Source organism: Chionomys nivalis, chromosome 19, assembly GCF_950005125.1.
Source record: "Chionomys nivalis chromosome 19, mChiNiv1.1, whole genome shotgun sequence".
NCBI classification, from domain to species: Eukaryota; Metazoa; Chordata; class Mammalia; order Rodentia; family Cricetidae; genus Chionomys; species Chionomys nivalis.
The window spans coordinates 58491721-58634618 of NC_080104.1; the positions used below are offsets into that span (position 1 = coordinate 58491721).

General features: G+C 48.4%; 5 protein-coding genes across 5 annotated transcripts; 3 read left to right on the top strand and 2 right to left on the bottom strand.

The window, feature by feature from the left end:
- Positions 1-4377: 4377 nt before the first annotated feature.
- Positions 4378-29194, bottom strand: Rnf8 (ring finger protein 8). Its single transcript, XM_057752002.1, has 8 exons — positions 28929-29194; positions 22485-22613; positions 17634-18374; positions 15012-15074; positions 12172-12261; positions 9983-10090; positions 8321-8525; positions 4378-4786 (listed from the first exon to the last, which is right to left on the bottom strand). Exons 1-8 carry the CDS (start codon positions 29037-29039, stop codon positions 4770-4772), a joined length of 1464 nt encoding a protein of 487 aa, XP_057607985.1. The 5' UTR covers positions 29040-29194; the 3' UTR covers positions 4378-4769.
- Positions 29195-38955: 9761 nt separating this feature from the next.
- On the bottom strand, positions 38956-89678 carry Tbc1d22b (TBC1 domain family member 22B). The gene is made up of 13 exons (XM_057751630.1): positions 89484-89678; positions 76548-76604; positions 72995-73302; positions 70579-70758; positions 69669-69739; positions 68382-68510; positions 66599-66664; positions 64227-64341; positions 53815-53921; positions 53017-53092; positions 50551-50678; positions 50260-50355; positions 38956-40960 (listed from the first exon to the last, which is right to left on the bottom strand). The coding sequence occupies exons 1-13, from the start codon at positions 89537-89539 to the stop codon at positions 40832-40834; spliced, it is 1518 nt and encodes a 505-aa protein (XP_057607613.1). The 5' UTR covers positions 89540-89678; the 3' UTR covers positions 38956-40831.
- Positions 89679-111802: 22124 nt separating this feature from the next.
- Positions 111803-112508, top strand: LOC130862195 (40S ribosomal protein S8-like). The gene has a single exon (XM_057751677.1). The coding sequence runs from the start codon at positions 111837-111839 to the stop codon at positions 112461-112463; it is 627 nt and encodes a 208-aa protein (XP_057607660.1). The 5' UTR covers positions 111803-111836; the 3' UTR covers positions 112464-112508.
- Positions 112509-114772: 2264 nt separating this feature from the next.
- On the top strand, positions 114773-115342 carry Tmem217 (transmembrane protein 217). The gene has a single exon (XM_057751964.1). The coding sequence runs from the start codon at positions 114773-114775 to the stop codon at positions 115340-115342; it is 570 nt and encodes a 189-aa protein (XP_057607947.1).
- Positions 115343-124591: 9249 nt separating this feature from the next.
- Tmem217b (transmembrane protein 217B) lies at positions 124592-125152 on the top strand. Its single transcript, XM_057794340.1, has one exon. The coding sequence runs from the start codon at positions 124592-124594 to the stop codon at positions 125150-125152; it is 561 nt and encodes a 186-aa protein (XP_057650323.1).
- Positions 125153-142898: the final 17746 nt, after the last annotated feature.

The following is a 142898-nucleotide window of genomic DNA, read 5'->3' on the forward strand; positions in this document are numbered from 1 at the left end:
CACGGCAGTTAGCAACTGCCTGTAACTTGAATTTCAGGGGCTCTGACACCCTCTTCTGGCCTTCTTAGACTCTTGTAAGCAGGTGGTACACATAAACTTACAAGGTCATGCCAGGTGATGGTGGCACACGTCTTTAATCCCAGCACTTGAGAGGTAGAGTCAGGTGGATCTCAGTGAGTTCGAGGACAGCCTGGTCTACACAGTGAGTTCCAGGACAACCAGACCGTCCCACAGAGAAACCCAGTCTCAAACACACACACACACACAAACAAAACAAAACCCCACAAAACTTACAAGGTCATGTGCATACACATATACACAATTTAAAATAAGAATTCAGAAAGTATGATTGAATTGCAGTAATTAGAAGACCACTATAGAACACAAGAAAAAAAACCGGCCAGTTTCAGGCATTCACAGCGCCCAGAGCAGCAGAAATACTACTGGCTGAACACTGGGCCTGAGGTTAAGGCTCTAGAGCAGCAGCAAGCAGGGGATGCTCCGTAGAGGCTACCTGAGCTCATCGTGGAGGGACAACCTGTGGGCACTGTCAACGGTCCAGCTCCAGCATCTAATGTCCACCGAGCATCCATCAGAGCCCAGACTGTCACTACAATCAGCAGGCTTTCCTGAACTCGAGAACCGACAGAATGGGAGAGCTCCATTAGTTTTCACCCGCGAGGCTGTATCTCCGTCAGTGAAGCCACCCATTCCTACTGCAACACCCATTGGCAAAAGAAATAAAGATAAAATTTAGCCAAAGTCAGTTTTTATTCTCTGAGTGAAGTTTAAGTGTATTCAGAACAAGGCCTTGGCCTGCTGTTGTCCGAGGAGGCGTGCCATGCAGCTCAGGCCCCATACCTCCTAATAAGACTAGCTCTGGGTGAGATTCCCAGGTCCTCATCTTAGGTTTCCTGTAGGAGAGACCACGATAGAAGTTGGAGATCCTCTTGAAATTCCGGCATTCATGAGGGGCCTGCGAGAATGGATGCCATCTAAGCAGCCCTGGGGCGCCCCGCACTTGTGGACAGTCTAGTTGCACGTTAAGGCTATGGAAAGCAAACAAGCAGTTGGAGACAGCTGCCTGGTCTAAGCTCGCCTGTAGTTATGGTAACTCCTGGGTCATGGTGCCTGGAGTTGTGACTGACGGTCACTCACAGAGGAGAAAAGTGTGAGGAGGGAGGCTCCAATGATGAGGGAATTTGAGGGTTCTCTTTCTTTAATAACTACAGTGGCTTCCAATCAGAAAAGCAGCCAAAAGACGTCCAGCTGTCCCGTCCACAAAGGGCAAAGACTCCTGCCTTGACCGTCTGTGTGCTGGCACAAGGCAAGCCTAAGGGTAGGGTGAGCGTTTTCTAAGCTAACGTAGCCAGATGGTAGAGGACACCTGCGGCTTGTTCACTGCATTGCCTGCTTATCGAGCCCGAATGTGAGACAATCCCCTCCACCCGGTGCCTCAGCACCCCGCTCGAGTTGTCTAACTAGAGGACTGAACAGCAGCTGACTCTACCAGGCCATGCTAGTGCTACAGGGCACAAGAGCTGGCGTGTCTTCTGAGCCAGCAGGATGCAGGCCGTGTCTAGGATCAGCCATCTCCCCAGGCAAAGAACATTCAGAGGCTCAGAGGGAAAAAGCAGAAGTTCAGGTTAATCTTAGTGTCTTTTAAAGATAGAACATTTTGCTGAGTGTAGTGGTGCACGCCTTCAATCCCAGCACTCGGGGGGAGGAGGGGCAGAGGCAGGTGGATCTCTGTGAATTCGAGGTCAGCCTGGTCTACAGAGCAAGTTCCAGGACAGGGAGGGCTATATAGTAAGACTCTGTTGGAAAAAAGAAATTTTGGTTTGTGAGTTCAACAATACCCGAGATATATTTAGGTCTCACTTTCTCATAACTTAGAAGTGGGTACCCACTAAGAGCCGGATTAACCAAGGCTGTCAGAGGTGGAAAACATGTCCACGGTCATTCAGTTACAATCAGTAGGACTGGGATTCAAATCTAGCAATCTGCCATCCTGCACGGCTTGCTCTTGGGAATGGGAAATCATGGCCGATCTAAGGTTCGTCTCTGTAGATGGGATTCCTGTTCAAGTCAAGTGTTCATGCCTTTGCTGGGATGATACATGCACACAGGTGTTGAGTGTAGAGTAGGAGGTTTGGGGCTGGAGAGGGCTCAACGGTTAAGAGCACTGTCTGTCCCCTTGCATCACACACCTGCATGACAAGTCACCATCACCCATGAACTCCAATTCCAGGGCATCTGGTGCCCTCTTCTGGCTTCTGTCAGCTCCTACATACACATGGTGTACATACGCACCATCAGGTACACACATACCCATAAAATATTAAGAGAGGAAGAGAGGGAAGGAGGAAGGGAGAGAGAAAAAGAGAAGAAAAAGAAAGGAGCACAAGGTTTGAGACAACTTAGATTTCTATCAGCCAGAAACTGGGCCTAGTAATATACTCATAAAGTGCACCTGTCCTCTTACAAGAGAATTGCTCATGTGTAAACTTTAAAAAGACAGACTACAGGGGCTTGAGACAGCTCCACGGTTAAGAGCATTGCTGCTCTTCAAGAGGACCTGGGCTCAGTTCCTGGCACCCACATCACATGGCTCACAACTGCTCCAGCTCCAGAGGACCACAGGCACATGTGGGGCACACATGGACAAGTAACCACACATACACATAAAAACATAAAAAAGACAGACTATATGCAAACATACACCCCCATGCCATCATGTGAGGAAACGGGAAGTCGTTATACAGGGATGATAATGTGGCAATAACTGTGTTTCTGGTCTTCACTTTCCCAGAAACCTTTTTTTTTTTTAAATATTTATTTATTTATTATGTATACAATGTTCTGTCTGTGTGTATGCTTGCAGGCCAGAAGAGGGCACCAGACTTCATTACAGATGGTTGTAAGCCACCATGTGGTTGCTGGGAATTGAACTCAGGACCTTTGGAAGAGCAGGCAATGCTCTTAACTGCTGAGCCATCTCTCCAGCCCCCTTTCCCAGAAATCTTATGGTTCTTTTTCAAGTTCAACCTTTACTTCTTGACTCTGCCAGTCTGTTCTTCTGGTGCTAGGTATTGAACCCAGGGCCTCACGCGGCACGTCTACAGTGCCGGGTATTGAACCCAGGGCCTCACGCGGCATGTCTACAGTGCTGTTCTACTAAAAAGCTGTCCATACTTCCCAACTATCAACAGGGCATACAAAACTAAAGAGATGGATTGAGAGCTCAGTCTGTAAAACAGGTGCCATGGGAGCATCAGGATCCAAGTCTGACTCCCAGAAATCATATTCAAATCCAGGTATGGTGGTCACACCTATAATCCTGGCACCAGGAGGACCTCATTGGCTAGCCAAGCCTGCTTGGCAAGCTCCAGGCTAAAAAGATGCTGTCTCAAAAAACAATGTGGAGGCCAGGTGCTGTGGTAAACACCTTTAATCCCAGTACTTGGGAGGCAGGGGCAGGGGGATCTCTATGAGTTCACGGCCAGCATGGTCTACATAGTGAGTTCCAGGACAGCAGGGTTATGTAGAGATCTTATCTCAAACAAATTAAAAAAAAACAAAAACCGAGGACAACTTAGGCTGACCTCTGGAACACACTCAACACACGTGCACTCTGTCCTCTTTCCTTCCCAAAGAATTTGAAAAGAACGGTTCTCTGGGCAGAAGGGGATCAAGTCTACAAGTACAGGAACAGGGCTCCCCTGCTCTCATCTCTGGTGGCACCGGCGACGTATCACCTGGCACACTTCTGTGACCCCAGCATCAGGAGGCAGAAGGAGACGACAAAGGGCCAGGTCTCCCTCGGCCACACACAGGTTCAGGCCAGCCTGGGCTACATGAAACTGCCTCAAGGGGTTTTAAAATGTGTGGGAAAAGATGGCAGGCAGAAACACAAAAACCCCACAGCTTTTGTTTTGGTTTTTGTTTTGTTTTTGTTTTTTTTGGTTGTTGCTTTTTGTTTTTCGAGACAGGGTTTCTCTGTAGTTTTGGAGTCTGTCCTGGAACTAGCCCTTGTAGACCAGGCCTGCCTCTGCCTCCCGAGTGCTGGGATTAAAGGCGTGTGCCACCACCGCCTGGCTTAGGCCCACAGCTCTTAAATGAGGGATGTGTCCAGTTCTCCCGGAATCACTGCTTGTTCACCACACCCAGGGAGAGAGCTGGAAACCCCTCTGAACCGCAGCTGAGTGAAAGAACTCCCAAACAAGGAAAGCAGGGACGCCCTCAGAATGGAGACAGTATGGACAGCTCACCAGATCGGCCGCAGTCTATGAGCTACCAGTGTTTACCTGGGAGACTGTCTGGGATCCGGAAGCAAAGGAAGGCAAACACACTGAAGCCCAGCTGGCAACTGGTGGGTTTTGTAATTTATTTCTGAGAAACGATATCTTGTTTTCGCAAAGGTAAACCAGACTCAAGATGCAAGCCGCCTTCAGGGCAGCCGTCTGTTACACCCAATTGTCCGAGATGTCAGTAGGGCACAGGGCGGCATGAGGTATCAAAACAAACATTAAAAAAAACAACAGAACTCAATTCCTTTAATGCGTAGTGAGGCACTCAGTGCGGAGTCCGGGCGGCACGGTGGCGTGAGGAGGGCCAGCACAACAGAAGGCCAGCAATAGAGGCTTCTTAACTCAGTCTCTGCAGCACGCGGCTTCCCAGATGGGGTCCAGAGCAGCCTAGGGGAATCCTCTAGACCACTTCAAGATGCCAGCCCCTACAGTCTCTCACATGTCCTTGGAGCATGACCTTCATGACAGTCTCTTTGCTTTGGAGAGAAAGACAGAGCCATGAATTAGGAGCCTGTGTTTCGCCCCCCACGTCCCCTTCCACCTTTGCTACCCTCGCTTTGTCTCTGCAACCACCAGAATAAAGGGAGAAAGTAAACCAGGCTGGAAGCTTGGTCCTGGGGGGAGCTGCGCTGTGGACTGATGGCCTTGCCCAAGCCGCCTCCAGAAGCAAGAGGACCCCACTCGGGACAGCAAGCGAGTCTTCACAGTCAAGACTCCTCTCCAGCACTATACCACACAAGGTATATATCTAAATGTGAGGTGCATAGGCACTCGGGGTCGGCCCAGGACCTCTTCTTGAACACAGCCTGGTTCTCTCAAACACAACTAGCTGTGCACCTGGGTGTGATGGACAGCGCTTGGGAAAGCTGTTCTCAGCCTGGGTGTTACAGACAGCGTGGTTTCTAGTGACAAGACAAAGACAGCTCACTACAGAGTGAGATCAACAGTCAGAGAGCACCTTTAAACCTCCCAGCAGAAGGCAGCTTCTGCAATCACAAGGACCACAGACTCAGGAAGAAGTCAGAGGCACTAGGACCCACTGGTCACTACTTCATGCAGCCCAATTAACCCCAGAGCTGGCCACCTCTCTCCAGCAGTCCTGTGATGCCACTGTTACTTCTCTGTATGGACGCACGCAGGGGAGCTCCACTGTGCTTGTGAGCCAGCCAACCGCAGGTTCTCTGAGACAGTCTCTTATTATGCCCTGAGGCGCATCAAGGAAGCGCCCAGCCAGTCCCAAGAACACACCTGTCCCCACTACCAACACTGGGATTTTAGATGCCACCAGACCCAGCTTTTTATTTTCTTCAAGGCAAGGTTTCTCTGTAGCTTTGGAGCCTGTCCTGGAACTAGCTCTTGTAGACCAGCTGGCCTCGAACTCACAGAGATCCGCCTGCCTCTTTCTCCCGAGTTCTGGGACTAAAGGCATGCGCCACTACTGCCCAGCAGACCCAGCTTTCTAAGTAGTTCCTGAATCAAACTCAGGTAGACCCCAGGCTCGCAAGCACTTTACCAACAGCCACCTCCCGCCTGTCTCACCACCTCAAACTGCACTCTGATCAATTCAGGCTGAAAAGGGAAACAGGAAACTCTTTTAATGACGAGGAAAAGAACAAAAGAGAGAAGGAAAACAGGGCGAGCAGGGATAATAATACTGCTTCCAGTAATGACCACTCATTGCTATCCTGTGACAACCGTCTCTGGAGCCAGAGCCTTGCTATCCGGTGACAACCGTCTCTCCAGACCCAGATCCCTGCTATCCTGAGACAACCGTCTCTCCAGACCCAGATCCTTGCTATCCTGTGACAACCATCCTCCAGACCCAGATCCTTGCTATCCTGTGACAACCGTCTCTTCAGACCCAGATCCTAAATTCTTTTTAAAAAATTCCCAAGCACTAAGGATTAAACAAGCTTTCAAATGGCACCAAACATTCGAAGAAAGCTGACATTTTAATTTAGAGTTCTCTCTAAGCCCCACATGGCGGCCCAGCAGAGCTGCTGGTGGCTCTGGCACATCTTTCCCTAACTCAAGACGCGGATTCTTTGGTCTGTCTAGAGAAAACCCCAGAGCTGCACTTGCTGTGGACACTGCAGACAGTGGAACTGGCTGCCAGAAGCACTGTCCGCGGTATGTGCATCATGGAGCTGTTTCCTGTGCAGTTACTACCGTGGCCAGAGAGGCCCAGGCCTGTCCAGTCAGCCTCTGCGGAGAATGGGGGGAGCAACTGGGGTGTTCACTCTACACAAGCACCTCACAGTAGAAGAGAACTTGGGACTTGGGCCCTTCTAACATCAGCTGGGAGTGGCCTGATAAGAACGCGGATGTGCACTGGGCAACTAAACTCTCATGGGTTCCCACCCTGACAGAGGACACACGCCAGCTCAAAGGTCCTGATCCTGATCATCTGGCTCCAGGCCATTGCGCCTCTTAGACAGGGAAGCGAGGTGACACAAGCTTCTCACCACCAGCAGACCCCGCAAGTCTTGCTGTTGTGGGCCATGTCTTCTGGTTGGAAAATGAGCATCGAGGAAGCCCTGAAGCTTGACCCAAACAACACTTCCCTTACAGGATCCTCTACGCAGTTCTTTGTGTGAAGCTGCCAGCGCCCGCCTTTCTGTCCCTCCAGCAGACAGGAGATGGCTACGGCTCTCCACCCCAGCGCCCATGGAGCGCTCCTATGGAGCAAGGGGAAATGAAAAGCAATGGGGTTCTGCCAGCGTCAAGGACAGAGGTAAAATGTGTGGGGACTCTACATTGGGCACCAAGTACTCAAGCAGGTATCAGGGAAGCAACAAGAAACCCTTCCCTCCAACCTTCATAACATTCCTGGACAGCAACTGGCTAGGCCATGCTTCCTGCTCAGCATCCACACTGCCTGCCCAGTCTCACACCATGGCCGCCTATGAATCAGCCACAGATTCCTGGCCTTACCTGAAATAGTTGATACCTACAGTAGGACTAGGAGAGAACTAAACTACAAGCAGAACACCCAATTCTTGTTAATAGCGTTTGCCCTTTTAGGCTGTCCAGCATCTCTGGACTTAGGAGTACAACCAAGTCACACGCACTATGGCCAGGTGGTGGTTATGGGCAACAGCTCCCGGTTAATTTTCAATTCCCAGAAGGTAGTGACGGAATATGACAGGCAAATATGACTCTGCAAAATAGATCTCCACTCAATAATCAATACACCCTACCCAGTAGCCTCCTTGTTGGTTCTGAGTCTTCTGCAGCACCACCCCAAGAGAAGTGGCTCTCTGCAGGCTTTAACATGAGCCCCAAGTGTGACAAGGCCACTTAAATCAGTGGTTCTCAACATGTGGGTCACAACCCCAAAAGACTATTGGAAAATACAGGTATTTACATTATGATTCATAACAGCAGCAAAATTGCAGTTACGAAGTAGCACTGAGAATAATTTTATCATTGGGGGTCACCATAACAGGAGGAACTGTATTACAGGGTCACAGCAACAAGAAGGCTGAGAACCAGTGATGTAAATGAACATCCCCTTCCCCAATCCAAAGTCCTCTGACTAGGAGACAGAACAGATGTGCACATGGATAACAGGGCCTTGCACACACCAGGAAAGGATGGCTGAGTCGCCCCTAGCGTATGCCACAGCTCTTACAAGCAGGGCTTGTGTATGTTTCCCCAGGTACTCTCCGAGTCCTGAATCGGACTTACACACATCTTATTTATAACGTGTCAACTCAAGTGGCAGAACCAAGCTGTCTTCAGCAACAGCACCATCTGGTGTCCGCATGGCAAACCATCTGATGTTTTCTGTCACAGCTTTCTTTACTGCCCTCCAAGGACCAGGTAGACGCAGGACTCTGGGATGCTCAAACTCCAGCGGCGATTCCTAACTGAGACCTTCCCACTGTGGTGCTCTGAACTCCCTTTACGCTCCCATTTCCATTCCCCAAGTTCTCCCCTAAAACACCTGATGTAGTTCAGAAGTAATGAAGTCCCCTGTTGAGGAGCAGTTCTCAAAACTCACTCACCTTTCCGTTCCCTGAGGAGGAAGCTTCGCCGCTCTTTCACTTCTGAGCCCAGATTATCCACCATCTTATTAATGCAATTGTCCAGAACCAGGGAGTGGGTTTGGGACTCAATGTCTTTTCGACAAATGGGACACTCTGCTTTCCGCTTCATCCATTCACTGATACAGAAGGAGCAGAAACTGTGGGCGCAGTTCAGGGTGACAGCCTACAACGTGAAAGGGAACACACAAATGACACTTGCCACTCTTACTTACTTTCTCACAGCTGGACCAGGAACAAATCTCCAAAAAGAAAGTCTACCAGTCCCATCTTACAAAGATGCTCTGGGGTGCCAGGTGGTGGTGGCGCAGGCCTTTAATCCCAGCACTTGGGAGGCAGAGGCAGGCGGATCTCTGTGAGTTCAATGCCAGCCCAGTCTACAGTCTACAGAGCGAGTTCCAGGACAGCCAGGAGTGTTACACAGAGAAACCCTGTCTCAAAAAACAAAAAGATGTTCACTCCCTACCCATTTCTACTCTGTCCTGTTTTCTGCTAGCTTCCACAGTCCTGAGCAATGCTGAGAATTTCCACAGCAAGGAACCATCAGACTAGAAACTGCAGAAACCAATGGCCTGTAGTCAGACACTGATCCTCCTGAGACATTCCTCAGAAGGCTAACACACGCAACCTCCTGGAGCTTGCCTCAAACAGGAATCCCTCTAGACACGTACTTTCCTTTCCAAACTCTAAAAGACTGCTGTTTGACAGCATCACCTTAACACTTTTAGGATAAAATGAACTGGTTACAAATGCTAGAAACTGGGGCTGGAGAGGTGGCTCAGCAGTCAATAGCACTGGATGATCTCCTTGAGGTCCTGAGTTCACTTCCCAGCACCCACACAGCAGCTCACAACTGCCTGTAACTCCAGTTCCAGAGGCTCTGACACCCTCATATCGACATACATGCAGGCAAAAACACCAATGCATATAAAATAATAATAAAGATTAAACTTTTATTTTTTGGTTTTTCAAGACAGAGTTTCTCTGTCTAACAGCTCTAACTGTCCTGGAACTTGCTTTGTAGACCAGGCTGGGGCCTCGAACTCACTGAGATCCGCCTGCCTCTGCCTCTAATGATTAAAGCGTGCACCACACCACCTAGCCTAATAAAGATCAAATTTAAAGAGTAGTTAAAAAAAAAAACCCAAATGCTAGAAATGAATAAAAACTAAGAGCTGGTGACAAAGCAGTGAGTGGCAACTTGGAGGGGGGGCTCCACTTTCAAAAGGACCCTCAAACCCCTGAAACATGTTCACTCTGGCCCCTGAATACCCATAGCAACCACACATAATGGCATCCACTTCCTCGTCAAAAAGGCACGCTACAAGCCCACACTGAGCACTGCGCCCATCCAGAGTTAAGAAAGGACAGCATCAGTGGGCAGCTTTACTCCAATACTGTGCGGCCCTGACAGACTTGCATTGCAGTTAAAATGATGATCCAAGAGGAACAAAAGCATGGTGAAGACTGCATGATGTAATGAGAAGTCGCTACCTTCAAACATCACTGAGAAATCAAACAGCTCCAGGTTTCTGAACCAAGTTCTCTCCAAGCCCCACTCCCCCAGCAGAAGCAGCCCGGAAGGCTGGTGCAACCCGGAGACGACACACTGCTCACACTCACCTCGATGAAGTACTCGGAGCAGATGATGCACTGGAGCTCGTTCTCCAGCACGTCATTCACGTGGCTCAGAACCTCCTCCTTCTGGGCTTGCACCTTCTCCTTTTCTTCCTGCAAAGACACAACGCTACCCAGTCACCTAGGGAAACCAGAATGCAGAACAGGACAGGAGCAAGTGGGACTGCCTTCAGGGGTGAGCAGGCAAAAATGAGACTGGGTCACCAAGAGCTCTTACCACAGAACGCTAGCTCCCCATTCCCGCTGAAAACTCACCTGCAGCGTGACATCAGGAAGGGGGAAGCCCTTAGGTGGCTAGGGAGACTGGAGGACAGGACAGTGGCCTAGGACAAAGCCTGCAGGAGCTGGCCCTGTTCCTGTCCCATGTAAGACATTGCAAGCCGGTACCATCTGTGACCCAAAACCATGGTCCTTGCCCGACTCCACACCGGCCAGCACCTCACTAGGATTGGAAACTGAGTCCTCCGGAAAGCAACAAGTGTCCTTAACCACTGAGCCAGCTGGGAGGACTTTTAAGCCCCGGGTTTTAAAATATGTGGTAAAGGAAAGTGCAGCAAGTGGGATTGGAAATGGGAGGATCAAGAGATTGTGCGGAGGTGGGGCTGCAGAGAGGGCTCAATAGTGAACAGCACTGGCGGCTCTTCCAGAGGACCAGGGTTTGGATTCTTAGTACCCACAAGTAAGTTTACAACTGTCTATAACTCCAGTTCCAGGGAATCCAGCACCCTCTTCTGGTCTCTTCAGGTGCACACACATGTGGTGCAAAGACATGCAGGCAAATTACTTGTATATATGAAATAATAAAAAAATAGTTTGAAATAAGTTCAAGGTCATTTTTGAGGACAGCCTGCACTATGAGGCCAGCCTCCAAAAATAAATAAATAAACAGGTCTGAGAGCCAAGAGGGGAGGTGCGCGACAACAATCCTGCTAGGTAGATTACTGGCCAGCCTGGGATACATAGGAAAGTCCTGTCTCAGAAAACACACTTTAGCCGGGCGGTGGTGGTGCACGCCTTTAATACCAGCACTTGGGAGGCAGAGGCAGGCGGATCTCTGGGAGTTCGAGGCCAGCTTGGTCTACAAGAGCTAGTTCCAGGACAGGAACCAAGGAACCAAAGCTACAGAGAAACCGTCTCGAAAAACAAATAAAACAAAAAAACAAAAAAACAAAACACACTTTAAAGAGGCTGCAGCTCAGGACAGAGCCGCCCAGAAAGCCTAGCACCTGGTCCAACCCTAGCACCCACCGCCACCACCAAAAAAAGATTCTGATCTGAACAAAATCTGTTAGGGAGAAAGTCTCTTCCTTCTTTTCCTCAGCTCCGGTTCTGAACCTGGAGTAGGGGAGGATACAATCTGCCTCACACACTCATTTCTGACTAGAAACTGATGTGTGGACTGGCCGCCCACAGGTCTGCTTAGCTTGGCTTTTATGTCATTTAAAAACACACACAAAATCTGAACTTGTACAGAGATTGAAACATCAAATGACTACTCATAAATATGTATTTTAGGATTACACAAGCTTAAAAAAACTTGACAATATTTGAAAATTGGGTTATTTCATCACTTAAACATCTGGATTTCTGCTTACAATGCAGAAGTGAGCTCTGACAAGCCCTGGCTGTGACTGACCGGGTGGAAAGCACCGTCTTCTGGGAGGGGTCAGGAAGCAGCATGGCCTCACAGCTGCTCCAGTTCTCACCCTCAGGCTCTTCATGCACTCTTATTATGGTCTGGCCCTGGCAGGCATTTGCTTGTAATTTATAATTTAAAAGTTCTGCTGGGCAGTGGTGGTGCATGCCTTTAATCCTCACGTTTAGGAGGCAGAGGCAGGAGGATCTGAGTTCAAAGCCAGCCTGGTCTACAGAGCGAGTTTTGGGACAACCAGAGCATCATGAAGACAATAGTCTTAAAAAAAAAAAAAGAGTTCAATGGATTTGATGGGGGAAGACACATCCTGAAAGGGAGCCCCACAGAGGGCAGGATACAGGGTGCAGGCCTCCTCCCGGCACGTGGGCTTCTGAACACAGAAGGAAGCAGGTGCTGCAGTATGGACTGAGAACTTCACAGGTCCTCTCCCCAGGTAAGGAATTTATTTTCCACGGCAACTGTGCCCTCGGGATGCCCAGCTGCATGTGCCAATGTTAAGCTGCCCTCGTCTGTCCAGTACCTTGGTCTGCTCCAATTCTTTGTTCTTGGCTTGAATGATCTTCTCAAAGTCCTTCTTGCTGCGGTTTAGCTCTTCCATTAGAGCCCGATGCTGCAGAAACAGCAGGCAAGCCGTCAGGACGAGCGGGGAAACACCCTCTCGTTAGCCACACACCTGTGCGTCCTCCCTCTGTCAGGGACTTTGCTTTGGGGATCAGTGATGACAACTTCAAAAACAGCTTGCTTTCCTTCAGGACGGATGGATCAGGATGGGGCGGGAGGACAAGTGTGTTAGTCCTCTGAACTAACCTGGCTAAGGTCTGGCATGCCCAGTGCCAACAGCCGACACCTGTGACTAACTCCTTACACCAAATACCAGCAGGTTCTGCAGCTATGAAATGTAATTTACGGGTTGGGATGTGACCCAGTCATAGAGCACATACTTGTGTGCGTAAAGGCCTAGGCTTGACACCGAGCGAGCAAATGAGAGGACACAGGAAGATACGAGGAAGGAAGGAGAGGGGAGAAGAGAAAGTTGAGTCCCTTCATGCATAAGTACAGTGTATACTTAAGACTCTGACCTTGAATACTCTTTAAAAGGAGGTAGAACAGAGGTGTCTCTCTGCAGATAATTTCAAGAAACAATCTCAGGGCTGAAGAAGCAGCTAGCATTTACTTAAAAGCAGCATGCTGCTAAATATGTGGGCCCAAGTTTGGTCCCCAGCCCCCATGTCGGGCAGCTCACAATCTCCCGTAGCTCTAGCTTTAGGGGATTGGATGCCCATGGTCTAAAAGGGCACTGAACTCACATGCCATACCTCCACATACAAATGCAGATAAAAAAAAAATCAAAACAAGTCTCTTTTAAGAAGTTGAAGAAACAAACAAACGTGTCAGTGTGTGGTTCCCTAAAAGCCACGGTCTTCATCTTAGCCACTAATACATCTATGTTCCAGAACTGTCTCACCTCTAAAATGGGAAAACAAGTGACCCTACCGCCACAGTTGGCAAGAAAATAACAAACCTGCCGGGCGGTGGTGGCGCACGCCTTTAATCCCAGCACTCGGGAGGCAGAGGCAGGCGGATCTCTGGAGTTCGAGACCAGCCTGGTCTACAAGAGCTAGTTCCAGGACAGGCTCCAAAGCCACAGAGAAACCCTGTCTCGAAAAACCAAAAAAAAAGGAAGAAAATAACAAACCTGAAAAACATTCGGAAAAGGGTTTAAAGCCTGTGAGAGTGTACGTTCCCCCACCAGTCTGGAAAAGAGAGCACCTTCACAGGATAGAACACGCCAGCTGAGCGGAGCATGGCCCTCAAGCACCTGTCAGACTGGCCAGGCACCTCATGACACATGTGTTCTCCCGTGTTAGAGCAAGAGGTGCTGGGGCCACAGGGAGCTCTGTAACCTTCTGCGGGGCAAAACCTGACTCTACCTGGTTTCAGACATCTAAGCTCTAGTTAAAACCTCTCCAGGGGGCCAGGGAGACGGCTCAGTGCAAGCCTGAAGAACTGAGCTGAGCGTGATTCCTGGAACTCACAAGGAGGAGGAACCAGCTCCTGAAAGCCGTCCTTCACACACACTGGCACGAGTGTACACACACATTTTTTTTTAAATGTGCTGATTTATTTCTAAAGATGTGTTTTTAATTTTATTTAGTGTGTTTGTATGAGTTTAAGGCACGTATGTAGGGTACCGTGGGAGGCCAAAAGAGACCTACAGTCTCTGGAGCTAGAGTTACAAGGGGTTGAGAGATTTCTAATGTGCGTGCTGGCGACCAAACTCAGGTCACGTTTCCAGCGCCACAGGTGAGTGCTTAAACCCTCACACACTAAGCAAAAAACACAAATACTCAAATGGGAACAATGCCTGCCCATTCATCCTATACAATAGATAAGCTCAAAAAATAAAATTCCAAAGATATAATTTTTGCCTAATTATTTCCAAAGCTATTTGTGCCCCTCCCCACAAGGAAACCAAGGCAGCCTCTTCTCACTGACTGCTAGCAGCACAATGCTGAGGCACAGGTCCACAAGAGCAGATACGAAGATGACCCCTGAGCAAGTTTGTATGCAAAGCTGCTGCTGTGCCCGAGAAGGGCTAAGCAACTTATTAACCTTTTAACTAAACTTGTACCAAACTACTGACCATAACCAAAGCTCAAAGACAAAGCAAGGGTTTTAGTTGTTGTTTGTTTTTGAGATAAGAGTCTTGCTACGTAGACCAGGCTGGCCTTGAACTCACAGAGATTTACCTGCCTCTGCATCCCAAGTGCTGGGGTATGTACCACTATGTCCAGCTGAAGCAAGCTTTAAAGACATACAAGAGCACATAAGAGGTAGTCACAGGGTTCAACGACATAAGTTAGAAGCAGTCTTAGGCTACCTGATGCTGTAAGTATGCCTATTTTGTTAAGTGGATGTTTTTACGTCTGACTGTATATTCTCAAACTGACTTAAAATGACTGCAACATTCTTGAATAGTTTCTGGATGCCGCAGTGCAGGGACGGTGAGGTACAAAGGCCCACAGGGGCCCTAAGGCCCAAGCCTTAGCTAATATCTCCCCCCTCTGTTGCCCTCACTATTCCAGAGAGCTTCCGAATTTCTACAGGCTGTTGGTACCATCGTCACCAGGGCAGCTTCTGCTGGATGAAGACCTACGTTTCCATGCTGAGATCTGGTGTGTATCTGAGGCTGCAAATCTCCAGCCTGATGGTGTGAGCATCCGCCACCTGCTCTGTTTGCAGACTGGAGACCACAGAGCAGTGAGCTAAGAGACAGGGGCAGCTAGTGGCCACGTGATGCCTGGCTGTTTTCCCCACTCACCAACCACCACAGCCTCTGGAAGCGGGAGAGTAGGTTACCTCCTGCAGAGCCTGGACCAGCTGCTGCTTCATGTGCTCTTCTCCTGGCTCCTTCTCCAAACCCTGAAAAGACAAACAAAATGGAAGGTCTCCCTGCAATCAAGCAGGAAAGGGAACAAAATCCCGCAACAAGCAGGTGTGAAGAGGAACAGCACGGGGCAGGGAGCAGGCGGACAACCCCCATTTTAAGGCAAGTTGTCGTCAGCAAAGGATTTGAACAGTGTTACTTGCTCAACCACTGCATACTTCGGACTGTCAGTGGCAAGCCACCAGCTGAGCGGCTCTGCAAACAACAGGGTGACAGACTGAGCTGCTTCTATTATCTAATGCCATGATACCCAAATGGTTGAAACTGAGAAATGAGCCACAAACACAACCCCCGCCCAGGCCAGCACCCACAGCGTTTCCACGGTTTGCCTCTCCACAGTGACCACCCTCTACAAGCCACTTTCTGCCCTTGCCTGAGCCTCTGTCACCTTTCCTACGCCAGCCATTCAAACTGCCCCTCATCTGTGGCGGCTTCTCCCGCACAGCCTCTGAGAGTTTGCTGCCTTAGGGATTACCTACAGGGTGGGCATTTTGAATCATTCATGATTTAATGCATCACCCTGAAAATTATTCTTCCAAAATGTTTATGGGCAGCATATCTTGTCACAATAAGATAAAGAACTCAGTGATTACAAACAACATTTACCATTTTAATGCCACGCAGGATCCCAAAGACAGTGTCAGGCAATGAGGTGCTCCAAACACCGAGCATGGAGCTGGAGCAGGGGCAACAGCTTCTGGAGCGGGGGCAGGCCAGACTACACCAAGGGTAGAGGGAGATGCGGCTAACCCAAAGAACTGGATGTGCTTCTCAAAGTCATGCCAACATGACCTCAAGAAATTGCTAACCTAGCCTCTTCTGTCTTTAACCTCCTGCCCCAGAGAAAAGACTTTTAGCTGCATCTTTAGTGCACAGCACGGCCACGAATGCTAGTCCCAGGCGCGATGGCTTCTGAAGGCGCTATCCCCCAGAGAACTCCACTCAGTGAAGATGCGACACGTTGAGCAGCAGACTCCCACCCTCTGGAACTGACAGCTGTCTGGGCTGGACAGGGGAAGAAGGAATGCCCACCCGCCACGCATGTCCTGAAGGCACCCGCGTAATCCGCGGCTTTTGCTAATCCTACCAGCTCAAGGAGACAGCAGAGATCAGAAAGAAAGCTATAAATTCTTCAGAAACGAGCCAACACTACTACAGGCTGTTCCTTGCCCTGCGAGGCTCAAGCAAGATAAAAACACCTTTCACTGAAGTTGTGACGGTCCTTCTTGGTTCCAAGCCAACCACAGGGAATACTTGACATTCACCATCACCTGGACAGCGGGGGTGGGAACAACAAGGGACCTGCCATATGGGAACTGACATTTTAAGCAGGAACAGGATCAGCTCCAGCCAGAAGCTTTATGCGCAAGCCTGTCATCTGAGTAAACGGTTTGGAGATGAGACCATACTTGGGGCCACCCCTGTACCACTCAGACACTTATCTTCTAATAAAGGGTGGTGGCTCATCATCCAGCCAGTTGTGTGCCTGTCCATGGAGAAACAAAACCGCCCACCCCCGTGACTAGAGCTGACCTCACAGACAACAAGTTGTCACGTACAGGACAGTACAGGAGCTGATCTGCACTTGTTTTGTCTACACAGAGAGCAAAGGAGTCCTAGGGAAATCACAGTTCTGTGGTGCCCTCATCTCTATTCAGTTTCTCCCTAAATTTATTTTGGACCTGAAACCCCTCAGTTTTCGATCAGAAATCAGCTATATCCCAGCTGGCTTTTGTGTTACCTTGCTCATCTTGGTACCCTGACTGGCTCCTGATCTCATCAGTGTGCTGAAATCTTAATCTTTCCAAAACTTTTTTTAAAAAGATTTACTTATTTATTATGTATACAACATTCTGCCTCCATATATGCCCACAAGCCAGAGGAGGGCGCCAGATCTCATGACAGATGGTTGTGAGCCACCATGTGGTTGCTGGGAATTGAACTCAGGACCTCTGGAAGAGCAGCCAGTGCTCTTAACCACTGAACCATCTCTCCAGCCCCCTTTCTAAAACTTCATCTTGGTTTTCTGCTCCCATTCTGTCTTCAAGGCTTAGCATCTGATGTCTACTTCAAAGACAACTCTAGCCAGAAGTTCACAAAATGCCTGCCCAGCTGAAGGTACCTCTGCCTGCTATAGTGGTATATTATTTATATTTTAATAAATAAGTCTGGCCTGAAGACCAGAGGCAAAGCTAAAGCCACTAGAGGTCAGACAATGGTGACACACACCTTAAATCCCAGGGTTTGGGAGACAGAGTCAGATGGATCTCTGTGAGTTCAAAGCCACCCTGGGCTACACAAGATCAATGTAGAAAGAGATCCAGGTGGTGGTGGCTCACACCTTTAATCCCAGTCCTAGAGGAAATACAAAATGGGAGGAGAGGCTCTGGTTGCTTAGCCTGCGGTCGCCCAGCCATGGTAGAGGTTAAGACTTCCTAGTGGCTTGGCTGCTTTGCTTTTCTGGTTTTTGAGTTGAGCCCCAATTTCTGTCTCTGGGTTTCTATTATCCATGCTCCAGCCTGCTGGCTCTGTACCTGGAGGTGATGCTCCTCTTCCTGGAAAGTCTTCTCCAGCTGCTCCACTCTTGCTTGCTGCTGAGCCTGCTCTGCACACAGCTGAGCCTGTAAGTCTTGCAGTTCCTTCTCCATCCTGACAATCTTCTTGGAGCTCCCCTTTCGGGTCTGCCTCTTCACATTCAGGACGGCTATCTGTTTCTCATGCATCTGTGTTTTCAGCCTCAGAATCCTGGACATGGTCACCTTAAACAGCTCTAAGCTGCTCTGAGATGCTGACGGGCTGGAGGCCTTCTGCTTCTTCGGATAAAGTTCGATGACCTTTGAGAGAGTAGGGCCTGCGTGAGTCCCAGTGGTCTTGTCACTTGCCCCAAGAGAAGGCAACTTAGGACACAAATATCCCAAGGGCTGACTTGCCGCTTCACCTTTTCCGCCTGCGGTCACTGGCTCAACAGTTTTACAAGAGACTGCAGGTGCTCTGCATTTGAGAGCTGAGGGGCCTTCAGCCGCAGGACTCTCTAATCCATCCAAACTGAATTTCCTTTTAGTTCTCAAGTCTTCATTTTTCCCCCCTGTCTGGGCATTCTTTGGGGCGAGGCAGGGAGACAGCGTCCCCCAGTCTTCTTCAATGACTTCGTATTCATACTCTGCGCTCCCCTTATTGTCCAGCGGCACTCCAAGCTGGATGTGGTCTCCCTTTTGGATGCAATAAACCTGTAATGGCGTCAGCCGCTCCCTGTTCAGCCAAACACCATTCAGACTCTAGGGGAAATGAAAGGAAAACAAAATAAGCTCATGCTTTTCCTCCTCTTAATGGAATTTCTCTCTTGCTGCTACGAAACCTTCTGCTTTTTCAGAAGGAAAACCCTGGAGAACAAATGGAAGCGAAAGGTTCATAAACCACCATCCCTGGAAAGAGCCCTGTGCGTGCGGTGCTTTGGCTTCCTGCCTATATTTCACATTCATGCCTCCGCAGAGAACCGCCTGTGTAAGGGGCAAGAATCACCTTACTCAAAACACGCAAGGCACTAAAGAACACTGAAACTCAATCACTCCTATTGACCTAAACTCCAGGCAATGATTCAAGAGCGGAAAGAATGCAAACCACAAGTCAGGAGTCACCCATGTTCTGTATGTGGGCCCTCCACACACTGAACAAGCACAGCACTTTCCAGTATACAAAACCAATACTTTGTACTGGGGGAGTCAAACTGTAGGTGGGACCTGGCCCCAGTAACACCAGCAGCAGCTGTCTATGTGTGTTACAGTGTAGCAAACAGACCTTCTTGTTATTTTGTTTATGGTCTCACTGTGTAGTTCTGGCTGGCCTGAAACTTGCTTTGTAGACCAGGCTGGGCTGCAATTCAGAAATCTGCCTGTTTCTGCCTCTTCAATGATAGAATTAAAAGTATGCACCACCACACCTGTTTACCCCTCATTTTTTAAAAAAAGATTTATTGTTTTAAATTATGTGTGTGCATTTGAGTGGCAAGTGCCCAGAAAGGTCAGAGGACCCCTACGGCTGGACTTACAGGTGGCTGTGAAGAGCTGAGGTGGGTGCTGGGAACTGAACTCAGCAATCAGGCGGCCCGGGCAGTGAGCTCGAGGAACTCCTCTTCTCCCCAGCCCTTGGTTACAGACACCCACCGCCACACACAGCTTTTCACATGGGGATTTGAAGTCGGGTCCTCACGCCTGCCTGGCAATCTCCCTAGTCCCTGCTTCGTTTCTTTGAGACAGTCTGGCTACATAGCCCAGGTCGGCATGGGATCTGCTCTACCTTCCTAGTTCCGGGACTACAGGCCTATATCGGTATGTCCGGCAACTTGCCGTGGCGCCTTCTCACTCAGTAAGTTTGTAAAGACGTCCCCATGCTCAATACAGTAGTGTTCCCTGTGGAACTCATCCTTCGTACATTCTACTGTGGGTGGACATTACAAATGTCTCCTAGAGACAGCAATTGTGCCCTGAGCTGCACAGATCAGATGTTCAATTGAACGAGTTATGTATTTTCAAAGTCCTTGTGTCAAGCCACCTTCCCTCTAAAAGAAAAGACAGCTGTACTTGTTCCTTATCTTTGCCAGAGTATTCCCTTGTGGTTCTGATTTGCATTTCTCTAATCACTTGAGTTCCAACAACTTCTCGTGTTCCACTCTTTCTGGGATGCACCTGTCTTTTGAAAAGCTGACTAGCAGCTCTGTACGTACACGAGCATACTTCACATGACGTGCACAGCAAACACTTCCACTCCAGGCTTGTCTTTTCCTTAATGATATATTTTGAAGAATGGAAATCCTTAACTTTATCATACTACCATTAATTTTGTTGTTGTTGTTGGGTCTTTTGTTTTTTTTTTAATTAATTAATTTATTTATTATGTATACAATGTTCTGTCTGTGTGTATGTCTGCAAGCCAGAAGAGGGCACCAGACCTCCTTACAGATGGTTGTGAACCACCATGTGGTTGCTGGGAATTGAACTCAGAACCTTTGGAAGAGCAGGAAATGCTCTTAACCACTGAGCCATCTCTCCAGCCCCCTTGTTTTGTTTTTTGAGACAGGATTTTATTGTAGCTATCGAGCCTGTCCTGGAACTAGCTCTTGTAGATCAGACTGGCCTCAAACCCACAGAGATCCACCTGCCTCTGCCTCCCAAGTGCTGGGATTAAACATGTGCATCAAATATTTTCAGTCCCCCACCCCTCTGATGTGAGAAGGGTTTCATAGCTGCTGTTCTGGGATCCCCATCTCTGCCTGCCAACATGCTGTAGGAACACAGGGATCATAGACACTGGATAGGTCCTATGGCTTTACACGGGTCCTGGGGAGCCAAGTTCAAGTCTACCTGCTTGTGTGGCAAGTGCTTTACCTACATCAGAATTTTTTTTTCTCCTTTTCCCTTCTGGCATTTCAAGACAGTTTCTTTGTGTAACAGCCTAGCAATTCTGTAATTAGAGCTCTGTAGACCTGGCTGGCCTCAAACTCAGAGATCCACCTGCCTCTGCTTCTGCCTCCCCAGTGCTGGGATTAAAGGTGTATGCTACCACCACCTGGCAGAATTCTTAAAAAGTATGCCAGAGCTGGAGAGATGGCTCAGGGGTTAAGAGCACTGGCTGTTCTGGCTGAGGACCCAGGTTCAATACCCAGCACCTATAAGGAGGTTCACAACTGCCCATAGCTCAAGTTCGAGAGAATCTGATTCCCTCTGGCTTTGCCCAGGCACACAAGGACAGAGTACCTGTACACAGAGACCAAGACCCAAGTGTGCCAGATGAGGGCCAGAGCGGCAAACAGAAGCCAAGGCCACTCTGGTTATCGTGATCCTAGCCGGCCTGAAGGGTTATCACTCCAAGTAGTGAGACTCAGCCACAAAAAGCATGTTCCTAGGACTTGAGATGCCAGAGTCTATGGCACAAAGGAGAAATCACCAAGGAGCAGATGTGCTTAAGGCTAGCCTGCATTACATAACAACACCCCCGCCTTAAAAAGGAAGTCCCCTATTCCATGGTCTGTTTCCATGTTCCAGGAGTTTGCATGTTTGCACTTGAGGTGCTTCCTAACTGCTGGGCTCTACTTCCTGCTAGACTGATCAACTGCTTCCTAGTTGCTGGGCTCTGTACACTTCCTGCTAGGCTGATCAATTTATAGTTTGTTTAAAGGGAGTTAGTTGAAGGGACAGCTGAGCAGTTCAGAGTGCTTGTGCCTTTTCCAGAGAACCCTAACGCAATTCCCAGCACCCACATGGGGCACCTCACCATTGCCTGCCAACTCCAGCTCTGGAGAACCCAAACCTCTCTTCTGGCCTCAAGCACCTGTGCACAAATGTGCATACAATACACACAGACACACATACATGTAAGTAATACAATAATAAAATAAATCTAAAGATATATTTAGAGCAGGAAAACACATTATTCAAAGTCAAATGTTTCTGAGAATACCAACAGTTAAGCAAGGTTTTTTTCCTTGCTTTACTTATTTTTATGAGCCTGTGTGAGGATGTCAGATCCCCTGGAACTTGAGTTACAAATAGTTATGAGCTGCCATGTGAGTACTGGGAATTGAACCTGGGTCCCTTTCAAGGGGCCTGTTTCTGCAGAACTATGGTCTACCGTCTGGAAGAGGAGCCACAGCTGCACTCCAAGACACTCCCTTTGAGGTAGTACTCACTCAGGGTATCCATCACCTTGCGCAGTCTAACTTCCTGCAGCACAAAAAAGTGCTGCGCCTTAGAAAGAGAACAGGTGGGCATGGCTAGTTTTTAATATTTTATGAGGACAACTATCAGGGGTTAAGAAAAGGAACTCTGGGATTACAGATATGTGCCACGTTTAAACCCAGCACTGGGGATGCAGAGGCAGGCGGATCTCCATGAATTCAAGGCCAGCTTGGTCTACAGAGCAAGTTCTAGAACATTCAAAGCCACAAAGAGAAACCCCTGTCTCGAAAATCCAAAATAAGGAAAGAAAAGAAAAAACTGAAATAGCTCAGAGGGCTGAAGAGAAGGCTCAGGGTCAAGAGCATCACATACCTTGTTCAGTTCCCAGCACCCACACTGAGTGGCTCCCAGCAGCCTGTAACTCCAGGGCCACGGGGACCTGGCTAGCCTCTGCTGGCTCCTGCACTCACGTTCAAACACACACACAAAGCACATGGGAGTAAAACTCAAGCCAGGCAGTGGTGACACACACCTTTAACCCCAGCACTAGGGAGGTAGAGGCAGGTGGATCTCTGTGAGTTTGAGGTCAGCCTGGTCTACAGAGTGAGTTCCGGGACACTCATGGCTACACAGAGAAACCCTGTCTCGAAAAACCAATCAAACAAAATCCATAAAACTCAATATGAATCATTAGGCTCACGTAAGCTCCTGTACCTCGTTGTCCATAATTGTCCACTGTCCCTCGGGATTCTGTTTCAAAACACAGTGGTTCCGAGAGATCATCAGGGGGCAGACCTTGGATATCAGCTGGTAGGTAACGCCAAATCCTCGTCCTATCGTCACCTGAAAGACAGGGGTAATGTAAGACACAGTCGGTCACTCCGCTAGAAGGGAGGTTCTTTGCAATCTTACCAACCAGCAGCACACGCGGGTCCTGACCGGTTCATCTGCTGCTGTGCCCCCTCCTCAGCTGCCACAGGGAGCCACCACAGAGGAAAATGCAAGAAGCTGTGCTAAGAGAATAGCTGAGAGCACTGGCTGCTCTTCTGGAAGACCCAGGCTTGTTTTCCCAACAGCGGCATGGAGGCTCAAAACCATCCATAACCCCAGTTGCAGGAGATCTGATACCCTCTTCCGGTATATTACCACCTGCCCCCGCAACCAGGCACCAGACACATATGTGCTGCACAGACATACATGTAGTCAAAACAATCATACCATAATAAAAAATAAAAAAGAGTTACTATGAACTCTCAGGCTAGCACAACCCTGAACCAGTAAGACAAGGATTTCTTGATGTGGGACTACGCTTTTGTACACTGTAAAGATTTGTCACTTGTAATGGTTTAATAAAACACTGATTGGCCGCCAGTAGCCAAGCAGGAAATATAGGCAGGGCAACCAGACTAGAAGAATTCTGGGAAGGGGCTGGAGAGATGGCTCAGTGGTTAAGAGCATTGCCTGCCCTTCCAAAGGTCCTGAGTTCAATTCCCAGCAACCACATGGTGGCTCACAGCCATCTGTAATGAGGTCTGGTGCCCTCTTCTGGCCTGCAGACATACACACAGACAGAATATTGTATACATAATAAATAAGTAAATAAATATTTAAAAAAAAAAAAAAGAATTCTGGGAAGTGGGAAGGCAATGAGGCAGTAACCAGCTAGACGCAGAGGAAGCAAGATGAGAATGCCTCACTGAGAAAAGGTACCGAGCCACGTGGCTAAACACAGACAAGAATTATGAGTTACACTCCTGCCCAGACCACCAAAGCAGCAGGATGTGATCTGCAACCACTGAAAAAGGTACTGAGCCACATGGCTAACTTAAATCAGAAAAATGAGTTAATCAAGATGTGAGAGTTAAGCCGGGCGGTGGTGGCGCACGCCTTTAATCCCAGCAGTCGGGAGGCAGAGGCAGGCGGATCTCTTTGAGTTCAAGGCCAGCCTGGTCTAGTTCCAGTTAGTTCCAGGACAGGAACCAAAAAGCTACGGAGAAACCCTGTCTCGAAAATAAAAAAAAATAAAAAAAATAAAAAATAAAAAAAGATGTGAGAGTTAGCCAGTGACAGGCTAGAACTAATGAGGTCAATCAGCTTATAATTTATGGAGACCTCTGTGTGATTTTCTTTGGGGCTAAACAGTTGGGGGTACCAAGCAGGAGCACTCATGTTACAGAATGACACCCACATGGATAACTGCATCCACAGAAAGCCTGAGAAAGCTTGTAAAGACTAGAGTAAAACATTTTGGTTTTAAGCGGTAGCAGGAAAAAAGCTGCTGTTTTAAAATGCTGGCTTTCTGGGCCGTCCTGCCAGGGAAAACTCTGACTCTTTCAAGCAGGCAGTCCCAATGGATACACTGTTGCAGCTTGCTTCCTGGCAAGGACCTTAAAAGGCCATAGAGTTGTGACAAAAAACTTCTCCATATTCCTTAGTAAATTAAAGACCCATGTGGTTAGAAAAAGAGAAATATACAATAAAGAGAGATTCAAAGAGAAAATAACCTCTAAATGGTTTACAAAGTGTTAAAAATATATACAGGCTAAAGGTTAAAGTTCTCAGCCAAAAAAAAAAGAGAGAGAGAAAGTAGTCTGGGAGGCAGAGGCAGATGGATCTCTGTGAGTTCAAGGATAGTCTGGTTTACAGAGAGAATTCCAGGACAAAGACATACAGAGAACCTGTCTCAAAAAGCCAAAAGTTAAAAGTAAAAATAAAAGAAACAGGTTAAAATAAAGCCACATAAAGATGGAAAATATACAGAGAATCTTGATACTGTATGTTATTATGCTCTCTTTGAATTGTTTAAATGCTGAGGAAGGAGCAACAGCTGCTGAAAGATATTTGCTTATAAATGCTGCAGAATTAATCCAAGATAGGTATTTTGAAAATACCTTGACTTCACAGTTGAAGTCAAAAGGTATGTTACTTTGGAGAAGAGATTTTGCTTTTGTTTCCACAGAAAATGAGAGGCTGTGGATTTATTCAGAGTTAAGAAAAATCCAATTTGATCAAGGAAGACCACCTGAGAAATCTCCATCAGGAATAGATGGCCCAGATATCTGAGTTCTTCATCCAGAACAGGTTCAAGACTGCTGCCTGAGATGATCAAGACTCACAGGATACTTCAGTCAGGACTTGATCATAACTCTAAATTTTCTTTAGGTCCCCATAAGATTATCAGCGCCCCCAACCAGCTGGAAGTAGCCTGGAATACTATGCACACATTCCCAAAAAATGAACTATGGATATTTTCTTTTTTTTTTTTTTTTTTAAAAAAGAGGGGAAGTGGTATGGAGAATTGTCTGTAATCTGTCAATCATGTTTTAAATAAACGCTGATTGGCCAGGCAGAAACTATAGGCGGAAAAAGGAGACAGGAAGTAGAAATGATGTAATGAGAACAGGAGAATTCTGGGAAGGAGGAAGTTGATTTTTCCCACTCCGGCCCAGATCACTGAAGCAGCAGGATGTGATCTGCCCCATTGAAAAAGGGTACTGAGGGGCTGGAGAGATGGCTCAGAGGTTAAGAGCATTGCCTGCTCTTCCAAAGGTCCTGAGTTCAATTCCCAGCAACCACATGGTGGCTCACAACCATCTGTAATGAGGTCTGGTGCCCTCTTCTGGTCTTCAGGCATACACGCAGACAGAATATTGTATACATAATAAATAAATAAATATTTTAAATAAAAGAAAAAGAAAAAAGGTACTGAGCCACATGGCTAACATAGATCAGAAAAAATGGGTTAATCAAGATGTGAGAGCCAGTGAGAGGCTAGAGCTAATGGGCCAATCAGCTTATAATTAAAAAAAAAAAAAGAATTATGAGTTAATTTAAGTTGTCAGAGCTAGCTAAGAATAATCGTGAGCTAACAGGCCAAACAGTTTATAGTTAGTAAAAGCCTCTGTGTTTCTTCGGGACTGCACGGCAAGCTGCTACCTACAGTTTCTTCCCTCACATCCCCATCAATTCATCTCAGCACTGCCATTAAATACACAAGAACTTTTAAATGTCCAACTTGGCATCCTTGTCTCTGCAATTCTTCCAGTCGGCCCTGGTTCTGCCCTAGGTTCATCAGGGAATCTCCCATCTCCTTCTTCACATAGTGAAGTACCCGAGTCACTGTTCCTGGCCCTCTAGTCCCAGACATTGTCCTGAACTCCCACAGTCTGAGTTTGTCATCTCAACCCATCTATGAGAGAACTGCTGGTTTAGTATTACAGATGTTATTTAGAAAAAGAAATTTAAGTTCCTCTATAAAGTCAAGTCATGTATGGTTTCCCCAGTTCTAGGCATGGCTGCTGATGGGTGGCACTGGCCTTCACAGCGCTCCAGCACACTGCCAAGGCATCCTAGGCCTGAGAAATGAAATGACTCCATTCTCCATCCTCCCCTCCTGCAAGATTACCATGCTGTTTCTTTCTCTACCCGACTAGCTGGCAACTGTGGATTCAACGGCAGGTCAGGACCTGACACTGCTCCGGTCATCTTCATCTATTAGTTCAGCCTAGCACGCTGCCTTCTAAGACGTAACTCTGATCTGTCGTCAGACAGACACACACCATGTTCCTCTAGCGTTAGTTTCCACAAACCTGATATGGCAGTTGATGCTGAAACTTCGGCCAAGACATAAAATAGGGTCTGGAGAGACGGCTCAGAGGTTAAGAGCACTGGCTGGTCTTCTTATTGACTCATAACTTATTTTAACCCATAATACTTGTCTGTTGACAAGTTTATAATTAATGTAGACCTCTGTGTATTTCTTTGGAACTGAACGACCGCAGGACTAGGTGGGACAGAAACCTCAGACAACAGCTGTTTCTGAAATCAGTAAGTACTCTAACCATTCCTTCCCGTTTTCCAACCCACAGATTCATGAAAACCAAATACAAGAGAAGAACACAAGCAAGCAAAAGACACAGCTTTTCTTTGCAGGACTGAAGTAGCTCGCCTGCAATAAACCTCTGCTCTTCTGTGCTCACACCCACATCTCTAGACTAGCTTACAAAGTTTAAAGACGCCCATTCAGACAGATAACCTACCAAAGGACTCCCTTCCACACAATATGAGGAGCCCGCCGTGTTTTATAATTTTATCTGCCAAAACTGAAACTGAGGGAACTAACCCACCTCAGCTCTTGGCCGCCAGCACACCTCCTGAGATCTTGTGCAAACCCACGTGTGCTATTCACCTGAGAACCATTACGGAAGACCTCACTCAACCTGACCTCTGTGCAAACCCTACACTCAGCAGGCCACGCTCCAAATGCTGCCTACAACCTGACTTTGGCATCACCAGGCAGGCTTCTCTTACACACAGTGACCACCCCCACAGGGGTCACTCCAGGGGTCACTCCTGACACCACCTTCAGCATTCTCTTGGTTTGTTGGGGTCCCTCTCCCCTTCGAGGTGATTCCACACAAATCTACGGAACAGTACCGAACATCTCGAGGACAGCTCTGTAGACGAAAAGGACCTTAAATTAAAAATAAGTGGCTATCTAATGCCTGCTAATTTAAAGCCGGGCCTGCTCTAGAATGTTAAACAAGCTGCACCTTGGCCAACCCACATGTTCACGGACTCCTTCACTGTATAAATCCTCTTTTCCTGGTTCAAACCATAAGCTCCAAGGGCAGAAACTACATTTGCGAACATACAGCTTCTCAAAAACAACAACAAAAAAATAAAACTGCCAAGACAATGAGTTTAGCTTACATGATGTCTCAGCTGGGATTACTATTGCCGCGATGACACATCACAAACAGAAAGCAACTTGGGAGGGAGCTGGAGAGATGGCTCAGCGGTTAAGAGCACTGACTGCTCTTCCTGAGGTCCTGAGTTCAATTCCCAGCAACCACATGGTGGCTCACAATCACCTATAATGAGATCTGGTGCCCTACAGGCAGGACACTGTATAAATAAATAAATCTTTAAAAAAAAAAAAAAAAAAGAGAGAGAAAGAAAGCAACTTGGGGAGGAAAGGAAGGAGGTCAGGACAGGAACTCAAACAGGGCAGGCACCTGGAGGCAGGAGCTGATGCAGAGGCCATGGAGGGGAGCTGATTACTGACTTGCTCCTCGTGGCTTGCTCAGCCTGCTTTCTTATAGAACCCAGGACCACCAGCCCAGGCATGGCACCACCCACAGTGGGCTGGGGCCTCCCCTCCAATCACTAAAAGACCAGCCGGTTCTTACGGAGGCATTTTCTCAATTAAGACTCCCTTCTTCACACAACTCTAGTGTGTGTCAAGTTGACATAAGACCTCAGCCAGCACACAGGACGACCAACACTCAGTACTGCACACTTTCCAAAGCCCAAAGGGCTCTGAATGACAAGCTCGGACCTGACCCGACCCAGTTCTCCTTCCAGAGCTGACCACAAGGATGCGGCCCACGCTTAGTTTTTCGGGTACCAAATCTCGCACCTCCCTTCCGTTCATAACCGTGCCTCCCCTTTTTGTGTTTTAGTTTTGCATTAATGGAGCTAAAGACACTGTTCAGCTGGCAGAGTGCTTGCCTTCCAAGTCTGAGGTTCAATCCCCAGCACCAGCCCTACAAGCCTGCATTATCAAACACTGTAAGCAGGTTCTGGAGAGAATTGCTGACTGTCCCTGACCCACTTCGAGGGTGCAACCGTGGTCCACCCCAACGCGCTAATTCTCCTCGGAGGTAAAAGACTTTATTTTTAGATTCATGTTGGAGGATTTTAGGCAAGTCACCCTTAAAAACTCGCGAGCACACTCAAAATCAATTCCAGAGAGTACACGCCCTCCGCAACCATCCGGGCAGGTTCGCCATTGTCGGGGTCAGTGGGGACGCCTCAGCCTCAGTTTCCCTGAGTTGAGTCACGGCAAGGCTCCGAGAGACCCTAACGGGGACCGTGCCTACTTTCGGCTCACTGGAGGGTCCTGTGTCCGTTACGGCAGCTCTGGCACGGGCTCGCTCCCGCGCAGCCACCTACCAGCCCGGGCCTCTCAAGCCACGGCCTCGCCTGGCCCCGCGGCGCGGTCCCGCCAGTCCCTAAGGCGGCTCGATCCCGGCTGCCACCTCGGTGCCTCCTCGCAAGCCGGATCCCCGCGGCGGGGCGCCGTTCCTCAGCCTCCCCGCTCCCGCAGCGCCCGCCCCCTCCCCTCCCCCCCGCCGCCGGGCCGCTCGCCCTCACCTCACTCGCAGCCTCCAGCTGCAACCACTCGCGGTCCATCCCCAGTCGCCGCAAGCACCAGCTCCGGCCGGCCGCGAGCTGCCCCGAGCCCAAAGGGTCGGGCTCGCCCATAGCCCGCTCGGCACTGGGGCAGCCTTCAGCAACCAGCCGAACTCCAGCCCGGGGTCCAGCCGCCTTCCCGTGTCCTGGCCCGCACCATAACTAAACAACAGACAGAAGCAATCGCCCAGGGAGCCGAGTCGATGGGAACGCGAGCCCGCCTCTGAGCTGGGAAGGCGGGCAGTGCGCGTGCGCCGCGGAAGGAGGGGTGGGCGCGGGCGGGAAGGGAGGAGGTGCGAACCGGGAGGGCGGGCCTAACGCACCTTCTCTGAGAGAGGTCGGTGATCGAAAGTTACAGGCCAGGCATGGCTACCCCGGGAGACTTAGTCTCCAAAATCTAAAGCCTTACAAAGTAAACAGTAGGGCTTGGAGGATGGCTCAGCAAGTAAAGTCGCCTGCTGCCAAGCCTGGCGACCAGAGTTCCATCCTCAGGCTTCCCCTGTGTGGTGACTGGAGAAATCCGACCCTTCAGATTGGCCTCTGACCTCCACTTGCGCCCCATGGCGGGTTTATGTGTACACACAAATAAATACTTAAATAAAAAACTATAATAAATATAAAAATAAGAAACACTACCGCTTTCTTCGGGTTCGTGAGTCTAACGTGACTATCTCCCACAGCCAATACCTTACCCTCCGAAGTTACCACCCCAGGTCTAGCAGCTACCAACTGGAACCTCTTATTTCCATCTCACCCCTTTTTTTCTTTGTCAGGATGTGATGCAAGTAGAAACAGAAAGATGAAAAATCCCAGGCCGTCCTGGGCTACACAGTGAGTTCAATGCCAGCCTGGGATAGGAGACCCTATCTACAAAACAAACACAAAAAATGCTTTGTAACTACATGTTATTTAAAACTATGGCCTACTTTGCATTTGGGTGGGAGGTGCTGAAGCTTGAACCCGGGGTCAAGAGAATGACAAGGGTGTACTCTGTAGCTGAATTATACCTCCATTCATTACAGCCCACTTTTCAGGAACTTTTAAAATACTATTCTTTTGGGGGGTTTTTTGTTTCGTTTTGTTTTTCAAGACAAGGTTTCTCTGTGGTTTTGGAGCCTGTCCTGGAACTAGCTCTTGTAGACCAGGCTGGCCTTGAACTCACAGAGATCCGCCTGCCTCTGCCTCCCGAGTGCTGGGATTAAAGGTGTGCACCACCATGGCCCAACAACACTTGGTTTAGTCTATTCCTATTTAGCATCTACTTTTTGCATGACTTCCTTTTGTTTCTGAATTTTTAAAAATTGCAGCAGGCAAATGAATAGAGACAGCAGCGCTCGGTTACCTGGGGCTGCGCATGCAAGAGCACCCACTGAGCAAAAATGGGCTTGCAGGAACAGGGAGAGGAGGTTATCTAAAATATCCTAAAAGTAGACTGTCGTCAGATTGCACAAGCATACCAATTTACCAAAGAGCTGTAGGATGTAATAGTCTTTTTGTACACTGTGAAGATGTGTCAGTGGGACTGGGTTCATAAAAAGCTGAACAGCCAATAGCAAGGCACAGAGGACGCTGGGAAGAAGGTGGAGATGCCAAGAGATGCAAATCAAGCAGGATGGGCGGAACAGAGATGAGGTGATGAAGCCACAAGGCAGAAAGTAAATTAATAGCCGGGCGATGGTGGCACACGCCTTTAATCCCAGCACTCGGGGGGCAGAGGCAGGCAGATCTCTGTGAGTTTGAGACCAGCCTGGTCTACAGAGTAGTTCCAGGACAGGCTCCAAAGCCACAGAGAAACCCTGTATCGAAAAACCAAAAAAAAAGAAAAAACAAAAAGAAAGTAAATTAATAGAAATGAGTTAATTTATGTTATAAGAGCTAGTTAGAAACAAGCCTAAGCTATAATCCAAGCTTTTATAATTAATAAGTCTCCCTGTCTGTTGGGAAATATTATTTTAAGGTATATTGCTTTTGTTTATGCTGTATTTGTTTAACTCTGTAAAGCTGTGTTATTGTGCCTGTCTAAAACACCTGATGGTCCTAATAAAGAAAGACTTCTAAAGGGCTTTGCTTTCTTTTTTTTTTTTTTTTTTTTTTTTTTTTTTTCTTTTCTTTTGAGACAGGGTTTCTCTGTGGTTTTGGAGCCTGTCCTGGAACTAACTCTTGTAGACCAGGCTGGGCTCAAACTCACAGAGATCCACCTGCCTCTGCCTCCCGAGTGCTGGGATTAAAGGCATGTGCCACCACTGCCCGGCTGAATATGCACACTTTTTTCTAGTCATTTTCCCCTCAACTTTGTCATTAAACCACTGCTCACACAGCATATACGTTGTATGAGGTGATTATTTAGAGCAGCTCTCAACCCTTTTACAGGGGTTGCCACGGTCACTGAAATACAGATATCTACATGAGAGCCATAGCAGTAGCAAAACTACGGTTATGAGCAGCAATGGAAATGAGTTTATGGTCGTGGTCACCACAACATGAGGAACTGTATTAAAGGGTTGCAGCATTAGGAAGGTTGAGAGCCACTGGTCTAGCGTAGTTGAGGGTTGGCAAAGCGGTTCAGTAACACTGCTTTCTGGCCTGTGTTCAGCCCCTGGGACACACCTGCTGCAAAGGGAGAACTGTCAGCTGTCCTCTGGAGTCCACATGGGTCCCTACACACAAAGAAGTAATAAATACATGCAACTGGTGTATAGGAGAATATGCATAAGGGGCAGTGTATATAAATATACATTTCATTTTATTCATTAAACACTACATTTATTTATCTGTTATGTATAGACATGGGGTTTTGAGTGTGACTGCCAGAGGACAGTTTATAGTTCTCCCTTATGTGGGTCCTGGGGGGTGAAACTTAGGTCATCAGGCTGGGTGGCAAGCACTTCCACCTGCTGAGCCATCTGATAGGTCCTGTTTCATTGATTTCTATTTTATTTATTTATTTATTTATTTATTTATTTATTTATTTATTTGAGAAAGGGTTGCTTTGCAACCCAAGCTGCCTCCACTTCCCAAATGCTGGTATTACAGCCACCATTCCTGACTCTGCTGTTAAATTTATTTGTGTGTATGTGTGTGTATCAGAGGACAACCTCAGGTGTCACACCTCACCTGTCCACCTTGAGACTTTTTGCTGCTGTTGCCCCTTCCGGCTTCCAGGCCCTCTCCTCCACTTCTCCTCTTGCCACAGGAACAAGGCTTTCACATGGGTCTGGGGAGTCGAACTCAGGACCTCACGCGCTTCTGTGGCACATGCCTTACCCACTGAGCTGGATCCCCAGCACCAGTCTTGTAGCTTCACCTAGGACCCTTCTGCACACGCGGAGCTGGGTATCTATCAGAGGACATCCTGAGCCAGCCTTCACAGATACCAAGATCACAACTGGTCAAACGGTTCACAGTCCCTGCCCCACGACCACATGCCCCTGAAGGCCATGAGACATACACTGTCATTAATCACTGCTTAAAAATAATCAATGAGATTTTAAAGATTGCATTTAAATTATATGTATATGTGTGTGGGTTTTATTTTTCTTTTTGTTTTGTTTTGAGACAGGGTTTCTCTGTGTAATAGCCCTGGCTGTCCTGGAAGTCGCTCTGTAGACCAGGCTGGCCTCAAACTCACAGAAATCTGCCTGCCCCTGTCTCCCAAGTGCTGGGTTCAAAAGTGGTGCATCCCCACTGCAGTCTGTCTGTGTCTAGCTGCTGAAACCCGAGTTGCCTTACCCCATCTCCCCATTGTTGTGATCTAGCTGCCCTCACTCCCCCTGACTGACAGCGGAACTTCCTTGTGGTCTGTAATTGACAAGGATGTTTGTGTTCTTTCTGGCCGTGGGTCTCCACAGGAGGAGTAGAGGTATAAAAGGTCGCTGGGCAAACTCAAAGTGTTCTTCCACCTGAAAAGAAGCCTCAGTGTCTCAGTCCCGGCACACACACACCACATACACACACCCGCCAGCCTAGGCATCCAGGCTGCACTGGCTGCGGCACACATGACTGCTTGTCCCTTTAACCATTCAAGTGCCCCTTTGGTAACTATAGTTAAATTTCCTCAGCCTTTCCACAGCAACCCCCAAAACCTGAAACAACAGACCGGCCCCTCACAGCTTGCCAAGAGCCTCCCCAATCATCCATGTTCCTAAAATATCTCAATTTCAGAACCTACCTAAACACCCCAGGAAAACCTATTCTGATGTAATGGAAGCTTCTCAAATTATATTCTCCCACACAACCAGTTTTTCCCCAGTTGACCTGATACAGCCGGCCTAAATGTTCCGAACCTAACAGTATCAGATGTACATCCAAGATAAAATATTTTTTTAACTGCTTTACTGCACATCTGTCTGATCTGTCTGAACGAATCAGAAATCAACTACAGACTTCTCCAGCAACTCGGGCGCCAGCCTCGGCTGTCCCCTTGGGATCTACATCTTGGTCCAGCTCACAGACAAGGCTTCCCTAGCCTCGGATGTTCCTTCAGAACCTGGACACTGGCTGACACAGCCTGTTCTTCCCAGCCTTGACCGACAACTCAGCCTCCTTGGGTCCCCTAACAACAATGCCCCAAAGTCTGCAGAAAGCAGGCAGAGAATGATACCCACTTACCCAACACCCAGTGACCCAACAATGAACAAAAAGGTGGGAAGTCGAGCATATGGCTTGGCAGGTCGTGCCTTCTCCCTCTTCCTTCAGCCTTGCTAGAAGCCACCAAGATCTATTCCTTTATATGGCCACTTCCTCCTCCTCCTCCTCCTCCTCCTCCTCCTCCACCTGAGGTTGACTACCAAAGTCCAGCTACCAAAGTATTGAAATCCCGCATCAAAAGCCCCCTTTGGCTCGCCTAATTACCATGTCCAATTCAAATCAAACACCTCATCCTACCACAGGGTTTCCCTCTGGTCCTTTTATAAGCTGCCATTCTCCCATGGGCCACGTCTATCTCCCCTCTATCCAGAGGCGTCCCTTGTCCCTTCAGGACAAATACCCCTGCCCCCTACCCTTGTTCCTTCCCTTTCTCCCTCATCCTCTGTCTCCTATGTTTGTCTCTTATTCCCTGCCCTCTGTCCCTCAGGGACAAATAAATCTCCTTTGTGCTGAGAACTTGGCCTTCCGTGCCCTGAGCCGATACTGTTCTTTTCAGACAACTGTCCCTTGCGCCATCCCCCAAACCCCAACTACGTCCTGCTTGTACCCTTTGCACAGTTCAGTGGACTCCTCTGTAGCCAGAATGTGAACCCGGGGCGGATGGAAAAGACATGCTTGCTTGCAAACGGATGAATCTAGAAAAAAACATATGGAGTAAGGTGACCCAGACCCAGAAAGACAAATGTAATATGTTCTCATTCATAAGTGGCTTTTAGACATAAAGCAAAGGAAAATCAGCCTACAATCCACAACCCCAGAGAAGCTAGACAACAAAGAGGACCTACATGTCTCTACTAACAAGAGCACTCGCTTATGGAGCTCTTTGAAAGACTAATTCTTGTCAGAGAGATGTTCCCGGTCCTTGGTAAATACCTGATCATTGCTGGCTACTGTTGAGGGAGACTGGAGTCCCAGCTTCTGTAGTGGCCACCTCCTAACCCCTGTGCTGTATCTTCACTTTTTTGTTTGTTTGTTTGTTTTTCGAGACAGGGTTTCTCTGTGGTTTTGGAGCCTGTCCTGGAACTAGCTCTTGTAGACCAGGCTGGTCTCGAACTCACAGAGATCCGCCTGCCTCTGCCTCCCAAGTGCTGGGATTAAAGGCGTGCGCCACCACCGCCCGGCTGTATCTTCACTTTTATTTTATTTATTCTATATTATTATTGTTGTCTAGACAAGTCTTGACCACTGAGCCACAGCCCAAACCCTCACCTATGCTATTTCTACCCTGAGCTATCCAAGAGACATAAAATAAGGTGCTTTTCTCTAAGTTGGTAATGCTATAAAGGGCGATTCCTTCAGCTTTAGATCACCATCCATAGCCGTGTCTAAACAAGACACAGCTTTGAAAACCCTAAAGCAAACATCTCCCTTTGTGGGCAGGAGCGGATCCATGTTGGGCTGTAGCCCCGCTAATGATGTGAACTGTGTTTTCCTTAAGGTTCAGGGGAGGTGAGGCATTGGCTTTTTTAGTCTTGAAAGACTGAGCCGGGCAGGAGGGTGTCTTGATGTAGCGTGTCAAGCCGAGTCCTGCCGTCCCCCAGGTTCTCTCATCTCTCACAGGCCGGCTTTAAAAGGCAAGCCTGCATTTACCTATCCTAGAGCTAAAGGTTTGTGGAGACTGCAGGGCAACTCAAGTGAGGTCCTCCACCGGCCCCCAGGGTGAGGCAGCCCATGTGTGTCTGGTGGGAGGGAGCAGGGGCTAGGACTGAGGACTCTACAGGCTGTGGGGGTTCTACCTTTTATCCAACTCTTCTGCACCCCACCCCCAAACGTAAAGATTCAAGCTGAAATGTAAGAAATATTACCTGATGGCTCCTTTCAAACGTGCCCCCAGCCAGCTACAATCAAATAGAAAACTCTAGACCCCAGTGACTGCCTGCTGGTCTAGCATTCCTCTACCTAAACTCTGATGAGCCAGGATCCCCCCTCCTCCCTGCCATTCCACCAAAACTGGAAGCAGAAACATGGAGTGGAATGTTGGGGACTGTACTCCCAGACCCTGAATTTCCTGTAAACAACTTGTTTTCCTATGCTTGCAGCTGCTCTGAGTATGAGACAGGGAAATGGTTTCTGGTGGGCTTGCAGCTGAGAGTTAGGGCATGGCCATTGGTCAAGGAGAGCAAAAAGCTGCCCTGGAACACAATAAAGTTGGCATTCTTGTTTCAAGGATGACCCGTGTCTCTGTGTGTGTGTGTTTGTGTTTCAATCTCCAGCCCCTTGCCTGGCTTGCGGAACCGTCTGTCCGGTAGTGTAGGCAGGGTACGCTACAGACGCAGTAGTACCGCAGTACAGGCGCTACGGGATCACAGGACACGTAGCATGGGAAACTACTAACAGTCAAACCCGCCTACAAGTCACGCTTCCAATAAGCTTGAAAATGAACAGGAGGCAAAACATGAGAATGAACCCACTCACAATACCACTGAGACAAAGACAACTTTGACAAAAGACAAGTTAGGACCCAGACACACAAAAGACACACACAAGACTGTCCCTCCTGACTCCGCAGGTGTGAGGAGAGGGAGCGAGGGAGCCCCTGCAAAGTCACGAATTGCACTGCCTTGCGCTGTCAACACTCAGTCTCGATGCTCTTCCTATGAAGTAAGGATCAGAGCTTCCCAGAGAAAAGGAATCAGGAAAGCCTTATGCCCAGATTAGTGTCGTGTGTGTGTGTGTGTGTCCCGCAAAACCAACTAGCAGACCAAGTCCTGTATGTAAAAAGCAAAGAGCAAAGATCCTTTATTCTTACACAGGTTCGCAAACTGGGACTCTCCATGTGCCCAAGGTATTGGCATAATTGGATAGCCCAGGACTCAGTTGGGGTGGGGTTTTTATAATAGCGGAGGTTGGGGTGAGGGATTTCTCATTTGTCTAGGGGTGTCCTGGTGAAAAGCAAAGGGTGTGTGCTGGCAGGTGATCCTATCTTCAGTGATTGGAACGTTAGGAATTTCCTTAGGATGGTCTGTTCCTGGGTAGTCTCAGTTTGTGGTCTTTCTTGGAACCAGGTATTGCCTTAGGGTAAACTGCTGAGACTTGGGGCCTCTATTGAGCTTGTGGGAGCTGGGTCCTACAAAAAGGACGCCTTGGTTTCAAGAGGGCACTGTTTTATTTATTACTTACTTGAGACTGAGATTGGAGTCTCTTGTAACTCAAGCTTGCCTCCAATCTCAGTACGTAGCTAAAGATAGCCTCGAACTCCACCACAAACTCCACCACAAGTGAACTTCTGACCCTCCAGCCTCCTCCTTCCTGAGTGCTAGGATTGGGCTCAACAACCAGGACTTTGCACGTGGTGGGTAGGCATTCGTCTACCAACTGAGTCCCGAGAGGAAGATGTCTTAGGAAACCAGAGATAGATTGTAGGTGGGGGGGTGTGCTTCTGCTTCGAACTGTGTACTAAATGCTGTTTTATGTAAACAGAGCTGTATGACGTTTCTGACTCCTTTAATCAAGCTTATTTTAAGTATTTAGAACAAGCCATCAAGTATCCTCCATTCTGGAGGTATCTGACTAAGGGGGGTATTTTGGAAGTGCTCAGAATCAGCTCAGTAGATTACCCCATTCCTTTTCCTTCTGGAGCCTGCTGACACATCAGCGTGCGGAGGATCAGCTTCAAGCTCAAGTATTTATTGCACATCTGATTTTATTAGGGAATGGGGGCAATGGGAATCCCAAATCAGGAATACCTTCTTGTTTTCCTCTCCTTCAGTGTGAGTTCCTGGCTGTTGACTTTGCAAGTGATACAGTTATCAATGTCAAATGTAGGCCTGGGAAGCTTTATAACTGTGCTAGATCACCCTGAGTGGGCTATCTGGGGACTACAGAAACCATTGGGGGGGGGGCGTGTAGCTCCCTGGTAGGGTGTTTATGAGGCACGTACAAAATCTTGGGTTTGATCCCTAGTACTGAGGTGGGGGGATAGAGAAGAGGAAAGAAGAGAGGAAATTGAGGCAGGGGAAGGGGGACGGAGGGAAGGAAAGAAAAAAAGTATGGCTGTAAACAATGGAGCACACCTTTAATCCCAGCACTACAGAGGCAGAGACAGATAGGTCTCTGCAAGTTCGAGACCAGCCTGGTCTACAAAGTGAATTCCAGGACAGTCAAGGCGAAAAAAGGAAAAAAAAAAAAAAGAAAAAAAAAAGCACTCATGCAAACTCAACCTGGTACTCCCAACACCTTCTCCAACAGGAAGTTCCGGTTCATTCTCTCACCTCCTAATGACATGTGCTTCTTAGCTGGAAGTCCCGGTTCATTCTCTTACCTGCTTCTTAGCAGGAGGTCCTGGTTTGGTGTAGGAGTTCCTTCTGTTTGTGTGTTGCTTTAATTGGTTAATGAATAAAGAAACAGCTTTGTCCTAGTTGATAGAGTGGAACTTAGGTAGGCAGAGAAAACAGAGCTGAATGCTGGGAAGAAGGGCAGAGTAAGAGACGCCATGGATCCTCTGCCTGAGACAGCCGCAGGTTAGAATTTTATCCGGTAAGCCACTGCCATGTGGCGATACACATATTAATGGAGATGGGTTAAACTAATATGTAAGAGTTAGCCAATAAGAACTTAGAGCTAATGGCCAAGCAGTGTTTTAATCAGTACAGTTTCTGTGTGGTTATTTTGGGTGTAAGCTAGCCAGGCAGCCGGGACAAACAAGGGGCCTGCTCCACCAACACTGGTTCATTCTCTCACCTCCTCATGAGGTGCGCTCCTTCAGACATGAGAAATACTCCACATAAAGGCTTTGCCACAGTGCTGCACATGACCACGTGAGGTCAGTCTGCCAGCACCCCCTGAGGAAACAGGTTACTCACTTGGCAGTCTCTTCCTGAGAGTAGGGGCTCAGCCTTTGCTGATGTCCCCTGGAAATGCTGCTGGCCTACACAAGGCTTGACCCCATTTCTTTCTTTCATTTTTTTTAGATTTTATTTATTATGTGTACAGAATTCTACCTGCATGCATGACTGCATGCCAGAAGAGGGTACTATAGATGGTTCTGAGACACCATTTGGTTGCTGGGAATTGAACTCAAGACCTCTGGAAGCCAGTGCTCTTAACCTCTGAACTACCTCTCTCCAGCCACCCCCCATTTTTTTTTTTAAGATTTGTGTGTGTGTGTGCGCACATGTGAGCTACATGAGTACAGTGCCTGCAGAGGGCAGAAGGAAGTGACGGCCCCCCGAGGCTAGACTATAGGCAACCGTGAATCAGCTGAGGTGGGTATGGGGAAGGAGATTAGGCATCCTAACCACGGGACCACTTCTCTAGCCCTTGACCCCTTTCCCACCCCCACCCCCAGCAAGAAAAACCCAGGGGGAAAAAAGACACTTCATTCCGGGTTCCGGACCTCATGAGACGAAAGCTCACGATGGAGGAGGAAACACACCATTTATTTACAATCCACTCATTTTATCCACAATTTCCCATACAAACATAAAACTAAAAAAATAAAACCACCACTTGGGAACACAAGTGTCTTTCTTTAGTTAATCTGTTTGAGGGAGGGCCATGAGTCCCCAGTCTGTGGAGACTACTGAGGCACACGGAAAGGTGGGTGGGGAACGGGGAAGAACGCCTGAGAAACAGCTTGGATGAGGGACCTAACTCACAAGGGCGAGGCGTGGCCTGCCGGTGGAGTGACACAGGCAAGTGACCTTAGGGTGTCACCGAAAGGAACACTGCCTGGCTTCCCAAGTGGATGGATGGCTGGCCTCCATCCTGCCTTTCTCCACCAAGCACCAAAACTCGAGCATGGGTCAGACACCTCACGAGCTGTGGGGAGTGTGATGGTGACAAGGGACACCTAGCGCCACTCTAGGAAGAGACCCCCATCTTGGGGACACACAGGGATCCCTTCTCTTGGCACGGACTTGTCAGCCAGCCTCTGTCCTGACCACAGTGCTGACTTACACAGGGGAAGCCAAAGGATGGGGTCACAAAACCTGAGGGGGGCTTCTGCCTCTGTGGTCCTTGCTGGGGAGGTGCTGGGGGTGAGTAGAGGGGAGCTCTGCCATGGAAGAGGGAAGGACAGGCCAGGTGTTCAGAGGCCCAAGGAGGGACTGGAAGCGGAAGGCGAGACACTGACAGACAGCATGTCTGCTGGCCACACCCTCCAGAGGGCCCCCAGGTCCCTCCCCTTAAGCTACCCACCCAGCAAGTTCATCTGTGCTAATGACCTAGATTGCTTTCACATGTCAATGCACACTATAAATATAAAATCATATCTGCTACAAAGAGGACATAGATTTGTACACCTTTACCCATATACATAATAACACAATTTATACATAATATCTTGGAGTGGTTCACCCTGGAAAAGGGCTTGAAGAGGTGGTTAAAAAGAAGAAGAAGAAGAAGAAGAAAAAAAAAGAAAACAATAAAACAAAACCATCCTCTTTCTCCCTCCTCTGCCCTGGTCCCTCTCAAGGGACCATCAGATACTTGGTCCCTCCGGTCCTTCCCAAATGGTTCTGATGGGTTTGTCTGAACACAAATTCAGACATGTGGCAAAATGCTGATGGGCTTGCACACGCAAACACACACGCACACACCTCCGCAATTATTCGAGCACACACACATACACGCACGCACACACAGACACATGCACACCATGTGAGATTCATAGGTGAGGAAGGGAGACGCAATCCCTAGCCCTTGCGTGTAGGCCTCTCCTCAGGGCTGTGAACACGGTGTCTCCTCCACCTGAGAAGGAAGGGCTCACTCATTGGCTCAGCTGGGGCAGGGGGAGGCAGGGAGTGAGGGGGAGAAGGGTGGGGCCAGGGTCTTCGTCCCTGACCTGTGATCAGATCAAATGAGTCACACAAAGCAACAGCACAGAGAGCGTAATACCCCATGCCGTGGGATGAGAATTTGTGTCTTTCCTGTTAAAAAGAAGAAAACAAAGTAAAAGAAAACCACACCAGCTGGGTCCTGGGCAGAGCCAGCGGTGCCTGGAGGGGCAGTGTGGGGCAAACCGGAGCCTCCTCTGTGTCCAGCGTCACCTCCTCCTCTGCCCCTCCACACGCACAGAATACTGACAGTGGTCCCAGACACATCCAGAGACACGACGTGGCGGATGCTGTGAAGTTAAGACCTGGGCGGTGGTGCCGGGGGTGAGCTTTGTACAGCAGGAGTGGTTCCTGGCCGGGGTCCACGGCTTGCACAGTGGCCACAGTGATGAAATTGCCATCAGAGATGGGGGCAGTCTGGGTCCCCGGGGGAGACAGCACCTATCGGCGGTAGTGGTTGGGGGCATCTGCAAACATGTACTTGAGTCTGTATGCCTCAGCCAGCAGCAGCCCGATCTCCTCATTGCCCCAGTGGATCGTAGGCAGGTTCTGCAGCAGCATGAGGAGGCCCTGCAAGGCAAGGAAGGCCCTTCATCTCTTTACAGTCTGCAGCCGGAGGGAGGCCCAGAAGATCCTGCTGCAGGGCCTGGGATGGGGCCCTCCTCCTGGGCCACATGAACCCCAGGGTCTAGCCTTCTGCCTCCTACACATCATGCAGCTTTGGGTCCTTTGCTCAGTCCAGGTGTTTAAATCCTCCAGAGTCTCCCACACACAACACTGCCTCTCCCATATATGATGAGCAGAGAATGACCACAGTGAAAAAAAAGCAGAGGGTAAAATAAACACTCGCTCCCAGTTCAGGGATAGCCAAGGCTACACAGAGAAACCCTGTCTTGAAAAACCAAAACAAGGGGCTGGAGAGATGGCTCAGCGGTTAAGAGCACTGACTGCTTTTCCAGAGGACCCGGATCCAATTCCCAGCACCCATATGACAGCTAACAACTCTCTGTAACTCCAGGATCCAGCACCCTCACACAGGTATACATATAAGCTAAAACACCAATAAAATAAAATAATTTTTAAAAACCCAGAAAAACCAAGACAAACAAACAAAAACCACTGCTCTGGGGGTATCCCTTCAGTCCGTTTCAATAGATCTATCTGTTTCTTTTTTTTTTTTAAGATTTATTTATTTATCATGTATACAACATTCCTTCCATGTATGCTTACATGCCAGAAGAGGGCACCAGATCTCATTACAGAAGGCTGTGAGCCATGTGGTTGCTGGGAATTGAACTCAGGACCTCTGGAAGAGCAGTCAGTGCTCTTAACCTCTGAGCCATCTCTCCAGTCCCCATCTATCTGTTTCTTAATTGTACTTTGTTCCTTTTTCTTTTTCAGATTTTATTTATTTTGTTTTTTGAGGCAGGGTTTCTCTGTGTATCCTTGGCTATACTGGAATTCACTCTGTAAACCAGACTGAGAGATCCATCTGTTTCTACCTCCAGAGTGATGGGGTTAAACGCATGCACCACACTCTCTGGCATCAGATTTTTTTTTAATTTTTAATTTTTATGTGCATTGATGTTTTGCCTGCAAGGATATCTGTGTAAGGGTGTCTGAAGTCCTAGAACTGAGTTACAGATGGTTGTGAGCCACTATGTGGATGCTGGGAATTGAACTCAGGACCTCTGGAACAACAGCCAGTACTCTCAACTCCAGGCCCCAGATTTTGTGTGAATGTGTGAGTATGTGTGAGTGCGTGTGAGTGTGTGTGAGTGTGGACCACCACGGAGGCCATAGAGGGCACCAGATCCTGTGCAGTGGGAGTTACAGAGGGTTGTAGGCCTCCTGACATGGTGCTGGGGTCCAATCTGGATCCTCTGAGCGCAGGGCCTGCTCTAAACTGCTGAACCTTGCTCCAGGCCCTGCTTTATTTTCTGAGACAGGATCTCGTATATCCCAGACTGATATTGAGCTTTTTATGTAACTAAGGATGACTCTGAACTTCTGATCCTCCTGCCTCCAACTTGCAAGCTGGAATTACAGATGTGTGTTCCATGTCTAGGTTTGTCTGTTTCTGTTTTAGAAGTTTCCATTGCAATCATTTCATAAAGTAAGCACGTTTTTCTCCAGTGCTGGAAGTTGAACTCAGGGCTTCATCTATCATATATATGCTAGTTCTTTAATCACTTAAAAAGTATAGCCAGGTGGTGGCGCACACCTTTAATCCCAGCACTCAGGAGGCAGAGGCAGGCAGATCTCTGTCAGTTCAAGGCCAGCCTGGTCTGCAAGAGCTAGTTCCAGAGCAGGTTCCAAAGCTACAGAGAAACCCTGTCTTGAAAAACCAACCAACCAACCAAACAAACAAGTATAATCTTTTCTGGGCATAGTGGCTCACACTTGTGATTCCAGCACTGGAAGACTGGCAGGAAAAAGGCCGCAAGACCCAAGTCAGCCTGGGCTGCAGAGTACAACTGTCTCAGAGCACTGCGGCCAACGACAGCCTTCCGGCTTCTTCTGTAGCATTCACGCTAAAACTGAAACAATACAAAGAAAACTAGCGTCATGGTGGTAGTGGCGGTGGTGTGTGCGCATGTGCATGCGTATGTGAGAAAGAGAGAGAGAATTCTCATGGTTCTTTACTCAGCCTTCACAAATGAATATTTCAAAAGAAGCAATTGATCTACCTATCTTCCTTCCTTTTGTTAGATCCTTAATGGGTTCTTCATTTAAAATCATTCCTGTTGAGACTGCAGAGTTGCAACCCCTGCATTTAGCCGTCCCCTAATCTCATTGGTAACTAGCAGAACGCATTCACCTGCTGCCAGCACCTGGCCTGAATGGTGAGTCCCAGTTCTCAGCTCTGTCAGGCTACTGCTCACTGCTCCCCCTGCACACCCATCCACCCAGCCACACCCACTTCTTTCGGGCTCATCATGCCCCTGCCCCCTTCCCGTCACGGGGACACCCATGCCCCCGTCTCCACCTGCACCGGTCCTGTCACCTGTCACCGGGACACTCTCTCTTCTCTACCTGGCAACCACTACTCGGCTTCAGCCCTGACCCCACAAACAACTCCGTGGAAGTAGCCCTTGAAGGGATAGCATCAAAATAACAGTGAACATGGGACTTGAGTCATCAAATTACTGTTGCTGCTGCTTCATGCCCTGTCTGTATCTGTGTGTATGTCTGTGCACCACGTGTGTGCCTGGTGCCTCCTGGAGGTCAAAGAGGACACTGGATTGCCAAGAACTGGAGATACATGGTTTTAAGCCACCATATGGGTACTGGGAACCAAACTGGAACATTCTTATTTTTCTAAATAAAGAAAGAATAGTCCTGGGACTGGGGAAAAGGTGGTAAAGTGCTCCCTTGGGAAGCAGGAGACCCTGAGTTTGATCCCAGCACTGGGGGAAGCTGGTTGACGTAGCTCGTGTCTATACTCCCAGCACTGCAGGCAGCAGAGACAGGATGATTCTAGGGCTTGGGGCCAAACTGCCTAGCCCAAATGGTGAGCCCTGGTTCTCAAAGAGCCTGCCTCAAGACACAAGGTGAGCTGGAGAGCTGACTCAGAGGCACTTGCTATCCTCCCAGAAGAGCTGGGTTCGATTCCCAGCCCCTGTGTGGTAGCTTCAAACCATAACTTCAGTCTCGGGGGATCCAATGCCCTCTTCTGGCCTCCAACGTGCATTAGGAACACACACAGCACACAAACATGAATGCAGGCAAACATTTACCATATGAAATAATAAATTTTCAAAACCAGAAATTAAACCAAGTGTGGTGGCATATGCCTTTAATTCCGGCAGGCAGAGCTCTCTAAGTTCAGACCAGCCTGGTTTAGACAGTGAGTTCCATAGCTAGTTCCAGGACAGTCAAGGCCACATAAAGAGACCCTGTCTCAAAAACTTTCTTTAGGTTTGTTCATTCTGTGTGAGTGTGTACTTGAATGTGGAATGTGGAGATCAGAGGACAGTCTTAGGACAGCAGGTTCTCCCCTTCCACTGTGTAGATTCCAGAGTTTGGGCTCAGTCAGGTTTGGCGGCAAGCACCTTTCTTTACCCACTGAGCCATCTCGCTGGCCCTCTTCACAGCCCCCTTAGTGGAAACTTCTAGTATTTCCATGATTCCATGCTTTTATGTAACTCGCAAGCAAAACCAACCAACATGAGTGTTGCTCGGGAGAAGGGCGCCCTTTCTGGGATGGGAGCCACTTCTGACTTCTAACTCTAGCTTTAGTAGAAGCTTTCTAGAAACTTCTCAAATTCTATCCCTGGTCAAGCGCAGAAAGAGGATTAGCTGTAAGGAGCCGCTCTGCCACCTGGTGGCAGTTCTTCGAACGACAGCTTTCCACCTCTGCCTGCTCCCTGCCCCACAGCAGCTTAGCAGTGTTGAAAAAGTGAGAAAAAATTTCTTTCGATAAAAACGATGAAACTGAATAACCACGGCCAAGGGAGAGAGGTGCTGGTCACAAGTCAGGTGCGCTTAGCCCAGATAGCAGTCACTACCAGAATCGGACTGAAGATTCTCTATAAAGCAGACCCTCAGGAGCCCTAAACAGGGTGCAGTCAGATGAACTAGCATAGGCCTGGGCCTGTCTGCAGGGCAAGGCTGGAGGGAAGCCTGCAACTACCTTTCAGAGCTGGATGCAGAAGCATCTGCTGGGAACCCAAGCATCTCAAAGAGAAGGGTACTGAACAAGGGCTGGAGTTGGAAACAACTAGACAGGAGGCCAGAGGAGCGAGCACTGGCTGCTCTCACAAAGGACCCAGGTCCCAGTACCGATGTGATGGTTCACATCTGTAATTCCAGCTCCAGGGGATCTAATGCTCTCTTCTGAACAGCACAGGTACAGAAACACATGTGGTATATACAAACGTCCAGGCAAGACACTCACACAGAAAAATAAATCCAAACAAAAGCTTTTTTAAAATAATAAATCTTTTTTTTTAAAGCTTTGTTTAATTTTCTGTATGAGTGCTCTGCATGTAGCTCTGCATGCCAGAAGAGGGCATTAGATCCTGTTGTAGATGGTCGTGAGCCACCATGTGGGTGCTGGGAACTGAGCCCAGGTCCTCTGGAAGAGCAGTCAGTGCTCTTAACCGCTGAGCCACCTCTCTAGTCCATAATAAATCTGTTAAAAAGGAATTAAGAGCAAATGGACTTAAAAGGTGAAAGATGGAGCTGGAGGGATGGCTCGGTGGTTAAGAGCACTGACTGCTCTTCCAGAGGTCCTGGGCTCAATCCCAGCACCCACATGGCAGCCCACAACTGTTTGTAACTCCAAGATCTAACACCCTCACACAGACATACATGTAGGCAGAATACCGATGCACATAAAACAAAAATAAATTATTTTTAAAAAGGTGGCAAAACTATCTGATAAAGTAAAATATCATGTATAGAATCACTGCACTGGGGGCTGGAGAGATGGCTCAGAGGTTAAGAGCATTGCCTGCTCTTCCAAAGGTCCTGAGTTCAATTCCCAGCGACCACATGGTGGCTCACAATCATCTGTAATGGGGTCTGGTGCCAAACCCCAGTTTCTGTCTCTAGGTTTTTTTTTTTTTTTTTTTTTTTCGAGACAGGGTTTCTTTGTAGCTTTGGTGCCTGTCCCGGAACTAGCTCTTGTAGACCAGGTTGGCCTCAAACTCCCAAAGATCCGCCTGCCTCTGCCTCCCGAGTGCCTGCAGGCATACAGACAAAAAACAAGAATACTGCACTGTCCAAATGTTCTTTGCAGATGTTGAGTGGACTCAGGTAAGAACACAGTAACGAGCATATACTTGAATATGGCTCAGCACAGACTTCCTGAGGGTCTCCCTTAATGGCTTCTTGTCCGCATGTCTAAGAGCTTTGGCTTTTCACAGGAAGACCCTCTTGTAGTGGTATTTCATTTGTTTTTTTTTGTTTGTTTGTTTGTTTGTTTTTGGTTTTTCGAGACAGGGTTTCTCTGTGGTTTTGGAGCCTGTCCTGGAACTAGCTCTTGTAGACCAGGCTGGTCTCGAACTCACAGAGATTCTCCTGCCTCTGCCTCCCAAGTGCTGGGATTAAAGGCGTGCGCCACCACCGCCTGGCCTATTTCATTTGTATTTTAATAAATAAAGCTTGCCTGAAGATCAGAGAGTAAAACAGCCCCACAGGTCAGCCTTACAGAACAGGCAGTGGTGATACACATCTTTAATCCCAGTAGCCACACTAGTTTGCCATAGAAACCGGGCAGTGCATGCCTTTAATCTCAGTGGTACACACCTTTAATCCCAGCCCTAGAGAGGAATATACAAAGGGAGGAGACAGCTCACAGTATCAGTCTCATTCTGAGAGTCCTGGATCTCAGGATTCCAGGATCGACATTTCAGACTAAGGTAGGTTAAGAACCAGTGGCTGGCTGTCTTGCTTTTCTGAACTTCAGGCCAAACCCCAGTTTCTGTCTCTAGGTTTTTTTTTTTTTTTTTTTTTTTCGAGACAGGGTTTCTTTGTAGCTTTGGTGCCTGTCCCGGAACTAGCTCTTGTAGACCAGGTTAGCCTCAAACTCCCAAAGATCCGCCTGCCTCTGCCTCCCGAGTGCTGGGATTAAAGGCGTGCGCCACCATCGCCCGGCCTGTCTCTAGGTTTTTTTTTTTTTTTTTTTTTTTGGTTTTTCGAGACAAGGTTTCTCTGTGGTTTTGGAGCCTGTCCTGGAACTAGCTCTTGTAGACCAGGCTGGTCTCGAACTCACAGAGATCCGCCTGCCTCTGCCTCCCGAGTGCTGGGATTAAAGGCGTGCGCCACCACCGCCCGGCTGTCTCTAGGTTTTTATTAGTTGTGCTACACCCTCCTTTCCCAGGGTTCCCTCCACCCTTCTTCTGGGCAGGATTCAAAGTGGCAGTACACCAAATGTATGTGAATAGGACCTGCACTTGGCCAGTGGTCCACAACTGTACCCTTGAGTCAAGGATGGATTTATTTACCTGCACTCTGTGGTCCAGGCCTAGTACCTCCCACTGCCTTCCACTGTTTCGCTTAGGAATTCTGACTGGCCTAAGCCTGATAGTGCACCCCTGCAGCTCCAGCATTCTGGGAGCCTGGGGGTGGGGTAGGGTGGTGTGCACACCTGCAGCTCCAGCATTCTGGGAGCCTGGGGGTGGGGTATGGTGGGAGGAGAAGTTCAGGGCCATCCTTGGTTACATAGTCAGTTTGAGGTCAACCTGGGCTATATGAAACCCTATCTGAAAATGAATAAATAAAAACAAAGCCTCAGTTCTCTCCTAGAAGAGGTCCTCTGTAGGGTGGGCATCTCCAAAGCTCGTGCACAGACAGAACGAGAAGCTCCCTGAGACTGACAGCAGCCCCATGACTCCCGGTTGATTCTTTAATGTGCATTTAAAGGGGCTCTGATCCCTAGGCCTTGGCCTCTTGCTCAGTGCTTCTCCATATGAGTGCTAAGCATCTGAGGCCAGAGAGCACCTGCCCTGACCCATCCTCGAGTGGACAAGATGGTTTCTTGGATCACAGAGTGAGCAACCTCTGCCTGGTTTTGGGTGAGTTTCTTGTTCTGTCTAGGGGAGCTGCCTGCCAGCATGCCCACAGTCTGGCACAGCTCACACATTCCTGGATTTCTGATTTTTAGAGATGTTTCCCTCCTGCCCCAGTAGCTTGCACATGTCTGGCTGTGCTAAGGTGTGGTCGCACCACCCACAGGAGGCGGTGGCAGTGCCCACAGAGGCCTATCAATTTCCCAGGGCAGAGAACTCAGGACTTCCGTCCAGGGTTTGAATCAACTACCTCTGAGAAGGCTTCCCCAGGGTCTCACGTCCACAACCTGCCTTGGTGGTGTATACTGCTAAAGGGTCAGGAACAGAAACCAGAGGCTGCAGGGGGAATCCCTTGGCTCTCCCAGAACGGGTTGCTATTGCAGATGTAGGCAGCCTTAGCTCAGAAGAGTTGAAAATCCACCTTAACACTATGGACTTGGTGCCTAATAGTGGGGCCTGACTCTCTGATGGGGTGGGACCAAAGTAACCCCCCACCCCCACCTACCCCCAACCCCACATCCAAGAGTGAGTGGGGCAGCTCAGGGCGGGATACACAGAGCCAGACTTTAGGACTGAGGTTGTGGATGTAGGATGAGGGAAGGGGGAAGGGGTGTTAGATAAACTCCAAGGTCTCCCAGAATCCAGCTCCTAGGATAGCGCATTTGCTAGTGAGTGGAGCCCGAGTTTAATTCCAGCATTACAATAAACAATTTGTTTTTAACAAGCAGCTTTGTCCTGCTCCTGCATCGCCCATGACATGAAAGTGACCTCCTTTCTCCTCCTCCTACACACCTTACCCCCTCACTCTCAGAGTCCTCCCTTGGACTGCGTTCCCTGCCGGACACAGAGCCTTCCCTAGGACTATGGTGTCTGCTGATGTCTGCACGGCTGGTTGGAGCTGTACTGACTGCTCCTCTATTTGGCAAACACCTGGCATAGTTCAGTCTAGGCCAAGTTCAGGATCTGGTGCGGCCTCTCCCCCAAGAGTCAGTCCCCTTTGCTTATATATGCTTCTAGGACCTGCACAGGCACCCAGAGGCCTTTCCAGGCCTCCTCCTGCCAGCCCAGACACCCCGAACTAGGGCTCCCTACCTGCTGCTATTATGACAATTAGGACATCTTAACTGCTGAGCCATCTCTCCAGCCCCCTAAACCAAAGGTTTCTAAACTCATGCATCCAGTCTACCCCGTTTCTTAGACACTGGGACACTAACACTAACATTTATACATTTACTTGCCTAGTTATCTCCACTTGTGTGTCTAAAGTTCTTTCTTTCTCTTCTTTTGCAGCAGGGCCTCCCGTAGCCCAGGCTGACCTCAAACTTGCTATCTAGCCAGAGATATACTTGAAGCCTGCTACTTCCCTGAATGCTGGGATTACACCGTGGAGCACCACACCCAGCCTGAGACTTCACATTCAACACTCTCAGCACCAAAGCCCTGCTTTCCCTACACATCCACCCCACTACACTCGGGAATCGTTCTAGTGCATCTGTCTCAGTCAATCCAGACCTAGACCAAAGAAGCCGGCTCTATTTACAGAAGATCCCAAACACGGCCACTTCCACCTCCACTATCACTACCCACGACCAGTGCCCCTTGAGGAATTACAGCAGTGTCCAGGGTGGCTACCGTGGCCACACTCCTCACATCTGGTAGCCACCCAGAAACTGGAGCAGTCTCTAAGCTCACACCCACTCCTATGACCCCTCTTACCTCCAGGAGCGCCAGGGCGCCCTTCCTGACGGCTCAGACATGACTCTTCACTGGCCACCTGCTTCAGGCCTCACTTCACGGTCCCTTAAATGGCCAGGCACGCGGCTGGTTTAAAGCCTCTACAGGGCCATTTCCTCCACCCTAGTGGCCACATGGCTCGCTCCCTTATCCTCCTCAAGTCTTTGCTAAAATGTTCCCTTCTTGGTGAGCTTACCCTGACTACTGCAGCCTCCCCCTTCCCTGCCCCTGAGGGTCCCTGCTGCACCACACGGGACCCAGAAGCAATGCTTATTATAGCCCAGCATCTCTAATCCTCCTGCCTCACATCTGCTGCCTGTCTTCCCTCAGCACGTGTGCTCTGAGAATAGCTGCTTCACTTCCCAGGATGCCCTGGGCCGCAGGGGTGACTCTTAGAGCATGGACTCTTGTTCATGGCTGCATGAGAATCTCTCAGGCCTGGACAGCTACTCTGCAGCCTTCTGGGGACAACAAACCTCCTCACTGGGAAGAAAGACCTCTGGCCCCACTAGAGGGCAGCTTCCTGAGTCCCCCGTCCTTCCACTCCCAGACATGCATCTATAGCATCCATCCATTCTGTCCTCAGCATGCCAAGGTCTCACTCCCCTGGCCACGCACCTGAAAGTCTTCCTCGTCCAAAATCTCCTTCCTCCACTTGATCAAGAAGGCGGCGCACACATAGAGATGGAAGTGCGAGAACCCTTCTGGCTCAGACTGCAGAAGAAAAGAAGAGTCAGGCAGGGCTCCAAGCCCAGCAGGAGGCCACTGTGGGCCTCGCACTTCTGAGACATCTGGACAGTGGAAAACCCATGCCAGTGCCCGTTATGTGACAGAGCTGAAGAGATTTCTGAGGACAGCGGCGGACAGAGTAGAAATGGACAGCCGGGAGAGCATGGGCTCCCTCCATACCTGGTACGTGTCCCACAGGCGGATGGTGCAGCGGAGAGGGAGCTCCCGCATCAGCAGGTTGTTCATCCACCGAAAGGCAAACTGCAGATACTCCACCTCGTACCGCCTGAAGTGACTGTGTACCTGCTCTGAAAGGGACAGCAGTCAGGGGCCACCAGCAGCCTCAGGACCAGGAGCAGGTTCTGTTTCTTACCAGCCCCATCTCCTGCAGGCTGCCCTTCGGTCCTACCCTCTCAGTGTGGCTCAAGGCTCATACCAGCACGACCACCACCCCACTAGGCTATTCCCATGTGCCCTCTGCCTTCCTGGGGCTGTTCTGGCCACGAAGCAAGGGACAGGAGGTGAATTTGGCGGCTGGGCCTAATTGAAAGGAACCTGGAGGCCATCTTGGCCATTTCCCTTCAGCTTCCCCGACAGATGGCCAGTAAAGATGAAGACTCATCAGAAGATTGTTTTTTTGAGGCAGGTTTCTCTGTGTAGCCCTGGCTGTCCTGGAACTCACTTTGTAGACCAGCTGGCCTCAAACTCACAGAGATCCTCCTGCCTCTGCCTCTGAGTGCATGGTGTATGCCACCATGCCTGTTTTTTTTTTGGGGGGGGGGTGGATTCTTCTGCATAGTTAGTAGAAACCAGCTGCCACCTGTCACTCAGCCCCTGCCCTTGGGCCTGTGTAGTACCCTGAGCAAGTTAAACAAGCCACGTGTCTGCACATGGGTGTGTGCAGATGTAGGTGTATGTGTCTGCACGTGGGTGTGTGCAGATGTAGGTGTATGTGTCTGCACGTGGGTGTGTGCAGATGTAGGTGTATGTGTCTGCACGTGGGTGTGTGCAGATGTAGGCGTTTGTGTCTGCACGTGGGTGTGTGCAGATGTAGGTGTATGTGTCTGCACGTGGGTGTGTGCACATGAGTGCGGTCTGACACATCAGATTCCCTGAGTCACAAAGAGTTGTGAGCTGTGTCCTGTGGGTGCTCAGAACTGAACCAGGTCCTCCGGAACAGCGACAACTGCTTGTAACCAATGAGCCGCATCTCTGGCCCCCTTGAAGGATGGCTTTAAATCACTGTCTTCTCATTCATAAAATGGGATAATGAGGGACCAGCAAGATGACTCCATGAGTACAGGCATCCACGACGTGAGGGGTTTGCTGTTGCTGCAGTCTTAGTTTTTATAGTGAAAAAGTAATAAGACAAAGATGTGGTGCACATTTATTTGGTTATGTGTGTGTGTATGTAGTTGGTTATGTGTGTATATGTGTATGCATGTGTGTGTGTGACTGTGTGTGTGTATGCTTAGTTATGTGTATGTGATTGTTATGTGTGGTTAGTGTGTGTGTGTGACCGGTTGGTATGTGTGTGGTTCGTGTGTGTGTGGTCTTGTGGGGGTCAGAGGACAACTTAAGTTAGTCAGTTCTCTCCTACCATGAGGATCAACTTGGCAGAAAGTTTAACCCAGAGAACCAGCTCTTTGGCCCAGTGTACACATTTTTAAGACTCCACTGTTTTTAAAGCCCCATGCCTTTATTTACCTGGGCAGAAAAAAAAAACAAAGAGATACAAGCAGCAGAAAGCGCTGACTTTGCCCTCCAGAATCCAACTGATGACTAATCCAGGAAGCCACAGAGCGCCCCAGAAGTTAGGATAGTAGGCGCCCCATACAATGCTCAGGGAAGTGATGGGCCTCACCGTGGAGGCTAGCAGCAGGGGCAGAGCAGTGAGACTCAAAGGAAAAAACATTCCGGCCACCACAGAACACAACTGTGAGAGACGTGGAGGTGAGCACTAAGACCGTAGGCCACGGGAAGATGGAGGGTGTTAGTCAGATTTGGAGAGCCTGTATCAAGCCTAGGATGCTGTTATGTCACCACTGACAGACAAGGTCAGCGCAAAGCCTGGATGCTAACGGCAATGGGAAGCCACTGGTGGTTCCAAACAGAAGAAGGGCACAGCCAGAACACTGCTCTAGAAAAACTAGTCCCAGGCTGGAGAGATGGCCCAGCAGTTAAGAGCACTGGCTGCTCTTCCAGAGGACCCAGGTTCAGTTCCCAGCACCCACATGACAGCTCACACCTGTCTGTGACTCCAGTTCCAGGGGATTTGACACCCTCACACAGACACACATGCAGGCAAAGCATCAATGCACATCAAATGAAAATAAATAAAACATTTTAAAAAGAAAACCAGACCCATGACAATGTTTGAAAGAAGAACAAGTAAAGAATGTAAGTCCTTCTAGGGGGACGGTGTAGAGGAAACGGCCCAGGCCGGGGCTGTAGAGAAGGGAGGGGGGGCGACTAGGACAGCGCTGTGGGAGAACGGAGACCTTGGGACAACAGCAGAGCTCACAGTCCTCCTGTGCAGCCCAGACAGGGCTGCAGGGGCAAGGTCACTGCAAGGACAAGTTGGGAAGGGAGCTGGGGAGGGCCACACTGGGCTACTGCTAGAGAAGTCTTGTCCTCTCAACCTACCATCGATCCGGCTGACAAGCTCTTCCAGGGCCTTGACCTTCTTCTGGATCCCTGGCTGTGCAAAGGTGTAATTATCCTGCAAAGGACACAGAGCCTGGGGTGAGCAGAGTCCAAAGCAGCTGCCTACCACACAAGAGCTTGTGCAGACACAGGCCAGATACTGTCATCTCAGGTACCGTCCCTCCTCTTGTTTTTTGAGATCGGGTCTCACTGAGACTGGAGTTCACAGAGTGCGGTGGGCACCTCCCCAGTGCTAGGGATCAGGCCCAGGTTTACTTTATTAACTGAGTCTTCTCCCCAGTCCCTGAGGCACATTTAAAAGTAGACCAGGGGCTAGAGAGATGGCTCAGTGGTCAAGAGTGCATACTCTCTTGCAGAGGACCCACTGTGGTTCCCAGCACCACATGCAGTGGCTCACAGCCACCTGAAACTCCAGATGCAGCGATCCGACACCTCTGGCTCCCACTAGCACCTGCACCCATGCGCACATACCCATACAGACGCACGGTTGAAAACAGAGGAAACAAAGCTCGCCAGTGCTACGGCTAGTGACAGTGTTTGGAACAGGCACGTGGTGAAAGGCTGCTGGAGCCCTGCCCTGTGCTGGGCACACAGTGAGAGCAAGGGCTAGGGCAACAAGGTGCTCTCCTCAGACTCTGGGGGACACTAGACCAGTGTCTAGTGAAGCTAATAGAAGAGGCAGCGGAGCACTGGCAGGGGTGGCCTTGCGGGACACAGAAGGGCTATAAGGAAGCAAAAGACCTAAGGGAGCCCTGGACTGGGCCGGGGGCGGCTCACCTGGATCCCATCCAGCAACTTGCTCATGCACCAAAAGCTGTCGGCTTCGATGCTTCGCAGCATGTCCTGAGACAAGTTGGTCACATCAAAGTTCTCCACATCCTCTTCTGTAAAACAAAAGGTGAAGAAAATCCAGAGCCTTATCTGAAAATGGAGAGAGAAAGTCGACTGTGGTCCATGGTGCATCTTGTAGTTCCCAGGGATCTCACTGTAACACTGACGGCCATTTCTCACTCCAGCCCAGCATGCCTTGCTCTTCCTTGGCGTTTATTATAAGAAAATGACCACTCAGGACTTTTGCTCAATGAGCTATACCCAGCTCAACCCAAGGAACTCTGACTGCAGACATTCAGTGAGCTGTCCATCATACTCATAGGACAACTGGGTCAGAGCCCCCATTCAACATAGGGATGGACTCCCTGAATGCTGGCATTAGACTTGGTGTGTGTGGAAGCCTCTAGGATTTAATTCCACCATGCTGGTATTTCTCACTCATATAGGACACACACACACACACAAGTTTTGTAGACAAATGCCACTGAGAAACACTGTATTTCTAGACCATCATCTTGTAGACAAATGCCATTGAGAAACACTGTATTTCTAGACCATCATCTTGTAGACAAATGCCATTGAGAAACACTGTATTTCTATACCATCATCTTGCAGACTCAGCCAAATTGTACATATAGCCATGCATGTGCAGGGACCTGCAGAGGCCAGACAATGGTGTCAGATCCCTGGCTGGAGTTCCAGGCAGGGCAGCTGTGGGCACTGAAACTGAACTCAGGTCCTCTAAAGAGCAGGAAGCTGTTTTAACACCGCGTCGTCTCTCCAGCCCAAATGCCTACTAACTTCTCATGAAAATTTTAGCTAGTAGCAGGGATAAAGGGCTGTGTAGTCCAAGGTCTAAGCAGAGGAGACTAAGAAACCTAAAGGAGAAGGCTAAGGGTGTCCCTTTGTGGGGCTTCTTTAACTAGTACTTCCTGTGATAGGAAGGGGAGTGGCGAGGTGGGCGCTCCTGCCTCTCAAGTCCTGTAGCAATGCCTACACACGCTAGCTCTGCACAAAAGGCAGCTTTTCTCCTTAGACCAGTCTGGGCTACAGAGAGAGTTTCAGGACAGACTACACAAAGAAACCTTGTCTTGGGGGAGGGAGTCAAATTTCAAAGTTTTTTTTCCATTTGTGTGTGCATGCACATGTATATGTGTGTTGTGTTTGAGAGCACGCATAGCAGTACCACAGTGCTCGTGTGTGTGCATGCGCATGTATATGCGTGTTGTGTGTGAGTGCATGCACAGCAGTACCACAGTGCTCGTGTGGAGGGCAGAGAACAGCTTGTGGGAGTTGGTTCTCTCCTTGCACTGTGGAGTCCAGGGATTGAACTCCGGTCCCTTGGTGGCTGTTCCCCTGAGCAGCTGTCTCACCAGCCCTACGTTCCAGTTTTCTGTTCCAATCTTTTGGTTTTAAGTAGGAAAAACCACAATTAATAAGGAGTCTCAAGTTGGCAAAGTGCTACACTCAGTAACTTCCATCTCCAAACCTTCAGCTATGCTGGGGCAAAGGGACTACGGATAAAGGAAACCCTATTTGGGGGCCACGAGCTGGGGGACAATGGCCAGCCGTGTGCCCTTGGCATTCACTTCCTGGGGCAGGGTGTGAGAGAGCTAGCTCACTGCACTTCCTCTGCCTACGGGGAGGATGGCTGAGCAGAGGGAGGAGTGTGCGCTCTGGAGGGCTTCATTCAGCATAAACAATCTGTTCAGAAGGATCATTAACCGTCCACTTGAGGAAACTCCACATATAATTGGAGCTCAACAGGAAAGCTCGCCAGCCTCGCTGCCCCAGGTGGGGACTGTGTCTGTGGTTGTCATGGAGTGTATGGCAGCCAGGACCGACTGCAGGGAGTGAGTTTAAGGGTGTTTTATGGCCATTTTAAGAGGCAATGCATCCAAAATGGGAAAACCAAAAAGCTCTTTATGAAAACAAAATTGGCCTCTCTGGGCTTGCCGAGAACACAGCTATTGATCAGCTGGTAAAATGCACTGGAGCTGCGGCTCCTCAGCGCTGACTTCGCTCAGAACTTTTGGCCCCACAGCAGTCAGTGGAACATGAGCCTCACAAACAGTCTGGAAGCCCCGAGCAGAACTGCCTAGCTCTCCTCAAGCTGGTGGCTCACTGCTCCAGGCACTTAAAGGAGCCCTAGCAGGTCCCGGGGCAATCCCAGACTCCAACCATCAGGAAGGACTTAGACACTCAAAGCCATCAACTGCAGAGGCCTCACTGGTTCCCAGTTTATTCGTTCTCTCTCTCTCTCTCTCTCTCTCTCTCTCTCTCTCTCTCTCTCTCTCTCTCTCTCTCTGCCTCCCGCCTTCCCTCCTTCTTTCCCTCTCTCCCTCCTTCTTTCCCTCCCTCCCTCCGAACCCCTTGCATAAACTGAGCATGGCGGCACACACAGAACGTGGGAGGCAGATGATGATGTCTGAGGAACAGCCTGGTCTACAGAGTGAGTTCCAGGACAGCCAGGGCTACATAGTGAGACCCTGCTCTAAAAAACTAAAAGTCCCTTGCACAGTACTTTTTCCTCACAGGAGTCCACTGGGGCTGGGGACATTATACCTTCAGAAAGAAAGTCCCTTCCTGCACAGCACCTGCCGTGCAAGCGTGAGGGCCTGAGTGTGGAGCCCAGCACTGTCTAAGTCAGACTGTCGACAGTGAAAGCCCTCAAGAGTGAGCACCCTCGACAGTGAGTACCCTCAACAGTGAGTGCCCTCAATAGTGAGCGCCCTTGACAGTGAGCACCCTCAACAGTGAGCATCCATAATCTCAGCACAGGCAGGTGGAAATGGGGATTTCTGAAGCTCACAGCCAGCCAGCCTAGTTGAACTGATAAACTTTGGGTCTGGTGAGAGACCCTGTCTCAAAAACAAAACATTCCAACTCCTAAAAAACCATAATCAATTGCAGTCAATCATTGCCAACCTTTGGCTTCTATACATATGTGAGCCCACACTCACACCTGTACACACTCCTACAGATACTTTACACAAACCAAGAAAAAGTAAATGACCACATAGCTAGAGGAATAAGGAAGCACGATTTTGTTGTGATTTGAGGAGTCTCACTATGTCCCCCCAGGTTGGCCTTGACCTCCTAAAGTCAAGTAATCCTCCTGCCTCAACCCTCTGAGTAATCAAGAACAATGCTACATCCTGTGTATAACTTCAGGTGGTTGGAGGGTCACGTGAACACTGCTGGTGTTAGTCACCTGAGAGTCTCATGCCAGGACTTGATGACAGCAGACAAGACTCTGAGAACGCAATCCTCCAGATGGAACAGAGAAGGTGGAGGAAACCAGAGCCTGTGAGGATACAGGCTCTCTCAAAGGCATGCGGAGGAAAGCCAGCCTCGGGCTCTCCTGGAGAAGAGACTCACAGGGAGGTGGTTCTGCTCCACAAGGCCCACATCTCTGCTTGTCATAGAAACATGTCATTTTGGAGGCACAGAGAAGCTGCTGGCCACAGAGGCACCATCACACGGGGCCTGCAATCAGAGCATTGACACTTAGCTCAGAATGACACATAAGGTCTGGCTACAGTGTGGGATAGCTGAGCAGACGTGGACTACAGAGGTGGCTCAGTGGTTAAGAGCACCTGCAGATCTTGCAGAGGAACTGAGTTTGGTTCCTGACACCCACATGGAATGGCCCACAACTACCTGCAATCCCAGCTCCAGGGAAACCAAAGCCATTCTCTGGCCTCCACGGGCACATATACACACAAATAAAAAACAATACTGTGGTACTAAGGGATGCACTCACCCCCTCACGGACAGGAAACCCAGCAGTGGACTCCTCAGGGAGCACTCAGCCCCTCAGGACAGGAAACCCAGCAAGAGTCTCCAGGGAGCACTTACATACAGGAATACCACTTGGCTCAGCACTCCAGCTATCTTTACATGGCTGCCGCTGGGAGGACTTCACATACTTCCTGCCTGCCTCTCATACCAGAAGCTGCTTTTTCCTGGGAGCAGCTTAAAAAAAGAGCTGAGGTCCCAAGCAGGACACATATCCAGAGAGTCCGTGTCAGTTCCACTCCTCATGCCATAGACTACCAGAATCAGAGCTCTTCACTGTGTAATTCGCAACAGGCAGGGAACCCAGGTGTTAGCAGTCAGTGTGGAAAAGGGCGGAGGTCCTGGGGATCTGTCTTGTTTCAACAAAATCTGGACAAAACAGACCTAGAAATTCCTCTTTATTAGCTTCCAACTGCCTCACTGTCTCTTCAGCCACAACCTCCCAGAGTCGTCAGAATTACTCCACCGCAGTGGAAGCTGCCCAAGCCACACCTGGCCCACCTGCACCTACAGGGACGCCTACAGGTACACCTACACCTATCTCTCTCTGGGCTACTGTTTTGAAGGGGATGATGTGGCTCCTGAGTGGCCACTTCTCCCAAAAAATGGTCAAGAAGCCAGAGGGCGTTTTGTCACCACACCACAAAACAGCTAAGACGACACGTCACAGAACCTAGCAGTCCCTTCCTGCCTTTTTCAGTTCAGCATCTGTTCTCCCAACCATATATAAACATGTGTTATTTTTTTCCTTCACTCTAGGATAGTGGTTCTCAACCTTCCTAGTGCTGTGACCCTTTAACACAGTTTCTCATGTTGTAGTGACCCCCCCATCATACAATTATTTTGTTGCTACAGCATAATTTTGCTGCTGTTACAAACTGTAAACATTATGGGAGACAGAGGCTTGTCAAAGGGGTTACAACGCACAAGCTGAGAGCCGCTGCTCCAGGACAATTTTATTAGCATTTAAGAGAAAAGCAAGAGGGGCAAGCTGCAAATTCCAGCAGCTTCCAGAAAGGAGATGGAGAAGGGGGTAGAGAGCCACTCTGTCAGCAATGGAGCCTAACAAGCAGTCACAGCAAAGGAAAGGGGCCTCAGACAGAGACTGAAGAAGTCCACCCACCAGCTGAGACGCTGGGAGGGAGGTCTTTATGAAGGTATAATGTGCACACAGCAAGCTTCACCAACCACACAGATGCACAGTTCTGTTCTGGTATGTCCCTACAACTGTGGTTAACAATAGCGAAATGAGGGGATGGGGGTCCACGACGTAAGAGTTTCCTCCTCAGCCACGTCCTGCTGGACCCCACGAAAATGCCCTGGGTCCTGACGTACAGCGCTGTAGACTGGGATTGTTCACTCTTGGGCTCCGGGTAACTGTAACCACACAACCACGCCTTCCCAGCTGCATGCACCAGCGGCATGCTCCTTCCGCAGCGGAGCTCCACCCCACAGTAAGAACAGCTATGAATGGCTGGTGCTGTCGTTCCCAGTTTCTCCAGTCTGTGAATATTCTTGTTCTGTCTTGTGGGACTCACAGTTTCCATTCTCTTCGGACAAACATCTAAGAGCGGAATGAAGGATGCTTTGTTTGCTTATGGTCCACATCCCAGCTCCTCAGTGTCCACCTCCATGATATGGGAGACTGCCCTGACACTGGGTGCAGCCCACAAGTGTGATATACTGCCCCCTAGTGGCCACGTCTGACACCGTTCCACTAGCTTTGGCGCATCCTGTGCTTAAACCACGGGATATGGGTCTCAGTCTATGTATGTGTGAAGCCACAACAAAGGCATGAGAGGAGGGGAGATCTTCAGAGTCTCTGGCCTCCAAGCATGAGAAGGGAGAGGGAAATGGCGGCATATGAAGTGCTACTGGAGAAAATAGCTCAGCTATGGGGTACTAAGTTCCAGGAGGACATGATGGGACGCCTTGGGGTCTTAGGGAGGATGACTTCTCAGGAAGCAGTCACTCAGGGGATAAGGAGGTAAAGGCATGATAAGGCTTCAGGTTTAAAATGTTGATTCTAGGAAGCCTGTAAGATGGCTTATCAGGCAAGGTGCTTGCCACCAAGCCTGAAGATCTGAATTTGATCTTGGAACTCACATGGTGCGGCTGACTCCTGCAAGATGTCCTCTACCGATACACAAACACCCCATACAGACACACACCATATACACACCACACAAACACACACATTAAAAAAGTTGAAACTAGGCTGGGTGTTGACGGCACACACCTTAAATCCTAGCACTCAGGAGGCAGAGGCAGACAGATCTTTGTGAGTTTGAGGCCAGCCTGGTCTACAGAATGAGTTCCAGGATGGCCAGAGTTAGAGTTTCTGTCTCAAGGAAAAAAAAATTAAAAATGCAGAGCTGAGAGAAGGAGGCAGAGAACAGCACTCACAGAGCCCACGTCAAGCTGGAGAAGCTATGGAAAGGGTCTCAGGACGGGAACTGCATGGCCAAGCCCCTGTGAGTGGCCGGAATGGAAGCCGGGAGCAGATACAGGGAGCTGAGAAGCCAGCTCTGCCAGTGCCTCACTCCAGGCCTTCAGAAGTCAGGGCACACAGGGGAGAGTGAAGTTCAAGAAGCAGTTAAGGGGCTGCAGATGGGGCTCAGGGGCAGACTGTCTGCTTAGCGTGTACACCGCCAAGACTCATCAGAGCCTAGTAGCTGGACACGCCAAAGGGACAAGAGTGGGTTCTGAACTAGTCTTAGCACGTCTGACTTCAATGACAGGCACTGTTGCCGACTCAGTTACAACACGGCCAGGTTAAGGAAGGGGAGGCCAGTTACTTTAGCACTCATTCTGTGGAGTCTAAATAGGATGACTGACAACTGCCTGCAGGAAACTATTCCCTTTTCCACCAAGCAAAAGGAACTTGGGGACTGTAAACTCGGAATAGACTTTCCAGGATTATTACTGGGTGTGTCCATAAAACTGGGTTCAGACAGGAGACGTAGCTTAAGAACCACACACAGTTACAGGATGGCGTTAAACAGAAACAGTGTGCAGGGCTGAGCTCACCTCACAGCACGGGGATCAGAGCTTGGATCCCCAAAAGCCATGGAGCTGGTTGGGAGCAGCAGTTCACCTGTGGACAGAGAATCCCAGAGCAAGCTGCCTAGGGAGATCAGTCATATCAGTGAGCTCTGGGTCTGATGTACAGACTGCCTTTTGAGTATGGAGGAAGACTGACCAAGGTGCTCCTCAATACCAACTTCAGGTCTCCATATGCAAGTACATGTGCACACACAAGTACACTCACTTGCATACACACATGCTCACACACAGGTACCCAGACATACAAACATGGATAAATGCATACACACACACACAAAAATGGAAGAGAAAAAAAGACCCATGCCCTTCTACCCTTCTTCCTCCATGCTGGCTGGAATGTAGATGCAATGACACACACATGTACTCTGGATATTGAGTGAGAAGCTACATGCTGAGGATAAGACAAGAGAGATAGGTGTGGGACCTTAGCGCCCCAAACTACTTACCTGTGAGAGACAGGCTCTGCTGTCTTACTTAAAGCACTGTCGCATGGAACAAGTTAATCATGATCCTCTCTGACAAATGCAGGGAGAGACGGTCCCACGGGAATGGGCATGAGTCAGAGGTCTAGGAGGGACTTCCCTCCGGGAGTTGTAGTACTATCTGATCAAGCTTCTAAGCAATCTCCAAAGGAATTCCAGCTGGCTCGCTTCACACGGAGAAAGAGAACGAAGCAACTGAACCACTGCTTATTTTGCTGGAAAGAAACGGCTTCTTATGGTAGGCCATGTTGGGCTGGCAAGATGGCTCAGTGGGTAAGAGTTCTTGCTGCTGGACCTGACAACCTGAGTTCGGTCCCCAGAACCCATATGGTATAAAGAGAGAACCAACTCCCATAAGCTGTCCTCTGACCTCTACACACCGTGGCATGCATACAGAGACACACAAAACAAATGATTCAATTTTTTAAGAATAATAAATTGGATGTGTCCCAAACCTGCTCTTCCATATGACATCCTTATCACTTGCACACGTCCACACGCCTTTCTCTACACACCTGCACACGTGAGCTGATGCTCACTTCCTCAGTTCAGAGCTAGACTGACAGGCTGTGCAGGACACCAGTCTCGGGGAACCCCTCCAGGACTGTACACTGGGCCTGGCAAAGCTGGCTTACACAGTAAAGACACTGCTGGGGCCAAGCTAGCTGTGGACAATCTCTCCACCAACTCCAGATGGATCCAGTACTAGGTTGCTGCTTTCAACTCTTACGAACAATGAGCACAAAGCAAGCTAGGGTGCTAACTGCTAATTTATAAAAGCCAGCCAGAGGGGCTGGAGAGATGGCTCAGAGGTTAAGAGCATTGCCTGCTCTTCCAGAGGTCCTGAGTTCAATTCCCAGCAACCACATGGTGGCTCACAACCATCTGTAATGGGGTCTGGTGCCCTCTTCTGGCCTGCAGACATACACACAGGCAGAATATTGTATACAAAATAAATAAATAAATATTAAAAAAAATTAAATAAACAAAAGCCAGAGAGGGCCAGTGAGATGGCTCAGTAGGTAAAAGTGACGGCCACCAAGCCTGATGACCTGAATTCAAGGTACCACTAGTGTCCTATGATCCCCACAGGTGGCAAATGCATACACACACACACACACACAAAAAAAAAAAAAAAACCTAAAGATTGCTTTTAAAAGGAGTAGAGAAAGATAAAGAAAAGGCATGTAGTTTATATATAATGTTGAAACAATCTGCCATTTAGCTGGAGTAATTTTAAATCCCAATTCCTGACATACAGGAGAACAAAGTATTAATAAGAGAGAGAGAGAGAGAGAGAGAGAGAGAGAGAGAGAGAGAGAGAGAGAGAGTCAGTCTTTGTGTTTGGTTTTCAGCACCCACATGGTGGCTTACAACATCTATAATTCCAGTTCTAGGAGAGCCAACACCGTCTTCTGAGCTACACAGGCACCAGGTACACACATGTTGCGCTGATACACATGCAGACAAGGCAAACACTTAGATACATGAAGTAATAAAAGCATTTTCTTTTTAAAAAGAGAGGCATACACTGGATAGAGAGCTGGCTCCGTGGCTAAGAGCACTTCCTGCTCTTGCAGACGGCCAGGGTACAATTCTCAACACTCACACTAGGCAGCTGTCAAGCCCCTGTAAGTCCAGTGCTAAGGGATCTGCTGCCCTCTTCTGGCCATTGAAAACACCTACACTCACACGGTAAACAGACAAGCAGCCCGTGCACATATACAATAGTCAATTTTAAATGGTTTAAAGAATCATCAAGGACCACGGAACTATGCTCCCTACTCTGACATGGGGGCTGTGCAGGTGGCGCCATTAGACCCCAAGGATAAGGCTCTAAGTTCAGCTGTGATCGCATCATGAGAAGAACAAAGGCACTAAAGTCAGAGAATCCGCCTTAGAGCTTGTAAAACTCATTAAGCCGCTCAGGCTTTGAAACAGGTTGAGACGTCTGCCTTACAGAGCTGCTGGGTCAATGTGATAAGCATGACACGGCTGGCACTGTGCACATGGTAAAGAGCTTTAATTTGGGAGTGGTGTGTTCCTGGTTCCTCCCAGTGTTCTTTTTTGTCAGTTAGGAGCGCCTGCTCATTTCTTCATTTGATCTTTTAAGACAGTATTTCATTGTGCAGTCCAGGCTAGAGCTTGGAATGCCCAGCCTTATACTGAGGTTATAGCTGTGCCACCTGGTTGCTCCTTCACACATTTCGATTCCAACAGCCTTTCTCTGTTCCCTTGACAAAGAGACCAGCACTGGGCACCCATGGGTTTTCTTGAAACCCCTAAGCACAGAAACTGAGGAAACCCAAGGGAAAACCAAACTCTTTGGCTCCTTTAAGAGTCTGCTTGAGCTGGGCGATGGTGGCGCACACCTTTAATCCCAGCACTCGGGAGGCAGAGGCAGGTGGATCTCTGTGAGTTCAAGGCCAGCCTGATCTACAGAAGCGAGCTCCAGGGCAGGCTCCAAAGCTTCAGAGAAACCTTGTCTTGAAAAACCAATAGTCTACTTGAGGACTGGAGGAAGAGGCTGTGGCTGTGGAGAAGCCTCAGCATGGTCAGGACAGAAGAGTAGGGGGACAGCAGGGTCCCAGGGCACCTTCTGGCCAACCCCGCCCTCCAGCATCCTCTGCATGCCCACATCCTACTCCCGAGGTCCAGCATGGATGCTGGTACTTAAACTCAAATGTCCGCATGGGCACTGGGTCTGAGACACATCTGGAGAACCCTAAAAATAACCTGATTAAGCCATCAAGCTCTGTTCTTGAGAAGAGAAGGGTGCCTGCTTGACTGTTGTCCTGGGGAAACCAGTCTTTGTAAGTGAGATTGGTGATTGTCTCACGAGATAAGCTTCAGGCTGCCTCTGCTGCCCAGATGCTCTGTGTATAGCAAAGGGTTGCCTGCCTCGTGCTCAGCAAGACACTGCCACCAGCGGCACACTTGGGAAGACAAACAAGCAGATGGCAGATAGCAAAGTGACAGCACATTCAGCATGGTAATAGTGCTGCTTACCTACATATTCCGAGAGGAAGACAACAAAGAACGGAGTGACCAGGTCATTGATCCCCTGAACATAGCCACTGGCAGGGTGTCGGATGGCCCAGATAAAGAGAATTCTTTCAAAGATCTAGGAAGACAAGAAGGAAAGGGAACGTGTTAATCTTTGGACACACTTCTCCCTCCACTTACCCACATCACCATCTATCTTGGGATCAGCGAAAGGTTTTAGGGAGATTTAAGATGCTGGGGGACAAAGGAAGGGAAACGCAGAGAGCTGGAACATGTGCGCTGCTCTGCTCTAAGCTCCTCGCCCTCTGTCTTTTCAGTGCCTGGGGACCACAACGTAAAAACTGGAAACAGCGGTGCTGGAGATTACAAACTCAGCACTTCTCTACTTCTGGGAGCGAGGTATTGCACAGGCCAGCTCTGGTGTCTTTCTGAATCTTCCCTGTCTCTAAAGAATTAGAGGGAGCAGCACTCTCCACCACTCTCTCTCTCTCTCGGGGGGAGGGGGGTCAAGATTCAGTTCTCTATGAGGCCCTGGGTTTGATCCCCAGTGTCACAAAAATCAAACAATTGTCTTCATGGCAGCCCTTTCCGAAGGACTTATAAAGGCACCTGCCACTCCAAAGTCTCAGCCTTGGTGACTGGCTTTTACAGGGCCAACTATACAAAGCTGGCAGAGCCTCTTCAGGAGAATGAGTGATGGAGATGCACACTCATCATACTCAAAAGGTGCAGACAGACGCAAATGAAGACAGGAAGCCCGGCTGCATGGGGGAAACAGGCTCTGCACTGTAGGAGGGTCTGCAGTTACTGCTCCTCAGGGAGAAGAAGATGAACCTGAAGGGTTTCCCACACCTCTCCCCCACTACCGGGGCAAGTCGGACTCACTACACATGATGCTCAAGCATCTTTCAGCACTGGGACTGGGGCTAGTGCTCTGCCTCTGTTTGCTAACAATGACCACACCCTGTACACAAGGGTGAGGCGAGCAAAACTGAAGAGAATAAAGCACGGCTTCCATCTCTGCATCCAAGCTCCAATAGTGGAGACGCCCGTTAAGCCACTGCCCACATCTCTAAAACGAGAGCTGGCATGCATGGGTGAGAGGCAAGAATCTCAACATCGCAAGGTGGAAGGAGGAGAAAGCAGGGCAGAGCCTCAGAAACTGAAGGGAGGAAAGAAATGCATTTCAACTTCCTTTGTGCTGCATCTCAGAGGAGCAATGAAGGCATCACCCTACTATCTTCCCTTCGGTGTTGAAAGTTACGACAGATCCCAGCAGGAGAGACATCTATACTTAAATGAAACTATGAACAGTATCTAAAGCCACAGATTATCCTTCCCATCGTCCCTCTCTATTATGAAGAGAATGCAAAGCTCCCTTCAAAAGCCCCGACACTCCATGTCCTGACAGCAGAAGAACCACAGAGGCAGCCGCTGACCTCATGAGGTGATAGTCCCTGCTGGAGACAAGTTAAAGGGCCCACTGGACCCTTCCATGTGCTCTGTTACCTTGCAGTCTTAAACATCACTACCAATGCCACTTCTGGATTTAATTCCAAAGGAATTAAATATTAAATTGAAACATATTTGCATACCCATGATCAATACAGCATTAATCACTACAGCTGAATGGGACACGTAACCCACGTGTTCATAATATGTGCTACATTTGTGATAGAATATTAGTAATGATGATGGAATATTTAAAGTTGAGGGATGGGTGGAGACATGACTCAGTGGATAAAGGGACACCTGTTGACAAGACTGATGACCAGAGTGGAAGGAGAAAACCAACCTTTGTTAGCGGTCCCCTGCGCCCCCAACCCCCACACCATGGCATGCCTTCCACAACACAAATAAATAAATGTAATACAAATTTTTAATGAAGGGAGTTCTGACACTGTGAATTCTGCCAGACCATGAATGACAACTGCTATACATTGTACTGGAGGTCTGGAGTGCTTACATCATACACAAGAAACAGAATGATGGTGGCAGAAGAAAGGGGATTATTATTTAACGGGTACTAAATTTAAGTTGGGAAAATGGAAAAATATCTGGAAATGCATGGAGTGCCTTGAGTTGGGTACTATTAATTACCCACTTTACACAAAAAGGAAGAGGGTGGCAAATTGATGTTATATATATTTTATCACAAAAAAAAAATCACCATTTTAGCTTTAGAAAGTATAACAAACCTGAGAGCAGAAATTTTAAGGTAGGATACTGACTGCCTCCAGCCTCGGGCCAAGCACTACTTGGTACCCAGGACTGTCATGAAGGGCAGATGAGAATATGTGAGACCTTGGACATGAGGCACCAAACAGGAGCCACTGGGCCCAGGCAGGAGAACCAGACAGTAGGGATCTGCTCACCTCCTGGACGAGCGGCTGCTGGAACAACGGGATGAGAGGATTTGTCCTTGGAATGTCAATGTGAATCTGAAAAACAGAAGCCACAGCCCAAACATAGGGTCAGAGTGTCTAAGGGTCAGAATCAAAGGAGCACTTAGAGCACAGTTTGGCTCGAAGAGACTTACTGACACAGACAAAGCCCAGCTAGACCCCATGTTACCCTCCAAATAAGCCACTTCATCAAACAGAACAGGCTTCTCGCCTGAAGCAGCCCGAGGTGCTCCTCTGATTCTCTGAAGTTGGATTAACTCTGGGACGGTACCTTTTTACCAGACATGACCAAGTATGTACCCCTCTTTCAGGATCTTACTCATTCATGATTCCTAAGAGTCTAGTGTGGTGGTGCAGGCCTGTATTCCCAGAACTCAGGAGGCTGAGGTCTGAGGATAGCCTGGTCCACCAGGCCAGCCAAGGCAACATAGCAAAACCCTGTCTCAAAAACCAGCTCTCTCTCGCTCTCTCTCTCTCTCTCTCTCTCTCTCTCTGTGTGTGTGCGCGTGCGTGCGTGCGTGCACGCAATAGTAATTACAGTCTTCCTGTAATCCCAGTACTTGGGAGACAGAGGCAGGATTTGAGGCCAGCCTGGTCTATGAAGTGAGTTATAGACCAGCCAGTGATACATAGCAAGACCCTATCTAAATAACAAATAAAACCCACAACTATGGCTAAGAATAAAAAGGGCTCCAACTGTTGCTAAGAATGTGCTGGAACAGGAACCAGGACAGGACCGCTCATGAGGTCAGCAAGGACAGAGCGTCAGGGCAACTGGCTCCAGTCACCAGAGCCGAAGCTCTCGCTTCTGCGCCCACGAGGTCATGTAGTCAGCATCAGCTCTGAGGCCTTTCCAGTGCCCAGGCTAACGTCCTAAAGACATTGTTCACATCAGAAGAAGTCACGAGGTTTCTGGGGACAGCCATGCAGCTCTCCCTCTTGTGAGGCTGCTGCTTGCAGACACTTCTGCAGGTCCTAGGACTTCTGCAAGCAGAGGGTGCTAAGAGGGCACTGAAGCAGTCACAGGGGCACACTGGTGCCAGTCCAGGCGGGACTCTCCACTTCTGAGCCTTCTGTCTCTGCTGTGTGTCCCATGGCCCCTAATCCGCACAGGATAGTCAACCACGCCTTTGTGATCAACTCCTACACCTACCGGTAATCCAAGAGGGATATGTGTGTGTGTACACACCTGTGTCTCTGTGTGTGTGACGATTTGTACACACATGAAAGACGAGAAAGCACCACCGCTGGCCGGGGCTAAAGCACATCTATCTAAGGATGTAAGCAGCACATACCCACAGCCCCTACAATAAGGAAGCTGAGGCAGGTTCATCGTCAGCCTGAGCTACAGTGAAGCCCTGTCTCAGGGAAGAAAAAGATCAGGAGCTGGCTCAGCAGCTAAGAGTGCTTGCTGCTCTTCCTGAAGACTTGAGTCTGGTTTTCAGACCCACATGGGGCAGCTCACAACAGTCTCTATTCCAGCTCCAAGGATCCAACACCCTCTTCTGGCTTCCAAGGGCATCTGAACTCATGTGTGCATGTTCATACACATGCACACACGTACACATAGATAAAAATGAAAATAAAATTTAAATACACACAACACACACATACATGGTAAGTTCAATTTTAAAACGCCAGAGTCAGAGCTGCTGGATGAAAAGAGGCAAGGGAGCCCTAGACACACAGATCATCGGACTGCACCAGGAGGTCCCAGGGCACTGCTGGATACCTCAGCTGGGGGCAGACTCACCTGTCTGTAGGTATCCTGGTGATGCTCCTCATTGCGAGAGTCGTAATACTGCTCAATGAAGCCAAAGTACTCCTCCCGCTTCCGCTGCAGGGTCAGCTTCCGCCGCTCAGTGTTTGCGGGGAGATAGCCCTAAAGACAACACTGCCTGTCAGAGGATGAATTTTCACTTTAGCCTGAGCAGTGGCAGGGAAACCACCAAGGAACAGAAAGAAGACTGTGAAGAGGACAAGGTAGGTTCTTTCGGTTCAGGCCACGTGGTGCTTGCTCTCTTCTGGTTAGTGGGCCCTGGGTGGGCAGATGAAGGGAGGCCAGGTTTCTAAACTCGCCTATGGCTTCGGTCCCACGCTTCGCACTGTGGAGCTCCCAGAGTTGGTCCCACTGAGCATTAAATGGAGGTCAGAGGGAGGGAGCTGGACCCAAGTCACAGCCTCCAAGGGAAATAGAAGGACCTGGTGACATCTGTGACACTTCTTGGTACAGATTACATTCTTTTCCAGAGTAACAGTGGGAACCATCAGCTCAACACGCTGAACGGAGTCAAAAGACTAGGGCAGAACTGGCACCCTGGCTTCTGTTCTTATTCTCAGCCTGCATCCCATTCTTCCTCCTAAGCCTCCTGTTCCCTTTCTGCTTGCCAGATTCATTCTGAGCAGCATTTGAACTTACTAGAAGTGGCAGAGGCACTGACCGCACAGCTGTAAGACCAGGGGCTGGGGACAGTGACAAGAGACCCCCACACACACCCTTAAAGGCATTATGTAGCGCATTCCATGGTGAGTGCCCGGAGAACTGGCACGGGCGCTTGTGTGATCTGGGGAGCGCACATAGCAAGCAGGCCTTTTACTAAGTGAACGAGCATCTACCCCGGAGCAGGAGCTGGGGTGTTGCTGAGCGTGGTCAAAGTGAGGCCTGTCTGGCTTCTGAGAGGCTGGCGAACTGACTCGTCAGAGCTGGGAGACAGATTTCGAACACTCAGGAGTGTCGATGCTTGCTCTCAGCCAGCATTCTGGGGTCCTCCTGTGCTGCCAGATCCTCCACACTGCTAAGAAAGTGACACTGTGACCACAGGAGTCAGCTTCTGGCCTCCTCTGCATTCGTCTGTAGGAACACACTCACCTGCAGACGTGGGAATAAACTCTCAAGCATGTGTCTCTTCTGACACAGCCTCACAGCCTGCTAGGTGGTGGGACTAGAGAATTCTATGGCATAAAATCAACATTCCCAGACCAATCTTGGTAGGCAGAGGGTTGTATGATGCCCACGCTTCTCACAGTGGGTAGAACTCACCGACAAGAGTCTCCAGGTGACTGGTCGAACTTCCCTGGGAACGCCTGGCCAGCTCCACTTCCTCAATTCATCTATAACAGAAAGTAGCTTCCCTGAATCAGGGCTTCCACAAAGGCCCAAAACAAACCTCAGCCAGATGTCTCCTACCAAGACAAGCTGGGAAAGGCTCCATACCACAGCCCTGAGCTACCGGAGGCCAGGACACCTACAGCAGTCACTGGCTCAGAGAAGCTGTGGGCGTGCACAGGGAATCATGGAGCTGGCCTGGTCTAGTTGCCTTGAGAGGCAGGCATCACAGGTTTTTCAGATTAGAGACTGTGGCTGCTGAGGCACTATGAGAGACCAGTGCACTCCCTCAGGCAGCAAGGCATTGAGACCGCCGTATATCTCTGCATTTCCTACAAGTCAGAGAAGCATACAGAAGTCTGACAGGACAACTGGTCTGAAGCATGAATCTTGTGAACCCTGAATAGCATGCAACATGGCCTGTAAACATCATTGTATCCTAGCAACCACCAGTGTATTCTGTTTCTAATAAGGGTATAAAAAGTCTGAGTGCCTGCAATAAACTGTCACAGCCCCAGTCCTGCTGTGATCCTGCCAACCAGACCCGGGCAAGATTCATTTCTCATTGTCAGCATCAGGCAGGCAACCTAGGCCCAGGAAGTAAGCACTGCACTTCCAGGTGTGGACTTGTTTGAGAACCCCTGGAGGTAGCAGAGATGGAGCACAGGTACTGCATTGGCGGTCACACTGACGGCAGTCCCTAGTCTCTGATAACAGACTTCTCTAACCTGTGCATCACGGCTCTGGCCCCAGACAAAGTAAAAGAAGGAAGAGAAGAAGCTTCTGTCCTCTGAGGACCCCAGTCACCACTGCACCTACTTGCCCAGGGCTCCAGGGAACTCACCCAAGTCGGTGTTGTGGCTGGAAAGCAGCTGACGGAATTTTTCTAGGCGTGTTTTCTCCCGGACTGTCATTGGAGGGGCCCCAGAAGCATTCTGGTCTGAGATCCGGGCGACAAGGGGGATGATGGGCCGCAGAGGGAGAGACTGCTGTTTGTGGAGTGGGTCCCTTAGGTGCGTGTCACCTGAGGGGATTTCAGAGAGACAGATAACTGCATGGGAAGTCATGGGTCAGACACCCTAGGCCTGCTCAGGATATGGTACGGCACCTCCTCCGGGCAGGGGCTGAGCCTGTGGCACTGCCTGAGGATCCAGCTGAGGGCAGTGGGAGGATAAGGCCCAGCAGGGCTCTGCTCCCATGCAGAGGAAGGGCCACACATGCACCTGCAGAGAACAGCTGTGGCTAACTGTGCTGGGGCCAGCCAACTCCAGATGTTGCAGGGACTTCTGAGAAAGTGTATGGTGAAACCAAGGGAGATGACGCTCTTTCTGCCTTAACCTGGATCTCTCCCCAGCGGCTTGGGGTGAGTGATGGCCACACAGCCAGAGGCAGAGCTCCTCTCCCCCATGCACACAGAGTGCATGAAAGGCTAAGCCGTGACCCTGCCAAGCACTGGCTGTCCTCTACAACTGCCCTTGGCCCACCAGGAGCCCTTCGAGTTGGGTAGGAAGCCCTGGCTTCAGGCAACCCAGTGCTGAGGATCTGGCTCCTCTGGGCTCCACATTCCCACTCAAATGAGCTGGCTTCAGGTTCTACCATGCTGTCACTGAAGCTGTGCTCTGCGGTGGAGTCTGAGCAGACGTGGGTGGGGAGTCGTAGTGCAGGACTAGCTTGTGGAGCACTAGCTACGTAGACAGTGCTATGCTATCCATTCCAGCATGGCCTCTCACAGGATGCCTGACACCTGCTAAGAACCGAGAACTATTTTACAGAAGAACAAACTCAGCCTGGGGAAGCTGAGGAACTAGGGAAGCGGAGGTGATGCCCTGGGGCTGTCTGACTCCGACACTCTTTATAATTAATTGAAACAGAGAAAACTGTTGCAGGAACAGCTTTCTCAAGCCTGGGTCACATTCCTCAATATATGCCTTAAATGCAGACATTAAACACTGAGCAGGAACTAGTCAGCGCTGCAGACGCTTGTGACAGCTGCCACAGGCACCTGGCTGGGGCGCCCATGGTGACAACTGGAGTCTAGAAAATGCAATCACTCGCAGCAAAGCTTAGACAGATGGGCATCTCCAGCATCTGCTGTTTACAGGCAGATGCACATGGAGGGAACCTCCACAAGGGGACATGTTGGGGGCCCAGTTACACAGGGCAGCCTGCAGGGATCATGGCAGGGCCCTTCCTGTCATTGGGAACCTCAGCCATAGCTTGGGCCACCTGGTCAATCACTGCTGAATGCCTGTCTCAGACTGGCACTGTGGGTTCAAGCTGGGCCCTGCCTCAGCAAAGGCAAATGACAGAATTACAGTAAAGACCCTGCAGCCAAGCTGGCACGGCCTCATGCAAGGTCTGAAGCTGTGAAAGAAACTCACAGAGCCAGAGGCAGGACACACGCTGGGACTCTGGCATCCTCTGTCCTTTATGTCCATGACCTGTAACCAGGATAAAGGCACTTTCCTGCCCAGCTCGGAGTAGCTGATTTACTACATAAAACCCTTTGGAGCAACATTAAGTAAGCACAGCAAATGGGTTCTTAAATGTACACAGAAAGTCCCCAGACATCCAAAACTACCATAACCTCCCATCGTAACTGAGGCCAGTTTCCCAAAATAAGAAAACAAAACAACCAGGTAGTGGTGGCAGTGCACGCCTTTAACCCCAGCACTTGGGAGGCAGAGGCAGGCAGATCTCTGTGACTTCAAGGCCAGCCTGATCTACACAATGAGTTCCAGGACAGCGAGAGTTGCTATACAGAGAAACCCTGGGGGTGCGGGGGAGAACAAAACGGGTCTTTCCTCCCAGCCACTCAATCTGGTGGGTGGGTGACTAGCAGGGAGCTGTGACCTGGAAAAAGGCCTCCAGAAGTGGGCAGTTATTCCCCAGGGCTGAGGAGGTGAACCATTTGTGAACTCAGTCGCTGACACCTTTAAATACAAGTCAGTATCTGTAAACCTGACCAGGACTAGAGCAACGTCAAACAACCTCATCACGGAGAGCTGTGGATGCCACTGCAGGGAAGGGAGAAGCAGGGGAATGGCAGGGAATCTTGGTGTGCTAAGAAGTAAGGACCCAGCAGGAAGGGCAGGGACAGCCTGTGACCACTCACGCCTGCTGGTGTCACAGCTCAGGCGCGAGGGTTTTTATTGGTTTGTTTGTTTGAAATTGTTCCATGGAGATCTGCGCAGGAACTTCTTTCTCTCTAGCTGCGCTCTACTGAGAGGCAGAGGCTAAGGAGGACAGGGGGGACTCACTGGAGTTTTGGGAGAGCTGGGCATCACTGCTGGACTTTATGACCTTGTAGCTGGCAGGGACGTCTGCTGTTGTCGACTGGGACCGTTCAGGTTTTACCCTCAGCTTGCTGTGGTTTTCCAGGACTTGGGCCGCAGTTGCCAAAGCCACTTTTGAGTTCAGAGTTTGGAAAGAAGGTGAGGAAAAGTCCTCTTCCTCGTCATCGCCAATGTCCCAAGCGTCACTGGTATTCCGGGCAAACTCATGGAAACTGGAGGCCTTCTTGTTCTTCAGAGGAACTGAGTTGACTTTGGACCGTTCTTTGATGAAGCTTCAAAAAAAGAGACGGTATTACCGAGCATGGCACCCCTGACCAGTCCATCAGCATTTGTCACACGACATAACCAACTACCCCAGCACACACTGCACTCGGAGCAAACCGCCCAGAGCCGCTGCTCCTAAAGAGCGTCCCACAGATACAGAGAGCCAGGCCATCAGCTCTCCACACGCTCTCTTATTCCCAGCATCCTCCAACTCATGAAACCGTCTGGTTAGTTTAAGCTAAGAGAAGTGAGGAAGCCATGCCATGCTGGTAGCTGCCCTACGGCCCTCCTAGTCACCGGGCCCTGCGAGGTTCCACTGACAGGAACTCCCTCTGCCTGAGTCACTGAGTGACTAGGGGGACTACAGCCTGCCCACCACACCTGCCCCACCCCACAAAGGACAGACATAAGCAAGACTAAGCCTTAACTGTGGACTCCACTGAGGTGTCGAGTGGATTTGTTACTAGAGCAGGATGTAAGCTGCTGGCAGGGATGAGGGATGCAAGGGGGTGGAACGTTAACTGTCCATACACACTGCATTAACCTCAGAATGAAAAGGCTCCTCTCTTTACTCTGCCAGCCTAGAAAAGAAAGTTTGAGCTTGGTGCTGCTCTGAGCCCCCCCGCCCCCGCTTTTAGAACAATTAACTTCAGACTTCACAGAGGAAGCAGCCATGTGAATGTCTATGATCCATGGGAACGGGCCCACAGTCGGGTAAAAACATCATTAAGACCCTTCACCCAGCCTTTCAGCAAGGCAGGACCACTGTACAACAGACCAGGCTGTGCTAGAAGAGCAAAGGCCCCATTTCTAAGGTGTTCTCCCCAGGGGATCCAACACCTCTGACCTCAGGCACCTGCACTCATGAGCACATACCCCCAAACACAGACACACAGACACAAACACGAAATTTAATAAATGTATCTTTGGGGTTGGAAAGACAGCTCAGCGGTTAAGAGCACTGGCTGCTCTTGCAGAGGACCAGGTTTAGTCCCCAGCACCCACGTGGTGGCTCACAACTATTTGAACTCTAGTTCCAGAGGTTCTGATGCCCTCTTCTGGTCTCCTCAGCCACCAGGCACAAAAAATACTGTGCATATACATTCATGGAGGCAAACACTCATACACATAAAAAAAATTAGAAAATGAATCAAGTTAGGTAGTGGTGGCACATGCCTTTAATCCCAGCACTTGGGAGGCAGCAGCAGGTGGATCTCTGTGAATTTGAGGCCAGCCTGGTCTACAGAGCTAGTTCCAGGACAAGTTCCAAATCTACAGAGAAACTCTGTCTCAAAAAACCAAAATAATAATAATAATAATAATAATAATAAAATAAAAATAAATAAATCAATCAATCAAAAACAAACAAAAACAAAACCTCTTAAAAACATGAACAGATAGACTTGAGACTTGAAGAGTGGCCATGAGTTACAGTGTTGGGAACACAACACTGCCCTGCTTTCCTGCAACAGTTGCTCTGTCTATAGAACTGTTCTGGCTGAAATACGGGCCATACATGTTTAGGAAGACATGTAGAATCATACTGGAAAAACGTCTGACATTGGCTAACTGATGTACAGCAACATTCAAACAGCCCCCCTTGGAGCATCATATGACTCCCATCATTCATGTGAGTTAGTGCTGTAACCTGGGACCCGCCACACAGTGTCACGGCAGCTAGTGGCTGATGGGGCTGCTCAGCAAATACACTGGTTTTATTCGAGCTATAAAAATTATTGCAGGCAATATTGCCGCTAATAGTAATAATTTAGCAAATTGGAGTCGTGTATATGGACAGGAGATGACTTAGTGTGCTCATGCAGTTTAGATAATTAAGGACCGGATGTAGAGGCTTCTACTATGATGGAGATTAACCATGTGGTGATAAATGACGGTCTGGAGCTGAGCAGAGAAAGCAATCAAAACGTCCAAACAAAGCACTAAAACAAGGGCAATAAATGTTTTATGGCAACAATCTGGGATTGTAAAATAGTCCGGTGCTCCGCTCACGGTGCCCCCGTGTTCGAGACCATTAATACTGAGCCAGCACATACATGAGACAGGGAAGCCATGAATCAGAGCCAGTTCATTCTGATTTGTGAAGCCAAGTGAAGTCAACTGCAATATGACTCCGGGAAGTGACCAGGGGGCATCTGGGGCTTCACTTTATTTGTTTGTTTGTTTATTATGTATGCAGAAGAAGGCACTGGAATGCATTACAGATGGGTGCTGGGAATTGAGCTCAGGTCCTCCGGAAGAACAGCCAGTGCTCTTAACCTCGGAGGCATCTCTCCAGCCCCAGGCTTTACACTGTTAACAGGTGAGAAAACAAAGCTATTAAAATTTGCTGGGCAGTCTGGGACAAGGTCATCTTCCTGAAGATCTGCCCTCAATACAGAATGAGCGAAAACCCAGGTGATGACAGGCACAGTAAAGTGAGTGACCAGGACCCAAACATAAAATCTGAGCATTAAAATGTGCCCACTGCTCTAGAATGGATGGACGGTGGATTTACATGTGAACGCCGCCATGGCGCTCGGGCAATTACAAAACTAGCTGGTTGGGATGTAATGGGATGCTTCTGCTACAGCAGCAGAACACTCAACTGCAATGCTTACACGGCACACAGCAGGCTGTCAGGCCACGGGGACACCTCCAGTCTCTAGCCTTTCCTAGGAGCTGTGGTCGCTTGTCACAGCCCTGGGCACCTCACCTCACTCACTCCCAAATTCAAAAGGAAGCAGGAGGCAGGTGTACAGCACTGAAAGTACCTCCTTCATAGAATTCACTCATTATATTCAGTCAGTCTGTCTGTCTGTCTCTCTCATTAAAAAGAGCTTCCACAGAGCTAGAGATGGCTCATCTAAGAGTGATTACTGCTCTTGCAGACAATCTGAGTTCATTCACCCCTACAACTTCAGAGTTCCATGGGATCCAACTCCCTCTTCTGGCTATGTGGGCGGGCACACACACACACACACACACACACACACACACACACACGTAAAAATAAGATAAAAAAATCTTTGTAAAAGTTTTCACGCCAGGCGGTGATGGCGCACGGCTTTAAAATCACAGCACTCTGGAGGCAGAGGGAGATGGGAGTTTGAAGCTAGCCACACAGTGAGAAGATTGTTCCTGGTCTACCCAAGGCAGAGAAGCAGCTGGAAGGCCAGAGAGGAAATGTCACCTCAGCAACTAGAGGAGGTGGTGGGTGAGGGAGAAGACAGTGAGGGATAAGGTCTTGACTTACTTTTTGGTGAGCCGAGGATCCAGAGGAGGGTGCTGAGCTCCATACACGGGCTGAATGCTAAAAGCAGGGACACAAGTTTAATGAAGAAGCTAAACGTGCCAGCTAAAAACTTGGTGACACACTGGACTCTGAACTCATGGGACTTGGAAAAGTAGCCTGCTTCCAAGAATGACACCCAAATCATTTCAAAAGACAGCAACCTACACTTCAAGACAGCCCTGAACCATGTTCATTCTCCCTGGGAAAGTCCCAGTGCCTTAGCATTCCTGCCCAGTGGGCAGTCCTATCTTTACAGAAAGCAGCATGGACCCAGAGAGACGCCTTGGCCAACAGCAGTGTCCAAGTCCAAGACCAGTCTAACTTGTGAGTGGACTTGTGAATCTTGCAACTTTCTTACCTGTTGAGAGGTTTGTAAATCATGTACCACCCAGAGTTTTAAGGCCTTCCTGGCTCCAAGAGCCAATGTTTCAAAGGGGGAAGCCTACATAGTATCACTGTTAAGATCTGCTTAGATCTATGTTTAAAACCTCTTTTTCATGAACTCCAGTTCCACTAAGAATAAAACAAAAGCACAATGTGGCCCTCTCCAGGAGGAATGAGATATGTATAACTTAAGACCCAGTATTTTCACTCCCAAATACCTATATTTAAAAATAAAAATGAAACTGTTGGCCAGGCGGTGGTGGTGCACACCTTTAATCCAGCACTCGAAAGGCAGAGGCAGGCGGATCTCTGTGAAGTCTGAGGCCAGCCTGGTCCACATAGAGATCTCTAGGCCAGCCAAAGATACAATGAGAGATCCTGCTCCCCCCATCCAAAAAAAGATATTTGTATGTTTGTATGTGTATGGGTGCTTTGCCTGCATCTATGCCTGCACACCACTTATGTGTCTGGTGCCCAAGGCAGTCAGAAAAGGGCACCGGGTCCTCTGGAGTTTAATTTACAGACAGACAGTTGCAGGTACCAGGAACTTCTGAACCATCTCTCCAGATCCCCCTCCCCAGATACCTACATTAAGAAAACTACATGGGCATGTGTATCAAGAGGCATATTTAAACCTATTCAAATCACCAACATTCTTCTGGATCTCAGGAGAAACACAAACAAATTGTAACATGGTAACAGAACATCCCTTACTAGGGGCACTAGGAAATAAGTCTGTGAGCAACAATGTGAATCCATCTCTAAGTGTCCTAGCGAAGGTTTATCTACATGCCGGGCAGTGGTGGCTGCACACCTTTAATCCCGGCACTTGGGAGAAAAGGCACAGATCTCTGCGAGTTTAAGCCCAGCTTGGTCTACAGAGCGAGGTCCAGGCTAGCTAGGGCCACATAGTGAGACTGTCTCAAAACAAAAAAGGAATGGCTACCAGTCAAGGACGCGGCTCTCTGGAGGGAAGGTGTAGAGAACAAATAAGAAACACAGGGGTTCTGGGGAGTGAACACACATGCTCGCGTTGATTATCCGTCAGGTCATCACGCCACACATTCGTGTTTCATGTACTTTTCTGGGGTGTAATATGCCACAATAAAAATGACCTAGGATTTTCAAGATGGCTCAGAGAGTAAAGGCACTTGCTGCCAAGCCCAAGGACCTGAGTTCAATCCCAGGATTTACAGAGGGAAGGAGAGAACCAACACCTGTAAGTTGTCCTCTGACCTCTACACAATAACATGACATGTTCACACCCACACATATACACAATAAATAATTATACTCAAAATAAAATTACAAATACAATTACTAGAACATGAGCAGCTGGGCAGTGGTGGCGCAGGCCTTTCTTTAATCCCAGTACTCAAGACGTGGAGGCAGGCAAATCTCTGCAAGTTTGAGGCCAGTCTGGTCTATAAGAGCTAGATCCAGAACAGGCTCCAAAGCTACAGAGAAACCCCTGTCTCAAAAGAAAAAAAAATTTTTTTAATTATCAAATTATATACATGTAGGCACAGTCTACATTTCGATTTGTTTGTTTGCTTTTTTTTTTTTTTTTTGAGACAGGGTTTCTCTGTGTAGCCTTGGCTGCCCTAGAACTCGTTCTATAAATCAAGCTAGCCTCAAACTCAGAGTCTCACCTGCCTCTGTCTCCAGAGTGTTGAGATTAAAGGCATGCACCACCATTGCCCAATGAAAGATTACTTTAAAAAAAAAAAAGATTGGAAAGAAAACTAAGACCAAATGCTAATTATTCTGATTACTATAAATGGTCTTAACTGACTTTAAAAGAAAAAAGACCTCTATCAGTGGGATAAGTCACATGCATCTTAAAGGACAGAGCTGGTCTGTCCCACTGACATGAAATAAATGCCAATTTCACTGCAAAAGACACTGAATTAGTCAGTATGCTCTAGAGGAACAGGACTTAGAGAACAGATCCACATATAAAGCAAGGGGATTTATTAGAATGGTGTACAGGCTGTGGTCCAGCTATTCACAATAGCCGTCAGAGACCTAGGGTAAAACCAAACACTGCTGACAAAAAGTCAGTGAGATGACTCCTAAGGATATTCTGCCACACTCATAGATCAGAGAGCCTTCCTCCAGTAGCTGATGGGAGCAGATGCAGAGGCCCACATACAAACACTAGGTGGAACTCGGGGAACCCCGAGGAAGAGGGGGAGGAAGGACTGTAGGAGCCAGAGGGACTGAGGATACGAGAATACAACCCACAGAATCCACCAGGCAGGGAACACAGAAACTGAAGAGGCAATCATGGAGCCTGGCTCGGTCTGCCCTAGGTCTTGGGCTATGGCTGTTTGGCTTAGGGTGTTTGTATAACTCTTAACAGTGGGAGTTGGGGTGTCTCTGACTCTTTTGCCTATTCTTGGGACCCCTTTCCTCTTTCAGGATTGCCTCATGAGCCTTGCTATGGGAGTTTATATGCCTAGTCTTATTGTATCTTGTTATGATGTGCTCAGCAGGTATCACTGGGAGGCCTGCTCTTTTCTGAAGTGAAATGGAAGAGCAGTAAATCTAGGGCACAGAGGAAGTGTGAGAGAGCGTGGGGGGTCGCCGCAGTAAGGATGTATTGTATGAGAGAAGATTTTTTTTAAAAAAGTGGATCTTCCACTTAAAAGAAAATTGTAGCTAGGTGGTCATGGCCCATGCCTTTAATCCCAACAGAGGCAAAGGCAGGCAGATCTCTGAGTTTGAGGTCTACAGAGTAAGTTCCAGGACAGCCAAGGCCATACAGAGAAACCCTGTCTCAAAACAAACAAACAAACAAAAAGGAAAAAGAAAATAAAAAAGAAAAAACCCTCACAGGTGTACCTAGCCATCTGGATTGAGTAGATTCCAGATGGAGTCAAGCTGACAAGAGAACAGCCTCACAGATGCAGAACTGTAGCATAATGACTCCATATATTTTGTAAAACTATTAAAATCAATGTATTCACATATTTATATTGAAAGACCCTCACCCCGGGTTCATCACCCAAACTGCTAGCATTTGTAACGCCACTTGCAAGGCCAGTACCTTATAGTAGCAGAAGGGCTGAAAAGGGTCAATTCTAAAGCAGGCAAGCCCGCCAAAACAGGATATCTGTGGTCGAACATCTGGTCCCAGGAGGAACAGGAACAGAAAGCACCCCGGGTCCTTAGACTGTGCCCACTCAGCGACTTATCTGATTTCCATGGAATGGGGAACTTGTCCTCAGCTCAAACTCAGCCTAAGCCTTGCCACATTTGAGTGACCCAATCAGAACCCCATAACCAGGCATCTCGCTTCTGTAGCCGTGCTTTTTGCTCCCCAACCCTATAAAAACCCCCTGCCCCAACCATGTGGCGCGCAAGTCTTCCGAGAGACTTTGTTGCCCCGGGTACCCGTGTATCTGAATAAACCTCTTGCTGATTGCATCCACACTGGTGGTCTCGCTGTTCCTTGGGGAAGGGTCTCCTCAGCGGAAAGACACTCTCTGAGGGTCTTTCAATATCTATGATACAAGGACACACCGAAGCAGAGCTTTGATGGTGAAGCTGCAGAACCAGGCAGGCCTCAGGGAGAGTGTTCTCCCTGACATAGTGGCTTCTGCGGGCATCACCTTTTTAAGACACAAACCAAGCAATCCTGAGAGCATTGAGAGGCCTGGCTCAGCTCCTGGTGGTGGTGAGCAGGCTGTGGGTGGGACTGCACACAAGAGAACTCAGCCCAGCACACACTGCCAAGAGACCCTGGCTTGCTTCCTCCCTCCCTATTTATGGTTTAATCTTCACCCAATGTTTAGGAAACAGAACTCAGAGTTTACCAAATCTCTGTTTCAGATTTATTTGTTCTTATTCATGTATCTGCCTGTGTGCCTGTGTGAGCATGTATGTACCACTTGCAGGCAGACCCTCAGAGGTCAGAAGAGAGCCTAAGATCCTCTGGGACTGGAGTTGAAGATAGTTGTGCGCCCAGGCGCTCTGTGAGAGCACTGAGTGCTCTTAATCTCTCCAGTCAAGTTCACCCTTCTGTTTCTTGTGACAGAGGAAATCCTTAAGAAGCTTTCAAAGAAGACTGTGGGCCGGCCAATCACTTCCACACGATACCATTTTTACTTTTTGGAGTAGCATATAAGGTGTTTGACACTATTGTGGCAGTTTCAAACCAAGTGAAACACTGTTTCTTTTAGTTCCCAGGGAATCGTCTCCCGCTGAGTCTGAGTTCCGGACGTTCTGGATGTAAAGCTGTTGCTCCCTGAACCGTTCTGGAAGGTTTTTAAGTGATTCATTCCACAGGCTGCTACAGAAGCACTAACACGGAAAGGCTACACCGGTATATTCCCGGCATTTCCTAGGCAGAGGAAAAGGACATGAAAAAGTCGAGAGGTACCAGAGTACTGGGAAAGTCTGGCTCACAGAGAAGAGAGGGAGGCTTACAAAAATTAAAAGGCAACCACAATACCCAGGGGGGCATGGGTTTGCATTTTAACATTTTCAGATTCTCGGACTCAAGCCCTTGAACCCTCAAGTCCAAAGCACTCTAGAGTCAAACATTAAACAATAAACAAGGCAGGAGGCTTCCCACCAGGTCAGTTAGGTTAGCTGACTGAATAAAAAAGTAAGATCCTCCGATCCTCACAAGAAAAGTCTAATCGTACGAGCCTTCGGGCCAGAGGCCATCAGCTACAAGGAAGACCTCGCTCTTCCGCTCACGAGAGCCTATTTTTCAAAGATGTGCTGGCTGCCAGAAGTGAGATAAATGATGGGCCTCAGCAGTAGAGGCAGCGGAGCCCACACTCAATTTGTTAGCGTGTTCTTAAACCAGACCATGATGTATCTGAACTGGGGTCACTTTGCATAATAAATCAGTTTGCTGAACCTCAACAAAGACAGGCGGGAAGTCAGAGAAGGGAGAGAAATCAAGACTATCACAGGGGCTGGACGAAGACTGACTACAAGAGCTGGAGAGCAAAGGTGCCATTCCCCCGTGAGGGGCTGGAGAGATGGCTCAGTGGTTCAGAGTGTTGGCTTCAATTCCCAGAACTCACATAGCTCACAACTGTCTGTAACTCCAGTTTCAAGGAATCTGACACCTTCATACCAAATGCACACAAAATAAAGTTAAATAAATATTTAAAAGAAAAATAATTCACCTATGAGCCTGTGCCAACCAGGTTCCTTGGGAATTCCACACACAATACCAGGGAAACCTGGTCTCCACTCCACTTTTAAATAGACATTCGTCATTTGCAGGGGTCAGGGTGAGTGGCAGCACACAGCTGTAATTTTGGAACTTGGGAAGCTGAGGCTAGCATTGGCTACAAAGAGTATATCAGGCCAGCCTAGATTACAGTATGAGATTCTACCTCAAAGGAAAAAAAATTTTTTTTGCTCAAAAAATTCATTTTCAGACAAAAAGAAAAGTGCAGGGAAAAAATAATCAGCACCATGAAGTGGTGGCTCTGGCCTCACTTTTGCCAGGCTTCCCGCCCCTGAGGAACACAGATCATCAGGGAGACCAATGCGGTCTGTGGCTATCCGTTCCTCCCCTCCTCCCCTATGAGCTCGCCATCCCTGAGGTACAGGGATGCTCCAGGCCATTCCCACTCTTCCTTTCACTGAATTCTTTCCTTTGTTGCTTTTGTGTGCTGTGTTTGATGTATATCTGTAAGGGCAGGTGCCACGGCACATGGGTGGAGGTCAGAGGGCAGGTGCCATGGCGCATGGGTGGAGGTCAGAGGGCAGGTGCCACTGCACATGGGGGTAGGTCAAAGGGCAGGTGCCATGGCACATGGGTGCAGGTCAAAGGGCAGGTGTCATGGCGCATGGGTGCAGGTCAGAGGGCAGGTGCCACGGAGCATGGGTGGAGGTCAGAGGGTAGGTTCCATGGTACATAGGTGGAGGTCAGAGGGTAGGTTCCATGGCACATGGGTGAAGGTCAGAGGGCAGGTGCCACAGTGCATGGGTGGAGGTCAGAGGGCAGGTGCCATGGTGCATGGGTGGAGGTCAGAGGGCAGGTGCTACAATGCATGGGTGGAGGTCAGAGGGTAGATTCCAAGGTGCATGGGCGGAGGTCAGAGGGCAGGTGCCACGGTACATGGGTGGAGGTCAGAGGGCAGGTGCCATGGTGCATGGGTGGAGGTCAGAGGGCAGATGTCATGGTGCATGTGTGAAGGTCAGAGAACAACTTTCAAGAATCACTTCCATCATGGGTTCTAGAGATCAAACCCAGGCTGTCAGGTCTGTGGGAGCAAGTCTCTTTCCCATCAAGCCCAATCACTAGACCTAATTAATGTCTATGTATCTCCCTTCTCCTCCTTTTCTTCTTTTCCTTGTTATGCTGGGAGATCATGGGCTTCAGCTCCGAGAGGCAAGCACCCTAACACTGAGCTCCAGGCCCAGCCCAGCAGGCTGTTCTCGCTTTGCCACGTACTTTTACCAGCTCCACGTCTACTTTATTTGATTACAAATGTGACATATGCTTAGTGGAAGAACCGGAAAGCCGGTCACTTGCTGACCTTCAGCAGGGGAAGCACGAGTCTGAGCAGCTTTTCAGTTTGTAGCTAGCTAGCTGTGGTCTGTCTGTGGCTCCCTCACGGCACGGGAGAATGCGGCACACACCAGCAAGCACTAGGTCCCGAGTGGGTAAGGTCAGCACTCACAGTCCCAGGCTCTGCTTAAGCCGCCTCTTCTCTAACAGTCCTGAATGCCAGAGACTGGCATGCTGCGGCTTGGAGAACACCGCACATGCTCTGAACAGACAGCAGGAAGCCAAGGGCTAGCCTCAGCCACGCTGAGAAAACAAACCCACTGAGAGTGTTGCCAGAAGTGTCTTGGCCAGTTGCAACAGTGGTAAAGCTTTGGTGGGAAAACCCAGCAGGTGTCTGGTGTTGACATGGAAGCTGAGCAAACACCAGAAAAGAATTATCCATCTTAAATGCCAGCCATTTGGCAACAGGACCCCATTCACACGGAGACTCTGTGGAAGTCTTCCAGACCCAAGGCTCGCTGCTTTTCAGTGTGGGGTAGAAACCAGGTACTGACCAGACTACTACATCCAAAGCCCTCAGCTTCTCAAACAACTTTTTTCCTTGAACTCCTGCTCACACTGCACAGATTCTCAGACCAGAGAGTGGGGGCCAGTACTGTAACTTCTTTTAATACTGACTCCCTTGACTTTTTTTTTTTTGAGATTCCTACCTCACCCACCCAGTGCTGTGATTACAAGCACACACCACCACCACACATGACTTTATGTGGTGCCGGGGACCAAACCCAGGGCTTCTTCATGCATACTACCAAGTTCTCTACCAACTGAGGTATATCCTGTCCCTCACTGCCTTTAACAAGCCTTTGGGGGCTGGAGAGATGGCTCACTGGCTGCTCTTCCAAATGACCCATGTAGGTCCTGGGAACTGAACTCGGGTCTTTAGGCTTGGCAGTAGGTGCCTTTGCCCACTAGCCACTTCACTCGGCTTCTTCTCTGAAGATCAGGGCTTGGGGAGACCCCTCCTCCCTCCACCCGTTCCCTATGTTCAGTGATCAGCAAAGTCCCTTGCATCTGAACTCAACTGGTCTTTCCTACTCCCTGACGGCTCAGGCCTTACTACCTTGCTCACTGTGAACACAGTGGCCACCTACCTTGCCTCCCGCACCTGTCCTCCCAGAACTCAGAGGTGGTACTACAAGGTTTGGCAAAGTGTAATCATGTAAGAAAGGTATCTGTCCCAATATCAGGTCACCTTCCTGACACTAAGCTGGCAAAAGTGGAGGTGGGGAGGAATTTTAAATGCCCTATAGCCCTATGGCCACTGAAGACGCAGGACCCAGTCACCCACTTTCTCAGTGGACTAGAATGAGTTTCCCTGGGGCTGGGACTGACCCTTGAACTCAAGGGTCAGCCACTGAGCTACAACCCTCGCCCTCATTTTAGGTTTTTGAGACAGGTCACCTAGCAACTGGGATTTGAAGCCAGGCAATTGGCTGCAGAGGCTGTGCTCTATCTAACACGGGTCCTTTCTGTGACGATGGTACATGCTGCTTATCTGCCCACACTGACACAGTGCCCTAAGCTGGGTGTGCTGGCATCGGGGCAGAGGCAGGTGGATCTCTGGGAGCTTAAGGCCACCCTGGTCTACACAGTGAGCTGTATAAGACACTGTCTAAAAAGAAATATTTTTCAGAATATCTCTTCAGAGACAGGAGAGAGGCTCAGTGGTTAAGAGCACGGGCTGTTCTTGTAGAACCTAGGTTCAGTCCTCAGCAGCCACATGGCCATTCTCAACCATCTGCAGCTTCAGCTCTATCTGATGCCCTCTTCTGACATCTGCAGGCACTGCACACACAAGATTTGCTTACATACATGCAAACAAAGCACTCATATGAGATAAAATAAACCAATCTTTTAAAAAGCATTCTGGAATTGGTGGTGATGGATGCGCGAAAGCATCTGCCCTCAGGATGAATTCGCTGCGCTCCACTGGAGTGTGCATTTGCGAGTGAGCGTGCATTTACGAGTGAGCGTGCATTTGCGAGTGAGCGTGAGGCCCGGATGATGGCCCCGCTGCTGGAAGTAAACATCACTCTTGCAGAGCACCCAGTTTGGTTCCCAGCACCCGCATAACAGCTCACAATTATCTTTCATAATCCAAGTTCCAGGGGGCTCCAACTCCCTCTTATGACTTCTGTTACCAGCCCCAGGTGTGCACAAGGTGTACAGGTATACATGCTGGCAAAACACTTAAGAATCAGCCAAGGCTGGTGGTGCACACCTTTAATCCCAGCCCTTGGGAGGCAGAAGCAGGAGGATTTCTGTAAGCTTGAGAGGAGCCTGGTCTACACAGTGAGTCTCAGGCCAGCCAAGGGTACTTGGTAAAACCCTGTCTCAAAGGACAAACTAATTAATTCATTAAATCTAAAAAAAAAAAAAAAAAAAAAAAAAAAAGTGGCTGGGTGGTGGTGGTACAGGCCTTTAATTCCAGCACTCGGGAGGCAGAGGCAGGCAGATCTCTGAGTTCAAGGCCAGCCTGATCTACAAATAGAGTTCCAGGACAGTCAGGGCTACGCAGAGAAAACCTGCCTTGAAAAACAAAACAAGACAAAAAAATAGAGTAAATTTTATATCTCAATAATGCTACCACTGCCTGACCAAAATAAATTTTTAAAAATATTTAAAGAAGCCGGTGGCTGGGCGGTGGTGGCACACACCTTTAATCCCAGCACTTGGGAGGCAGAGGCAGGCGGATCTCTGTGAGTTCGAGACCAGCCTGGTCTACAAGAGCTAGTTCCAGGACAGGCTCCAAAACCACAGAGAAACGCTGTTTCGAAAAAACAAAAAAACAAAAAAAAAAATAAATAAAAAAAGAAGCCGGGTGGTGGTGGTGCACGCCTTTAATCCCAGCCCTTGGGAGGCAGAGACAGGTGGATCTCTGTGAGTTAGAGGTCAACCTGGTTTACAAGAGCTAGTTCCAGGACAGGCTCCAAAGCTACAGAGAAACCCTGTTTCGAAAAACAAAAACAACAACAACAAAAAAAAAAAAAATTAAAGAGCCAGGCATAGTAGAAGTCCAGGGGAGGCAGAAGCAAGCAGATCTCTGTGAGTTCAAGGCCAGCCCAGGTCTCGTAGTGAGCTCCAGGGCAACCAGGACTAAGTAGTGAGACTCTGTCTCAAAACAAATAAAGAAAATTGATGCTTCGTTTGCTTTAAATTAGGGCTATTCTAACAAAACTTCTCTTTGTTGTCAGTAAAGTCACTCCATCCGGGCCAAAGAAACAGGAAGTAGCAGGCCAGGCTTGAGCTTTCCTCACCTTTCAAACTACCCACGTGGGGACCCCTGCACGTGCTCACTCATCTGCCAAGCCAGGAGAGAAGGGTCTCTTTTCTAGACTAAGGGGTTCAGAAGTCTAAGTTCATCTATGGAAGTGAGCACCTGCTTTCCCTGACACCCCTGAGCTCTGGGACTCTCAATCGTCCCTCACCAGGCAAGGTATTAAAAATGTTCATGGATCATGGCAACATTCTTATGCCTCAATGATAAACAAGACAAAGCTAATATGGGGGGGGGGGAAACGTCCTTGTAAGTGTCTCCTTGCTCTAATAACAGCAGTGTGGTTAATAATAGCTGTTTATGGTCCAAGTCCAAAGGACTAAACAAACCTTGTTGCGTTTCTTTACAAACGGGGCACTTCATTTAGCCTTCCCAGGGACCCTGAGGAAGGGTTTTTATTCCCGGTTTTTAGGTTAGGAAACAGGCCTAGACAGATTGTTAATCATACGGGCAAGAGAATCTGAATAACACCAACAATAATAACCTGGACTCCAAAGTTCTTGCCTCTACTGCTCTGCTTTAAAATGAGAAAGGAAGCTGGGCAGCAGTGGTGCATGCCTTGGCGCACGCCTTTAATCGGGAGGCAGAGGCAGGCGGATCTCTGTGAGTTTAAGGCTAGCCTCGTCTACAAGAGCTAATTCCAGGGCAGGCTCCAAAAAACCCCAACATCCCCACGACCCCCCCAAAAAAAAAGATGAGAAAAGAAGCCAGAGGTCTGAAGGAACTGCAGATTCTTCCTATACAGCAAGAGTAATATTACTGGGCCAACAAGGGGGCTCAGCCCCGGAGGCAGTGGGGCACACCTTTAATCCCAGCACTAGGAGGCAGAGGCAAGTGGATCTCTGAGTTTTAGGCCAGCCTAGTCTACAGAGTGAGTACCAGGAGAGCCAGGACTACACAGAGAAACCCTGTCTCAAAAAAACAAAAGCAAAACAAACAAGATGGCTCAGCAGGTAAAGGTACTGGCTGCCAAGCCTGATGACCTGAGTTTGGTCCCTGAGATCCACATGTAGAAGCAGAGAACTGACTCCCACAGACTGTCCTCTGACCTCCATGTGAGCACTGTGGCAGGCACACACCCACACACATTACAAATGAAGTAGCAGATAAATAAACATAATTATTTGAAGTAGTACTGTTAAAAAGCTAATTTGCTATAGGTCCTGGAGAGGAAATTAAGAAAACAAAAGGCCATTAATGCCCCACATCTGGCGGTCAGAAGGCACGAGGCCCACCCATCTCCCACTGCCCCACCACTGCTTCCTGACGGGACCGTTTTTTCCACTGATCACTATCTAAGATATCAAAGCGCGATGATCCCGCCATGGCAAACTCACAGAGACACAGCTGGAGAACTCACTCAAGCAGGAAGGAAAAGAAATCGGTGGCAGGAAGTGAAGCTTTATCTAAAAACACAGAGTGTCACTGTACAGTGTATGAGCACCGCCACCCCACAGCTCCTTCATCCCGCGATACCTTTGCCGCCCCTGGCATTCAATTACTGTGTGCTGCTTGCTGAAAGCGGGCTCCTAAACTTTCTCCGTGTGTCTAACAAGTTCCACAGCCGACACTGACGCTCTCTTAGGCTCAGTGGTAGAGTGTTTGCTTTGAACAGTGTGAAGAGAGACAGGGAGAAAGAGGGAGAGTGAGGGAGAGGAAGAGGAGGCAGAAGGGAGAAGTTCTGGGAGGGAGGGAGGGAGGGAGGGAGGGAGGGAGGGAGGGAGGGAGGGAGGGAGGTAAGGGGGAGAGAGAAGTCACAGTACACCTGAAGGAAGAGACTACATAAATCACTCAGGAAAGACAACATGTGGGGAACGGAACGTGACCAGACAGAGATGCTAACACTAAGTAGCTGTGGCAGACAGAAACCATAAATTCTGCTGGGAAACACATACTCCTTTCACTTTTCAAGGAGCCACCCAAAACAAACTGAAGCAGTAAACCAGCTGCAGACTGAAGGACGGACAACTGCTCCGAATGTCAACACACACCAAGAAGAGAAAGAAACACCAAGAAAATCAGTTGCCTGGGAGGCCTGCTCTCCACCAAAACAGGACTGAAAGGGTGTACCGCATCTACGCAAAGGGAACAGTACTTCTCGGGTGGAAGAGGTTAAACTGGGTTGCACAAGTGATTAAAAAATGCCAAAGGAGTAACTTTACTCTCCATCCTGGGACCACTCTGCAATAATTTCTGAGAAAAGGGTCAACACAAGACAAAGTAAGGTCAGGCTTGAGAATTCCCCTCACTTTCCCGGCTCACACCCCTGCCGGCCTGCCCCAGGCTAGCCCACTGGAACCCCTGGAGAGTCCAAAGGGGGACCCAGGCCAAGGGCCAGCCCCACACAAGCAGCCACCCATGCTGTCGGTGACCCCGGAGGAGTTCTGTAGAAAGTAGGAAGCGGTGGTGCAGGTCCTCCAAGGCCAGACTGACAGCGGCAACTCCCCCAACTCCACTGCCCCCACACCGGGTCCCCGGACACCTCCCAGCCGAAGTTCCCCGCCCCAGACCTCAGCCTGCACCCCACACCCAAGCCAGCCAGGCTCCTCTCAGAGACAGCTGCTCCAGCCTGGGCCACCCCTACTCCAGCCCTCCAGCTTCGGGGGGCGCCGCAGGCCCGCGGGATTCGGGGATCAGGATGTGGAAGGCTCCGGGTCCAATCCCCACTCCCTCAGCGTCCTGGGCTCACCTCCCCGGCAGCTTGGCGCTCCTCTTCCAGAACTGCTTGCTGTTCTCGGCGGCCATCGCTCCGGCCCCGGGGGTAGGCCTGGTCGGTGGGTCACGGGGGCGCCCCGCGACAGGCCCCCGGGACCCCGCAATCTGAGGGCCAGCCCAGGCCGCTTCCCCGCCGCCGGTCACCCGCTCCCAGCTCCTGGGGGCGCCATCTTGGATGTGGGCACTCCCCCCGCCCAGCGGCGTTGCCATTGGTGGGCTGCGCAGGCCGGTGGACGGATGGACCAATGAGGATCTGAGATCCTGCGGGCCGCTGAAGCCCCGCGGCTACGTCAGGGGCTGGGCACACAGGTGGGCCGGGGAGGCGGGGCTTCGATGGGCAGGAAGGCGGGGCTGAAAGTTCCTACTCAGTGGAAGCAGAGAGCCAGGTAAGGGAAGAAAGAAAAAGGAGATGAGACTGCCTTTGACGGGCTGAGGTTCTGGGTGTCATTGGGGAGGAGGAGGCGGTAAGGAGATACCAGAACATTTATATACAGAAACCTTTAACCTACAAGTAAGGCCTCCTGTGATAACTGTAGACCATTTTTGAACGGCTCCCAACTCAATGGTACCCAGGGTTGTTACTCCCCCTTGTTCCCTTATGATCCCAATTTCTTAGAGGATATCTTTGGCTGTAGCCCAGGGTGGGTAACTGTTGCCTGAGCAGCAGTTGGCTCCTCAGAACCTCTCTCTCCTCTGCTAACTGAACTCCGTGCTTCAAGTGATATAATCCCCTCTTCGGGTCTCGTCCTGGTTATGAGGACCCAGATACTGAGAAACCATGCTGAGGAAATAGGACTTCTCCCTTCCAGTTCAGATTTCCAGTACCATGTCCGCTAAGGATGTTGGACGTCTCCATGGCACCGATGAGGAAGATGAAAGATGAACCCTTTCCCAATATCCTTAACTCCCCTTATTAATCGATTATAAATCTTCCTCTTTTAGATTCATTTTTCAATATTATTTTGATGCAAAATGAAACCCAACGTTAGCGTGTTGTCCGTTTTTGACGCCATGCTAATGACTCCTCTTTTGGAGTGTTTCTGTCCTAGGGTGGGCTGGAGGAAAATGGAGGGAGGGTACTTCCTATTCCAAAGAAGTTTTTGTTGGGACAAGGGACTGTGGATCTGTGCAGGTTGCCCACCCCATGCAACCACCCTACAGGTTCTAAATATTGAAAAGTTTTTATTTTTAATTACATTTATTTGTGCGTGTGTACGTGTGTGTGTGTGTGTGTGTGTGTGTGTAGTATGGAGAAAGTCAAGTTGCAGAATTCAGTTCTCTCTTTTCACCACTTAGGTCCAGGGAATCAAATTCAAGTCCTCGGGCTTGGCAGGAAGCCCCTTTAGCCCCCTGAGCCAGCCATCTCCCTGGCCTAACATTTTGGAGAATTCAGACAGGGTTTCTCTGTGTAGCTTTGGAACCTGTCCTGGAACTCACTCTGTAGAACAGGCTGGCCTTGAACTCACAGAGATCCTCCTGCCTCTGCCTCGGGAGAACTGGGAGTGTGCCAGGAGAGCTGGGAGTGTGCCAGGAGAGCTGGGAGTGTGCCACCACCGCTGGCCTTTTCTGTCATCTTACCTGCCAGCACTGCACACTAACCCCTGAGAAAGTGAAGACAATTTCCTCAGGGTGGGGAGATGGAGTGGAGGGATGGGGGAGTAGGGGAAGGGGACTGGACAGTCTTTGCCTCTCCTTCTAATAACCGACAAGAGCGTGACTCCGCCAAAGCTCACCTTGGGAAGCGGATGAGTTAATGAGACTGACTTACAGCATGTGTGAGGGCTTAGCGTTAGGAGCGTGGGCGACCCTAAACAGCCGCACTGGGAAGTCTGCACCGAGCATGAATGCTTGCTTCCCCATAGCCACCGGAGCCCTTTGCCAGCCTGTGTACTCTAGCCCCGCCCCCAAACCTCAAAACCATGTTCAATTAGGCCAAAACTTTGTACAAATGACTGGGAGTATTATCTGGCCCTCCAGGTCAGGGTCCCAGGGCCCTCCCCATCCCTCCCTTCCTTCTAAGAGGGGATGTCAGCTGCCATCCGTGATAATCCTTTGCAAGCACCGGTAGCTTAAATCCTGAAGACGGTGGTTATTTTGACTCTCAGGATAATGTTGTACGAGAGAAGCATATACCGAAGTCTTTTTTTTTTTTTTTTTTTTTTTTGTTTGTTTGTTTTTCGAGACAGGGTTTCTCTGTGGCTTTGGAGCCTGTCCTGGAACTAGCTCTGTAGACCAGGCTGGTCTCGAACTCACAGAGATCTGCCTGCCTCTGCCTCCCGAGTGCTGGGATTAAAGGCATGCACCACCATCGCCCGACTATACCGAAGTCTTGTTACAACTAATGCTATTTTCTTTATTTCTGTGATATTTTTGTCTTTATTTCTTGATATTTTTATGTAGACGGAGAGTGTTCTTTTGTTTCCCAGCCGTTCATATCGGAATAATCACACAGAATCTATATTAATTACAACACTGGCCAATGACTCTAGCGTATTCCTAGCGAGCTCTTACATATTAAATTAACCCATTTCTATTATTTTATATTTTACCATGAGGCTCATGGTTTGTTACCTCTTGCTTCCTTGGCAGCTCCATGGCATCTGCCTCCTTTGGCAGCTATATGGCGTCTCCTTGACTCCACCTACTTTCTCTCTATATCTCTGTTCAGATTTCCCACCTGACTTTACTCTGCTAAGCCACTGGCCAAAACAGCTTTATTCATCAACCAATAAAAGCAACACATATACAGAAGGACATCCCGCATCATTTTTATATGTATTTATTTTTACTTTATATATACGAGTATGTTGCCTTATGAATGTACTGGAACTGGAGTTCTAGATGGTGATGAGCCACCATGTGGGTGCTAGGGATTGAACCTGGGTCTTCTGGAAAAGCAGCCAGTGCTCTTAAGGCTGCACCATCTCTCCAGGGTCCTTTGTCTTTGTGCTGAATGAACTATTGCTGGCCTTGTTGACTTTAGAGGAGCTGACGTCACACTGTGGATAGTACGTGGCTGTAATTCTAGCGCTTGGTGGGGCCGGGGGCTGAGGGAAGAGAAGAGCTGCAAGCTCAAGGCCCACATGGGCTAGGGCTTCACAGCAAGATCTCCTACCTAGAGGAAAAGGGGGAGCTAAAGTCTGGTATGTGTGTGGCATATGTATGTCTGTGCATGTGTGTGAATGAGCATGCATGTGGGTGCACATGTGTGTGGAGGTCAAAGGTTGATGTCTATCACTTCACCTCGTATTTTGAGCCTGAGTCTCTCCCTGAAGCTCACTGATTATCTAGAATGTCTGGCCAGTGAGACATCACCTGTCTCCATCCCCGCTAGTACTAGGGTTACCGACAGCTCATGCTTCCACAGCAGGCACCTTAATGACTGAGCCATCTCTCCAGCCCCTTTGGTAACTTGAAGGATAATTTTCTTGACTTCTAGTTTTCTTTCCTTGGTGCTAGTTCAGAGTGTACTATCTTTTTGTTGTTGTTATTATTATTATTATTATTATTATTGATTTTTGGTTTTGCAAGACAATGTTTCTCTGTGTAGCTTTGGAGTCTGTCCTGGAACTCACTCTGTAGACCAGGCTGACCTCGAAGTCACAGAGATCCACCTGCCTCTGCCTTCCGAATGCTGGGATTGAAGGCGTGTGCCCCCACCGCCTGGCTCAGAGTGCACTGTCTTAAAGCTAGCATCTAAATCATCTTCTCCTGCATAAACCACTTTATGCGTGGCCCTGTGGCAAGACAATGTCCACTTTGCAATTACTTATATGGTTTTAGAAATGTTCTGGAGTGTGGTCCCTGCCTTGGTCGCTTTTCCCGTTGCTGTATAAAATACCCGACAAGGGCAACTTAAAGGAGAGAGGTTTGCTCTTGGCCCACAGCTCCAGGTTACAGTCATCGTGGAGGGGTGAGGCCCAGGAGTAGATGGTTGAGGCACCTGGTCACATGACAGCCACAGAAAGAGATGGACGCTTGTGTTCAGCTCCCATCCTCCTTAGACAATCCTGTATCCTATCACCCATCAGTAGAGTGGCTCTTCCTACCTTAATCAGCCTATCCCAGATAACCCCACAAGAAGGCCCAGAGGCCTGTCTCACCCACCCCCCCCCCAGCACCTATCAGGTCCTATATCTCATCAAGTTGACAATTGAGATCAGCCATCACACTCCCTGTTTTTATCATTATTGTTTTGAGGCAGGGTGTCAGGTATCCTGGGCTGGCTTTGAACTCCTGATCCTACTGCCTCTACCTCCTAAGTGCTGGGATGCGGGGCTACTACTAAGGTGCCTGACTTAGATGCTCCCTGCGGACTTGACATTTTGCTACCTGGAAAGGAAAGGATAATCTGCGTACCTTGAATCGCCTCAAAGAATTCCTTCTTTAAAACCATTCATGAAATGTTAAATAACACTGATTCCCAAGGGGCGTGTTTAACATTGCTCAGCTCTGAAATGCCCTATTATCCCTGCTCTTTGTTCTCTCCACTTAATCCAGTTTTCTATCCAGGATTTCTTCCCAAAGAAAAGCCACAGTCACCTGATGGTAATATTCGAAATAATATGTGATAGGGGAGCCAAGAATATTGAACCTTTTCTCCCCACCTCCACACAGTCACCCTAATCTAGATCAATTGCACCCCTTTAATTTTATTTATTTATTTGGAGATAGAGTTTCCACTATGTAGTTCTGGCCAGCCTGGAACTATACAGCGCAGGCTGGCCTCAGACTCTCAGAGATCTACTTGCCCATGAGTGCTGGGATAAAAATGAGCACCACCACGCCCAGGCAATAATTTCTACTCAAGATTGGAGCCTGAACTTTGTGTATTCCAGGCAAGCACTCTCCCAGGGCCTTCATTGTACCCTATGGCAGACTTTTATTTTTCCTTGCTGCAACTTCGCTCCTTCGAATCCTGTTCTTCCCACAGAAGCCAAGGAGCCTTTTAAAATATAACTCACATCATGTCCCTCTGCTCATTGCCGGGGCTCCCATCACACTTGGCCCAGAGTGCAACTTCTGACCCAGACATGATTGCACCTGGCTGGGAGGGAGGGGGCAAGAGGCAAGCTACACAATGAGTTCAAGGGCAATGTGGGAAACGCGAGGCCCTGTGTGTGTCTCTTTCTGTCTGTCTATGTCTGTGTGTGCATATGTGTGTGTGTCTGTCTGTCTGTGTCTGCATGTGTGTATGTGTGTGTCTGTGTCTATGTGCATCTGTGTGTGTGTGTGTTTGTGTGTTTCTCTCCTCTCACCATGTAGGTCCTGGGAATCTAACACTTGGTGACAAGTGCCTTTACCTGCTGAGTCGTCTTGCCAGCCCCAAATCCACACTTCCTAAGGACTCGGCCTTAGGAATGGCTCCACGCATTCAGCCCTCCTGCCTCATTTGACCCTTCCTTGCTCTCCTCTTCCAAGCACAGCATTGTCTTTTGTTGACTCTTGAACACTCTACCCCAAGACAAGGTCTTTGCTGTGACTGTTTTCTCTCCTTGGAATTCTCTTCCCCACATCCTGCAGTTAACTTACTTCCTTATGGCTTTCAATAGCCCCACGCTCCCTCACCCTAGCGTTCATCTTGGGTGGTGGTTGCACCACTCTGCTTTCTAGCCAGTGCTCTCCCACGTGCTGAGGTATAGACTTGTCTGTGACCCATCGCCACCCCTGGAAATGTGAATGCCATTAAGCAGGGACTTGGTTTTGTAGCCTGCTGTGTGCCCAGCACCTAAGAGCTGTGGGTCACAGTTCAGGGGCTTCCTAAATGCTCACTGAGGGTGAGGATTGGAAGCATATATAGTTGGTGCCTTTGGGTTCATGTTGTTTTGCATATTTTTCAAAAGACTTATTTTCCATGCATGTGTGAGTATACACACACACACACACACACACATATACACATATATGTGCACCGCAGGCATGCCTGGTGCCCCTGGAGAACCAGAGTTCCATACAGGTAGTCACGAGCACTGGTGTGAATGCTAAAACTTAGCCTGGGTTCTCTGCAAGAGCAGCAGGTGCTCTCAACCACCCGGCCGTCTCTCCAGCCCCAGTTTTACACGTTCTCGCTTGGGAACGGTTGTGTCCTTACCCCAAGAAGGCTGTGCCTCCCTTACTGAAGACTGTAGAAGCTTGCACATCCTCTTGGCTGGAAAGGTCTTCATCCCATGAAGGCAGGGTCTTCCTCAAAGTTCTTGCAGCTTCCATAGAATGAAAGTGTACTGCAGATGGCAAGGGATGGAGGTTACCTGCCCAGCCAGGACATCATCAGCCCTGTCTATCATAGGCAGCTGAGCGCGGCTCCAGCAAGGTGGCTCCATAGGTGACAAACAGCACTTACTGCCGAGCCTGATCATCTGAGCTTGGTTCCCAAGACGCATCCAGCTCCCGAGAATTGTCCTCCGACCCCCACTTGTATGCTGTGACATGAGTGCACCACCACCCTCCCCACAAAATAAATAAGTCAGTATTTTATAAATTTAAAGAAGCATGGCTACTGAGGCCAGATCACCCTTACATCTTTATGCATTGACCAACCTGAGGGGTCCTAGAGCCCTCTGATAGATGTCCTACACGGAAGGCACCATATATATTTTAACACATTTATTTATTTGAGCTGGCTGTGGTAATGCATACCTTTAATCTCTGCTCATGAGGCTGAGATAGGCAAATACCTGTGAGTTTCAAACCGTCAGGGCTACATAGTGAGATCTCTTTTTTATTTTATTTTATTTATTTATTTATTTTTTTTTTTTGGTTTTTCGAGACAGGGTTTCTCTGTGGCTTTGGAGCCTGTCCTGGAACTAGCTCTTGTAGACCAAGCTGGTCTCAAACTCACAGAGATCCGCCTGCCTCTGCCTCCCAAGTGCTGGGATTAAAGGCGTGCGCCACCATCGCCCGGCTGAGATCTCATTTTTTTTTTAAAAAACGTATATTTATGTGTGTGTGTGGACACACTAAAACACGAGCTCATGTCACAGTGAAGTGTGACGATCAGAGGACACCTGGGAGAGCTGGCTATCTTCCTCCACCTCGTAGGTCCTGAGTCAAACTCCGTGCCCAATGCAGCAGCCCGTGCCTATCTCTGCTGGTCCATCACCAAAGACTTTTTTTCTTTCTTCTTTCTTTATCTCTTTCTTTTTGTTTTTCTCTTTCTCTTTCTTTTTTCTTTCTTTCTTTCTTCCTTCCTTCCTTCCTTCCTTCCTTCCTTCCTTCCTTCCTTGAAACTATAGCTTACTCTCAGTGTAGCCTACCTGCAGGTAATTTCAGATAGGAGAGCCCACTGAAAGACAGCAATACAGAGAAAAAGCCTTTGGACTTCCAGAGAGATCGGAGGTGAACTTTAACCTCAAGGGAAGATGGTGTGGCAGGAAGAAGACAGTGTGGCTAGAGCTGACAGAGGGGAAGCTTCCTAGTGCATTTCAGGACATTGAACCTGAGCCCTAACCATGCAGAACCCAGGCCTCTATGAGAAAGCCAGAGGTTGGACTGGGATTTGGGGGCAGGAGGGCCCTCTCAAACATCTGTTTCCCCTAGGAAGAGCTAAGAAAGAAGGATTAGCTCCGAGAAGTGAAGTATCAAAGGAAGGTCTTCCGGAGTAGAGAGGGTGAGGGAGCCACTAGAGCTGGGGACAGGAGGGGAGAGAGGATCTGGCATTTTGTTGTCAGAAATTTATTCTAAAAAAGGAAGTTGGGGGGCAGTGGTGTCGCTTGGTGGCTAAATCATTCAATCTCAGCACTCAGGAGGCAGAGGCAGGCAGATCTCTTGAATTCAAGGCCAGCCTGGTCTACAGAGTAAGTTCCAGGATAGTCCAGGCTACACAGAGAAACCCTGTCTTGAAGAAACAAAAAAAAAAGAAAAGAAAAAAGAAAGGGAGTTGGAGAGAGAGAGAGAGAGAGAGAGAGAGAGAGAGAGAGAGAGAGAGACTCTGCACGATGGTCTTTCTTGGTAACTGTTAACAAACTGAGGGAAATAGACAGGCGACAGGCGACAGGCGTGGTGGTACACACCTGTAAACCCAGCTAGAGAGGTGGAAGGAGGAGAATCAGGGGCTTAAGGTCAGCTTTGGCTACACAGGAATTCAAGGCCAGCCTGGGCTACACATGACCCTTCTTTAAAAAAAAAAAAGAGGAGGAAATAAAAACAATATAAGGTTTAAACATGAGAAAGCAAGTACACAATTACAGTATGTAACTGGAGGTTTCTCTCCACCACCAGTTCCAGGATAACCACTCTGACGTTTAATATTAATTACAAACTGTTTGGCCTATTAGCTCAGGCTTATTATTAACTAACTCTTACAACTTAAATTAACCCGTTTCTATTATTCTGTATTTTATCACAAGGCTCATGACTTGTTACCTCACATCTTGCTTCTCTGGCAGTGGCTGGCATCTCCCTGACTCCACCCTTTTCCTTCCTGTAGCCCTGTTTGGATTTCTCGTCTGGCTTTATTCTGCTTGGCTACTGGCCAAATCAGCTTCTTTATTAACCCGTGGTAATAAAACATATTCACAGCACACAGAAGGGCATCTTACATCAATAGTATGTGGTTTGTAACTTGAATCATATTATACAATTAAAGAATATAAACCTAGGGCTGGCAACATGGCTTAGTGGGTAAAGATACTTGTGCCAAGCCAGATGGTGTGAGTTGGAGCCTCAGAACGTGTGTGGTAGAAGAAAAAAGCAACTCCTAAAAGTGGTCCTATACATGCACACAGACACATACATGCACACAAATATTTTTTAAGTTTTGTTTTAATCTTCTTATTTTATGAGTATTCCTGTTTTGCCTGCATGTATGTCTGTGCACCGCTTGCATGCCTGTTGCCTGAGGAGGGCCAGAAGAAAATCCTGGCAATGACTGGATTCCATTCCCAGCCACTACAGGGCTGCTCCGACCTTTTGTAACTCAGGTTCTAGGGGATCCGGCTCCCTCTTCTGTCAGTAGGCAGGGCTGGAAGTCTTTTCTATGAAGGGCCAGAAAAGGGGGCTGGAGAGATGACCTGTTCTGTAGAGAACTTGCCTTGAATGCTTGAGTGCCTGAGTTCAGTCCCCAGAACCCACATAAATGTGCTGGGCTGGCACTCTTGCTCTCCCAGAATTCCAGAGTCAGAGATAAGAGAACCCCTGAGGCTTGCAGACAGGCCTGTCAGTGTGGCCTAACTGATGAATTCCAGGCCAAGAAAAGGAGACCGGCAGTACTTCCCAAGATGACGCTCAAGCCTGTCCTCCAGCCTCCAGTTGCCTGTGCCCACACACGAATGCATTAGTTCTTTCTTTCTTTCTTTTCTTTTTTCTTTTCTTTTCTTTTCTTTTTTTTTTTTGCCACGGGCATCAGGTCCCCTGGAATTGGAATTACAGGCAGTTGTGAGCTGCCATGTGGGTGCTGGGATTGAACCTGGGGCCTCTGGAAGAGCTTAACTGCTGAGCAATCTCTCCAGTCCCACATTAGCTCTTTAAAGGGACGAGTTGGCCTGGTGAGGCTGACTCAGAGGATGAAGGTACTTACTGTCATTTTGACAGCTGGGGTTCATTCCCTGAGATCTACATGGCAGAAGCAGAGAACCCATTCCCTAGGGTTCTAACCTCCCAACACACAGACACACATAAGTAGTCTTTTAAGGGCCCGATTATGGCTGCTTTGGGCCTCCTCTGGCCGGGCTGAACTGCCCCTGCAGCCTGGAAGCTACTTAGCTCATTTGTAGGTAAAATATCAAGGCTGTGCTCCAGTAAAGAAGATTCACCGTAAGTGTTGAAACTGGAACTCTCCGGCATTTTCACACATCACAAAATGTTCTCTGTTTCCCCAACAATTTTTAAATGTAGAAGCCATGTTTAGCTGACAGGCCTTACACAGCAGCTTCTGTGAGAACACAGTCGCGCCCCTCCGATCTTGCTCTCCTCCCCTTCTGCACGGGAATCCTCCATCCTGAATTAGCATCTACACACGTTGCAGACTACTACATATGTGTGTGTGCAGAAACAACACGTTTCTTGTGTTTTGAAACTTTATAAATAGCACCGCGCTGTACATATGCTCCAGCACCTGGCCCCATTCCCTCAACAGCCTGTTAATACACGGAGTTCAAGTTTACTCATCACGACAGCGTATATGGCCATGTGTAAATACGCCTTCGCTTCTGTACCAATGGTTTTTCCTGTGGAAACCCCTTCATGGGCAAGTTTTGTTGTTTTCTTTGGCTTTGTTCTTTCTTTTAAATAAAAAAAAAGGATTCAGTTTTATTTATGCGTACGCATATCTATTTGAGTGTGTGTGTGTGTGTGTGTGTGTGTGTGTGTGTGTGTGCAGGTGCCTGCAGAAGCCAGAGGAGGGCATCAGATGGATTTGCAGGCAATTGTGAGCTGCCTACTGTGGGTGCTAGAAACCAGTTTGGGGTTCTCTGGAAATGCAGCAGCTACTTTCGGTGACTTGAGAGAAACGTAAAGATTAGTTTGGGCCAGCAAGATGGCTCAGCTTGTTGCTAAGCTGGTGGTCAGAGTCAGATCCCCAGGAACCCACATGGCACAAGGAGAGAACTGACTCGTGTAAGTTGCCCCCTAACGCCATATGGCACCTGGACACGCACCACACACAAATAAATAATACCTAATTTTTAAATCTTAGAATATTGACACAGCTCTTAAATTTTTAAATAATAAAAAAGAAGGAATGAATGAATGAAAAGCCAGACACCAGAGGGTCTCCACCTCCCCTCACGCACACACTCTGTCTTCCTCCTTCCTTTCCTCACTAGCGCTTTGTTTGGGTTTTTTAGTGACCTGCCATACAAGCCCCTTTCCTTCGCATAGAGAATTTCCCAGGCTCTGACACTGAGGGAAACAGATCCTATTCCTGCAGCCAGTAAGTAAGCTACTTACTCATTTCTTCCCAGGGCTGGAGACGGAAGCTATGGTCCCCCGCATCTATGCTAGGTTAGCCCTTCCAGACGAGATCCATGCCCAGCTCCAGCCATTCCCTTCCTGTTCCTCCTTAGGAGCTAAGTCTAGCACTGTTAATGAAATGTTCCTGCTCTAGATTTTGAGTCAGGAGGTTACAAGGCAGACAGAACCACAACAAACAAACAAACAACAAGACTCTTCTGGTGAGGGATGGGCAACCCCCAGGATCTGGTGCCAAAGACTCTCAATGTAACTACAGAGTCACACGCTCCTCAGTGGCTTAGCAGTGTCTCTGGTGGCCCAGCTCCATGGTGTGCCATCGGCCAGCACTTGGTCATCTGCAAGCATGACTGGCCTCCGTTCTTCCCTTGGAGGCCTTCCCTTTCTGGCTCCAGAAGCCCCTTTACAATTGCTTTTGTCAGTGGGAATTTAGTGAACATTACACAAACATTACATAAAAAGGCACTTGTGTAATTGGGTTTGCGCTCACCCACGGCCATGAGAGCCTGTCTAGGCTAGCCTGCTACGCGACAAGAGAATGTGGAACTGGGCCAAGCCCCTATAAGCAAGCCCAGCTGAGGCCACGTTGGGTCAGCCAACAGACAGTTGAACCTCAGATGTATGAATGAGCTCAACGAAAATCAACAGAGCTTCCTGGCCAACCAACAATCCACCCCAGACACTCTAGTGAGTCCAGCTCAGCCCAGCCCAGCCAGCCTCAAGCTGAGGTCCACAGCTGTGGGAACTAGACACCATCGTTTTGATAGACTGCTGAGGCTTGCAGTTGACCGTGTGACATGTGCTGGACCCTTTTTTAAAAGATGTTTTATTTTATTTATTGCCTTTTAGCATCTTATCTTTCCCCCTTTTATTGAAAATAGGTTGTTTTCTCATATATAATATATCCTGATTATGGTTTCCCCTCCTTTATGCCTCCCAGTTCCTCCCCACCCACCGCCCATCTGGATCAAATCCCTTTCTGTCTCTCCACAGAAAACAAACAGGCTTCTAAGGGATAATCATAAAGTATAATGTGATAAAACCAAAAACTAAGCTGGGTGGTGGTGGCTCACGCCTTTAATCCCAGCCATTGGGAGGCAGAGGCAGGAGGATCTCTGTGAGTTAAAGGCCAGCCTGGTCTGCAGAGCTAGTTTCAGGACAGCTAGGGCTGTGACACAGAGAAACCCTGTCTCAAAGGAAAAAAAAAAGCGAAAACAAAAACTATTGTAATTAGACCAAAAAACAGAAGGAAAAGAGTCCAAGAGAAGGCAGAAAGCAGACCCCCATGTTTCTTTCCCATGCTCAGGAAGTCCCTAAAACACTAACTGAAAGGCACACTGTACACACAGAGGACCTGGTGCGGACCTGTGCGTGCCGCCTCCGTCTCTGTGAGTTCGCAGGAGTTTTGATCGTGTTGATTTTAGGGCCTTCTTTTCTTAGTGTCCTCCGTCCCCTCTGGCTCTTTCCATCCCCTCTTCCACAAGGCTCCCTGAACCCTGAGGGGAGGGATTGGATGGAGACATCCCATTTAGGGCTCAGTGTTCCCAGATCTCTCATCCTCTGCATAATGTCTGGCTTTGGGGTCTCTATTTGTTCCCGTCTGCTGCAGGAGGAAGCTTCTCTGATGACGGCTGAGCGAGGCACCCATCTATGAGCACAGCAAAATGTCACTACGAGTCATTTTAGTGCTTTTTTTTTCTTTTTACACCAGTATTAGTTGGTTTTACCCTAGGTCCCTGAACTCTCTGGTCTCAGGTTTTGGTCACCCAAAGCAGTGTTGGGCGTGGGTTCCGTGAAGTGGGCCTTAAGTCAAGTCAGATTGGGTGGTTACTCCCACAAGCTTTGGGCCTCCATTGCATTAGCCTATCCCACAGGCAGGACACCATTGCCAATCCAAGGTTTGTGGCTGGATTGGTGTCTTTTTTCTCTTTTGGTAGCATACAGAGTGCCTTCCTACACCAGAGACACTAGAACACAGGGATGAAGAGTCCATGTGGGCACCAGCTTGACCAATGAGCTGTATAGGTGTCTTCACCAATGAGGGCTCGCCATCAGTTTGTGGAGAACAGCCTGTCGTCGTGGCAACAGCCTGGGTTGTTTGGGGGTTACCATGGGACCCCTTTGACCAGCAATTCAATTAGATGTTACCTAATCCTGGGACTGGAGACTTCGTTTGGTGACAAGAGATGGCTGGTTGGGACCCTGTCTTCCACATTGGTTGTCAATTTCAGTTAGATTGCCTTCATGCGTGTCTCTATTTTAGGAAGCTTCTACTGTATTGGGTTTCCATACCAGCCCTCAATTTGTCCTTAACTTTACCTCTCCGTGAATTCTCTCTCTTGTCCCCACTTGGTCCTCCTGTCCTAGCTCCCCATCTGTCCATAACTATCTAATCTACTTCCCTTTCCTAATGAGCTCCACTTGCCTCCCCAACCCCAGGCCTTTACTCTGTATTCACGCTCTGTGTTTCTATGAATTGAAGCTTGGTAATCATGGACTTAGTAGTTAATATCCACATAGGAGTAAATACATATTTCTCTTTGTGGTTCTGGGATACCTCACTCATGATTTTTTTTTCTAGTATCATGCTTTCACCTGTGAACTTCATTTTTTAACAGCTGAGTAATACTCCATTGTGTAAATGTATCACATTTTCTTTATCCATTCTTCTACTGGGGGAGATCTAGGTTGTTTCCAATTTCTGGATTTTATAAATAGAGCAGCAATAAACTTGGTTGAATGAATTATCTCTGTGGTAGGATGAAGGTCTTTGGGCATGTGTCCGAGAGTGGTATAGCTGGATCCTGAGATAGGTCAGTTCCCATCTTTCTGAGAAACCAGCACACTGATTTGCATAGTGGTGGTTTGCATCTCCACCAACAATGAACGAGTGTTCCCCTTACTCCACATCCTCACCAGCCTGAGCTGTCTCTTGTGATCTTAAGCCATTCTGACTCGCATAAGATGAAATCTAAAAGCAGTTTTGATTTACATTCCCTAATGACTAAGGTTGTTGAACAGTTCTTTAAGTGTTTCTCAGCAAACCATTCAAGTTTCCCCTTTTGAGAATTCTCTGTTTAGATCTGTACCCCATATTTTGATTATTTTTTTTTTGATATCTAGGGGTTTTTGTGCTTTATTAGCCCTCTATCAGATGTGTGGTTGGTAAAAATTCTTTTCCCATTCTGTAGGCTTTCATTTTGCCCAAATGATGGTGTCCTTCGCCTTGCAGAGCTTCTCAGTTTCATGATGTCCCACTTATTAATTTTTGTCCTAGTGTCTGCAATAAGGATGTTCTGTTCAGAAAGTCTTTTCTTGTGCTACTGAGTCCAAGGCTAATTCCCTACCTTCTCTTCTATCAGGCTCAGTGTAGCTGGTTTTGTGTTGAGGTCTTTGATCCATTTGGAGTTTTATGCAGAGTGGTAACTGTGGCTCTATTGGGATCACTTTACATGCGCCCATCCACTTTGACCATTCGATGAAGATGCTGTCTATCTTAGGGCTGCTATTGCTGCGACAAAACACCATAACCAAAAAACAAGTTGGGGAGGATGGGGTTTATTTGGCTTACACTTCCACATTGCTGTTCATTGTAACTGGAGGTTTCTCTCCTGCCCCCCAGTTCCCAAATAAACACTCAGAGGCTTATATTAATTATAAATGTTTAGCAGTCATTTTCCTATGGGTCATGCATATCCAGTATAGAGAATATGGTCAGGCAGTCCAGGCAAGAGCAGTTTCTTGCCCAAATGGCTATCCTTGCCACATTGAAAGCAAACTCCATGAGGAGCTTCTTCAATGCCCACCATCCTCTTGAAGTAATTGGTGCTGCCAGGAGCAGATGTGTCTCACTGTCAAGAAAAGTCTAAGTTCTTAAAACATTTTTTTAAATATTATTTATTTATTTATTTATTTATTTATTGGTGTCTTGACTGCATGTATGTCTTGTGAGGGTGTCGGGTCCCTTAGAACTGAAGTTATAGACAGTTGTGAGCTGTCTTATGGGTGCTGGGAATTGAACCCAGGTCCTCTGGAAGAACAGTCAGTGCTCTTATCCACTGAACCATCTGTCTAGGCTCCTTAAAACATTTTTTTTTTTTTTGTTTTTCGAGACAGGGTTTCTCTGTGGTTTTGGAGCCTATCCTGGAACTAGCTCTTGTAGACCAGGCTGGTCTCGAACTCACAGAGATCTGCCTGCCTCTGCCTCCCAAGTGCTGGGATTAAAGGCGTCCGCCCGGCTCCTTAAAACATTTTAAATACCATATTCTTTGAAGCGCTTGAAGATTACCTATCTATTTGAAATATTTCTCTGCATATCTAGAAAATCTACCTAACATGACTATAAGTTTGACTATTAGTATTTCTTAACTATACATTACATTTTAAATGATCTGCATAAACATCATACATTAAACAAGAGTAGAAATATACATATAGCATAAAAATGACCTTAAACTTGTATCAGTATACACAATTCCTTTAAACAAGAATAGAAACATATATACAGGGTAACACAATTAACTTTAAATATTTATCATATACCAAAGTCCATGTCAATGCAAAATGTCTGAGATTAGTAGTTGTCTTTTTATCCTATATTCCCCCTAAATATAACAAACATCCATAACCTACCAAATAGCCAAAGACCATTCATAACCCCCAAAACTTGTGGGATGCGGACATAGTTTTCTCCAAACTACTTCCTCCTGTCTGTGGGAAAAGTGTCTTTAGGGTCCCTGATAAAATCTTGAGATAATGAGTCCTGGGAGGACCAGTGGTAACCTTTGTTGATAGATATCACCTGTCAAATTTCAGGAGATCTCCCTTGATCAAACCTGGTCTATCTTAACCTGGAACAAATCTATAGCCTCTTGTTCTCTTGTTTCCTGTGGAAACAAAAGCAAAATTGCTTCTTAAAAGCAGCGCAGCTTTTAAGTTCCATTTTACAAATATATTTCTGACCTATGTTTTAAAACATAAAGTTCATAGCAGACAGAGGGGCATCCCCCATAAGTTCATCACTGAAGGAAGTCAGGACAGGAGCTCAAACAGACAGGATCCTGGAGGGAGGAGCTGATGCAGAGGCCATGGAGGATGCTGCTTACTGACTTGTTCATCATGGTTGGTTCAGCCTGCTTTCTTATAGAACCCAGGACCACCAGCCCAGGGATGGCCCCACCCACAATGGGCTGGACCCTCTCCCATTGATCACTAATTGAGAAAATGCCTTAGAGCTGGATCTCATGAAGGCATTTCCTCAACTGAGGCTCCTTCCTCTGATGACGCTAGCTTGTGTCAAGTTGACATAAAATCAACCAGCACACTGCCATGTTTCCTGTGTGATTCTGGATTCTTTATGAAGAATTGGGTGTCCATAAGGGTATGGATTTATCTCTTGGTCTTCAATTTGGTTCTATTGGCAACATGTCTGTTTTTGTGACAATACCATGTGGTTTTATCACTATAGGTCTGTAGTACAACTTTAAATCGAGGAGGGTGATACCTCCTGCCGTTCTTTTATTATTCAGTATTGTTTTAGCTATCCTGGGTTGTGTGTGTTTCTTTATGAAACTGAAAACTGTCCTTTCAAGATCTGTGAAGAATTGTGTTGGAATTTGACAGGGCTTGCATTGAGTCTATAGATTGCTTTCGGTAGGAAGGCTATTTTTCCTATATTAATCCTACCAATCCATGAGTGTGGGAAATCTTTCCAAAGCCACACATCCTATTCCCTGTCAAGTATTGCCACTCCCTAATGATCAAGAATTCAAATATATGAGCTGAAGTGGGCCATTCCTCTTCAAACCCTACAGAAATCAATGAGGAATGTTTATTGATTCCTGTTATTCTGTTGTGGTAGCATGTATGTGTGTGTATATGTGCCTCTGTGTGTACATATGTGTGTGCGTGTGCATGCACATGTGTACATGTGTGTGCATATGTGCACGCGCACCTGTGTGTATGTATGCATGTGTACCTTGTGTGTGCACACGTGCATGCACAGATGTGTGCATATGTGTGCATGCATGTGTGTACCCTCATGCACTTCCTCTCTTTTGATTTACTGGTCTGGGGCCATTTATTCCCTGTGTCTTCATGACTGTAGTTAACCTCTTTAGGTTGGAACTTTCCTTCTAGTTCCTTCTATAGAACTTGATTTGTAGATAGATATTGCTTAAATCTGGTTTTATCATGGAATGTCTTATGTTCTCCATCTATTGTGGTTGAAAGTTTCACTGGGTAAAGTAGTCTGGGCTGGCATCTGTGATCTCTTAGAGTCTGCAGCACATTTATCTGGCTTTTAGAGTCTCTGTTTTAAAGTCTCCATTAAAAAGTTGGGCATAGAGCCTGGTGTGGTGGCTCACGCCTTTAATCCCATCACTCAGGAGGCAGAGGCAGGCGGATCTCTGTGAGTTTGAGGGCAAGGTTGGTGTAATTCTATAGGTCCGCCTTTTTATATGTTATTGGATTTTTTCCCTTGCAACTCTTCTTTGTTCTGTGCACTGAGTGTTTTGATTATTATGTGCTGAGGGAACTTTCTTTTCTGATCTGGTCCAGTCTATTTATGATCTGTGCTTTGACCTGGGTTTCTTCTCCTCCTCTATTCCTATTATTCTTAGATTTGTTCCTTTCAAGGGGACTGGAGAGATGGCTCAGCGGTTAAGAGCACTGGCTGTTCTTCCAAAGGTCCTAAGTTCAATTCCCAGCAACCATGTGGTGGCTCACAACCATCTGTAATGAGATTTGGCGCCCTCTTCTGGCGTGCGGACATACATGGAGGCAGAATGTTGTATACATAATAAATAAATCTTTAAAAAAAAAAAAAAAAGATTTGTTCCTTTCATAGTGTCCCAGATTTCCTGGATGTTTTGTGCCTGGATTTTTTTTTTTTAGATTTAACATTTTTTTTGACTGAGGTATCTATTTTATTTTTAATTTTTTTAAATATTTATTATATATACAATATTCTGTCTGTGTGTATGTCTGCAGGCCAGAAGAGGACACCAGACCTCATTATAGATGGTTGTGAGCCACCATGTGGTTGCCGGGAATTGAACTCAGGATCTTTGGAAGAGCAGGCAATGCTCTTAACCTCTGAGCCATCTCTCCAGCCCCTATTTTATTTTTAATTATGTAAAAATGCACATATGCAGGTGTACAAGTACTCTCAGAGTCCAGAAGGGGCGTCGGATCTCCTAGAGCTAGAGTTACAAATGGTTGTGGACTGCCTTCATGAGTTCTGAGAACTGAACTGAGGTCCTTGGCAACAGCTGTATGTAAGCCCTCTTAACCTCAGAGCCATCTCTCCGTTACCAGACACGGCAGACTTTAGAATGCACATAGGCAGAGTGCTAGAGGCAGATTTATCCTTTCGGTTAGGAGTGTGGCTTCGAAATAACATGATTTGAACGTGGGAGGAAACACCATTTAATCCTTTCCTGTGGGAATTTTTTTTTAAAAAATATTTATTATGTATACAATATTCTGTCTGCATGTATGCCTGCTGGCCAGAAGAGGGCACCAGACCCCATTACAGATGGTTGTGAGCCACCATGTGGTTGCTGGGAATTGAACTCAGGACCTTTGGAAGAGCAGGCAATGCTCTTAACCTCTGAGCCATCTCTCCAGCCCCTCCTGTGGGAATTTAAAACGGACTAGGGCTCTGCTCTGCGGCACCCTCAGGGGTCTCCATCCCTTCTCCGATACCTTCTCTGTCAGGTAGAAACAGTGGTCTTCAATGGCTCACTTGATCCTGGCGGCTCCCCAGCACGTGCTCATTTGCTCCATCTGGTGGAGGAGGAGGAACTGGCCGGTTACCTTGGTTTCTCCCCCTTTGTCCTTTCTTACAAACTGATAGCCTACAGCCAGGCGCAGTGGCTCCTGCCTGCCACTCCGGCAGGAGGTGGAAACAGAGGGATCAAGAGTTCAAAGTCATAATTGGATTCATGGTAAACCCAGGCTACCCAAGGTATCAAGCACCAAGTAAGATGGCTGAAGGTCGGAGTTCGATTCCTGGGATCCCCATAGAGGTGGCCTATTCCCCAGGCTGTCCCTCTTACGTCCTCCAATGCACCTTGGCATGCTCACACCGACACACGTAGCACACACATGCACACAAAATGAACAGAATAGCATTGTTCAAACTTTGGTAGCATAGCCAGCAGTTGTGTGGGAGACTTGGAAATGTAAACCCAGTTCTGGCCAACTGTGTAGATATGTAAAGCCCATGTCTGTGGAAGGGGCAGTCGCCACAGTAGTGAAGGGCCTGCCTTCCATCACAGACCTCCACGTTTAAGGAAAATGAGTCATAAAGGGAACAAAATCCGTACTCTTTGTCAAGAGGGCTCCTTGCTGGTGGAACAACGCAGCTGGGCTCCTAGTGCTGGCTCAAGTATTTATCTATGGCAGGTATGGCAATTCCACAGCTCGGGCTGCTGGAGTTGTGGGAGTGTGTAACTTCCCGTGGAAAAAGTGAACAGGAAGGAGAGCTTCCGGAGCACTCCTGATTGGAATGCCAACGAGGGGCAAGTTGACAGCCAGGGACCACAGAAAGGGGGCTAACCTGGAACCCTGACACCGCTGGAGATCTGGAAAACCTGGAGGGACCGAGCCAAGGAGAGAAAAGATATTTGAGAAAGAAAAGCTTACACAGGAGGGGAGGAATGTGGAGCCACCCCTGGGGTGATGAATGGGGGCTGACCTTGAGAACCCTGTGTACAGCATTTATTGTCAGTGTCTGCCCATTCTCTGTGGGGAGTGCTTCTCCTGCTTGTCAGCTGGTTAGCTGCCAAAACACCACAGGGAAATTCTCTTTGTGTGCTGGAGAGGAACACCATTCTTAAAGGCTTAAAGGACTTTTGTTTTGGAAAATCTGGACTCTTGAAGGGAAAGATTTAGATCTGTGGGTTTGCGGGAGTGTTGCCTGGAAGAGCCAAGGGAGAGAGAAGTTGTCTGGCTTCCCTGCAGTAATTGGGGTATCTCTGCTGCTGGGAGAATGGAGACGTGGCATGTGTGTCCTCCCCCCACATGCTGACTTGGATGCTGGCTGCGTGACTGGGAAGTAAGCTCAGCCTTCAGTGGGTCTCTAAGAAGTGGGACCGCTGTGCTAGACAGATGGCTTCATGTCAGAGTACTTGCTGCTCATAACTGGCTGTAACTCCACTTCCTCCAGCCCCAACTGATACCCTCTGCTGGCTTCCATGAGCACTGCATGCACATGGTACACATTCATGCATGCAGGAAAAAACTCATACACAGAAAATGAAAGAAAAAAGGCACGGTTGCTTCTCTGCTGGCACCATTAGTTACTCTCGTGGAAAGCCTGCACAGTGGCACGAGGAGACTTGGGCAGCCCTTATTCCAGAAATTGGGTCTTAATCCAGAGCTGAGGTCTCTGACCAATATCCAGCCAAGAACTACCAGTCGCCAGGTGAGCTAGACGTCTCTCTTCCAAGGACAGCCTTCAACTGGCAGGCCTTTATTTGACCTCAGGAGGGTTCCTGAGGCATAGCAGCTAAGAAACTTTGGCTTCCTGCCTCAGAATCCCAAGCTATCTAAGAGTGGGACCATCCCAGATGTCCGTCAGCTGATGGATGGGTAAAGAAGATGTGGTACATACAGACCGTGGAACTCATTCTGCTGTGACGTAATATGAGATCATGACATCTGTAGGGAAATGGATGAAACTGGAGTTTATTATATGAACTGAAATAAACCAGGCTCAAAGAGACAAATCTGGCATGTTTTCTCTCGTACATGAGCCTAGATTTTAATTCTGTCTGTGTGTGTGAGAGAGACAGAGACAGAGAAACAGAGAGAAGCAGATCATGAAACTAGAAAGTAGACACTGAGGGTCCAAGGCAGCTTATAAAAGAAAGTATTTAATTTGGGGACTTACGGTGTCAGAGGGTGAATCCATGACCACCAAGGCAGGAAGCAGGGCAGCAGGCAGGCATGGAGCAGTAACTGAGAGCTTACATCTTATCCTCAGCAGCAGTCAGAGAGAGAGAGAGAAAGACAAGGCCTGGCTTTGAAACTCCAAAGCCCACCCCCATAGCGCACACCTTGTCCAACAAGGCCATACCTCCTGATCCTTCCCAAACAGTTCCACCAGCTGAGGACCAAGCATCCAGATACACGATCCTGGGGCATTCCCATTCAAACCACTACACCTTTATAAACGTGACGACCTGAGCTCACCCAAAACCCACATTTTAAAAAAAGGTCAGACATGCTTGTAATCTAAGCACAGAGAGGGCAGATCCCTGGATCCCTGCAGCTCACTGGCTGGCTGGCCTAGCCTACTTAGTGAGTTCCAGTGAGAGAGCCTAGCTTTAAAAATAAGATTTCAAACCAGTCAATGTGGTGCACACATTTAATGTTCTACAGAGTGAGTTCTAGGCAGCAAAAGCTACATAGAGAAACCCTATCTTGAGAGAGAGAGAGAGAGAGAGAGAGAGAGAGAGAGAGAGAGAATTTTTAAAAATAGCTTACAAATGTTTGCCTTCCTAGTGTATAACATTTAAGGTAATTCCTTAGAGCATGATAGCTATAGGTCAGTTAATATAGATACAGCATTTAAAGGGGGAAATAGCCAAACATGTCTCAAGGTGGACCAGCAAGATGGTTCAGCAAGCACAGAGCTTACCATGCAAGTCTTGGGCCTGAATTTGATCCCCAGAACTCACTTAAAGGGAGAGAGAAAACCCATTCTCAAAGTCATTCTCTGATCTCCATGTGCATGCTCTCTCGCTCTCTCTTTTTCTCTCTCTCTCTCTCCTCTCTCTCTCTCTCACACACACACACACACAGAGGAGAGAGAGAGAGAGAGAGAGAGATACACTTGAGCATAAAGAGATGATAGGTAGGTAGGTAGATATATGAATGGATAGATAGATAGATAGATAGATAGATAGATAGATAGATAGATAGATAGATACTTTTTAAAATTCAGTCTTAGGTCAGACATAATGTCACATGCTTTTAATCCCAGCACTTGGAGGCAGGAGAATTTCTGTGAATTCAAGGCCAGCCTGATCTATATAGTGATTTCCAGGACATCAGAGCTTTATAGTGCGACCCTGTCTCAAAAATAAATAAATAAAATGCAGTCTTAGACCAACCTTGATAGCACACACCTTAACCCCAGCATTCAGGAAGCAGAGGCAAGAGCTCTGTGAGCTCCAAGTCAGCACAGTCTTCATAGGAATCTGATGCCCTTCTCTGGACTCCATGGGCACTACACACACACGCACACACACAGACACACACATACACACACACATACACACATATACACACACACATACACACACATACACACACATACACACTCACTTTAAAATAAGTCTTAAAAAAGAGAGAAAATAGAGAAACCGGACCGTGAAGCTTTGCGCTTCCTCTTTCCTGCCAGCGCCGAGTGATGGGCATCTCTCGGGACAACTGGCACAAGCGCCGCAAGACCGGGGGTAAGAGAAAGCCCTACCACAAGAAGCGGAAGTATGAGCTGGGACGGCCTGCGGCTAACACTAAGATTGGCCCTCGTCGCATCCACACGGTCCGTGTGCGAGGAGGCAATAAGAAGTACCGTGCCCTAAGATTGGATGTGGGGAACTTTTCCTGGGGTTCTGAGTGCTGTACTCGCAAAACAAGGATCATTGATGTCTTCTACAATGCATCCAATAACGAGCTGGTCCGCACCAAGACTCTGGTCAAGAACTGCATTGTGCTCATTGAAAGCACCCCGTACCGACAGCAGTACGAGTCCCACTATGCACTGCCCCTGGGCCGCAAGAAAGGGGCCAAGCTGACTCCTGAGGAGGAAGAAATATTAAACAAAAAACGATCAAAGAAAATTCAGAAGAAATACGATGAAAGGAAAAAGAACGCCAAGATCAGCAGTCTTCTGGAGGAGCAGTTCCAGCAGGGCAAGCTTCTGGCCTGTATTGCCTCAAGACCAGGCCAGTGTGGCAGAGTAGATGGCTATGTGCTAGAAGGCAAGGAGCTGGAGTTCTATCTGAGGAAGATCAAAGCCCGGAAAGGCAAATAAACCATCCGTCATAGCTCATGTAATAAAGGTGTTTATTATTCCGTAAAAAAAAAAAAAGAGAGAGAGAGAAAATAAAACGTAAGTATTGTACCGCCCACATCCTCTTCCATTATCAGGAAGAAAGCTTGGCAGAGTGCCCAGCCGTCTCCACGTGTGTCTCATCTCCTAGGACTGTGCCCAGGGTGGCCTTACTTCAAGACAATGTTTGGGAAGACAAATATTGTGCCTGGATCTGGGCTTCTTGCCATCTCGAACACAACCAGACTCTCTTAGCGAAGGAGGAACTGGGCAGGGAAAGGGACACTAGCTAGCGTCTCTGTGTGAAGCTCAACAAGCAGTAGTTAACGCACAGAGCAAGCAGGAGCTGCCCCTTGGCATGAAGACGGAAGAACACCGAGCAGCTTGGTGCTCCCCGGGCATAAAACCCTTCCAAGTCTTCCAAATGTATTTGCTCATTTAATCCTCAAGGCAGTCTCACAAGGTTATCTACAAATGGGTCTTTTAGAATCTTCTCATATCTGTATTCATTCTGTGTGCATGCGTGCTATGGCAGTCTCATGGAAACCGTCAGAGGACAATTTCCCAGACTCGGTTCTCTCTTTCCACCCTGTGGGTCCTGGGGATCAGACGACAATTCAGTCAAGGTTCATTTGACAACTATTTAACATCCTCCTTGTGGGACTCTGTGGCAGTTTATTCCTGCCTTTACATTTTTATTAATTATTATTATGGTGTACAGTGGGAGCCACCTGTGCTGTGGCATGTGTGTGGAGGTCAGAGGACAACTTTGTGGGGCCATTTCCCTTCTCACGCCTTTATGTAGTCCGGGATCAAATTCAGGTCGTCGGGCTTGGGAGCAAGCGCCTCATCTCACCCCATTCTTTCCATTTTTAATTAATTTATTTAATTTATGTAAATTGGTGTCTTGCCTATACATATGTCTGTCTGAAGATGTCGGAGCCCCTGGAAGTGGAGTTACAGGCAGTTGTGAGCTGCCATGTGGGTAGTGGGAATTAACCCAGGTCCTCTAAAACAGCTTACCCACTGAGCCATTTCTCCAGCCCTGAACCATTCCTTATTGAAGTGACTCCTACATGTTTTTTTCCTATTTTTTGAGACAGGTTTCCCTGTAGCTCAAACTGTTCTTTAAGTCACTATACCAACAAGGATGATCTTGAACTCCTGATCCTCCTGCCTCCATCTCCTGAGTGCTGAGTTTACAGCTGTGTGTGCACCATGGTTCTATACAGTGCTGGGGATGGAACCCTAGATTTCATGTGTGCAAGGCGAACACTGTGTTGTCTGAGCCAGGCCCCTGGCTCTGCTGCTATACTCTTACTGATTTCTGTTGTCTAGTTACCAACAGTTCACACTGTCATGCCGTGTTTTCTAATAGTACTCTACGTGGCTCTAGTAGTTTTATTGGCTCTGTGAGCTCTTCTCTTTGCTACAAAACTTGAGTGTGTGTGTGTGTACACACACACACGTGTGCTCTGTCAGTTATTAATATCAGGCACTCAGGGAGAAACAGATTAACAAAGACTTTGACGTAGCAGGCCTTGGTACACACAGAGCCCTTAGGATCAGCAAGGAGGACGTTAGGGAAAGGCAGGGCATATCAGTTTACTGTCAACATTTCCTTGCTCTGATGGCTTTTTTTTCTCTGGACAACTTGGCAAACATGGGTTTGGACCATGAGCAGCTGACAGAGCCTCCCCCACAGGAGAATGGAGGATTCCTCCCCCTGCCTATGGCCCAGCATGAGGAGCTAGCTTCTGAAGAGCAGAATTGCTAGGATGGTCACTGTGGGACTTCTGAAGTTCGGCTAAGATGTGATAAAACATCCCGCTTGGTTGGCTTGCTCTTCTAGAGCATTCCGAGGAGCCAGTTTTCGGGCTGCAGAGAGGCATCCTCCTCTGTGGCTTTGAAAGGAGGTTTTCTCACTGAACTAAAAACTCTGTTTTGCTTAGGCAGGCCAGCCAGTGAACAGCAGGATCTATTGCCGGTCTCCATCCTCCTCCCCTTCCCTCCCACAAACCCAAGGGCCTGAATTACAGAAACAGGTCATCACAGGGGTTTTACAATGGACTACACTGAACTTAGGTCTTCTGTAAGCCCTTTATCCAGGAGCCATCGGCATTCCTTCCCACCCCCATCTTTTGTCAGCCAAAGCCGCTATTTCCCACTTCCTTTCCTCTCTCTGTTTCCAAGGTGGGGGACAGAGACAGGTGGAGAGCCTGGTACCTCATGCACGCGCGGACAGGCACTGAGCTCCCATGGGGTCGCTTGTCTCCACAGGAGGTACTGGCATGAGGCAGCAGAACTGGTATGGGCTGTCAGCGAAGATGGGCACAGTGCTGTCAGGGGCCTTTTCCATTATGGCCACCCACATGCACCTCATCTTCGAAAAGGAGCACCTTGGCAACGACAACTGCACGAGCAGCCTCCAGAGTCAGGGCATCAATGCTGTGAGACACTTCTTCGTCTGCTGGAGCTTCAAGATCATCCTCTTCCTGTCCCTCATCACCATGGCCGTCAGCTGCTTCCTTCTGTACTCCGTGTATGCCCAGATATACGGGGGTCTCATGAGCTACACCATCTGGATCTTCACCTATGAGTCCATCAACCTGGTGGTCCAAATCCTCACCAATGAGTTCTACATGACGCTGGTCAGAGCCATGCGCTGGTTTGGTTGGGTGTCCCGGGCGTCCCTACACAGCTTCTGTCTGTACTTTGTCGTTACCCATGCCCAAATCATCTACCAGAGCAAAAAACAGGGCAACATACTCTCTTACCATAGGCGCATCTCTTTGGGAACTGGAGACAACCCACGGCGGAAATCCAAGATTCTAACTTTTATCAACCACTACAATGAGTAAAGGTGGCCATTTTTCAACCCTAGAGGCTCTCAGGGTAGCCCCAGTCTCCCCAGATTACCTTTTGGGGGAAAGGAGAGTTTCTTTTGCTATGCTATATTTTCCTTAGCCTCAGCCCCTAGCTAGTGATGTCTCCTGTTATAGTTCAAATAAGTAAAAACAAACAAACAAATAAATAAATAAATAAAAAGAGAGAAACCATTCTTTAGTTTCTGTCTTGAGTTTCACCCCCAACACACATAGTTTGTCAAAAAGTGGTCACCGGGGTTGGAGCAATGGCTCTGCAGTGAAAAGCACTGATTGCTCTTCCAGAGGACCTGGGTTTGGTTCCAGAATCCACACAGCAGCTCACAAACATCTGTAACTGCAGTGCTAAGGGATCCAATGCCCTCTTCTGGCCAGCACAGGCAATTACACACACCGTGCACACATGTACATGCAGGCACTCACCCACTTAGTCACTGTTCTATTGCTGTGAAGACACCATGGCCATGACAACTCTTACAAAAGAAAGCATTTATTTTGGGAGGTGGAGCTTGCTTGCACTTTTAGAGGCTTAATCCATTATCATCATGTCAGGAAACATGGCGGCTCCCATGCAATGGGGTTACAGTTGACAACTTTACATCCTAATCCAAAGGCAGCAAGTGGGCAGAGAGAAAACCTGGGCCTGCCATGGGCTTTTGAAACCTCAGTGCACACCTCTAGTGACACACTTCCTCCAGCAAAGTCATAATACCTGATCCTTTCTGACAATTCCACTCCCTGGTAACCAAGTATTTGAGTATATGAGCCTATCAGAGCCATTCTTATTTAAACCATCACACCCATATAAAAAGAAAATAAATCTCTTTTGAAAAAAAGTATCTAGTCGGGCATTGATGACACAGGCCTTTAATCCCAACACTTGGGAGGCAGAGGCAGGGAGATCTCTCTGAGTTCCAGGACAGCCAGGGCTACACAGAAAAAGCCTGTCTCAGGGGAGGGGGTAGCTCTCAAAGGCACCTGCCTAATCAAAAGGAATCTGTTAAACTTGTTGCTATTTCTGTTGCTATGCTATTTGCTATGAATGATGAGAAAAAGCACTTGCCACCAAGCCTGAGGACCTGAAGTCAGTCCTACATGGGGCACAGAGAGCTGACTCCAGGAAAGCTGTCCTCTGACCGTCACATACATGCGCACCGTGCGAGTAGTCTGCCCCGCCACACACACACACACACACACACACACACACACGTAAAAAGATAAAAAGAAGGCTGGAGAGATGGTTCAGCGATTAAGAATTCTTGCTGGGGCTGGAGGGATGGCTCAGTGGTTAAGAGCATTGCCTGCTCTTCCAAAGGTCCTGAGTTCAATTCCCAGCAACCACATGGTGGCTCACAACCATCTGTAATGAAGTCTGGTGCCCTCTTCTGGCCTGTGGACATACACACAGACAGAATATTGTATACATAATAAATAAATATTTAAAAAAAAAAAAAGAATTCTTGCTGCTCTTGCAGAAGACCGGGGTTTGATTCTCAGCACCCACATCAGGTACCTCATAAGCTGTAGCTCCAGTTCCACAGGGATCTGATGCCTTCTTCCAGCCTCTGTGGGCACTGCACACATGAGTGCACACACACACACAGATAAAATTAATTTTGGGGGGAGACAGGATCTCATCAAGCCTTGGCTGGCTTAGAACTCACTCTGTAGAGCAGGTTGGCCTCAAACTCACATAGATTCCTCCTGCCTCTGCCTCCTTAGTGCTAGGATTAAAGAAATGTGACACCACGGCAGGCCAAAAACAATTTTTGTTTGTTTGTTTGTTTTTGAGACAGGGTTTCTCTGTGTAGCTCTGGTTGTCCTGGACCTTACTCTGTAGACCAGGCTGGCCTCAAACTCAGAGATCCCCTTGCTTTTGCCTCCCAAGTGCTGGAATTAAAGGCATGTATCACCACACCCATCCAAAAAACAATTTTTTAAAGAAAAATAAAATAAAAGAGGAAACTTAGCCAGGTATGGTAATTGTCTTTGGAGACTCCAGCGAGGTCAGGTGCATGGGTGAAGGGACCCCAGGGAGGCCAGGTGCATGGGTGAAGGGACCCCAGTGAGGCCAGGTGCATGGGTGAAGAGACCCCAGGGAGGCCAGGCGCATGAGCAGTAAGAGAATTTACTGGAATCCAGTCAAAGACAGAATTAATTGAAATGTGCTGTGAAAGGCCCATCAGGCATGTTCGAGAGGGGATCGCTATGCTGGGAAGACGGGAAAGCTCTGCTGATGGCAGTTAGAGACGGTTAGGTGTTTCTGGGCAGAGCGCCTGGGTGAGGCGACTGTCTGCGTGACTCTGCACACACTTCATTGTTTTCCTGAAGTATAAGTTTTCAGTGTGACTTCCTTCTTTTTGGAGTAGCTATGTGAGCATGACGTCATGAGTCACTAGGGCCAGACTAAATCTCTCCTGTGCCTGTTTGTTAATGTATGAAATTCCCCATGCTAACTCTGTGTAGCCCTGGATATCCTGGAACTCTGTACACACAGGCAGGCTGGCCTTGAACTCGGAGATCTGCAGGCCTCTGCCTCCCAAGGGATTCAAGGCATGTGCCGCCATTTGTCCAGTACCCCAGTACCTCTTCAAGGTCCCAACCCCCCTCAATACTGTCGCAATGACAGACAGCTTAGCATGACATAGCATGCTTGTGTGATGTCTCACTGAGGTTTCTATCGCTGTGATGAAACACCGTGATCAATGCAATTTGGGGGAAAGGGTTTATTTGGCTTACACTTCCACCTTGTAATCCATCACTGGAAGAAGTCAGGACAGGAACTCAAGCACGACAGGCACCTGGAGGCAGGAGCTGATGCAGGGCACATGGAGGGGTGCTGCTTACTGGCTTGCTCCTCATGGCTTGTTCAACCTGCTTTCTTATAGAACCCAGGACCACCATCCCAGGGATGGTACTGCTCACCATGGACTTGACCCTCCCCCATCAATCACTAATTAAGGAAATATCCTGAAGGCTTGTCTATAGTCCAGTCTTATGGAGGCATTGTCTCAATTGAGCCTCCCTCCTCTCCAGTGACTCTAGCTTGTGTCGAGTTGACATAAAACTAGCCCATGCCTATAGAAACAAACCGTAGAATCAGCTGAAACTTTGGACCAGGGAAACAGGCAGTGGTATGATATAAGGATTGAACCAAAGCCTCCCCAATACTAGGCAAGTGCACTTTCATTGGGCTAGTCCTCAGTAAAACTATCTCCGAGGCCGTGAGTCTTCTAAGCCATGAGAACAGTGTTCTCTCTCCAAGTCTTCAATTGCTTGAGGTCTTCAGTATCTTTTATCAGTGTCTGTGTGTATGTTCATGTGTTTGTATGTCTTAGTTAGGGTTTTTATTGCTGTGAAGAGACACCATGACCACAGCAACTCTTACAAAGAAAACATTTAGTTGAGGTGATGGCTTACAGTTTCGGAGGTTCATGACAGGGAGCATGGCAGCATGAGGCAGAGGTGATGCTGTGTACGTCTTGACCAGAAGGCAGCAGAAGTTGACTGTCACACTGAGTGAAGCTACAGAAAAAGACCTCAACGCCGGTCCTCACAGTGACACACTTCCAACAGAAGGTGTGCCCTCCAGTCTCGAGGTCTGGATTAAAGGCTTGTGCCATCCAGCCTCCTCCAACAAGGCCACACCTCCTAATAGTGCCACTCCTTATGAACTTATGGGGGTCAAATACATTCAAACCACCACAGTGTGTGTCTGTGTGTGTGTCTTTTTAAAATAGTCTTTTTAGGGGCTGGAGAGATGGCTCAGAGGTTAAGAGCATTGCCTGCTCTTCCAAAGGTCCTGAGTTCAATTCCCAGCAACCACATGGTGGCTCACAACCATCTGTAAGGAGGTCTGGTGCCCTCTTCTGGCCTGCAGGCATACACACAGACAGAATATTGTATACATAATAAATAAATATTAAAAAAAATAGTCTTTTTAAAAGATTTACTTATTTATTATTTATTTATTTGTTTATTTATTATGACAGTGTTCTTTCTGCATGTATACCTGCATGCCAGAAGAGGGCATCAGGTCTCATTATAGATGCTTGGAGCTACCATGTGATTGCAAGGTATTGAACTCAGGACCTCTGGAAGAGCAGTCAATGCCCTTAACTTCTCAGCCATCTCTCCAGCCCATGACTTCATTTCTTAACTTTAACATCCAATGGTTGTTCATTATCACATAGAAATATAATTGAACTCATATAACACAATGTAGCTCAACTTGTGTGTTAGGTCGAGTCATGTTTTGGTTTTGCTTTTGAGACAGGGTCTCATGTAGCCCAGACTGGCTTTGAACTCACCATGCTGCTAAGAACAACCTTGAAATGAGCTTAAACTTCTGATCCTCTGGTCCCCACCTCTGGAGTGCTGGGTTTACAAGCATGTACCACTACATTAGGTTTTTTGTTTTGCTTTTGTTTCGTTTGGGTTTTGTTGTTGTTGCTCTGTTTTGTTTTTTGAGACAGGGTTTCTCTGTGTAGCCCTGGATATCCTGAAACTCACTCTGTAGACCAGGCTGGCCTCGAACTCACAGAGGTCCACCTGCCTCCGCCTCCCTAGTGTTGGGATAAAGGCGTGCGCCACCACTGCCCGGCTCAGGCTCTGTTTTATTCTGGCCCCTGCAATCTATATGGTCTCTCCCTCAGCTGTGTAAACAGTTCCAGGACAACTGGGGCCACATGAACCTCTGTCCTGATCCATGGGTTAAGCAGAAAGCAGAAGGAGACCAATGGCAGTGCATCTTTGCTCTGATTGGTTGGAAAGGACTCTACTTTGATCAGCTCAGAGAGAAGCCAGGCCAGGCTCCCAACTGCTCATCCCCTGTACTGATTAGAGTTCTCTAGAGGCCAGGTTCTTAAAGAGTGGGTTCTTTACCCATATGAAGTCACGTAACTGAGATTCACAGAAAATCTGGCAACAGTACATCTGTTATGTGACACCCACATGGAGTCATTACATGTTCCTTTCTTCATTGTTACCAAAAATCAATTCAAAATCAAATATGTAATGAATCCAAAGTGCTAAACCTGCTGCACACCAGTGTGTGTGTATGTATGTGTGTGTGTGCATGTGTGTGTGTGTGCATGTGTGTGTATGTGTGTGTGTGTATGTGTATGGTAGGGTTATACGGTCCTGTCAGAAACAGAACAAAAGCTTTCTGCCGGCTGTCAGTCATTACTTGGACTCTGAGCCTGCAGGTGTCTGTTAACTACCCTTGTCCTCACATTTATAAGCTAGGCCCATAAAGAATCAACCCCCTCCCAACCATCGAGATGTGACTACAGTCTTTGTTAGCTACCTTGGGTTTTTTTGTTTTGTTTTGTTTTGAGACAGGGTTTCTCTGTGCTGCTTTGGAGCCTGTCCTGGAACTAGCTCTTATAGACCAGGCTGGACTTGAACTCACAGAGATCAGCCTGCCTCTGCCTCCTGAGTGCTGGGACTAAAGGTGTGCGCCACCACCACCCGGCTCTTTATAGCTAGCTCCTTGTCCAAGCATATTCTTACATTAGAAGCTAAAGTCGGCTATCCATAGCTGTATTCCAACCAAGACCGTATGCAGTGCCCAAAAGGCCCAGGAGAGGTTGTTGGGTACCCCGGAGCTGGGGCTACAGGTAGTAGTGAGCTACCCAACATAGATGCCAGGAACAAAAACACGTCCTCTGCAGGATCAGCAAGCCCTCTTAAATGATGAGCAGGCTCTACAGCCCCTCCTTCTACCCCTCCTCCCTTCTTGGAGGTGTTTGTATTACATTGGCACATATTCATGAGTTCACTGGAGACATTTTCACGGACTGTATCATGTCCTTGGGGGAGGGGGCTCAGTGGTGTGAGCACCTGCACCACAATCATAAGGGTCAGAGTTTGTTCCCCAGCTCACATGTAACAAGACAGGTATACCTTCAAATACAAATAGCCCCAGCTCCTATGGAGACAGAGATGGGAGCATCTCTGGGACTTGCCAGCTTCCAGCCTGGCCAAGAAAATGTGAACCAAGATTCAGGTAGAGATTCTGCCTCACTGAAAAGGTAGAGAGTGGCATGCAGAGGAAGAGACTGGATGCCCTTTTCTGGCCTCTGAGTGCAGGTGAACAGGTGCTTGGAAGGGCACTGGGGAGGTGGCTCAAAGGTTAAAAACACGGCAATCTTACCAAAAGTAATCTACAGATTCAACACAGTGCCCATCAAAATCCCAACAAAATTCTTCAAAGACCTCGAAAGAATGATACTCAACTTCATATGGAAAAGCAAAAAACCCAGGATAGCCAAAACAATCCTGTACAATAAAAGAACTTCTGGAGGCATCACAATTCCTGACTTCAAACTCTATTACAGAGCTACAGTACTGAAAACAGACTGGTATTGGCATAAGAACAGACAGGAGGACCAATGGAACTGAATAGAAGACCCAGATATCAATCCACACATCTTCGAACACCTGATATTTGATAAAGAAGCAAAAAATATCAAATGGAAAAAATAAAGCATATTTAACAAGTGGTGCTGGCATAACTGGATATCAACATGTAGAAGAATGAAAATAGGCCCATATCTATCACCATGCACAAAACTCAAGTCCAAATGGATCAAAGACTTCAACATAAAGCCAGCCACACTGAACCTTATAGAAGAGAAAGTGGGAGATACACTTGAACGCATTGGCACAGGGAACCACTTCCTAAATATAATCCCAGCAGCACAGACACTGAGAGAAACAATTAATAAATGGGACCTCCTGAAACTGAAAAGTTTCTGTAAAGCAAAGGACACAGTCAACAAGACAAAACGATAGCCTACAGAATGGAAAAAGATCTTCACCAACCCCACATCAAACAGAGGTCTAATCTCCAAAATATACAAAGCACTCAAGAAATTGGACACCGAAAGATCACATAATCCAATAAAAAAATAATAAAGGACATGTGCTCAACTATGTTCACAGCAGCTTTGTTTGTCATAGCCAGAACCTGGAAACAACCTAAATGCCCCTTGACTGAAGAATGGATAAGGAAAATGTGGTACATTTACACAATGGAATATTATGCAGCGATAAATAAATAAATAACCCTGGAATAACAGTGGAGTGAGGTGGGTACCAGGAAATGACATGGTGTCTTATGTCTCCCAGATCAGCCCCAAACTTTCTATATAATGAAGAATGGCCTTGATAGGGCTGGAGAGATGCTGCCAGGTGGTGGTGGCGCACGCCTTTAATCCCAGCACTCGGAGGCAGAGACAGGCCAATCTCTGGGAGTTCAAGGCCAGCCTGGTCTATAGAGCTAGTTCCAAGACAGGCTCCATAGAGAAACCCTGTCTTGAAAAAACAAAACAAAGCAGGAAAAAAAATGAGCACTGCCCACTCTTCCAGGGTCCTGAGTTCAATTCCCAGGAACCACATGGTGGCTCACAACCATCTGTAATGAGATGTGGTGCCCTCTTCTGGCATACAGGCATATATGGTATGCATAATAAGTAATTTTTTTGTTTGTTTGTTTTTTTGAGACAGGGTTTCACTGTAGTTTTAGAACCTGTCCTGGAACTAGCTCTTGTAGACCAGGCTACCTTCTAACTCACAGAGATCTACCTGCCTCTGCCTCCCGAGTGCTGGGATTAAAGGCGTGCACCACCAATAAATAAATAAATCTTTTTTAAAAAAGGAAAAAATGGCCTTGAAATTAAGATCTCCCTGTGTCTACCTGGTAGGTGTTAGTATTACCAGTGTGTGCCACCATAGCAGGCTCATGTAGTGCCGGACATGGAGCCCACAGTTCCAAACAGCAACTCTTCAAACATATGAGCCCATGGGGGCCATTCTCACTGACCTCACCATGTACAGCTTGTTGGATAAGATATGTGTGGTGGTTTGAAAGAAAATGGAGCCCAAAGGGAGTGGCACTATTAGGAGGTGTGGCTTTGTTGGAGTAGGAAGTGTGTCACTGTGGGGGCGGGCTTTGAGTTCTCCTGTGCTTCAAACTACTCCCATTGTCAGGTGATTTCCTGTTACATTGTGGTCAAGACGTAGCCAGCACCACATCTTCCTACACTCGGCCATGCTCCCTACCATGATGATAATGGACTAAACCTCTGAAACTGTAAGCCAGCCACTTCAATTAAACGTTTTCTCCTTCATAATAAAGTTGCTGTGGTCATGGTGTCTCTTCACAGCAATAGAAACCCTAAGACAGAATGTCACTGGGGATGGACTTTGAGGTTTCAAAAACCAACACCATTCCCAGTAAACTCTCGGCCTCTTATTTAGGGATCAGATGTAAGCTCTCAGTTACGGCTTGGGCTTTCCTGCCTGCCGGTGTGACAGGCTGGTCACAGACTCACCCTCTGGTATGGTAAGCCCCAGATAAACTCCTCTGAAGTGGCTTTAGTCATAGTGCCTTATCACAGCAATAGAAAAGAAACCAAAGCCGAGTGTGGCCGTGCACACCTTTAATCCCAGCATTTGGGAGGCAGAGGCAGGAGGATCCCTGTGAGTTCGAGACCAGCCTGCTCTACAGAACAATTTCCAGGACAGCCAGGACTACACAAGGAAACACTGTCTCAAATAATAATAATAATAATAATAATAATAATAATAATAATAACAACAACAACAACATAACCCAAGATGGAGCCACCCTACAGCTGGGCGGAGACAGGGTCGGAAGCTTCCCCTAGGCCAATGGTGATTCCAGCTGCTTAGGTTAGACCACACCAGACTCTTTCTATGGATCATAGTTGTGGAGTAACCTTTTATACTCTGCGAAGATGGGTCTTTGCCAAGGTGCCTTCTGATTGGCTTAACAAAGAGATGAATGGCCAATAACTAGGCAGGAAGATGTTAGGCGGGACTTCTGGATAGAAAGAGAGGGAGAGGGAGAGATGAATCTAGGCAGGATAGAGGCCAGAGGAAGCAGGAGGTGCAAAATGGAAGAGAGGTAAAAAGCCAGAAGGCAAAATGTAGATTAATATAATGGATTAATTTAAGTTATAAGAGCTATTGGGACAAACCTAAGTTACAGGCCACGCTTTCATAATTAACTATAAATCTTTGGCTGCTTTTTTGTGAGCCAGCGGCCCAAAGAAAAATCTGACTGCAGATGGTCTTTGTCCCTCGATCCCCTAGTTACACCTAGTGATTTTGGGAATCCGTCTTGAGCAAGCTCTGCCTCTCATGTTTACCCCTGATTTTCCCCTTCAGGACCTACCCCAGTGAGTTTGGTATAAAATGAACTCCAAGATGATATCCACCATAGCGGGCATCTTCTCTATCCTCAATACCATCCAGTTCTTCATCTTTGATCTGAATCAGATAACACACATTGGCTTCGAAGACAAATACAGCATCTACCTGGACATGAACTCTGAGGTCTCATCCTGGGCTGTGGTCTACAGGCACAACATCAGCACCGGACTGTCCATCACCACCATCACCGTCAGCTGCTTCCTCCTCTTCTGCCTCGACAAGAACATGCTCGTTGGGCTGATAATCTACGTCCTGTGGATCACCGTTTACGAGCTCTTCAGCTTCACCATGGTTGTGCTCATCCACGGCACCATCAAGGAGCAGTTCAAGGACCTCGGCCACCTGTATCTGCTCTTGCAAATCTTCCGCATGCTCCTGCACTTCACCTCTCTGCCGTTCATCGTCAAGCACGGCTACGCGCTCTACAAGGACCCCAAGACGATGAGCATAGCCGGCCGCCGCAAGCGCTCCTCCATCAGCACGGTGGACTCGTGGCCGCCCATTCCTGTCGGCCTGAGCTCTTTGTACCGCAAAACAAACTGAACCAGAAGTCGGGTGGTGCTCACCCGTGGCGGAACCCTGCCTTCCTGGCCTTCGATCTGTTCATGCTATTTGTCTTTTCTTGTCTTTTCAGGGTTTTTTGAGTAATACATGCATGGGAGGGTGATATAGCCTTGGTTACCTAATGATCTATTTGTATATATATGTTATATATGTTACCTTGGTGTTGACTATCTTGTTGGTACCTATTTTTACCTCTTTCCAAAAAATATTTAATTTTTATCTTTTTTTCTTTTTCTTAAAGATAGCGTCCTATTATTGAGGGTCCGTAACCCTGGAACTCAGCATGTAGACCAGATTGGCCTAAAACTCAGAGATCTTTCCTATCTCTGCTCTCTAGGGTTAAAAGTGTGTGCCACCACACCCAGCAATTTTTATCATTTTTAGAGATATATTTTAAAATTATGAGTGTGTTTGTATGTGTATGTATGAGAGCGACAGACAGACAGACACGCACAGAGAGATTATGTGGAGGTCAGTGCAGATACCTAGAGGCCAGAGGCATAGGATCCCCTGGAACTGGTCTTACAGGTGGTTGTGAGCCGCCCTATGTAGGTGCTGGGAACTGAACTCCGAGGTCCCCTGCAAACATAGCAAGTGCTGTTAACCATTGAGCCATCTCTCCAGCCCCATCTCGTTTTGAATTATGTATCTGCATTGGGGTATATGTCTGTAAGCACAGGTGCCCTCAGAGGCTGGAGACCTCGAATCCCCTGGAACTACGGGAGCTGTGAGCTGCGCAACACGGGTGCTAGGAACCAAAATCGAGTCTTCTAGAGGAGCAGAGTGCTCTCTTCACCACCAGCCCACTCCTGCCCCTCTCACTTCCTTCGTTTTGAACTTTGTGAGTTTATGAGGATGTGCACATTCATGCACATCAGTGCAGGCCCTCGGGTGCCGTGTGCGCGGAGGCCGGTCCTCACCTTCCACCCTGTGTGAGGTGAGCTCTTGTCTTGTCGCAGCTTCCAGGAGTCTCCCATCTCTTACTGCGAGAGCGCTGGGGTTGCAGATGTTATTACAAATGCGTGCTTTTCCGTGGGCTCTGTGGATTTGCATGCAGGTCTTCACACTTTTGAGACTAACACTTTACCCACTGTGCCATTTCCCATGTCTCTACCTTTTATCCCAGGTTGGCCTCCTATTAGCCGAGGATGACCCAGACTTTCTGATCATCCTCTTTCTCGATGCTGGGATCACAGATGGACAACAAACATCATAATCCATTTTTACAGTGCTGGGGATCAAGGAGGGTTTTATTAATTCTAGAAAAGCACTCTATTGGAGTTGAAAAAATGGCCCAGTGGTTAAGAACACTGACTGTTCTTCCAGAGGACCTGGGTTCAATTCCTAACACCCACCTGGCAGCTCTCAACTGTCTGTAACTCTAGTTCCAGAGGATCTAACACGTTCACACAGACATACATGCAGGTCAAACACCAATGCACATAAAATTAAAATAAATAAGTCATTAAAGAAAAATAAAAAGAAAAGCAGTCTACTGAGTACATCCCTAACCCAAAAAAAAAAAATTTAAAAAAATGTTTTAATGAATCAGGGTCTCATTATGTAGACCATCTAGCCTGGGACTTAATATGTCAGTCAGGCTGACCTGGAGTTAGATGCACCTACCTCTGCCTCCTGAGGCTAGGTTTAAAGATGCCACCATTGTTTGCTTGTTTGTTTGTTGAGACAGGGTTTCTCTGTAGCTTTGGAGCCTGTCCTGGAACTAGTTCTTGTAGACCAGGCTGGCCTCGAACTCCCAGAGATCCACCTGCCTCTGCCTCCTGAGTGCTGGGATTAAAGGTGTGTGCCACTACCACCCAGCGGGCAGTGAGCTTTAAAATAAGGGTTTTTTAGGGGCCTGGAGAGATGTCTCAGTGGTTGAGAGCCTGTGCTCTGCTTGCAGAGGACCTGAGTTCAGTTCCTAGCACCCTACCCTGGTGGTTCACAACCACGCATAACTCGGCCCCAGAGAATCCAGTGGCCTCTCCTGGCTCCGTGGGAACTTGTACTCTTGTACACATACCCACATTCACATCCACACACTGACACATAACTAACAGGTAAAAACAAGTCTCTAAAGTAGGGTGAAGTGGCATCTTAGAAAAAAAAACCCATAAGCTGGGTGGTGTTGGTGGCCTTCACTAATCGGCTAAACACAGCTGGAATCCCAGCAACTGGCAATAGGAGACAGGGGCTCTCAGGAGTTCAAGGCCATCCTCATCCACGCATCACATATCAGGTCAGCCTGGGCTGCCTGAGACCCTGAGACCCTGTGTGGGGAAAACAGAACAAGGAAAAAGCTAGAAGCTGGATGCAGTGGGGGTCACCCTCTGTCCCTGCACGTGGGAGGCTGAGACAAGTCCCTCTCTGTTGGAAACTGGAAGCTAACCTGATCTACAGAGAGAGTTCTGTTGTACATAATGAAACCCTGTCTCAAAATACATACATACATACATACATACATACATACATACATCCACAAACCTTTGGGAGTGCAGAAGTGTTCGCCACGTGGGGGTGCACATGCACGGAGCCCACAGGCAGATGGCAGACGCCCATCATCACGCTCCTTTTCATCCCTTCCAGACAGGGTCGCTCAGGGAACCCAGGCTTGCTGTTTCTTGGCTAAGCTGCTAGCAGCCAGCAAAGCTTCCTGTCTCCTGGCTGGATACTATGGTCTGAACTGAGGTTCACAACCTGGGCAGCTCTTACCCAAAGAGCCATTTTCCCAGACCCCGACTCCGTCCGTTTGGATCACACTCCTCCCAAACCTGAGCAGCGGAGGGCTCGGACTCACCGAATCCAGGACAGCTAGCCGTCTATTAAGCCCATAACTCTTCCCAGCAAGCTACAAGAAATTAATTTGGACGCAGGGCAGTTTTCCAAATCACCACTAGATGGCAATCGGTGACAAGTTTCCAGTTAGTATAGTCCAAGCAGATTTGTCCAAACAGAATTGAAACCTGCCCCAGAATCTAACCCCCTACCCTAGAGTCTGTGGCTGAACTAGGAACTGGGGAACCTGTGTGCCAAAAAGACAGAGTAAGGAGAGTTCCAGAAGTAAACTCAACTAAGAGATACTAGAGCTGGGCCATCCCATCTGCTGAGAACACTGAGGCAGGAGGATCAAAAAGTTCCAGACCCCCCTGGGTTAGGGTGAGACCAATCGGCACCTTTCCTATCACAAAGGAAAAAAAAAAAAAGAGGGCTGGACTGGGGAGCTGGCAGGATGGCTCTGTAGGCTACAAACGTTCGCTGCCGGAGCCTGGAAACCACCCTTAGTGGAAGGGGAACCCATGCCCCGGGGCACACAGAGACACAGTAATAATAGTAATAAGTACATACTTTTAGTTTTAGGGTTTTTTTTTTTTTTCAGTTTGTTTTTGGATCTTTGAGACAGGGTTTCTCTGTAACTGCCCTGGCTTTGCCCTAGAATTCCCTTTGTAGACCAAGCTGGCCTCAAACTCAGAGATCCGCCTGTCTCTGCCTCCCGAGTGCTGGGACTAAAGGCATGCGCCCAGCATATTTTTAGGTTTTTAAGAAGAGAAGAAGGGCTGGAGAGATGGCTCAGCAGTTAAGAGCACTGACTGCTCTTCCAAAGGTCCTGAGTTCAATTCCCAGCAACCACATGGTGGCTCACAACCAACTGTAATGAGGTCTGGTGCCCTCTTCTGGCCTGCAGGCATACACACAGACAGAATATTGTAGACATAATAAATAAATATTAAAAAAAAAAAAGAAGAAGAAGAGAAGGAAGGTGCTTGGTGTAGGAAACTCTAAGGCACTGTACCCAAAGACAAGCTCCTAAAAATACCAAACCCCCCAAAGGCACGATTTTCTCTACCTCTTGCTTTCTATTCACTACTCTGTTCCCCTCTGGTCCAGCCTTCACACTTCCCTTCCACGGAGGCTGCTTCTCCTTGTCTAATCCTGACTTCGCCATCATCACCTGCCAACAGGTGTCTCTCTTGGCTCATGGACACCCATATATCTGCACACGCGCGCGCGCACGCTCGCGCGCGCACACACACAGAGCTCCAAATGTCAGGGCTCAGGCCCACTCTCCCCTGGCCCTCCCTCTACACTGATGAACCCCACATATGCCTCCAGTTTTGACCTCTCTGAAATCCAGTTTGTTTATGCAACTGCTTCCCTGAGGGGCTAACTTTCCTCTCATAGCTCAGAAAGAGCCCAGTCAGAGCAGATGCCCTTTGAACAAACAGTCTAATGAAGGAATAAGATGTTGCTTCCGTGAATAAAGGGATAAGACTCAGTTCCCACAGTTTGTCCTCTGACCTTCACACTCCTGCACCCTGGCTCTGCAGCCCATACCCATACACACACACATAAATATATAAATGTGATTTTAAAGTCTATTTAAATTTTTTTATTATTAAGCCAGTTGGTGGTGGTGCACATCTTTAATCCCAGCACTCAAGAGGCGGAGGCAGGTGGATTCCTGAGTTCGAGGCCAGGCTGGTCTACAGAGCGAGTTCTAGGACAGTAAGAGCTACACAGAAAAATCCTGTCTCAAAATAAAAGTAAACAGAATAAACAAAATCTTGGCTAGGCAAGCACAGATATCTTTGCATTCAAAGCCAACTTGGTCTATGCAGTTTCAGGCCAGCCAAGCTACACAGTGTAACCCTCTATTAGAAAAACAAATTAAAAAATAAAGTCTTTAAAAAAATATGTATTATTTGTTTATCTGTCAGGAAGGGCTGGTGTGCAGTGAAGCACATGTATGGGTCAAAGGGCAGCTTCTGGAGGTCCGCTCTCTCCTTCTGCCACACGCGTTCCAAGGTGTAGACTCGATTGTCAGGCTTGGCAGCAAACACCAAGACCCAGTCTATCCCACACACCCTGAAAATCTTTTCTTCCTTCAATATTTCTTTCTTTTATTTCTTTTTTTTTCTAAAAAATGTATTCATTTATTATGTATTCAATGTTCTGCCTGCATGTGTGCCTGCCGGCCAGAAGAGGGCACCAGATCTCATTACAGATGTTTGTGAGCCTCCCTGTGGTTGCTGGGAGTTGAACTCAGGACCAGCCATCTCTCCAACCCCTTAATTTAACTTCATTCTTTTTTTTTTTAATAATTATTTATTAGTTTATTATGTATACAGTATTCTTCCTGCAGGTCTCATTACAGATGGTTGTGAGCCACCATGTGGTTGCTGGAAATTGAACTCAGGACCTTTGGAAGAACAGGCAATGCTCTTAACCGCTGAGCCATCTCTCCAGCCCCTTTAACTTCTTTTGTGACTCTGGGAGTTTCACATCATGCACTCCAATTCTGCTTACCTCCGGGTTCCCCCATATCCTCCCCTCATCCCTGCCGTGCCCCCCACAAAAGAACGCAAAACAAAGTAAGCAAACAAAAGCAAGCAAACAAGCAAAATCATAGAAACAAAACAAAAACCCAAAAACCAAAGCCTCCAATGCCACCAGGACGAATGAAGAGGAGTTAGAGAGGCGGGAAAAAAAACTTTTCTTAATACCATAAAGATTTCAGTGCAGTTGGTACCAAGAAACCCTGCTGGTAGAGTCCCTAGAGAGACATTTATTTGGCTGGGAACTAACGTCCCCAAACAACAGACCCCCAAGTAGCTGGATCCTACAATAACCCACGAGTGACCTTGGGGGTATTTCCTCCCCCAGTAACTGCAGGTGACAAGTCCTGGACTCTCACAGGAACTACTGCGCACTAACCATGAAGGGTCCTAACCACTGAGTGTTGGAGTCATTTGTTCCCCATCAGTAGCTGAAGCTGGGAGACAATCTGCTTGCACGCACGCACGCACGCACGCACCCACTTTCCTCACTGGTTTTAGAGGTCAGAGCTAAGTGGAGCTCTGTCCCTGCTGGTCTGCGGTGACATCATCTCTGACCACAGGTCAGAACAAAGACAGTTGCCTAACTTGTTTATTTTTTTTTTTTTCAGGAACTTTAAGATAGCCCAGGTAGACTGATACCCTTGACCCCTGACCTGTGACTGTGAGGGTGTCCTGTAGGTGACCTTTTGACTTCTGCTAGCCCAATACTCAACCCTTAGATCACGCGAAAGGCGCACACTTCCTCCAAAGAGCAGTGAAGTGGGTTCCTGTGTGTGCAGAGCACAGGTGACCTTAGCCTGCCTTCCCTCACCTCAAACCACCACTACTCCAGTTCCATAAACCCCCTAATTGCTAATATTTTAAAAATTAAGAATTCTAGGTGACCGGGCAGTGGTGGTGCATGCTTTTAATCCCAGCACTTGGGAGGCAGAGGCAGGTAGATCTTGAGGACAGCCTGGTCTACAGAATGAGTTCCAGGACAGTCTGGGCTATACTGTGAGACCCTGCCCCAGAAAAAAAAATATATAAATACATGAGACCCTGTGTCCAAACAAACAGGCCAGTTGTGCTGCTTGCCGCCCACCTTTAACCCCAGCATTTGGATGCTGATGGACCTCTGTGAATCCATCGCTGGTCTACAAAGTGAGCTCCAGGCTGGCCAGCCAAAGCTACACAGTGAGACCCTGTCTCAAAACCCAGAACAACCACAAAGCCCCCTGTAGGTGTCTTGGCAGAAGATTGTCTGTAGAGGAAGAAGGGTGGCACAGGGCAGATCAGCCAGGAGCTGCTCTGCAATAACCTGAGCAAGACTTAGAGATGAGACTGGAGCGTGGGCTGAAGGCAAGGGTGGTGAGGGATTGGATCTAAGACAAAATGAACTGCTAGGATGTATCCAGAGGCTGGCTACAGGCTGGGAGAAGACCTCAAAGAAGCCGGGGTGGAACAGGCTTATGGGAGAAAACAGGAATGCAGAAGGGACTTGGTTTTGGTTTGGTTTTAGAGACAGGGTTTCTCTGTGTAGCACTGGCTGTCCTGGAACCCATTCTGTAGACCAGGCTGACCTCAAACTTACAGATCCTCCTGTTTCCGCCTCTTGAGTGCTGGGACTAAACGCATGTACTGCCACCATCTGACTGCGACTTGTTTGGTGGCTGCAAAGCATCCATGAAGCTGTTAGAACACACTTTCTGTTATCCGTCAGGTATAACGAAGCCGTGTTAACACACTCTATGTTATCTGTCAGGCACGATGAAGCTGTGTTAGAACACACACTCTGTTATCCCTCAGGCATGATAAAGCCATGTTAGGACATACTCTTTGTTAACCATAGAGCCCCATTCTGTCTGCAGTAATCACTGAAGCAGCAAGTTCCCAAAGAGAGTCTGGGCACGGACTGAGAGGTGGCTTGGTGTGTAAGAGAGCTTGCTGTGGTAGCAAGATGACCCGTATTCAAATCCCAGCCCTCACTTAAAAAGCCAGGTAAAGCTGGGTGGTGGTGGCACACACCTTTAATCCCAGCACTCAGGAGGCAGAGGCAAGCGGATCTCTGTGAGTCTGAGGCCAGCCTGGTCTACAGAGTTCCAAGACAGTCAAGGCTACACAGAGAAACCCTGTCTCGAAAATTCCAAAAATACAATAAATAAAATTGCTTTTGAAAGTCGTTTAGTAGCAATGCCTTCCTCACATGGCCCAGGTTCTGGCCTTTCTCCCCACCCCTTCCCATCCACTTGTCTTTGGGCACGGGCACTTAGTGAGGATCAAGCTCAGGACCTTGTGTCTGCCCGGCAAATGCTACCACTGAGCCTTACTCCAGCCCCTGCGTTTCTTCCGTAACATTTTATTCTCTGATTAACTGTACATAGTTACTTCTTCTGTCCTCTCCCCAGGACATGGGAACTTCATATTTATTTCACGACTGTTTTCCCCAACACCTAGAACAACGCCCAGTACGTTGCAGATGCTCCATTTACTTGTGGAGTGAGTACAAGCAGAACAGAAGGGCTGGTCAGCCTGTTTTCCTAACTGACAGGAAGGGCTGCCAAGTGGCAGAGTCTTCGTTTTTGTTTCATAGTGGGTTTTGTTTGTTTTTGTGAGATTCTTTCTTTCTTTCTTTCCTTCCTTCCTTCCTTCCTTCCTTCCTTCCTTCCTTCCTTCCCTCTTTCCTTCATCTTCCCCCTTTTCTTCTAAGATAATTCTTGGAATGTAATCCAGGTTGGCCTAGAACTTGCTGCGTAGTCCTGACTGGCCTCAAACTCAGGATCACCCTGAGTGTTGGGATGAAAGACTCTATCCCCAGCAAGAGGCTAACTAACCTCATCTCAGGTAGTCCAGCCTTAACTCACTATACAGCTGACAATAACCTTAATTTCTGATCAGAGGCTTGAATTTAGGACTGGAGACCTGCCCCCCACCCCCGTGCGTGGTGCTGGGGATGAAACTCGGGTTTTGTCCAAGCTAAATGAGCACCCCTTTGTTCCCTCAGGCCTTCCGTGGTCCTTGGGGAGGAACTCAGGAGGCTGCTGGCCAGAGACTAGCCATGAAGCATCAGATCTCAGCCTCCCAGGGCCTCCCCAGGCTCCCGGTTGCTGATCCCAGGGCCACTTCTAGTTCTTTCTCACCAAGGATAAACCAGGCCTTTCCATCAAGGTGAGTGTTCCCGAGAAGGGAAACACTGGGAACTGTCAAAGACGCTGGGAGCTTCCTTTCTCTTCTTCTTTTCCTTTTCTTTTTTCTAAAACAAGATCTCATTTATCCCCAGCTGTCCTTGAACTCCCTAGTAGCCAGAGATAGCTTTGAACTTCTTCCTCCAGAGTTTGGGGAGTATAGGAGGCCCTACCACACCTGGTTCACACAGTGTGCTCCAGTTTTTAGCCCAGGGCTTAGTGCAGGCTAAGCAAACACTCACCCAGATCAGCCAACATTTCCAGCCTGACTTGCTTTCCTTCATAGTTTATTACTAGGTGGTAGACCTTGGACAGGACCTGGGACATAGCTTGGGAATCAAGTCATGGCTCACATTCCCTTGAGAGTCCAGCCCAGTGAGGAACCAGGCCACTTGGGCCTCTTGGACCAGTACAACACATGCTAAATGAAATTCTGAGAGACTCAGGGTGGTACCCAACCATTAGAGGGAAGAGGCTAAGTCTTCCCGGAGGTGGGTGTCCCTAAATTCCAGAAGGGTGTGTAAGACGGCCCTTAGCAGAGAGGCTGTAATTCCTTCTCATTGGGAGACTGATGCAGGAAGGTTAAAGTTCAAGGTTAGAAAAAAAGGCTCCACTAGATGGCTGGAGAGATGGTGGCTCAGCAGAAAAGCATGTTTACCATTCACACAGGGATCCAGGCTCAGTTCCCAGCACTCCCACGGCAGCACAGAACTGCCTGTAACTCCAGTTCCAAGGCATCTGACACCTTCTCTCTCTCTCTCTCTCTCTCTCTCTCTCTCTCTCTCTCTCTCTCTCTCTCCCTCCCTCCCTCCCTCCCTCCCTCTCTCTCTTTCACACACACACACACACACACACACACACACACACACACACGTCTACCACTAAGCTTCAAAGCAAGTTCAAGGCCAGCCTGAAAAACTTTACAAAACTGTCTCGGGGCTGGAGAGATGGCTCAGAGGTTAAGAGCATTGCCTGCTATTCCAAAGGTCCTGAGTTCAATTCCCAGCAACCACATGGTTGCTCACAACCATCTGTAATGGGGTCTGGTGCCCTCTTCTGGCCTGCAGGCATACACACAGACAGAATATTGCATACATAATAAATAAATAAATAATTTTGGAGGAAAAAAATAACTCTGTCTCAAAATTTAAAGTTAAGCCAGGCAGTGGTGGCGCACACCTTTAATCCCAGCACTCAGGAGGCAGAGGTAGATAGATCTCTGAGAGTTCGAGGCCAGCCTGGTCTACAGGGTGAGTTCCAGGACAGGCTCCAAAGCTACACAGAGAAACCCTGTCTCAAAAACAAAAACAAAAAAAGATCAGGATGTAGCTCAGTGGTAGAGTGCTTACCTGGCCACTGCAGGGCCCTAAATGAAATCCTTAATACGAAAACCAATGAGGTAGAGTGGAGGGGACGGAGGGGAGGGAAGTGGGAACCTGGGAAGATGAGGCTGCCTGTGGGGCTGTAGCACTGTAAGACCTCAGGCACGGGCCCACCTGGGCTGAAGGAAGGAGCTCTACACAGGGGCCAGGGTGTCTGCAGGAAACTAGCAATCACCCCTTCCCCGCAGAGAAGACGGTCTCCTGTTTTTTTCCCACAGCCTCTGTTCTTAGCTGTTCACCCCCACACCCTCCCCAGTACTTTTTTAGTTGGACTCTCACCCAAAGGCTGCCACTTGTGATATCTTTTCTAGTCTGTCCCACAGAGGGGAACCACGCCCCTCCAGCACTTGCCTGGGTTTAAGGACCCAGACCCTCTGGATCTGGAGTTACAGGCATTGTGAGCTGGCCCGAGTGGGCACTAGGAACCGAACTCAGGGCCCAGGGAAACAGGACATGCTCTTAACCACGGAGCTATCTTCTCTGCAGACCGGAAGAAGATTTCCAAGGAAGATAAAGGCTCCTTTGCAGATAGACTGAAAGTAGCTATAAAAAGTGCCAGCGACAGCCATCAGCCACTACACAGCTGCTTTCTAAGGACCATCGTCTCCTCTGTCATCCTCTGAGGCTGAGCCTCCCGTCACCTGCTACCCAGACCTCAGCCAGTGCCCCTGGCCCCAGCCTCCCATTCTAGGCACTCTCCATCTTCTGGCCTAACCGGCCTTATCCCAGTCAGCATTTGGACCTTTATCCAACACACAGCCTCCTTCCTCTGGGACAAACACCAGGGCAACGGGTACCCACCCACACCTACTTTCTCCTCTCCTTTTCTCAGTCATCAAAAAGGCCTCTGGTCACCCAGTCATGGAAGCACACACCTGTAATCCCAGCCCCCTGGCTGAAGCAGGAGAATTGCTACAAATTAAAGGTCAGTCAGGGTTACATAATGAGTTTCAGGTCAGAAACGGCTACAGAGAAACTGTCTCAGGCAGACAAATGTTTCTAGTCTCGTGCCCCACACCAGGCGGCAGGCTAAGAGCTCGTGCGAAAATAACAACATGTAGTTTTGACCCCGAATCAACCCCCAGCAACTAAAATCAACTACAGGGGCTGGAGAGATGGCTCAGCAGTTGAGAGCAGTTGCCGCTCTTGCAAGAGGACCAGGAGTCAATTCCCAGCACCCACATGGTGGGTCACAACCATCCATAACTCCAGTTCCAGGGGATCCAACTCAACTCCCTCTCTGACCTCTGAGGGCATCAGGCCTGTGCATGCTGCACATGCGTACAAGGAGACAAAACAGTCATACACAGCATTTTCTAAAAAAAGAAAAGCCAGAGAGTGATGGAGAGATGTCTCAATGGTTTGTAAAGATTGGTTGCTGTTCAACCCAAGTTCAATTCCCAGGGCCCACATCAGGTGGTTCACATCCTCCTGTAACTTCAGCTGCATAGGAGGATGTGATTTCCACTCCTGGACCCCATGGTTACTGTAGCGCAGCCAATCTCACACACACACACACACACAGGCAAGCACGCACGCACACGCACGCGCACATACACGCACACTATATACATGATTAAAAATTGATTGTTAAAAGAAAAACTTTAAGCTGGGTGGTGGTGCACACCTTTAATCTAGCACTCAGGAGGCAGAGGCAGGCAGATCTCTGAGTTTGAGACTAACTTGGTCTATAAAGCAAGTTTCAGGACAGACAAGGCTACACAGAGAAACCCTGTCTTGAAAAACAAACAAACAAATTTAAAAAATTACAAAATGCAAAATATTGTCATATTATTTGATATGAAGAATAGCAATTAACTTTTTTGTTTCTTGTTTTTTGTTTGTTTGTTTTGTTTTTATGTTTTGTTTTTAGATACGGTTTCTCTGTGTAACAGTTCTGGCTGTCTGGAACTCGCTGGCCTCAAACTCACAGAGATCTGCCTGCCTCTGCCTCCTGAGTGTTGGGATTAAAGGTGTGTGCCACCACCACCAGACTCTGTGTGTTTAATATAGCCCAGGTTGGCCTCAAACTTGCTATGTAGCTGGAGATGATCTTAAGCTCCTGATCTCCTGCCTCTATCTTCTAGAGTGCTGGATGACAGCCATGAGCCACTGTGCCCAGTTCCTGTGGTGCAGGGGTTGGGACACAAGGCTTTACTGGTTTCACGTAGACCAGGCAGTATTCTCCCGGCCAAGCTACACCCCTGACCCCAGTGAACCAACAGAGCAACCTCAAGAACAGTCTGTGATTTTAGCTGCTGAGCCATCTCTCCAGCCCCCTCAGTCTACTTTCTTATAGCACCCAGGACTACCAGGCCAGGGATGGCACCACCCACCATGGTCTGGGCCTTTCCCTACCAACCACTACTTACAAGAATGCCCTACAGACTTGCCTATGGCGCAGTGTTACTGAGGCATTTTCTCAGCTGAGGCTCCTTCCTCCTGGCGACTCTAGCTTGTGTCAGGTTGACATGAAACTAGTCAAGACCTCTGAGCCTTTGGCAACTTGGTACACAAACACATCACTATTAAGACACAGCCTTTCTTGTTCATCCCCAAGATTACACATTAATAAAACCAGCGCAATATAAGACACTTTACAAACTAAGAAGTCCCACAGTCTTACAAATGCAAACACTTTCAAAGTGTTCTCTTTAAACCAGGCTGAGGGAGTGCACTCTTTTAACCCCAGTACCTGGGAGGCAGAGGCGGGCGGATCTCAGTGAGTTCAAGGGCATCCTGGTCTACAGAGCGAATTCCAGGACAGCCAGAACTGTTACATAGAGAAACCTTGTCTCCAAAAATCAAAAATCAAACAACAACAAAATAAACAAATAGCAAAACAAAATAAAACACCTCAATGTTCATTATCTGAGATTCACTCACAGTCTCCTGGGCTCCTCTGAAGGGCTTGGGTCACTTCCCCGGCTTAGCCGTCTGCAGCACACACACACACGGCTTAGCCGTCTGCAGCACACACAGCTCGTCTGCTAGGCTCGGCTGTTCCAGTTCACCGCTGCTGCTGCTGTTTTGGTGGTCGTCCCATGGCGCTGGCATCTCCAAAACTGCTGGGGTCTCTTGCTGCAACCAGACTGCACTTCCACCAGAACAGTAGGCTCTCTGCAGGGACTCCAGCCCGGCTACACAGAGCCAAGTCTCAGCTGCTTTCCATGACCCCTCCGTGCCTTCAAAACCAGCACCACCTGGGTGACTACCAGTCCCGCTGCCAGTGGGAGCTACAACCTTGGCCACCTCTGGAACACAGCTTCTGTGTGCTGACCCTGAGGAAACATTCCCAGAAGATTTCACCTCAGTGATGCTGGTCTCAATCACAGCTGATTCTTCAGCCCCAGCTGACCAGACACCACAGATTCACACAAAAGCCCAGTAGAGTCTTTGCTTCCCTCAGAAACTCCACAGGCCAGGCCTCCATCGTCTGCACAGCTCTCAACATTCTTTTTTGTTTGTTTGTTTTCAAGACAGGGTTTCTCTGTAGCTTTGGAGCCTGTCCTGGAACTAGCTCTTGTAGACCAGGCTGTCCTTGAACTCACAGAGATCCTCCTGCTTCTGCCTCCCAAGTGCTGGGATTAAAGGCCTGCACCACCACTGCCAGGCTGACTCTCAACATTCTTATCTTCCAGGCTCCCACAGAATAGCTCAACACTCAGTGGCATTTCTAGGCTGAAGTTCCAAAGTCCTTCCACAGTCCTCTGCAAAACATGGTCAGGTCTATCACATCAACACCCCATTATCCTGGTCCCAACTTGTCTTAGTTAGGGTTAATATCGCTGTGATGAAATACCATGACCAAAAGTAACTTGGGGAGGAAAGGGTTTATTTTATTCCCAGTTCCATACAACAGTTCATCATCAAAAGCAGTGAGAACAGGAATTTAAACAAGGCAGGAACCTGGAGGCAGAGCTGATGCAGAGGCCATGGAGGGAGCTACTTACTGGCTTGCTCCTCAAGGCTTGCTCAGCCTGCTTTCTTATAGAATCCAGGACCACCACCAGCCAGGGATAGCACCACCCACATGGGCTGGGCCCTCCCCCATTAATGACTCATTAAGAAAATGCTCCACAGACTTGCCTATTTTTAATTAAGGCTCCCTTCTCTCAGAAGATTCTAGCTTGTGGCAAATTGACATGGTATGGTATGTACATCTTTTTTATTTTGAGATTTTATTTATTATTATGTATACAATGTTCTGCCTGCGTATCTGCCTGCAGGCCAGCAGAGGGCACCATGTTTCATTATGATGGTTGTGAGCCACCATGTGGTTGCTGGGAATTAACCCAGGTCCTCTGGAAGAGTAGCCAGTGCTCTTAACAACTGAGCCATCTCTCCAGCCCCTGTAAGCTTTTAAAGAAGTTTCATTTTGTTTTATCAAGACAGGCTCTCTTGTAGCCCAAACTGGCCTCAGACTTGGTACAAAGCCAAGGATAGCCTTGAACTCCTGATCCTCCTGCCTCTATTACCCCCGCAGAGCCAGCACAGACAGGTGAGTACCACCTGCGTACTGCTGTGAGGTCCGACCTTCTGCCTGCTCCTAGCGGACATTTGTGGAGAGGGATAGTCCTTTACACCAAAATCCATGACCCTCTCTCCTTCTCATCTCCAGCTGGTCATGTGCTACCTAAAGAAGACAGATTAAAATTCCCAGTGTTTCTTAGAGCTGGCTGTGGATACAGGACATGATAAAAGCCAGAGAGATAGAAGCAAAAATGTTGCTCGTGAACACTGAGGACAAATTCCTTCAAAGATGCTTTGGTGCGCACATTCTACCCCAGGGGGGAAGAGATGGGAAGGAGGGATGGGTGGAGGGAGAAGCGATCAGGCGGCCACATGGCCCCCTTGGCTACTGCAGATAGCTAAGCCTGCACATCATGGCATCTTGATATGTTGTTTATCGACAGGGTCTCACATAGCCCAGGCTGGTGTGGAACTCACCAAGTGTCGGAGGATGACCTCCAGTGCCTGAACCTCCTGCCTCCACCCCACAAGGTGGCTGGGTTTACATGCTTGCTCCACCACCACACACAACCCTCATCCTGCTTGTAAAACGCTTTTCGTGTTTCACCAGGAGAACACGTCTCCCTTTAAGCACGGGATCTCTAAAAATGTGTGGTATGTAAGTACAGCTCCGTCATCGCGTGGTCCAGCACCTGCCCCTCCACCCCCTGATGACACATCTCTCTAATTTTACACTGCAGTCAAAAGTGAGATGGGATATTAAGCCAATGCTCGTTTATTTATATCAGTCCATGGGGAGCATCCACACGAGAGCGTGAATAATCTCACCGGAAAGGGGAACTTCCGTGGTATATTTGGCTCAGCGACGTGTTTTCATTGATGGGGGAAAGGGAAGACGTGAACACTGAAGAGAAAAAAGAAAGTCATCTTACCCAGGGGTAATTTATACACACAAGATGCAGCAGGCATTTTAAGTGCTCGCTCAGCAGGGTGTTTGTGACAAACGTTCACAGCCACCTAAGCGTCACACAGCAGCACCACAGTCAGGACGTAACACATGTCCTCGCCCCTCCCCTGAGGTTCCTGGCGCCCTTTTTAGTCTCTCTCTTCCCCCAGCTAGCTCTAGGTCACCCCCAAGCTTCTTTCTGTCTCTGTGATTCAGGCTAGCTGGCTCTAAAATCTCCCTTCGATGGTGTCATACAGGCTGTGACGAGTTTGTAGGGATGAGCACGACGGGGTGACAGAGACTTTATATGAGCATTTCTCTTTCGTGGACGAGAAACCAACAATCAGAAGCTAGATATCTGCCCAACTCAAGTCAGAAGAGAATTCGGCTGTGATGTGTCTCCAAGTCAGGGAGGGGTTGTTGCTTACACCACCACACTGCTACTGCCCCTGGTTTTATGTGGGCCCTCAAAGTCCCAGGGAGTTAGATAAAAGATTATCTCATATACGATGGAAAAATTTTGGAAAATAGAAGATTAATAATTTATTTCCACCTTAGAGCCATGGTCTGGCAATGCGGCTCAGCTGATAGAGGGCTTGCCTGGCATCCTCGGCATCCTGGGTTCTGTTCCCAGCACCGACAGACCAGGCAAAGACACAGACACCTGTGTCCTAGCACTTGAGAGGTAGCGATAGGAAGATCGAAAGTTCAAGGCTAGCCTAAGCTATAAAAATAAATAGCCAGGCAGTGGTGGCACACACCTTTAATCCCAGCACTCAGGAGACAGAGGCAGGTGGATCTCTGTGAGTTCGAGGCCAGCCTGGTCTACAGGAGCTAGTTCCAGTACAGGCTCCAAAGCTACAGAGAAACCCTATCACGAAAAAATAAATAAATAAATAAACAAATAAATAAATAAATAAATAATAGGACCTGGTGAGATGGCTCAGTGGTTATGAGCGCAGACCAGTCTTACGGAGGACCCAAGTTTGGTTCCCAGCATCCACACCAGACAGCTCACGACCGCCTGTGACTCCAGAGGATGCATATCATCTTCTCGCCTCTGTAGGCATTCGCACTCAACTGTGGGTACCCTCTACAGACATACGCATACACATAATTAAATACTGAAAATAAATCTTAAAACTGCCACATCAAAATAAATAAATATAAAAAGCATTTATTTCGAAGTAAGAAAACACTACGCATGGCATTCAGAACAACAGGTTATATCTGGGGGGCAGCGGGGCACTAACTAAGAAAATGATGCGGTCACATACACATCCACAGATGGACAGGACTGTGACTGTCCTGCTGGGAGCCCAGGATAGCTTACAACTCATTAGGTAGCTGAAGGTGACCTTGAACATCTGAACTCCTGCTTCTCCTTCCCTGTGCAGAGATTACAAACCCTCAACTTCTCTGCCCAGGGCTCCGTGCAGGCTAGGTAGGCACGCGAGCCCCATTCCTAGCTGGCTTAGTGCTGGCTCTTGAGCTTGGTGCAGGATGCACCAACCAATATGACAGAATTCATTAATAGCCGTGTTTAGGTGGGTCATGAGCCTGGATCCCAGACCTAAAGTCGCCAAGAATTCTGCACATAGGATGTCCTATTACAGTAAATAAAATGATATGGTCTTCTCAGCTTGGCCCCAGTTCTGCTTTGTTTCCACTTCCTCTCACAGCCACCGGAGGGGTCACTGCAACCTTGCTGTTGGCAATCGGGGTTAGTAGCACAAGGCCACTGCGGAAATGAACTGGGGGGAGGGCGCGGCCATATCTGCTCCAACACTGCTCTCGATAGGTCCTTGTGGTAAGGGTTTCCAAGAATCGGCAGAGCGTTAAAGGAGCTGAGCAACACTTACGAGAAACGCGACCTGCCCCACCCCACCCCCATCCCTTGGCCCCTTTCTCCCCTACTTTGCGGTCTCCAGCCCTTCCTCCCTTCCAGGACACACAGGTGCTGGGCATGTCTGTTTCCACAGAATGGGGTTCTTGCCCCAACTCTGCTCTGACCTCCGTGTCCTGGAGCCCCGCAGGGCCCCTAGGATGACCCATCACTCAAATGCCTAGTTGTCAGCAATACCACTTGGGTTCGATTCCCGCCACCAAGAAGGAAATTGTGTCCGGCTAACAAAGCAATGGGCATAGATACAGTATCATGTAGACCAGGCTGGTCTTGAACTGGATAAGCTAAAGATGATTCTGAACTCCTATCCTCCTCCCTTCGCCTCCCAATGCTGGGGTTAGGCATACACAGCTCACACGTCGAGAAACACTATCCTAAACTGGGCAGTGGTGGCACACGGCTTTAATCCCAGCACTCAGGAGACAGAAGCAGGCAGATCTATCTCTGTGAACTGAAGGCCAGCCTGGTCTACAGAACGAAGTTTCAGGACAGCCAGGGCTGATACACAGACCAACAAA

Excerpts from the sequence above, each read along its gene's own strand:
- Tbc1d22b (XM_057751630.1), bottom strand. The coding sequence starts at position 89,539 with ATGGCCGCCGAGAACAGCAAGCAGTTCTGGAAGAGGAGCGCCAAGCTG. Across the intron at positions 73,303-76,547 it reads GATCCTCGGCTCACCAAAAA|CTTCATCAAAGAACGGTCCA; the intron begins GTAAGTCAAGAC and ends CTTTTTTTGAAG. Across the intron at positions 40,961-50,259 it reads TGGACGAGGAAGACTTTCAG|GGCCTCCTCATGCTGCTGCA; the intron begins GTGCGTGGCCAG and ends CTTGCCTTGCAG.
- Rnf8 (XM_057752002.1), bottom strand. The coding sequence starts at position 29,039 with ATGGGCGAGCCCGACCCTTTGGGCTCGGGGCAGCTCGCGGCCGGCCGG. Across the intron at positions 18,375-22,484 it reads GGACAATTATGGACAACGAG|AGTCTGAATGGTGTTTGGCT; the intron begins GTACAGGAGCTT and ends CATTTCCCCTAG. Across the intron at positions 8,526-9,982 it reads GCTCCGAGTACTTCATCGAG|GCTGTCACCCTGAACTGCGC; the intron begins GTGAGTGTGAGC and ends TTCACGTTGTAG.
- LOC130862195 (XM_057751677.1), top strand. The coding sequence starts at position 111,837 with ATGGGCATCTCTCGGGACAACTGGCACAAGCGCCGCAAGACCGGGGGT.
- Tmem217b (XM_057794340.1), top strand. The coding sequence starts at position 124,592 with ATGAACTCCAAGATGATATCCACCATAGCGGGCATCTTCTCTATCCTC.
- Tmem217 (XM_057751964.1), top strand. The coding sequence starts at position 114,773 with ATGAGGCAGCAGAACTGGTATGGGCTGTCAGCGAAGATGGGCACAGTG.